Source organism: Silurus aristotelis (genome assembly GCF_946808225.1).
Source record: "Silurus aristotelis genome assembly, chromosome: 2".
Lineage (NCBI taxonomy): Eukaryota > Metazoa > Chordata > Actinopteri > Siluriformes > Siluridae > Silurus > Silurus aristotelis.
The window spans coordinates 22,619,297-22,763,475 of record NC_139575.1 but is presented as its reverse complement, the minus strand read 5'-3'; the positions used below and the strand labels follow the sequence as shown (position 1 = coordinate 22,763,475).

Below are 144,179 nucleotides of genomic sequence, written 5' to 3'. Positions count from 1 at the left end.
AATTGAAACGTGTCGGGAAAGTCCTCACTGAAGGCCCAGGTACCAAGTGCACAGCCCACCACTGAAATATACAATATATAACATTATGTGATTATACTGTATATTATGTATCATTATATGATTTTTTTTTATTATATATCAAATGATGATCATAAAAAAAAATTCTAACAGTGTCCACTACAAATACCATTACAAACTATCTGCTGTAATCCATTAAAACCCATTACCAAACAGTTTCAATTATGTAGTGTGTTTGTGCGCATTATAATCCTCAAACCATTAAAACCACTGTGGAAACTTATTGGAATCTAAATTATTAATAAAGTCCTAATGGCCCCTATTTGTTCCATTAGATAGCAATATGTGATCTAAGTTTTGCCAACAGAGGTCTTCTTCTTCTTCTTCTGCCTCTTTCACACCAACTACTTGCATGTCTTCCCTTACCACACCCATAAACCGCCTCCTTGGGCTTCCTCTTTTCCTCCACCCTGGTGGCTCCATCCTCATCAGTCTTCTACAGATATACCCCATGTCCCTACTCTGTACATGTCCAAACCATCTCAATCTAGCCTTCATCACTTTATCTCCAAAACGTCCTACATGCGCGGTCCCTTTAATAAACTCATTTCCAATCCTGTCCATTCTCGTTACTCCCAATGAAAGTCTCAGCATCTTTAACTCTGCCACCTCCAGCTCTACCTTCTGTCTTTTAGTCAATACCACTGTCTCTAAACCATACAACATTGCAAGTCTCACCACATGCATCCTATAAATATTTCCTTTCACTCTTGCAGATACTTCCCTAGATCCGCAAACAAACAATGCAACTCCTTCTGACCTTCTCTATACTTCTCTATCAACATTCTCAAAGCAAATATTGCATGTGTAATGCTCTGCCTCGGCATGAAACCATACTGTGGCTCACAAATGGTCACCTCTTCCTTTAGCCTGGCTTCCACTACTCTTTCCCATAACTTTATTCCACTGTAGTTACTGCAGGTCTGCAAATCTTCCTTATTCTTAAAAATGGGTACCAACCCACTCCTTCTCCATTCCTCAGGCATACTCTCACCTTCCAGAATCTTGGTAAACACTTTAGTTAAAAACTTCACTGCCATCTCTCTAAACATCTCCATGCTTCTACTGGTATGTTATGTGGGCCAACCGACTTTCCACTCTTCATCCTCTTAATCGCTGCTCTCACTTCCTCTTTACTAATCCTATCCCCTTCCTGCTTCACCATCTCCACACCATATGCCTTTTCCTTGGCTTTTGCCACATCCCTCCTTCCTTGCTGCTGCATCCCCTTTTACTCCTGCCTATTTTTCTTATCTCTCTGCTGATTTCAGTTCTGTTTTGCCAACCTCTTTCTCCTTATGCTGTCCTGCACTCATTTCACCTCATTCCAACATCAAGTCTCTTTGTCTTCCTTTCTTTTTCCAGATGTCAATCCTAGTACCTTTCTAGTGGTTCCCCCTATCACTTCTGCAGTAGTTGCCTAAACATCCAACACCTTTTTACCACCACCGAGCCCCTGTCTGACCTCTTCCCTGAACCTTACACTACAGTCCTCCTCCTTCAGTTTCTACCATCTTATTCTTCTTTCAGTTCTCACGCTCCTCCTCTTCTTCTTCACCTCCAAGCCATAAAATAAGTATTTACCACTGTCATTTTCATCCTTTTTGCAAAATCTACCATCATCTGCCCTTCCACATTCCTTTACTTAAAGCCATCACCTCCTCTGCCCCAATCACCAATTGTTCTTTCCTAGGTACCCTCTCCACCACTTCATCTAACTCACTCCAGAATTTTTCTTTTTTCTCCGTCCCACAGCCCACTTGCGTAGCATTTAATTAAATTAAATTAAATTCATTTTTATTTGTATAGCGCTTTTAACACTGAACATTGTGGAGGATTGTGAGGATGGATTTGGACTGTAGTTAATGTCAACAGTCTGCTACATTGACTCAGGACTACAGTTTGCTTCTGATCACCATCACTGTACCCCGCAACATCATATATCTGCAATAAATGGATATTTGGTGCAACCCAGATGAGGATGGGTTCCCTCTTGAATCTGGTTCCTCTCAAGGTTTATTCCTTATGCCATCTCGGGGAGTTTTTCCTTGCCACAGTCGCCACTGGCTCGCTCATCAGGGACAAACTTACTTATTAAGAACATATTTCTTTTTTTTCACCACATTATTTCTATAGCGCTTTTAACAATGAACATTGTCTCCAAGCAGTACTGTACTCTTCCTTCAGGATCACCCCAACACCATTTCTCTTTTGATCCACACTAGGATACACCAGTTTAAACCCCATCCAATGTTCCTGGCCTTACTCCTTTTCCACTTGGTCTCCTGAACACACAACATGTCTAGCTTTCTCCTCTCCATCATATCAGTTACCTCTCTCCCTTTACCAGTCATAGTACCAACATTTAAAGTACCAACCCACTTTCCTACATGTCTCCTTTCCCTGCCGTCTCTGTAGACGTCTTCATTCTCTCCTTCTCCTCCTTTAGACAACAGTAGCCCAATTTCCACTTGTACCCTGTTGGCTAACAACACCTGTGGTGGTCATTTGTAACCCGGGCCTCAACCAATCTGGTATGAAATTCTTGTTCATGATCCGCATATTTGATTTGACACGTTTTTACGCTGGGCAACATTTCACTAAGAGTGCACTGGCTTTTGCAACCGTAATGGCTGGGTTTTTGCCAAAAGTGGTCTACTGGTCATTGATGGTATCCATAAATCATAACATGCTACTAATAGAAGTCAACAAATCACCAGTAGCGATCCACTAAGACCATTACAGTTTTCATTCAAATCAATATAATTTACATTATATCTATTAAAACCATTAAACAGTTTTTTTATTTTATTTTTTTTATAATTTTTTGAGATAGGATTCTTGTTAAGAAATGTATATTTTTGGCTTAAGCAGTGTATACACAAAATTTAAGCTTAACATCACTTGTGATGAGATTATAGCCAACTACATACACTGTCTGACAGATAAACATGGAAATCTTACTGATGTTTATACTTGATGATCACTAAGATGATGAATGACTTTGTGACAGGTCATAATTTATTCAGAAAAAATATCCACAAGCAACTGATACTGCTGCACCACAGAGGTTGTCCACGAGTGAGGACTCAACACTGATCTAACTCACCATGAAGCCAAGTCGAGGCTGAGACAGTTGTGCTTTGCAAAATACATCTTGGACAATAGCACAGCTGGATATTAGAGCCTCGTCACACTGCTCATGACTGTTCTCCAGGTGCATATCTTTGTTTTTTGAGGCAAACAGGAAAGCCATAACAATTATGTTACATGCTGGACAAAAGGGCACTTCTACAGTATGTGGGCACAAGGAAAGGAGCTCTATTGCTCTATGGGGGCCTGCAGGAATAGAACATGCGTACACATAATCAGACAACAAAAATATATGCTCTCAACTGTACCTCATGATGCATGTACACTTGCCTAGCTGAAGTATACTGAGCTTTTGAGAAAGAAGGATTTGGTTGTGTAGGATACCTATAGATAACAGTTGGTATGTTAATCTGGATTCCATATGTAGGAACACCTCTACAGCATAGAGCAGCATCAATGCTAAGGGCAATCAATGCTAAGAGGTGATCTGCAAGTGAGTAAAACAAATTCTCTATAAAAATAAAAAAGCGTACACCAAAATTATTAGCACCTCTAATGTCAAATAAATGCAAATTCTTAAATAAAAAATATCTATCATCATTCATTTGCTCTCACTGCAGAAACTCTGCTTTTGCTGACTGTGGTAAATGAAATGTCACACATACAACTGTCATACATTTTTAGAGGAAAAACACCATCACTCTGAATACATTGAAATCCTGAAAATGGATGTCTATGCAAACAAATGTAAGGTATTATGGTGTTTCAAATGGAAGAGTGAACAGATACTTTTACCAGACACCCAACACCAACAGAAGTTAAGGGTCCTGTTCAAGGGCTTAGCAGGTGCAGCTTGGGGTAGCAGGGAATAAAACTCAAGACCATCTGATCAGACGTCCAGCGAGTTAAGCACTCTGCTACAGTACTACTTCCACTTAAATATAAATTAATTTAGTATTGTTCTCTTCTGTAAAAAAAAATTATACCCACTTAGTATCTGAACTAGTATTTTGATGATGTTGGTTTTTGATGATTAATAGAAAAAAAACTGCACTACCTAAAAAATGCCTAAATGATTTACTATAAAATACCATGTTACTGTAGCTTGTTTTGATAAACGGTGCCTATAATTCTGGATTGCACAAGTCCATAGTACGTTCATATTAATTTCCCTTCTCTCTCCTGCTCTAATCCCTTTAGTGTTAAAGTCTCAGTAGCTTCGTGTTTATTTACCCGATCGCTTCTCTATCGTTCTCCATATGGAAAGCTAAAGTTTTTACCCTCACTCACAGACACCATAGCAGGAGGCATTGGGTGGAAAATGTTAGCAATTACACCACATCGACCAGTCTAATTTATCCCCGCATCACATTCAGACTCATTTTGTTACCATTTAGTAAGCTGATCTACTCCATGTGCTTCTGAGAAAATCAATCAGATGAATTATTGCACAATCTGGGTGTAGTGTAAATGGTAATCTTTTGCACACTGATGGTTTTTTTTTTGTAGACTAATCACAGTTGTGCTCAAAACTGTTTTTTTGTTTTTTGTTTTTTGTTTTTTTAATGGATTTTTAATGTGTGTTACAAGTGTTCCCAGCCATGTAAAATTACAGCCTTGCTTTGCCACCCTTATAGAAAAGAATCAGAAATCAATTGCAAAAAGATATATTTTAGTTTTAAAAACCAGGCACATGCATGCTAAAGAGGTTAGGGGCAGTAAAAATAAATGGTGTTTGTGTTTAAAACTTTACTTATAGCTTTATTTATATGAAACACTTGAATACTATCTTCACTGCACATAAGCATTTAAATTTGCATGGGCTATTTAATAGGTTAGTTCACTTTTAGAACGTTATGTTAGATGTTACATGTTATGTTAAGTTATTGTGACATGAATTAATACATATTTTAAACTATTTCAATAAAAGCTTGAAACACACAGCTAAATCTGCTTTTTGATTTATTATCCGAAATTGTCATAAGTGGTGAGCTGTTAAAGGAATTTATTACATTTATCAAAATACTTTGAATTAATTTAATTACAGTCTACTAATCGTATTATTTGTATTTAAACTAAATCACTTTTTTGATGACAGGCGTATATCAATTTTTTTTAAGTTTGAATATGATTCATTACATGACACCCTTTTTTTGTACATTTTTTGTCATTCAGTGTACACTTAAACTGAATTGTAATTCCATTAAAATATAGTTATAAAAAAAGGATAATCACATTGACGGGTCAGATACTGATATAGGTTGAGGATGCCTGGGGTTCAGTTTACTATTACAACTGACATTTAGTACAGGTGCCTTTTTTATTGGCTCATATTTGAAAATATTGTTTTCACAACACACAATTTACACATCCACACACAAATAGCAAAAAACCTCAGTTATTTTTCAAAATGAAACATTTTATTCAAATCTTTAACATAATATGTTTACACCATATGAAAAAATATTTATTTCTCTCCACATAGTAAAACCATTTAGTTCATCCATGCATTTTCAAAAGATTACATAAAAATCAGAACATTCTTAATACAATATAGTTAATGAAAAAGACACATTTATGGAGACAAAACAAAAGCATGATTAAAAAAATCATTAAAAAATCATTTAAAAAATAAAAAAACCTACACCTCAAGTCTTCGCCTAACTAGATCTTCATCGACATAACAGGTGATATTCTCTTCCACAAAACAGTGACGGAAGGATTTCCTTGAATCCATGAGTCCATCCTTGCACAGACCCTGTATCAATTAGGTCACAGGCCTCATCCATGGCTGGAATGAGGGGTATCCAAACAAAGGGCTGGAGACCATAAACCTTCCAACAGCCTGCCGAAACTCTTCAATGGGGACAAGGAAGGGAGAGTATGGTGGGAGATATTGGAGTGAAAATTGTGAAAGAACATGAAACCAATTTTAGACTAGAGCAGATCGGTGGAAGATACATTGTCCCAAATGACAACGTATCTTATCTGCTCTGCATCCATTTGTTCTTCTGCTGTGACAATGTTGTGTAGTCTGTTTAAAAATGTAATAAAAGTGGGCAGTGTTGTAAGGACCGAACTAGACATAGTGGTGGGGGACCCCTTTCAGTATTATTGACCAGGTCCTCCACCAGGTCTACCTCTTCCTCTCACCCCCTCACCAGTTACCTTTTTATAGTGCTTGCACCTGATTGTTGAGTTTACAGTTGAGCACCTATGTGTCTACACATCTGATGGCTGTGTTCGATCAACTGGTTTATAGGGGTTAATATTTTAGAAAGTAGGTCTTTGAAATGACTTTATGTTAGATTTCTGTGTAGATAGGTGTGTTTAGTGTTTTGCAAAACACTTTGTAATGTTTTGCAAAAAGTGTGAGGTTGAAAATGTGCTTATTGTTGTGCATATCTGGGCTGAGGTTTTGATCCTTCAGTGTATGGTTTCCCTAACTGTGTGGTTTTTTTAATTTTAGTGTGTAAGCAATCGTAAAAAACAAACAAACAAAAAACCCTGTAATTTCTTGTTTATAGGGCTGTTTTATAAAAGCAATATCACACTGGTAATTGTGCTGCTGTAATGAATATCACAGTCACAGTTCATAACTTTCACTGTAAAATGCTTGCCAAACCATACAAGAATTTACTAAATAAACTAGACACATGTACACATAGTCTACAAGATTGATTCCAATACATGAGTAAGGTGTGTGTGTTTTGTCTTAGTATAGCCTGGTTTTCTTACTCTCTCAGTTTCAGCACACATCCATTTATAATGGATTTCTTCTTAGTTGCTGCTTTAGTACTAGAACTATAAGGCTAAAATGAAAATCTGTCAATTAAGGTTTTAAAGTCACATCTTAACATTACCAGATGACAGTAATGAGAGTGTTTGGAGAGAGAGGGTTGGGGAAAGACATGTAGAGCTGCCTGTAAGGGAGACTTCAGCCACTGCTCTTTAACCCGATTTCATCTAAAACCTAGTAGAAATGAAAAGGTCAAAATTGCTATTTTTGATAGTGTAGAGGTTTTCTGTAACACTAAAAAGATGAACATGAAGCATAGATACAGAGAGTGCATTAAGGGGGAATTTGTACAGTGACTGAACAGTTTCAAGCACATTTGAATCAAAACCCTCAATGAAATTAATGTATTAAATTCCTGTGATTCCTATATTATTTGCCCAATACAGAAGCAATCAAGCCACAAAAGAATCATCTGAGTCAGTACTTATAGACTGTATTGTATTGAACACTATGAAACCCATGCAGTAGATCAATGTCTTCATATTCGCATCAAATGCTACTTAACATGTTATAATGCATTCTAATACATAGAGCACATTTGGTTTGTCAAATGTCAAAAGTTAAACCTTTTCTGATGTGCATTAATTTATATTTCACATTTATGAGATATTTCAAATGCCCTTATCCAAATCATTTTCAAAGTGTTCCATCAATAAATACATATTGATGCTGTTTCATTAGGACACCAGACAAAGCATACCAGCAGTCTAAGACTATTGGGAGAAGAACTAGTTAGAAAGCAAGGTTCACACACACACACACACACACACACACACACACACACACACACACACACACACACATACACACACACACACACACACACACACACATACAGCATGTACTCTATATACACCGACCAGGCAAAATATTATGACCGGTGACTAAATAACATTGAATATTTTGTCATCATAGCACCTGTAAGTGGGTGGGATATATTAGGCAGCAAGTGGAAATTTAATCCTCAGTGTTGATGTGTTGGAGCATGACAAATAGGCAGACGTAAGGTTTTTGAACTAGTTTGACAAGGGCCAAATTGTGATGGCTAGATGCCTGGGTCAGCAGTGGTCAAAATTCATCAAACATGGTCCAAAGAAGAAACTGTGGTGAACCAGTGACAGGGTCATGGGTGGCCGAGGCTCATTGATGCACCTTCCCTTTTGCTGCCAAAACAGTCCTGAACCGTTGAACATTAACAGTATCAACTTTATTACAATTCGAGCTACAGTAGATCGTCTGTTGGATATACCCTTTATAATCCTAAAATTGTACCAAAATCGCACAATACATGCACAAAAAAAATATATATAAAAGTATTTAGATTTTGTACTTTGTAAGATTTTATGCACTTGTGCTCTCATTTACCCCGTAATTGTGGCCAACAGCAGCAAAACTCTTGCCACTGCCTATCAGTACGGTAATACAGCAAAGTTTTGCTAAACAACACGTTATATTCAATATATATATATATATATATATATATATATATATATATATATATATATATATATATATATATATATACAGTGGGGCAAAAAGTATTTAGTCAGCCACCAATTGTGCACGTTCTCCCACTTAAAAAGATGAGAGAAGGTACACCTCAACTATAAGAGACAAAATGTGAAAAAAAAAAAATCCAGAAAATCACATTGTCTGATTTTTAAAGAATTTATTTGCAAATTATGGTGAGGACTCAGGCTTAAGGGAGAGTCTGGCTTGCTCTGCGAGGTAGGTGCTGTCCGGCGCAGTGGTGGGGAGAGTCTGAGACTCTGAGACCGTAGAGACCATAGTTTTGGTTTATGTCGGCGCTGCTGCTGGCGTTGCTGTTGCCTGGAGAGAGAGAGACAGAGAGAGAGACAAAGACAGAAAGAGAGAGAGAGAGAGAGAGAGAGAGAGAGAGAGAGAGAGAGAGAATCCTACTCGGGAGCTGAACTTTTTCCGCCTCACTGTCTTCCGAGACTCTTTTTATATCCTCTTCTATACTCAGGAAGGGGAAAGAGCTGCTGCAGCAGCGTCCAGCCATGCCTGATTATGTTGCCCCGGCCCCCTGCCATGTGCACTGAGTTTGAGGTGTCGAGTGCTGAGGTGGCACTGCGTGGATAATTGGTCCGTCATCACAGTACCCCCAGGCCCAGAGTCCCCCACCCCCCTTGTGTTGGCTCTGTCTTCAGCTCAGTCCTGGGGACTGGTTTGTCACGATAGATCTGAATGACGTTTACTTCCAGGTACACATCCTTCTTTCTCACAGGAAGTTCCTTTCAGGGCCAAAGCTTACCAATATCGGGTCCTTTCTTTTGGCCTCGCACTCTCATCCCCAAGGGCTTCCTGCCAGTATCCTTTTGTCAGGTTTAATGTGAAGATAAACCTGGCCCTTTCCAGGCACTCTACCAGGTCATCCACTCTGGGAAGTGAATAGCTGTGCCAAATCTTGCAGAAGTCATTACATAATCTAAAACTCTCATTTGGCTTTGGCACTATGACTTTGGAGCTTCATCAAGTGCTTTCTAACTGCTTGATTATTACGTCCCACAGCATTTTGTTTACTTCCTCCTCGACAGCATGGCAATGGAATTCTGGGACCCTGTAGGGACACTGGCGCACTACCACCCCTTGGTGGCATCTTTATTTTGTGTTACACCAGGTGAGTCAGAACTGGTGCTGCCGAGAAAACTTCCACAAAATTAGTCCAGCAACTCCATTATGTCTCCGTTAAGTTTTCACCCATCTGGACCAAGGTACACCCTAGAGGATCTGTGAGGGAGGTGCAGAATGCTGACACGACTGGGTTTGTCTCAATCCACTATTTAGTAGGTTGATATGGTATATTTGGGTGTTTGCTCGCTTACTCAACAATTGCAGGCAGTAGTTCACTGGGCCCATTTTCTTGAAGACTGTGTACGTGTCTTGCCAGTGGTCTAGGAACTTGCAGGCTATATTTGGGACCAGGAGCACTACCGGATCTTCTGGCCTGAACACTCTTGACTGGGCTGGGTGGTTATATGTCCGCTGTTGTTCGGCTTGTGCCTCTTCCATGTGCTTTCTCATGATTGGTGCTACTTTCTCTATTTGATTCTGCATTTTTTGTATGTATTCGATCAGCGATCAATATGGTGATTGCTGTTCCTCCAATGCTTCTTTAGCATCCAGTGGTCCTTGAGATCTCCTTCTGAACAGAAGTTTGAATAGTGTAAACCCAATGGAAGCTTGTGGAATTGTTCTTATTGCAAAGAGAACATAGGGAAGGAGGGGGTCCCAGTTTCTTCCCTGTCAAACACCCATCCATTTTAGAGTTTGGTTAAAGTGTTAGACAAATCCATCTGTTTGTGGGTAGTAGACTGACATCCTGATGTGTTTTACCTTTAACAGCCAAAAAAGATCTGACATTAGTTTTAATACAAAAGGTGTAACTTGGTTGGTTAGCAGAGCTTTCAGGATTCCCACATGGCTGAAAATAAGCATCGGTAGCAATATTCTTTGTGGTGGCTTATTTCAGGGGGACTGCTTCCAGAGGAAGTTGGGCTGATGCACTCAAGCAATTCCACTACCTCTTTGTGGCTTTTGGGATCTTGCATTCCTACAGCCTTTTGCTTCTTGAGGGGTAGTGCCCTTATAAACCTATCCATCCCTACCCTCTTGGTTATGTCTGTGAGTTTCTCTCTGTTTGGAGCCACTTCCTTGTGGTCTGTAGTAAGTTTTCCATCTGAGCCATTGGTGTACTTCCGGTTTTGTACCCTGACTTGTGGAATTCAGCTGCCGCATTTCTTGGTGATAACATTCAAGGATTTCTTCCTTTAGGCCGGGGTAGTTTGCAGCTGTTTCCACAGGGAGGCTGTAGTATGCGAATTGGGCAACCCCAGTGAGGTAGGGAGCTATGAGTTGTGCCCATTCGAATGTGTGCAGAAACGGGTTCGTGAAGTGCTTATGTGCTGTGTGTGTAACGAGGGACAGGTGTGTGGAATCAGTATGATGGCGAGGAGCTACGGACGGGCGGGGCGCGCACATGAGAAGAAGCAGGGAGCTCCCTGACACCTTTGAAGCATGTCTTCCTTGTTCTTTGAAAAATAGTGGGACCATTAAAACAGTTGAGGATTGGATGATTCATGGTGCAGTGCAGGGTAAGATAAAAACTGTAAGGTAAAGGGGTGCTGGCTTGTTTTTAGTTTTGTAGGCGAGCATCAGTGTTATAAGTCTGATGAAAGCAGCCACAGGGTGCCACAGTCAGTGGGGTGGTTAATTTTCATTTACAATTTACATTTACATTTACAGCATTTAGCAGATGCCCTTGTCCAGAGCAACATACAACATGTTTTGAATTTATATCAATGAATAAATCTACACTGGAACACTAGATTACAAACTTAAGATAAATAAGCCTAGAACTCTGTTGAGAGAACTTTTTTTTTTCCATTTACTGTACATGTCATATAAATATCATGTAATTTTACAAATATTAGGATTGAATATTTATTTTTATATTGTTTAAGACAAATGCTATGTAAATAAAAACATTATTATTGTAGTTTGTGTTGTTATTTATATATCAGATATATTCATAGCATTATGGTTTGCTAAGCATGTAGCTTAAACTACTCATGAATTATTATGCCATTGTGAGTTATACCAAAAAAATCATGTGCATAATAATTTGTTAAAGAACAACAAATCATAGGTCAAATTTTATAGGTACTTTCACACATTAATTTCTTGAGATTTCTTTGGAGACTTTATTATTATTACTATTATCCATGTTATTATTATTATTATTACAGAAATGATCATGTAATAAAACAAGTGCATTAAAATAAACTTGTGGTATGAATTCCACTGAGTTCCACTATCAGGGCTGTGCTGTTATAGAAAGAGAATTCACACATTCCGACCAATCGGATTGGATAATTTCAGATTAGTGTAAGTGTATTTTAAATGCATTATGATTACAAGATTTATAGGACATTCTTCCCTAGATTTTGTTATCATTTATCACATGATACATTTATTTTTTTATCCAGACAGCGCAGACTGCTTAATTCATCTTCCTGAATGAATATAGGTGAGCATAATTTAGCATTGTGAGATTGTGTCCTCATTTCATTTTGTTGGCAAATGACGAAAGTAAATATAATGTTACATAAATCTTGCATAAAATATTTTCTTATGTAAAATATTACATAAAATATAATTTTCATTGTAATCTAATAAAAGATCATTAATGTACCACATTATTAGAGTTTTTCTGAAACAGGGATTTATCAGAGGTCATTCCTGACATGGCCTCTAAATGGTCTAATTCATTATTTATTCCTGGGTTCAGCCCTGCCCGCTAACCAGTTTAGAAACTGTCTCTAAAGTAGATCCAGGAGAGTGTGTGCCATGCCAAGCCCTCTGGACATTCCTAGTGCTGGATTGCTTCTGTCTGGGATCAGGTGCATGCTGTGAATGAGATTGAATGTATGATCAATGAGTGAATCAGACTGCCAAGCCTGCATCTGATGCAGCTTTGTTCATTCAGATCTGGTAAACAGTTGTAACTGTGCTTGTATTTACATTGTTGTTTTTGGTGCTGATAAATATTTTGGGTCATTTTGGCTCAGTTTGGAAGATACAGAGCATTTCTGTTCATGTAATTTCACATAACCACATAATCATGTTCCCACATCACAACATGTGTGCAGACATCAAATCGTAAATAAGATTTGGGGTCTGGTTCTGATTAGCTGTCACTTTTTAAATGGGCATTAACAGAGATTAGAGTATGAGTGTATTGAATAGGGCTGCAACTAATGATTATTTTGATAATTGATTAATCTGCTGATTATTTTTATTAATAAATCGATTAATCAGACTTTTTATTTTTATTTAAAAAAATTAATATTTTGCTTATTAAAACTACATGAAACCCTAATTCAGGGTATTTATTTGTAAAAAAAAGTGTACTTAAAAAGTTAAGTTTAACTATCTTTAATTTAGTCATTTTATAAAGTTCACTCATTCTTTCTCAACCCCCCCCCCAAAAAAAACAAAAAAAAACCAAAAACATATGAATATGCAAGGCACCTGACCTCACAGCTGTAAACAAGAAAAAATATTATCATACAATTAAATGTCAGAGTATGTCTTTGTATGTACAATTTCCTTTCACATTGGGCCCAAACATAATTGCAATTGCAATGCCCCTGTGCACAAAGCGTTTGCCAAGTTTGGAGTAGAGAAACTCGAGCAGCCTTCACAGAACTCTCAACCCAAATAAACACCACTGAAATGAGCTGGAAAACCAACTGCACACCAGGACTCCTTACTCAGCATCAGTGCCTGTGGGTGTATATCATGTGTCCACATACTTTTAGCAATAAAAGTGTAAATATATATGTATTGCTGTGTAATGAAGCCTGTTAGAAGTGTCATTAATTGGTACCTGAAATAAAAGACATTATCTAAAAGCAGTTTTTTTTTCATCATACGTAAATGTTGAGGCTGATGACTGGATTTTGGATAGGTAAGGAACCCATCACTCATTCCTTTACCTTTTGTGGTGTTTAATGATGGGTTACCTCCAGACCTACTAAGCTGCCACTGTTGGGCCCTTGAGCAAGGTCCTTTACCCTCTCTGCATCATGGCTGACTTTGCGCTCTCACCCCAGGTTCCTAAAAAGCCCTGAGCACTACTCTAATATAGAGTCCAGCATGTTTAACAAATAAAGGCTGGTTGGATTGCTTGCTTGCCTACGGACCTACTGAATGACCGACCTACCTACCTACCTACCTACCTACCTACCTACCTACCTACCTACCTACCTAACTACCTACCTACCTACCTACCTACCTACCTACCTACCTACCTACCTACCTACCTACCTACCTACCTACCTTCCTACCTACCTACCTACCGACCCCCACACACTGTACTAACCAAAAAGAAGTCTGGAAGTAAATCTGCTTTGTTGCCTCTTGTCCTAACAGTAGACAGAGCAGCTATGGCTCAGCTGCTGCTGAGAAAATTCTAATTAGCAACTGCAAAACAGTGCTGTATCCTAAAGTACCAATCCAATCCACCCAAATATCCCATTTCTTTTTCTATCAGGTTACTTTCCCATTGTTTCTTCTTTTTCTTCCAGTCTGTACTTGATGAAGGTTCTAAAATGTGCTTGCTTTCATCATTTGCTAATTTAAACTGCTTGCACACATTAAATTTGTCTAAATGATCCAATTTATCCAGATTAGCGAGACAGATTGCAGTGCTGTTCAAATGACTGTTAAATGCAAACCATGATAAATGCAAGTTAAAGAAGACTGGCTAATGCAGATTTCTAATTTACCAGCATTTTATTTTGTATATACATTTTGCAGCAGCAGAGCTGAACAGTCACATGTTGGTATGGATCTTGCTGGGAAGTTTCTCTATGTCAATCTTCCGGAGATACATGGGAGTGTGAGTCACTACAGGACCATGATTGACTTGCAAGTCTAGTACATTAGGTTATCAAATTAAACAGATAATTGCATACAGTGTAGCCCATCAACTCTTACCATGAGTAAATGTGTCTTTTTTCCCATTTGGTATTTTTCCATGAGTATCTCTGACACTTTTAAAATCGAAACATGAAACTGTGATTTCTTAATGTGCATCACTTCTGCATACCCCTTTGGGACAAAAAAAGCAACATTGCTTCAATTTCACTGAAGGTATTTTGGGAAAACTGTATGCCTTGCCATGGTGATAAATAAATAAATACTTTGTAAAAAAACATGATATTTCCGCTTTCATGTTTAAAATCCAAAATGTGTGCATTTGTAAACTCTAAACTTTACACTAACTGTTAGCATAGCTGCTAGAGTTTGTGCAATTGTTACAATTGTTTGCAGGAAGATGTAACGGTATGGTTGTAAGCTGTGGTAAAACTAATACAAAAATAAATACATGGTATGGCATTAAATACACAGTAGTTTCGTTATTTATTTCAAAGATAACCAGTAAACTATCATCCTATGAACAGCTGGGCACAACTTATCAGTAAAAAAGTTACTCACATAGTTGCATATGTTTCCTTCAATGTCTATTAATTTTCATGTTCTTGCTGTTTTGAGGAAAAAGTTAGAAACAGGGAAATTCACCTATATTGACGTCTTGAATACACAGTGAAACCATGATAATTGCTGAAACGCTTGATGTGAAATTCACATAAATAAGCTAGTTATGCCTGTGATATTTTCTTTCTTTTTTTCTTTTACTTTAAGATGTACTTTTTTTTTTTTTTTTTTTTAACCTGAACCAGAAAATGACCTGTAAAATGCTATTTAAAAAAATCCGGAACTCAAATAATCGCAGAATGATTGTAAGTTTGTGGCCATTCATGTAATTAGCTTGTACTGTAGCTGCAGCTACTGTATGCTGACATTTTTGCTTTCTGAATTTATCATATCAATATCAAGGACTGCATTAGAAAATAATCACTTTCCATCAAACTATTGCACCAGCATTACTGCACTTAACTTACTGTTTATGTAGCACCCCCTTATTTGAATGCCCGGGGGTAACATGGACCAGTATCCTAGATTCAGAGGGAGCAGTAGTGAGAGACTAAATTACCAGACAGACAAAGGTGTTGTTGAATTATAATGAAGATTTTACATTGTGAAGAAAGAAAAATGAATAATTTTCTTCTTGCAGAAGCACAAAATAAAGAAAGAAAAAAATCTATGAACTCAAATCACTTTTTCTCTAAAGAATGCAAATAGAATTAACCAAACTAATTTCTATATTTATTTCTTTTTTTGTATTTATGTTAAAATGTATCCTCTCTTTTTAATCTATTTTAAGTCAATTTAATTTAGAATACTTTATCCTTTTTTGTGGTTATTTACTAATTTGGGCTTGAGCTGGATTTTTTCAACCTATTTCATTTCTATGTTTTAACTTCAACTAATTTTAGGATTTGGTTTCTTATTTGAAATCCTTCCTAGATTAATCACACTTTTATGTACCCACTAACTCTAAACTTGGATAAAACATTCAAATGGGCATAACAATTCTCGTAACCAGTAAGGTGTAGGACTTAATTTACCAAAGTATACCTTAAAAGATGGAAGACAAGGGTAAACCTTCAATAATAACGATGACCCTTAACCTCAAACTATACTGAGCAATAAAGAGGAATAAACAATAATACAACACAATTCAACAATCAATAAATGGAAACAATTGTAATAAATAAAATCGGTAGGTTTCTTTCCTTTCGAATACCAGTCTCCCGATTCATAACGAACAGTTCGTCCCTCCTGGAGTGAAGTTAGATGCAAAATTTCAGGCCTACTGTTATGCTGCCCAGAAAGAATAGACCATAAACGATTGAGGAAAACAACCGAAGAGTTCGACATCAGGTCAATCTGTTGTTCTGTGCAATCCGTTCTTTTTTGTTTTTGTTTTTCGTTTTTATGTTTTTCATTTTTCCAAAATCAAAACTCTCAAAAACATAACTAATTATATATATTTAAAAAAAACATATTTAGTTCAAACTAAACCAATCTTTCACCAGACTTTCTTTCTAGTTGTAATTCTCAAATGTGTGGTTTTGTTTTGTTTAGTTTTTTTTTCCAAAATCTCCAACAATCCTTTGGTATCACTCTATTTTTTTTTTCTCTGCGTCATTCCTCGGCTACGAGTTCTCTTTCCTTCAAATGGTCAATATCTCACACTCTCTTAAAGGAGACAAAACACTCAATAACAACCAAATACATTTCTTACATTCAGAACATGAAATAAAAATACACTTTTACTCAATTATAAATGCTTTTTCTTTCCAAATTCAATCATCAATTTACTGATTTACTATTTATTTATTTATTTATAATTACTCTGGGTTACATTTACATAAAAACAAAGATGCCAGAGCTCTGCTGCTGTACGCTCCCAATTTAACCCCCTGAACCCCTGCTTTCAGCAGCTGTCAGAATGAAAGTTGAGAGCTTTTAAAAAACAACGTAAATCCTCTAGGATCTGAGCTTGTATATATGCATCATTTAGACTTGTTAATTTCTAGGTTTTTATTTGTGATTACTTGGCTGCACAATTAATCTAATACATTTGAAAAAAAGGCCAAATGTAAGAGAAAATAGGTTTTCTGTGATATACAAACCATTTCTATGCTAACATTTTTCAAAGAAAGGCAAAAGGGATTATTCAACAAATAACGTCTGTAAATCAAAAATACATATGGAATACTTGTTTCGCCCTGCAAAGGCTGATGTCTGTGCCCTAATTAAGATGTCACTCATCTTCCATGCCCTGATGATGATGTTGTTCAGCCTTGCAGTTGTTTCTCATGGTCTTTGACTTCTTATTTATTTTCAGATTTCATTATGTTTTATTTGCATGTTTTATTGTTACTTTGTGTTTTGTTTTTGTTTGTACTAGCTTTTTTATGCCTGTATTTAAAATTGAAAGGACCTATTATACTTGCACCTGCTCCAGCTTGCATGACACTGTGATTTACATCTGCTGTCATTTAATTGGCTTAAAGTCTTCCTGAGTTAAATTGATTTTTTTTATTGTGGGTATAAGCCAACTAAATAATAAAGTTGAGTATTTAATTTATTAAAAAGTAAAACTGTTGCAGTGAATCATGTCTTTAATTACTGTAAAGAGAATATATGTAGTTTGTTTTCTTTCCACCAATCCTTTTTATATATACAGAGAATATATTTTTGCAGCAAAGCCCCATTGCCTGGAAAGGAGGTTCGATTAGAATACAGAAGTTGGCATCTTAACATATACCTCTCACCCAACAGATATTTTGTCTCAATTAAGGTCTGGAATAGATGTTGCACAGTATGGCATATCCAAGAGAAGTTCATCAATCTTAGCAGCAGCCATCCACTGAAACAGAGTAAGGAAATTTTTTGCATTTAATTAATGCAGCAGTTCTGTTACTGCTGCTCAGCATCTTTCCATTGCCAGTATGGAGAACTAATATTCATCTGTGCTGTACAACCGCAGAACAAGAAGGAGAGATTAAGTGAAGAGCAGAGGGATGAGAACAGCAGGGATCTGCAAACTTTGTGATGAATGTTTAAGTTTGGCACCCATGATGGATGAGGACCGAATGGTGTTTGTCACAGTCGCAACACTCTTTTTTGGGGCTTCATATCCATTCTACAATGCTAACAAAGCACACGTATCCTAGCATGCTTAACAGTTCTATGCCATCACAGATGCTGTTTTCACTCATTTGCAGTTGAGTAATGTGTAAAAGTAATACTAAAGTTAATTGCTTTTATTTTTAGTCTGCTTGACAATATGGAGCAAGCTGTGCAAATACTAGAAGTCTACAAGAACTACAAGAAATAAGCATCAACTAAAATACAAATTCCAACATCCACATCAGGGAACAAATATAATTTATTGAAATGTAAATATTAAAGGAAAGTGGAAATCAAAGCTTTATAAAAGCGAGTAACTAATGCTAATTTAATCTAAATTCCAGAAATTCTGCATGAGCCAGCTAATAAAGATTTTTATTATTACAGAGTATTATTGCGTATCGCAAAAGTTAATTAGAGGATAAGGGCCTTACTATTTTCAAACTTCATGAAACCCCCCAAAAATTGGGAAAAGTAAACTATTTCAAATAAGGTTTATTCCGATTTGTTTTTGAGTTTCTGCAGAACAAGCTTACCTCGAATATCATATTAAATTTAGAAACTCTACAGTTTATTTATATTTCCATCCACTTTAAATAAAGTGAAATTAAGAAAACTTCATGTTGAGATAAGTAGGCTAGCCATGCATTCATTTTAAGACAAAAGAATAAAATAAATATCTGCTTAATAAAGTGTGAGGGATGGTGTAAAAGTAAGTGTAAAAGTACATTTATGCCAATGAGGGGAGTATAAAAAGCGGGAGGATTCGAAATAAGGGGAAAAGAATGACAGAAGGATAAGAAAATATGTTAGAGAGAAAGAGAGAGAGAAAGAGAGAGAAAGCGAGAGAGAGGGGTGTTAACCTTGAGAGAGCTCATCCATTATAGTGAGGTTGCTACACTCTCTGTCACACTGTCAGAGATACGCCACCTCTACAGCACAGAAAAGGTCACCTACAACTCTGCTCAACTCCAGACAGCCACCACACACAGGCTGTGCAGCCACGTCAGACATAATTACTCATTCATGTTACACAGACACTACACAAGCCGGCCTTTTGCAAAGACCAGAAAAACATGTGCATGATGAACTCCTTGGTGAAGCAGTGAAAATAATTTGAAGTTTAAAAGGTAAATATTTGTATATACTGTATGTATGTGCTTTATTTTTTACCATGCAGAAATCTTATTTGCAGTTTAAAAAAACTATTTTGTTAAGTCAGCAGCAATTCTTTAAGAAAGAACAAAGTTTTAAAACTGTTAAAATCTCATTTGCATGCTTATTTTACCTTCTCATTATTATCAGACACCCATTACATAGAAAGCGGACAATCATCCCTTTAAAATATATAATAGGGTAAGTAGTGCAGGATTTTTCTCAGTAGTTAAAAAAAAGGTTTCTATTGAAATTAAATTACAGCAGGATCCTAGGAAGATTGCAATCAAGTGACCAGAGCAAAGCTGACCTCCTCCTAAGCTGACTGATGCTGCTGGCCTTTTCTGCAGCTCTGAGGATGAGCTAAAGCCTCCCTGGGACTCACTAATCCTCTGCTGTCAGTCTGAACCCTTTGACTCACATACATTTCGTAATATCACAAGTATTATTTGATGCTACAAATTAGCGATACTTACAACAGGATGTAACTGTGATTTTATTGACTCGGTCTGATCAAAGGTCAACTTGAAACTAGGCATAGCTTTTACATTTGAGGTGAAAAAAGGAGCATTTCAATTCAGTGTAACAATAAATATTTTAAGCCATTATTTTTATATGTTCTTTCCTAAACTGCAGATTGATTGGTTCATGATTTTTTTCTTTTATACCAACCACAAATATTTGAATATAAATATATATATTAAGATTTTCGCAAGATATACAAGACATTTTTGTTAAAATTTTACAGTAACAATGCATTTATTACATGGCAACATTGTAAAGAAGTACATTACAATGTTGCCATGCAATAAATGCATTGTTACTGTAAAATTTTAACAAATGATTAATAATAAATGATAAATTAATAAATGATTAATTGATGAAGCTATATGGATCAAACTTACAATAAAATGTCTCCAAAAAAATTGGACAGACTCTGCTGAGATGGCACATTCTACATAGTGACTGCATCTGATTTCCCCAGATGCATAAGTGATTGATTCACGGAATTATTTAATCTTTGCTAATGTTATATCAGCACCAAGTCTCTCTTGCTTGCATAGCTTTTTGCACAGTTGAAAGAACTATTTTGCGCTTGTTTGCTTTCTGTTATTTTTGTAACACACATGCAGATAAAACTGGGCTTTAATAAAAAAACACACAAAAACACATGCGCTCTGTAACGGTGGTCTTAATGAAGTACATATGGTCTTCACACCCTCCCACTCGGCAAGTGTACCACTGTGTGTCATTTCATTAAACCCCTGTGATCTGTCTGATTATCCACTGCAAGTGGCTTACTGCTTTTCTTTTTCTTTTTAACACCAGTTCATATACCATGTGTCATAAAATATTCCCTCTGAGGTTTAGAGTGTATGTTGAACACATTTTTAATATATATATACACTTCACTTGTGCTGGGGCATACTGAATTCTTTACCCCCAGCTGTGTTCTTTACCCCCAGCTGAGCTGGATGACTAGGAACATAACCTGAACTTCATATCTCGCTCTCTATCTCATTTACCAACATATCTGCTCATTCTTCTGTAACTGGAACGATCGAAACTAGCCCACAAAGCTACATTACAGATCTTGCCCTCCTCTTGTCCCTCCCTCTGTTATTCTACCTCTCATCAGCTCTTCAATCTGCTCAAAGAGGAACAGGTGGTTGAAAGGGACTTCGGGGACGAGAAGACGGCAAAAAAGCTCATCTACAACTGGCATACACATACTCATTCCTGATTCTTAGCCCAACACTCTGAGGCCATAGAGGAGGTGATTCTAGTCGCGAGAGCTGTGGCTTGTTTTTATGCAGGTCTAGGTTCTGAAGATAGGAGTGTTTGCTTCCATTACTGTCAATCTCGTAGCTCGAATTTCCAAAATAAATAAATAAATAAATCAATAATTACAAGTCAATTCTCTGTATTCTTTTAACAATTCTCTAAAATCAATTCTAAATGTCTTTGGTACACACTTGCTTAAATGGAATCAAATCAAGTATCTACAGAGACAGTGCAAGAATGTAGACTAAAAGGTTGAACTTTAAAGTAAGCAGAAGTACAAATGAATGTATAAATATAATAAAAAACAAAATAATTATATGAACAAAATAGGAAGGAATAATTTTTTTGGAAGAAGCTGTCCTTCACCTGGGAACTAAAGAAGAGAAATCTATGCGCATTTCAGAGAAGAACAGGGATGGAGACTTCACCACCCTGTTCTATCTAAAATTTAACATAAGGTGTGTGTGTGTGTGTGTGTGTGTGTGTGTGTGTGTGTGTGTGTGTGTGTGTGTGTGTGTGTGTGTGTGTGTGTGTGTGTGTGTGAGTGCGTGTGTGTTTACTTTGCTGGATGGACGGTGTACTGTGTTTTTTTGGATCGTTATTCAAGGTCTAACTTAATCATGTAACCCCCAACCACACACAAACACAGTCATAATAGTAAACAATGGGCATCATTACCACTGTCATCTTTTCAAATTATTATTAGCATAGAAATCATTTCTCATGACAATAATTATATAAATCACAGTAAAAAGTGGCAGAGAAACTGAAGTGAAATTATTCTTCAAATAAATATCCACAGCTTCAATGTTTGCTCCAAGTGACATTCTGAAAATGGGCTAAATATTAGCAATTAACTAGGATTTACTGAAAATTAGGCATTAAATAAAAAATTAAAACCTACATTATTCCAAAAAATAGAAATACTGTCAATGTGCTAGAATGGTTTCCCAGAAAACATCTGGTTTATTCTAGAGTTGTCTTATTACCAGCATCCAACATACAACAACAATGCCAGCTTCAAAAAAGGGAAAGAAGTGCTGCAGGGGTGCAGGCAGTGTGGCATACTGTCTGGAGACATTCCCCTTTAGAAACTCAAGCTGCATCAGAAACGCTTTGGGAACGAGAATCCAATGAAGCCAGACTGACCAATCTCGATTAGTGTGGACGAGCACAGCTTGGGCAAAGGACAGAGGGGCCTGAAGTGGCACTAAGGTCGAGGCTATAGAACCTGACAAAGGTCAGCAGGGTGGTCTAGACTGCAGCGTTGAAAATGTTCTGGAGGAAAACTCCAGAGGACAAGGCCTTAGAGGCAGCCACACTATGAGTGGAGTGTGCTCTGACCCCAAAAGGAGCAGGAAGACCAGAGGACTCATAAGAGGAAGAAATAGCATCCACAATCCATCTGCTGAGTGTCTGCTTATTTGCAGTGAGACCTCTCCTCGGAGAGCCATAGCAGATGAACAGCTGCTCGCTCTGGACACGGTCGGTTAAGCTGATGATACCCTAGTCTCTTGAGAGAGGAGATAGTCAAGAGAAACACAGTCGTAACTGTGAGGAACTTCAATGGCACCTCGGTCAGAGGCTCAAAAGGAGGCTCTGAGAGGGCCGCCGAAGACAATGGCCAAGTCCCATGCAGGCACTCTAGGTTGCACGCAGAGAAAGTGTGTCACCAATGGGTTCTTACGGGTTCTCTCCCCCACAAGGAGCATGACTGTTAACTGTTAACTTGATCTAGTAGGTGTTGTTCACACCATGCAGTGAACAGGTGCCACCTCACGGTGTATGACATCCTCATGGAGATATTTCTGATTGAAGAATGGTCTTTACCACCTCGGTTGGGAGACCGGTAGCTAGGAGCTGCAGCTGCTGAGGGCTCTGGGCAGAGCTGTATTATTGTACCCCCTGCCTGAGATAGAAGATCCCTCCTGAGAGGAATCTCCCAGGGAGGGTGTTCGAGAAGGGTTACCAGGTACGCAAACCAATGCCTTCCTGGCCACCACGGGGCCAACAGGAGGAGACGGACTCCGTCCCGGCAAACTCTCTCCAGAACTCCTGGGAGCAGTGTAACAGGGGAAAGTACCATGTACCATGGGAACCTGTACCATGGCATCCAGCCCCAGAGGGAAAACCAGAGAGGGAAAAGTGCGATGTCTGTTGGGTTGCAAACAGGTCCACTTGAGCTCTGTGAAATTGTTCCCAGATTTGCTCCACCACTCTCTGGTTTAAGCAGCTCTCTGGTTTGAGCAGCTTTCCTTGGGCCCACAGGAGGATCTGCCATGCTAATTTGTGAAGGAGGAGAGATCGCAGAGCCCACCTGGTTGTTGTTATAGGAAACCACCGAACTGTTGTCCATACAGACCAACACATGGTGGCCTCTGAGGTCTAAGAGAAAATGCTTCAGAGCTTGAAGCACAGCCAGCATCTCGAGGCAATTTATGTGCCAAGTGAGACCTTGAGCGGAGTGGCCACTCATGACCGCTCCCCACCCCGTGATGGACGAATCTGTTGTAAGCGTTTTGCGACGCCCAGGTGCCAAAAACCTGGGATCTCTTCACACATCTAAGGCCACGCAGAGAGCCCTTGATCGTACAGAGTGGATTGCTGCTCCGGGAAAACCCCAAGGTCTTGAGCCACCACTGAAGGGTTCTCATGTGCAGGAGGCCAAGTGGAACCACATTTGACACTGCAATCAGACTCAGCAGTCTCTGAAACAGTTCACAGTGAATGACAGAGGTGGCAAAAGTACACACATCTTTTACTTAAGTAGAAGTACAGATAACAACTGTCTGTTTTCTTTATTTTAAAAAAAGCACAGCATTTTGTTGTTATTATGATTTTATACAAATGAAAGTAAACCCTTTACAGATTCAAATGATTAATTGCTCTTATTTGTACAATTAAAAAAGACTGAGTAATGTAAGTTCATTTCGGCTTATTAGGAAAAAATGCCCCAAAATGCGCCGCCATGTTTGTCGACCCCAGAGGGTTTAATTGCCAGATATGTGCATTATGGTGCTGATTTGAGACTTGGTGCATAAGTAAAACAAATGTTTACTTATTAAAAAAAAAAAATTCAGTGGAGTTTATTTATTTATTTTATCTGAGTAAAGAAAGAACGTCCTAAATAAATGTGTGTTGTGCTTAAGGTTCTTATTTCGCCTCTTTTATAATTTCATATTTATATTTTTAAGAAAAATTGTCGAACAGAAATGTGCGTTGCATTAATCATGTGTTAATGAAAACTAGTGCCGTTAAAATGAATTTTAATTTTGACAGCCTTAATTAATATATTAACACAAAACAAATTTTAAATGTTGTTACTTAATCTATGTATCCAGGCTGAACATCTACCATATAAAACACAAGCAGAGTGATCAGGAATGTCTCTGTTCTCAGTCTTGTTTACATCACTGACTCCCTCTGTCTCATCCACATTAACCCCAGACTTTCTGTTGCCTTCTGCCTGCTCATTGTTAACTTCATAAACTAGTCTACATCTGTGGTGTGTGTGAGCCAGGAAATGATACACCAGTGTATTGAAAAAGGCGTGCTATGACAGAAACATGGTTGATGGGTAAAAACGGTGCAATGAGAAGAAAAAATATTGACATTTCACCAAATAGATTAAAACTAAAATAATTAGCTGATTGTGAAAGTGTAAAAAGTAGAAAGCACATATTTTTGTGTAAAAATGTGATAAGTAAAAGTAAAAAGCTGTGCGAAAAATAAATAAATAAGCAAAGTACTGATACCAAAAAAACTGTGTAACAATTATGTATTTGTACTTCATTACTTCCCTCCTCTGGTGAGTGAATGGCCTTCAATCACTCTCTTGATGGCCGCAAGAATGGACTCGACACGAGCAGGGAACAAATGTGCCCGCATAAGGGTTGAATCCCATACTACGCCTAAGTAAGTGGTTCTCTGAGAAAAAACACTCTCTTTGGTGTTTAGCCATAACCCCAATTCCTTTATGTGGGCAAGAATGACATCTCGATGCCAGACTACCAGTTGCTCTGATCGAGCAATATCAACCCATAAATATAATTTGAATGCGGACGCCCGAAGCCTCAGTGGGGCCAGTGCCGCATACACACACTTTGTGGGCAAGAGGGCAAGACCAAATGGATTAACCTGATATTGCTAAGCTTCGGCCCTGAAAGCAAACTTCGGGAACTCCCTGTGAGCTGGAAGTATGGATAAATGAATGTATGCATCCTTCAAATCTATGGTCACAAACCAGTTCTCTGACCTTATTTGGGACACAACCTACTTCAAGAGCGAGCAGTTCAGCTGACAAAGATCCAGTATAGGACGCAACCCACCGTCCTTTTTGGGAACTATGACGTACCAACTGTTGAACCCGGACTATCTGTCTGATAGAGGGACCACCTCGATGGCGACCTTCCTCAAGAGAGTGTTCACTTCCTGTTCCATGACCAGAGCCTGCTTGGGCCCCACCAGGATGGGGAACACCCCATTGAACCAGGGTGGGAGAGACCCAAACTAAATCGTATAGCCTCTGTCTACAGTGCGCAGGAGACACGTCTAGCAGAGCCTGCCAGATAGTCTCTAAAGGGAATCAGTTTCTCGAGACTGACCACTGGCACACCTAAAGCTGGAGCAACCAGAGCACATAAGCAGGAGATTTTTACTTTTTTAGCAAACTGTCAGTTATCAGGCTTAAATAAAGTCCACATTCATTAACATAAACGTGCAGTATAGTCCTGCCTCTCCTGATCATTTTGGAAAATAGAACCAAACACATTTGTTAGAAAATCCCTGGTAGGCCAATTATGAATTGAGTGATGGGGTGAGTAGAATTTACACACCATGCTGACAGTGCTAGAATGTCTACCTCTCATTTTTCTATTTTTATTTCCCAGTTTGTCATAGAGTCATTTAATAAAGAAACATATTTAAGGGGTTTTGGCCACAAACACCTATGTCAAGTTTAAAAAGAAACACAAATACATATTGTATGAATAAGACAATGAAAAACAAAAAGGTGCAGTTATTTTTTTTTTATTGAAACAACAGTATGTGCATGGTATTGAATTTGTTTAATAATTAATTTGTTAAAATTGGCTAAATGTTTGAAGAACGGGAGCCTTGGTGTTGCAAAGACTTTAGACCTTCTCCAGACCAGTGGTGACTCAACAGTTAAGACTCTAAGCCCTTGATTAAGGCCCTTAAACCTTTCTGCTCCAGGGGCACTATAACATAGCCATATCTGACTTCCGCTTTCTAACAAGCTGAGACATATGGGAAAAAATCACAGTTCTGCAATGTATATTTAACATATAGGCTTCATCTTTTAAACATTTCTGAGACATTAATAGATTCTGTATACCACTGTTGATTTTGGGCAATAACCTATTTTTGGACCTTCACACTTTCTCATACTTAAGTATTATAGTTTTTTTTTTGTTTTTTTTAATGAAGCGTTTTGGTTGATGTTTGGATTTGAGGACTAGAGTTAGCTGGAAATGATAGCAAATGTAACTTCTCTAGTTCTTCAGGTTTGATATCAGTATATCAGTGAGATCATAGTCGATAGATAGATAGATAGATAGATAGATAGATAGATAGATAGATAGATAGATAGATAGATAGATAGATAGATAAATAGATAGATAGATAGATAGATAGATAGATAGATAGATAGATAGATAGATAGATAGATAGATAGATAGATAGATAGATAGATAAAAATTGCATGGGGCACAGTTTCTGCTATGTTTACAGGTGGAAGCAACATCTGTGATTCAACAGGTTTAATTGGATCCGAGGAGTTGCGACATTTTTTACGTGAAAGCTGGAAGTTGAAGGGGTGATGATAAATGTCCTCAGTGCCTATGCTCCAAAAGTCGGCTGTGAGATGATGGAGAAGGAAGAATTCTGGAGTGAGTTGATGAAGTGGTAGAAAGTGTACCTAGGAATGAAAGATTGGTGATTGGTGCAAACTTTAATGGGAATGTAGGAGAAGGGAACAGAGGCGATGAGGCGGTGGTGGGTAGGTATGGCCTTAAGGAAAGGAATGTGGAATAGCAGATGGTGGTAGATTTTGCTAAAAGGATGGAAATGGCAGTGGTGAATACGTATTTTAAGAAGAAGGAGGATCATAGGGTGACGTATAAGAGTGGAGGAGATGCAATCTGAAGGAGATTGGAGACTGTAAGATGTTGGCAGGGGACAGTGTAGCTAGACAGCATCGGATGGTGGTCTGTAGGATGGTTTTGGTCTAAAAGAAGAATAAGATGGTGGAAACTGAAGGAGGAAGACTGTAGTGTGAGATTCAGGGAAGAGGTCAGACACTCCCCGAGAGTTTTGGTGGTGGTAAAGAGGTGCTGGATGATTGGGCCACTACTGCAGAAGTGATAAGGGAGACAGCTAGAAAGGTACTTGGTGTGACATCTGGAAATAGAAAGGAAGACAAAGAGACGTGGTGGTGGAATGAGGAAGTGCAGGACAGCATAAGAGTTTGGCAAAACAGAATTAGGATTGACAGAGTGATGAGAAAAGTAGGCAGGAGTACAAGGAGATGCGGCAGCAGGTAAAGAGGGATGTGGCGAAAGCCAAGGAAAAGGCATATGAGGAGCTGTATGAGAAGTTGGACATTAAGGAAGAGAAAAGGATTTATACCGATTGGCCAGGCAGAGGGACCGAGCAGAGAAGGATGTGCTGCAAGTTAGAGAAATAAAGAATGGAGATGGAAATGGAAATGTGTTGACAAGTGAGGAGAGTGTGTTGAGAAGATGGAGGGAGTATTTTGAGCAGCTGATGAACGAGGAAAATAAGAGAGAGAGAAAGTTGGATGGTGTGGAGATGGTGAAGAAAGAAGTGATTAGGATTAGTAAGGAGGAAGTGAGAGCAGTGATTAAGAGGATGAAGAGGGGAAAGTTGGTAGGACCAGATGACATACCAGTAGAAGCATGGAGATGTTTAGGAGAGATGGAAGTGGAGTTTTTAACCAGATTGTTTAACAAGACTCTGGAAGGTGAGAGGATGCCTGAGGAATGGAGAATGAGTGTGCTGGTACCGATCTTTAATAATAAGGGAAATGTGCAGACTTGCAGTAACTACAGGTGAATTAATTTAATCACTCACACCATGAAGTTCTGGGAAAGCGTAGTGGAAGCCAGGCTAAAAGAAGAGGTGACCATCTGTGAGCAACAGTATAGTTTCATGCCAAGGACGAGCACCACAGATGTCTATTTGCTTTGAGAATGTTGATGGAGAAGTGTAGAGAAGGTCAGAAGGAGTTGCATGGTGTGCTTGTGGATTTAGAGAAAGCGTACAACAGGGTGCTGAGAGAGGAGTTGTGGTATTGTATGAGGAAGTCAAGTGTGTCAGAGTAGTATGTGAGGGTGGTGCAGGACATGTATGAGAACAGTGTGACAGCATTGAAGTGTGCAGTAGGAAAGACAGACTGGTTCAAGGTGAAGGTTGGACTGCATCAAGGATCAGCTCTGAGCCCTTTCCTGTTTGCAGTGGTGATGGACAGGTTGACGGACTAGGTCAGACAGGAGTCTCCATAGACTATGATGTTTGCGGATGATATCGTGATTTGTGTGGAGAGTAGAGAGCAGGTTGAGAAGAGCCTGGAGAGGTGGAAATACATGCTGGAGAGAAGGGGAATGAAAGTCAGTAGAAGTAAGATAGAGTACATGTGTGTAAATGAGAGGGAGGGCAGTGAAGTGGTGCAGTTGCATGGAGAAGAGGTGGAGAAGGTGAAGGAGTTCAGTTACCTGGGGTCAACAGTGCAAAGTAATAGAAAGTGTGTTAAAGAAGTGAAGAAAAGAGTGCTGGCAGGGTGGAGTGGGTAAAGAAGAGTGACAGGAGTGATTTGTGATAGAAGGGTATCTGCAAGAGTGAAAGGAAAAGTCTATAGGACTGTGGTGAGACCTGCAATGATGTATGGATTAGAGACAGTGGCATTGAGTAAAAGACAGGAGGCGGAGCTGGAGGTTGCAGAGCTGAAGATGTTGAGGTTTTCGTTGGGAGTGACGAGGATGGACAGGATTAGAAATGAGATTATTAGCGGGACAGCACATGTAGGATGTTTTGGAGAAAAGGTGATGGAGGCGAGATTGAGATGCCTTGGACATGTGCAGAGGAGGGACATCGGGTATATCGGTAGGAGAAGGCTAAGGATGGAGCCGCCAGGAAGGAGGAAAAGAGGAAGGCCAAGGAGGAGGTTCATGGATGTGGTGAGGGAAGACATGCAGGTAGTTGGTGTGAAAGAGGCAGATGTAGAGGACGGGGGGTATGGAGATGGATGATCCACTGTGGCGACCCCTAATGGGAGAAGATGAAAAAAGAAGAAGAAGAAGAAGAAGAAGGAGAAGAAGAAATATTCTAAAAGAGTCTCATCCCCCCCAAAAAACTGTTTTATGTGAGAGAAGTGAGTCAGTCCCACTTGCACACTTGTCCACACATGTTTCATCTATCTTGTTCTTTTTCCACTTTGGGTTCTGTCCTATTATTTGTTAATAATAGACTTTATTCTATTGGGGTAGTTTGCATTGTAATAGCTGTCAAGAATTTGTCATATTAGATTTTAAAAATTATTGTACATCTTCATTTTAGCTATGACTTTTTTTATTATATGATAAATTGGTATTTTTCCTAAACAAAACATATAGGCTAGATGTGTACAATACATTATAAATGACTGGATGTTCATAAAGATGTACAGTGGTCTGGTTGAAGACTAATTGGCAAGTTGTTTCATTATCCACCTTACACGCATCACAGCACTTGCAACACTAGTTTCATTAGCAACACAAAGACCAGGGGATAAAGCAACAGCTGAATCTGTGTGATTATTAATAAGCATTTGTTTGTTTCTTGGTGGCCGTTTTACACAGTTCTTCACTTCTTTCGAAAAAGATCTAGACAATTAGTGTCCAGAGAGAGAACAGTTCAAACATCCAACCAGCAATTAAAGGAGAGACAGTAGAATACGGGAGTGTGTGTGTGTGTGTGTGTGTGTGTATTCTAATTGGGCTTGCATGTCACTGCATCTCTCTCTGCTTCTGTCTTTCTAACCCACACACACACACACACACACAAACACACATGCATGCATGCACACACACACACACACACACACACACAATTGCATACTCCAATGCTCAATTAGTCTCGGCCAATCAGTGGCCCAATGTAGTGTCTCAGTGACTTGCTTGCCCTCTTGTGTGTGTGTGATTAATCAGGAGTCATCTTCCAATTAGTGATCTGGTAATTAGGACTGACAAACACAAGGTGATGGCAGTGCTGCTATGATACAAAAATAAAACAGCGGGAAGGAAACAATCGGTAAAAGAGTACAGTGAGAACGAATCATTGTGTGTATGTGTGTGCGTTCAGTACTCAGTGTGTTTAGGCATATGTGTGTGAAGAAAAGAGTAATCCTGTAGGGGCTGTGACAACTTAGAGACCAAAAGCACTTGGTCACACATGCTGCTGTTATCCTTCTGCATCTCAGATTGCTCTGTCCAGTAAGTAAAAAAAAAAAAAAAAAAACCCACAAACACTCCTCCTTGCTCTTCGGATCTTGGTTGGATCAGAGACGATAACTGGGGCTTCTTACAATTCTCGGTCTCTGAGTGTCTCTCAATACGTGCTGTCTTTCAATATACGCGTGTGCACGTGTGTGTGTGTGTGTGTGTGTGTGTGCATGCGTGTTGTCTCAGGCAGCCCTGCTCAGTGACTCGAGGAGAGTGTCATTTCTCAGGTTGTTCCCGGCGGCTTGGCGTTGGGCTGTGGAGAGCAGAATGGAATGTTTGAAACAGACTGTTCAATTAGGCGCGTGCTGCTGTGAAATTGCCTCCAAACGATAAGCCTTTATTATTTCTGCTGCCATGCCCAGAGCTGTGCATCACACCCACCCACACTCTCTTACACACACACACACACACACACACACACACACACACACACACACACACATACACACACTTCATACATGGGTGCCCTTTCTGAAAATGCTATCACTGGGTTTAAAACTTTGAATCTGTGTTTAATCGTCACTTGAATAATCACAGTTTCTGAAAACAGCTACATTGTATATTATTTTTCTCAACAATATTAACATTATTTTCATTCCCAAAAAAAATCCCAAATATTCTGCTCATCCTTTTCCTCCTTGTGTGCTGCATGCCATTTTAAACGGACAGCGTGGGAGTCGATCGTTTCTGCCACACACCGTTTTGCTAAAGGTTAAAGAAAAGGACTAACTCCAAGCAAAAGAAAAAGAGAGAATGGAAAGAAATGAGATGAGGCTACACATGTGCAATTATCTACAGACTATGTGTGGCTTACACAATGAAGAGGAACACTGCAATTAGTCAAGAAATGGTGCTCAGTGAAAGAAGGTGTGAGGGAGTCTCTTTCTTTTTCTCTCTCTCTCTCTCTCTCTCTCTCTCTCTCTCACTTTTACCTTCTCTGTATGATTCGGGTGCCTCCCACTCGAGTGAAGAGGGCAGAGGGAGATGGTGGATAAGCCTTCTGACACTCACACTGTGTTAACAGTTCCACACTTTTCCTCCAGTATTCACATCCTTTTTTAAAAAAAAAATGTTTAAACCTTTTGTTGCTCATTGAGTCACTGGGGACTCACAATTGCCCTTTGTTTGAATTTAAGCATAATTCGAGTCTTAAGTCTTAAATATATTCAAATGCACATTCAAATGCTACCTGTCTTTACCCAAATCATATGCCAGAATTACTCAATCAGTATTACTTTATGTGAATATACATCCATTGACCCTGATCTTAATTATTTAGTAGTTAAACACTAAATACATCTTATAGAGCTGGGAAAGGGTGTATCGCTATTGTGATCTTGCTTATATAAGCACAGATTGCCCTTTGCTTCAATTCTATGGTAGCATCATCTGACAGTGAAAAATTCCTTAAGGCCCAAGCAGAGACAATAGAACTGTGTGTGTGTGTGTGTGTGTGTGTGTGTGTGTGTGTGTGTGTGTGTGTGTGTATGTGTGTGTGTGTGTGTGTGTGTGTGTGTATGTGTGTGTGTGTGTGAGAGAGAGAGAGAGAGAGAGAGAGAGAGAGAGAGAGAGAGAGAGAGAGAGAGAGAGAGAGAGAGAGAGAGAGAGAAGACATAATTAATATCTGGAACATTACCTGGATAACTTTTTTCCTTACACAGGTTTTTCAGGATGTGATGTTTTACACTGAAATCAATAAATTAATAGATGGACACCAGTTTATGTAAAATAAAAAAAAAAACTACTCTAGTTCTACCTGACTGAAATATTTTGAGACAGAGACAGAGAAAGACAAGGGAGGATACAGAGGTACAGAATAGTGATTGATGAATGTGGTTTGAAATTCTTGGATCCGTGCTGTCCTTTTTAGCTGCCTGTGCCTACTTTCAGTTCTTCATTGCTTCCCTTTTTGGTTTCTTGCTGATGAAGCTGAAATTGTGTGTGTGTGTGTGTGTGTGTGTGTGTGTGTGTGTGTGTGTGTGTGTGTGTGTGTGTGTGTGTGTGTGTGTGCGTGTGTGTGTGTGTCTACCATTCAATATTCAGATTTAATCTCCTCTTTGAGAGGACCTGCACTGGTTAAAATCAATCACAACAAATCTATGTTTTATGCATCTTTAGGTTTACTTACTTTTTTGCACATGACTATAAACATATTTTATATCACTAAGATAATAATAATAATAAAATAACTAAAAGAATAATAAATAATAAAATATTGTATAGTTTATTATATTAAAAAATTGACATGGAGTTATCCATAAGCTCTGATACCAAGTTGAATTAGTCTTCACCATTGAAAAGACTCTGGAGTTCTGCTAGCTTGCCCTGCATTTTTTTTGTTTTCAGTACTAAATTATGAGTCCACTATGTGCTTTGTGAGGTGCTTGTAAAGTACCTTGTTCTTTTATTCGGCGACGGTGAGGCAATCAGTCATGTAAGCTTCAGAAGACACCACCTCCTTAATGAAAATCAGAGGCAATTCGATGTGCCCTGAAAAGGAGCAGTGGTATACAATCTTATTTCTGTTGCAGGTTTACATCACAGTTAAGGGGTACATGTTTTTTTTCTTTAATGCATGATAGAAATGGTACAGGTTAACTGGGCAGAACAAGACAAATACTGTGATTTAAGCAAGAAAGCCAATGTCACTAGTCAACAAACTGGTTAATAGGCAAAAACACAAGAATTGAACAGTAAATGAATGGAATAAATTCTTTCTGTGGACAAACGAGTCAAAATTTTATATTTTTGGCTGTGACAATAATATTTGCAAGACAGAGGTCAGTAGATGTTATCAGACTGCCTCACACCCATAGTCAGCCATAGGGGTGAAAGCTCAATAGTTTGGATTTTGGAGCAGGGAAGGTAGGATAATTATTTCATGTAAAATAAATACTGAACCAACATGGCTACCATTCAATACTTTATCAACATGCAATTCCAGCTGGACTGCGGCTAAATGGAACCAACTTTACCATACAATTAGGCAATGACCCAAAGCATAAATCCAATCTCTGTAAGCATTATTTAAAGAACAGTCCCAGTAACCAGACCTAAATCCTATTGAACTGCACTGGGATTAACTGGATTGCAAGGTTAGAAAGAAATATCCAAATAGCAAAGAACACACTTGTCAAGTTTTAATAGGCATTGCAAAGTATTTTGAGCTGAATGTTTGAGGGAAAAAAGTGCCTGGAAGCCCAGAGTGTGTAAAGCTGTTATTTATGCTAAGGGAGGAACTTTTAATGAGATGTTTCAATTTTCAAGAGGAAATTCTTGTTGTGTTTACCACAGTCTTGTTCCTAGTCTGCAGTGCATTTGCTTTGAAGCTTAACAATATAAGTCTGCACTCATATGTGCCACCTCTAACAATACCTTAGATTTGATTCCAAATATTCCAAATATGTATTGTTGCTTCTGTAAATAAAGGTGCTTTAAAATCAGAGAAGGCAAAAGAGAAACAAGAACAACTATATGCAAAGAAGCATATAGAAAGACCTGTACCAGTCAAGGATTCTTGATCAATATTGCACTTTTGAACATTCATGTAGAGCTTCTCCACACAGCCCTGCTAAGTATTGTGCTTAAGATCTACTAAATTGTTGATTGACAATTCTTTGAAGACAACATGATGTTTTGTAAGTCCTGTGTTGACTCGCATTAAACTTTTTAAGGTAACAGTATAAATAGTGCCCTGCTGTAGCAATCATGTAAAAAATTTTCACTAGGATACGTATTTAACCCTAGTTCTCTGAGGAAACGAGAGCTGCGTCGAAAATGCTTTGGGAATGCCTCGCATAGTTCACGCTCTGAATCACGTGTCAAATCTGGCCAATGGGCAGGCGTAACATCATTGGCTGGTGACATCGCGCAAACCAGAAATCTACAAAATGGAAGCGCGATAGGAGTGACATCAGCTTCTGAAAAAAGAGAAGGTAAGTGCTGCAGGGATGCAGGAAGTATGGCCTGTTGACACAGCTCTAAATCCTTCAGGGAACTAGGGTTACATACGTAACCTAGTGACGTTCCCTTTCAGGAACTTGACAAAGATTAAAAATGCTTTGAGAACGAGTGTCCAATCACGGCATACTGACCAGTCCCTGCCTAGTGTGTCTGAGCACAACCTGCATGTAGGACAGAGGACCCGGGAGTGGCTCTGATGTTGAGGTCGTAGAACCTGACAAAGGCCAGCAGCGTGTACCAGCCCACAGCATTACAAATGTCCTAGAGTGACACTCAAGTAGACCAGGCCGCCATACCTATATATATATATATATATATATATATATATATATATATATATATATATATATATATATATATAGCATATATATATATATATATATATATATAGCATATGGGGTCTCCCAGGTTGTGATAAAATCAGTAGGCCCCGGGGCAGAGGCTGTGCTGTGGGATGAGGGAAACACTCATCTCTAGCTTAGCGACGGCCCGCGTCACTACCTCTCGAAACAGCACAGGCTGTAAGGAGTCCGTAGGCTCGCTAGCATTTGAAAACTCTCCCTTGGAGGAGGAAGAGATCCGGAGATGCGTCACACGTGCTGGAAGAAACGACCGCCGAAGCAAGTGCTTTTCCCAGGGAACAGAAGCTCGGCCCAGCAGGAGAGGCTGAAGAGGACTCATCCGTCTCTATGCCTTCTGCTAGGTCGGCCTGCGAGCCCCACAACCTTCACAGCCGCTTCGCCTTGGCGAGAGTGGGGCCTGAGCCGCGAGGGAGAAGCGTGATCTCCGGGAGCGGAGAGTGTGGATAGACGTGCAGCTACAGCATGGACAATTGTCTCTGGAGAGAGGCGATTAAGCATGCTCCACTCCCAAGCAAACAACGCAAAATGTATGTGTGTGTCCCCCATAATAAAACGGTAGCAAGGAGGAATTCGCATGCAAAAGTTTGTTTGCTTCTTAACCATGCTGCACAGATTCACACACAAAGTGCTTACTTGAACAACAGAAGCTGTCGGTTTCATCACGCTCCCATTCTGTAGCTTCCAAGTTTGCACGATGTGCCCACCAATGACTGCACGACTGCCTATTGGCCAGATTTTACACGTGATTCAGAGCGTGAACAATGCAAGGCGTTCCCAAAGCGTTTTCGACGCAGCTTGAGTTCCTGAAAGGGAACAAATTACTTCTTTCTAAAAACCGTATTTTGCATAATCATTGTAAAATTGGGATTTTCACATTTGTGTGTGTGTGTGTGTGTGTGTGTGTGTGTGTGTGTGTGTGTGTGTGTGTGTGTGTGTGTGTGTGTGTGTGTGTGCATATGCCTGTGTCTGGTCACATATATTTAAATGCATGAAGAAGGGTTTGTGAAGGCTCTCACAACTGTTCTTTAGTGGGACAGTTGGTCTGGAAAATAAACTCGAGTAATATTTCGGAGTGAGTCTGAGGGAGGTAGCATGCGCATCATCAGAGAGTGAATTTTACTCACTGGAGTGGAACAGCTCGGACAGAGGAGTACGTTTTGTCACTCAAGACGAGCCTGCAGGGCTGAAATGAGGGAATCTGTGTTTTGTTTCATGTGACTGCTTCAATAATACACAGCAAAATGCAATACTGGCTATCCATTTTGAAACCTCATACCAGAACCTTAACAGGGTTTTGCTGTTTTCCTTCCACGCAATATTAGGTGGGCAGAAATAAATTGCCTATTGTCTAGCACAAGGATATGAATTAATAATGCAGAGTTGGTGTGTGCGTCTGTGTGTGTGTACATTTTGGAAAGGAGGTGGGGTCTATACTCATGGACATAGTTGCCTATAATTCAGTCGGGTTCTGAGCCACTTATTGCTTGTTCCTCTCAGGTCCGCTAGTCTTTAATCATTTAAACTTATCTCTCGTTCTTGCTCTTAAAAGGCATAGGATACCATGCTTTATTCCTCTATTCATTCATTCCATCTCTTTCTCTATCTGGCACTTTATTTCTTCTTATTTAAAAATTATTATAGCTGCTTAGAAGCAGAAGAGTTCAGATATAAGTATATATTGTATATACACTTATGCATGTTATACAGATACAATGTTCATACATGCACACTTATTTATTAGAATCCCTGTTGTTATGAGTCTCAGCTGACACAGGTTCTAAGGAAGCATGGGACAATGTTTGCAAATTGCATTGTCTTTAATTGCATATGCACTGCTCTGAATGGTGATAACTTCGGGTTGGGCCCTCAGCTGATTCTCAAATCACATTAAAATAATGATCAAATGTTCTGCCCAAATAACGAATGAATCAGCCAAATGTCCCATCTTCTGTTCTTGCTCAGCCACTGAGACCTACATAACTGCAGGCAACAGGCAAATTGATATTACATGTCTGTTTTTCAAAGTGTGCCCTGCGGAGCCAAGCCGAAAGCCAATACAAATGAAAATACAGTAAGAGGCAATGAGAAAGAGAAATGTGTGTGTGGGGGGGGTCCGGTCAGTGTGCCTGCATGTAAACAGACTATCTGTAATATGGAATTTTATCATCTAATTTCTTACATTTATACATGTAGAAGCTACATGAAGCCTAAAAGACAAATGCAGCACTTTCTTGAAATGGAGCAATTAGGCAACAGAGATAGCAAAAATACACACAACCTTTACTAAAAATACACACAACCTTTACTGAAGTACTGACTACATTTTTTTCACTCAATTTAAAGTAAAGAACTATGGGCTCTGACATGACACTTAACTAAAAAGTAGCCATTACATTTTAGCCACAAGCTCACCAGACAGAAGTACCAAAAAAAAATTAAGCCTGGTCTGAATCCATGAATTCAACCTGTCTGTTTTAACAATCCAGGCTGGTGGAGGTGGTTTAATGGTGTGGGGAATGTTTCTGGCACACTTCGGCATCAATAATACCAGTCATTACTTAAATTCCACAATCTATTTGAGTATTCTTGCTGACCAAGGGCATTCTTTAATGATCATTAACTAATGCAGGCCCTGCTAAGTGATAATGTGTTAGTGTACATTTTACCACATGATTGCTTCCAACTAACATTTTACCAAATACTTGTTTCATTAAGTTTTAAAAAATGATATTATTCATTGCCATAAATAAAATTTTGCTATGAAATTAGCTATTTAATTTGCCTTTACTTTAAAAAAAAAAATCTGCTGATACAATTTTTTACTTTTTACTTTACTTTTTTACATTTTAATCATAACCTTTTTTTCACAAATCAACCCTAAGTGCATCAAATCTACCACACACCTCAGGGGAGATGAAGTTAGATCTCTTTGTCTTAAACATCGACATGCATTAGAAAAAGTTTAATGATGCTGCAGATTGCATAGGTATTTATTGCAATACAATTCAATTCTATTAATCAGAACCTACTGTTTCCACAGAAGAATCTTAAGTTGGGCCACCACTGGCAAAGCAGGTCATGTTTGATCATAACACAGAGGGAAGAATGTAAGAAGACACCATACCAGATCATTTAGGAAATAATAAATTTGCTAAATAAGCTTTGTAGTTTGATACACTGGCTGCCAGTAGAGGATAGAATGAACTTTGTTGATGTATGGCCTCTGAGTTCAGGTAGACTCCACAACAGAATCAAAGCAGATGCAACCACAATGATGCACTGAAAACATCATTAAGTCAACCTTGGTCTTCTATAGTCAGAAAACCACAACCTCCATATTTTCTTTACCTGATGGACACTGTTACAGAAACTAAGACTAATAGAAGTGCTCAGCATTAACATCAGTCTTACCTTGGTCATCATCCAGAATGGTGTTTTCAGTGCATTTTAATGGACTCCAAATGACAAGAAGACACTTGAAGTTGGTGAGTGATGCATATGTAATTTGTATGTATAAGATCAATTCTGCAAGGTGGCTCTTGAGAAACCATCATAAGGAGAGATTATTTAACAAAGATATTAACCTCCACTTATGCTCAAGAAAACTCTTACTTCAAGATCCTACGTTATATCGATAGGGTAAGTTGCTGTTTAGAACTCTGTTTGCCATAATCATGGATACCTCTCATTGCATGTCTTTCACCCTAAACCTGGCCCCTGCAGGAAGCTGAAACCCTGGACAACCCTCTACCAACCTTAATGGTTGATGGTGCTTCTGCCAATGATACAACAGTTGCAGCAGGGATATCTTAAGTACCTGGTTAATTGGAAGGGATATGATCAGCAGAGAGATCTTTGGCAAATGCCTGAGATGGTCTGGACCCTTTTTTAAGAGGAAACTTTACTGCCATAGTCAAATTGCTACTGCCCTCATAGTCAATGTTCAGGGGTTGCTATCAGGAATTTGGCCAGGCCCTCAACGCTTTATCTCATCCAAGTCACTAAGGACTTTTTGCGCACTCTCCAATTTCACTGCAAATCCTTTTTAAAATGTGCTTTTTGTCACTCTTGCCTTCACAGTCTCCTTAGTGTGTTTGGTTTGGCTTTCTACTTATGTTTTCTCAGTTTACTAATCTGTATTTGACGGTGTAAACCTTTTGCATTGACATCCTAAATAAATAAATAAATAAATAAATAAATAAATAAATAACATTAAATTATTTCATTATACAATAAAAACTATTTCTATACATTCAAAATGTTTTAATAAATATGAAAAAAATATATTTTTCCATCCTTTTTTTAATTCTTTTTTTTTATTTATCATATGGACCTGAAAATTAAAAAATATATATTTACATTAAATCAATGCTGAATGTCCAAGTACATCTTTAAGTAATATGACAGAACATGTGAAGGTTCCTCATATAAAAAAAAGTTTAATAGAGTTTGAATTTGGTCCCAAAGGTTCCAGCCCCATGACCAAACAGATATGTTGATACTACAATATGAGTGTTTGCCATGAATGTATGCCATGTTCTATGTTGACATACATTATAATCTCCTGCTATGTGCTTTATCCTTCTGCACCTGTGGGATCATTTCTCTCAGTGCAGCATTCAGTGTAAACATCACGAAACATGATGAAATTCTCATCTACATCTATAATCCTGTAGCATGTCATCTCTTCAAATGAGAGCTGAAGGGTGGAGCAGATGTTTTAAATAAAATGTTTCCTAACAAGCTCCCTAGTTGTTTAAATCCTGAAGCAGCCACACCACTGTGGTGCTCATTATATTGCTTACAATTACACTTGCCCTCCCTTTCACATAATCTTACTTTTCTGTTCTCCACAAACACACATTCTATTATAACTAGCTTACCTCTTATTTTCCACTGAATTACAATACTGCTTACATGTACACACATTCATCTTAATTACCCTCAATCTGAGTCCCTTCTGATCTCAAACTTTCAAGCATTTAAATGTAATATAATATACAAATATTTATTGGTTATAAAAGTTTAACATGCTAAATAGAGAAAGGTCTGTTTTTCTTTCTATATTAATTAGAAGTCTAGGAAAAATTGACTATTTAGTTTTTTTTGTGATGTGAACAATGAAACCAAGATAAATAATGTCTAATCATTTCACAGCTTTAATGTCTCAGCTTTTATACCTCAACCAACAAAATTCAGTTAAAAAAAATTTTTTTAGTAAGTGGAAAGAAACAAAAAAACTTACTTGGTTTGGATTTAACTTTTATTATCTATTTTTATTATCTTTTATGATCTTATCTCACTTGAAGTATGTAAATGGACTTATATATCATTGTATATTAAAGAGGCTCATGTCCATAGGTTTGTTGACAATTAGGATGGGATGGATAGGGCCATGTATTACGAGATTTTTGGCAACAACCTCCTTCCCTCAGTAAGAGCATTGAAGATGGATCGTGGCTGGGTCTTCCCGCATGATAAATGACCACAAACACACAGCCAGGGCAACTAAGGAGTGGCTCCATTTCAAGGTCCTGGAGTGGCCTAGCAAGTCTCCAGACCTGAACCCAATAGAAAATCTATGGAGGGAGCTGAAACTCCATGTTGCCCAGTGATAGCCCCAAAATCTGAAAGATCTGTAGAAGACCTGTATGGAGGAGTGGGCCAAAATCCCTGCTGCAGTGTGTGCAAACCTGGTCAAGAACTACAGGAAACTTCTGAACTCTGTAATTGTAAACAAAGGTTTCTGTACCAAATATTAAGTTCTATTTTTCTATTGTATCAAATAATTATTTCATGCTATTAAATGGTAATTAAATATTTAAAAATCATACAATGTGATTTTCTGGATTTTATTTTTTTAGATTCTAGTTAGAGTCTCTCACAGTTGAGGTTTACCTACGATGAAAATTACAGATCTCTCCGTGCTTTGAAAGTGGGAAAACCTGAGAAATCGGCAGTGTATCAAATGCTTATTTGCCCCACTGTATGTCTCACTAAACAGATAGTTGTTGACTTGTAAAAGTTATGAAATTTAAAAAAAGAAAGTGAAAAACAAACTTTGCCTCACATGAACACAACAAACATGCACCAAAAACAACAGTGAAAATGCTACAGGAAAACAAATTCAATGTTCTGCAATGGCTAGGTTTAGTTTTAACCTTTAGTAAAAAGGACAATATTCAGGATGTAAAAATAAGAATTGAAATGAAATGTTCTAAAAAAAAAAAAAAAGTAATAATAAATGTTCCACAAAAATATGTGTCTCATAATAATTGCTCTTAATTGCAGAGGGTTGCAAATTTTATAGCTGGAAAAAACCTAAAAGGAAAAACAAATTTCTTTGTGTTGGCTAAAATGATCACTAATTATTCACTGTATATACATTTTTATACAAAGTAGCAATACATTTGTTGATTTGTTAAATTTGTATTGATTATATATACTTATCATCATTGTGGGACATAATAGTATTCATGTGTCTATTACATACATGCATACTATTAACTAATAATTTTTGTCTCTATGTACAACATGGCAGATGGAATTAATGTTAGAATTTGCAGTGTTAATTTCTAAATGTGACATATGCTGAGGGAGGAGGAAGTATTTAAATCCTCAGTCAGTAAGAGCTGAAGCAGCAGCACAGGCTAAAGTTTAAGTGGTTGCAGTTTTGCATTTCTCTCTCCTGGGTCGTTCTGAGAAAGTCCATGACTAAATGAAATTTACCACAAAGCCCTTGTGTTGTTCCTCAGCATTACTTTTTAAGACTTGCTAGTTTGCTTACATTTTGTCATTAGGCTGCTTAATATTGGGTTTTTCTAAGTGAACACTAAGACACTAGCGTCTGATATGATGAGAGTTTTTTGCTAGTCTTTGATATGCACTCCCGGCACTGAGCAAAAGGAAAGAAGGACATTTTCATTTATTACCAATTTAGATTTCATTTGAAATTCAGAGTCGGAGGTGGCTCTCTTGCGGAATTCAAAAAGTGCCGTCTGGCCTTGATATTAAATAAAATGAAGAAACTGCATGATTCAGGTCCATGTGTGGGTGACCAGGACGAGATGTGCAGCGAAGAAATAGACAGGACAGTAACTCACTTAAATCCCCAGGCTGAGGGTGTTGGGAAGTTCCACCTTTAGTGTCTTTGATCACTTCAGTCTTTCTGGCAGACATTTCCTGAAAGCTTCTATTTTATCCACCCTCTATAATAGTTCACTCTGGTGTTCTCAGACTCCTATCCATTTTTCTTCATATTCCCTTCTAAATCAACAACTTCTACTTTTAATTAGCAACTCTCGCAACAGTGGCTCACTTTCACATTTTAATTGATTTTGCCAGCTGATGTCTTTGGCCCTACTCGGGGTGTGAAAAGGTTGGGGAAAATATGCTCTCTATATTCAGATGCGGCTATTTTGGTAGAGCAATGTATCCTGTATCATAGCATTAATTATGGAGCATTTATGCTGAATATTTATGCAAATTCATGAAATTTTAAAGCTCCAATGTATTGGATGTTTATTGACTAAACCGTGTAGATGAAAAACTTTCAAAAGTGTATACAGTACAGTATGTGTTTGAAAGTAGTGGCATGGTGGCTTAAGTAAAATGTTAATATATTTTTGATGAAAAATTTAGAGTTTTCAAATACAGGCATAAAGATTGTCTGCTTTTTTAGAAGGGACAGATGGCTAATTGGCTATTAGACTGATTCTTCTTAGCCCGCTTGGCACTCTGAATGACTTCATCACTGAATGAGTGATGAATGGCCAACATGAACTCGCATATTACGTCTGTATATAAGGACCCAATTTTCTTATAAAGTGTGACTGAAACCTGGTGACTGAATCGCCTTTGTGGCCCTGTAATGAGCAGTAGGGTAGTGGAGCTCCGTGGGGTGTTTCTCACTAATCATGAGGGTGTGAGCAGTGTCACTTCAACCCACATTGTTAAAGAGAAAATCCACCCTGAACGACTTGCACAAATTCATAATTAATATATGATATTCAAAGGCTTCCAGCATTTCTGAGTTGACTTTTTGAGGGGATTAAAATTCTTTTGGTCTTCGCTCATGTTGGTCTATTTTCATTTGCTTAAAGCTTTTCTACAATTACTCAATATGGTGTTCGGCAACCTGCTGCCAGTGGCACAAGAGGGAATTAAGGACACTTTCCTGACTTTCTGAACAAGAAAATATATCAAGTTACAAGTTTTAGTCAAACGCAACAGTAGTCTTGCCTCATATCTAATGGTGCAGCAGCTGTTTAATTGTTTAGTTTATGCAGTTATTTCAGCTCTGCACAAAACTTGGGTTTCAACTCTATAAGAGTTCTCACATTGTTATATATCACTAACTACCAGGGTGCCACTTAATAACGAAGAGAGCTATGCAAGTGGAGATAATTTTAATGAAATACAGTGGAACCTCGGAGCTCGTGGCCTCAGCGCTCGCGACCTCGCATGCTCGCGACTCTCATTCAGATCGGCTCGTGAGCAACCGCGAGCTGCTCAAAACGCTAGTTGTAACATTTCTAATCAAGGTTTATCTCATTAAAATTGTCTAATAATTAAGTTTTATCGAGTGAAATAGTGTTATTTACTCATTTAAATTGATTTCGTATAGTGTTCTTTGGGTTTTTACTGGGTTGGAAGGGGCGTATCAAAATGTCGCGAAAATTCGGAACTCGCGACCGGTCTTGGTCCCTTACCCTCGCGAGCTCCGAGGTTCCACTGTATTAATAACTAATATGAAGAAACAAAATATTAAAGAAACCATAACCTGAACCTAAACAGAAAAACTGTGGATAACAACTATGAAAACAAACATGAAATAATGAGTGCTGTATACAAATGCTAGTATGGGAAAAGTGGCAGATGGGAAATGTAGTCCAGGGCTATTATCCTGATGCAGGGCTTGTTGCTGAACATACCCACAACATAATGCATTCTCCTCACTAAAAAAAATGGTGGGTAGAAAAATTTGCTTTCTTTTTCTTGCTTTAGGTCTTGCATTTTCTCACATTTTTTCTCTCAATAAACCCTATTAATGTGCACTAGCAACATCCTCCTCTAATGTCAGAGTGGCAAATATCCACTGGCTTTTTACAGGAACTGTCATATTCAATTATAAAAAAAAAAAATTCAGGCTGAACCATTTTACTCATCCAAAGACCCTCAGTCATTTTGCATATACACAGACAAGCACAAAAAAGCCACTGTTACCTCACATTGTGCACATTTATTTCTGTTTTTCCTTTATTCCATTAGTTCTTTTATTATATCGCTTATCATCTTTTTTTTTTTTTTTTTGTTTTTTTTACTGAATTTGACAGGAACTACATACATCTGAATTTCTACAGCATTTTGACAGCCTCAAATGAAAAGACTGCTTTTCCTGTACGAACAATATGGCTTATATATTTCAACTTGTCCACTCAAAGTTCCTAATTATATATAAAACCCATATAAAACAGGATTCAATTGAGGATTGAGAGCGAGAGAGAGAGAGAGAGAGAGAGCGAGAGAGAGAGAGAGAAAGGGAGAGGTGTGTGTGTTATTCCTTTGAGACGTGTCTTTTCCCCTCGCTGCCATTGTAGATTTTAAATGTATGCTCGTAAAGCAGAGTGTATGGTCATGCTCTCTGGCTCTGTTTAAAACCCAGGAGATGAGTTGAGACTGAGGTCTAACTTTACTTAATCTAAGATTTGGAAAGGTTCCGGGTGATGGGAGGGAGTATATGCACACAAGCCACAGGGGAAAAGAGAGAAATAGAGAGGAGAGAGAGAGAGAGAGAGAGAGAGAGAGAGAGAGAGAGAGAGAGAGAGAGAGAGAGAGAGAGAGAGAGAGAGAGAGAGAGAGAGAGAGAGAAGGGAGGTGGGGGATCATCCATGGCAGGATATGTAGACGGGGCCTGATGAGAAAGAGAGAGGGAGGTAGAGAATCACACTTGGTAATCTCAGCCATCCTCCTTAGGGAGCTGGAATCTTCAGGGGGCATCTTTCACTTGATGATCCCACTCATCACCTACCTCCACACACTATCTCACTTTCTGTACCGCTTTCTCCAACCGAACCTCCCAAGAGCTCGCTCCTACCTGTCAGTGTTTCTGCCTGTGGGCGGCTGTAGCGGGGAAGGGAAGGGGTGCCAGGCTGTCACCATGCCCGCTGGAGGAGTCACCTTTCTGGGATCTGAATCCTAATGAGGTAGAGAACAAGGGGGGGAGACAGATGGGGATGAGTGCAGGTCTGACAGGCCAGCATGCAGCTCTGCTACAAGATTATTTTTGGTCATTTATTACTATAGACACTTTAAGAGGTTATGCCTAAGCTTTTGGTTAAAAAAAAAAAAGAGAGCAGAAGTGGTCTACACATGCAACACAACACAAACACTCAAGTCTGACTAAATAGTGGGCTAAGAGAAAGAGATGAAATAAGGGGTCAGTGTGGGTGGACCCTATGATAGTAGAACTATGTAACCTGGCAATATGTTTTGATTTTTGGGGATATTTTTAGAGAAACATGGGGCATCTTTGAGAGCTTTGTCTTTTTACTTAGTAGAAGATGTTAGGTTATATTTTAGTTTATATTTAGTAGAAGATTCAACAATCCTTTCAGTGTTTCTAGAACATTTGTGCATAGCATTCTTCTAACAGTGCTGCAACCTTTTTCACATAGTAAAATTAACCCAAGCACTAATTATGAGGAAGGTTTTATCACCGATCATGACAGCACATTTTCAGAACATTGAACAAATGTTATTTTAGAAACATAACCCCAGAGGTTTATTAGAATGTAAACATTACTAATCTAATAAAAAAGTAAGATTTTCATCATCCCCTTTTATGTATCTCTAGTTCTTCTCTCTAAAAAATATGACAAATTACAGTAAAATGACAGACATAATCACAACTCGCCTAAACATCTTCCTGTTGCATTGCTCCCTACACCTTCCTATTCTGAATAAGAATAAAATAAGTAGATGACAGCTTCTCCAGTCATATCAGTGTGCTCAGTGGGAGGGAGCTAGGAAATGTAACACCCACCAAACACACACACACACAGACACACACACACACACACATACATTCATTTATATTGTATCTGTGTATGTTACATTTATAACTACGTATTACATTCAAACTTCTAGATAAACACAAAAAATAAAGATTTCGCCCAATGTGCTATAGTGATAAATATATGTGTAATATGACACATATATTTATGTGCCATTTCTTTAAAATAAATACCATAATATAATTGTAAACAAAGATTCAAAATTCTAATCTTTATTCCAAGTGGATTTTTGGAGCTTATAAATGTTGGGGCTTTATATTATCATAATCATGAGGTCAGCAAAATGCTAATGCAGATTTCCATTGTAGAATTTTCCAGTGTTTTCCACATTTCTTTTGTTTTGTTTTAAGAGATATTATTCAATCGGACAACATAGGTCATTGGTTGCTCTAGATATATTCAGATATTTCTAAAAAACAAACAAACAGGCAGTTAAAGATTTGCTTTTGCGATAATTCAAATGGTGTTGACTGAAGCAGGTCAGATGGTGCTCATTTTGCGTCATATGAAGCTGTAAACTGCATCTCTGACACAAAGATAGCTTGAGGACAGCTCACCGGAGACCAAGACTTTCTGTTTAGACTGAAAGGACTGATTTCCACTAGATACAGCCAGATAGAACCAGTGTTAATATTTGATGTGTCCCCTGGTTTTTGCAGGATGCTCTCAGGCCTATGCTGTGCTCTTGCACTGTCCTCACATTATATTGATGCAACTGGGGATTTAATCCTGAAATTGTACAGATGAATGGGGGAAAAAATGATGCACCTCCATTTCACAGTTTATGTGCAAACACAGGATTTGTGTCAGGTACGATTACGAAATAACGCCAGGCAAACATTGGCTAGCGATCGTTCATTCATTTTCATTAAGCTCCTTACATTACCTACATCTCCTTTCATTACAGCTCCTTATTCTGACCAGGGTTACATTAGATACAGAACATGGGAACCTTGTTTGCTTGTTTGTTTGTAACAGTTTTCACCAAATTGGACACACACATTATGACAAATCAAGTGTTTCCAATCCACCTACTTATCATTTTTTAGACATTAGAAGAAAACCAGAAACCCCTGAGCAAACCTATGCAATTATGAGGAAGACATTACCTCAAGCTCAAGTTAAAATGATTAAATTCAGAGTGTGATTTTTTAATCTACCACTGTCTACCACCACCACCCACAAGCCAGTTTGTCCGATCACTCAGTGTGTGTGTGTGTGTGTGAACGAGTGCGCACTGAGTCGGAAAAGGAGACGGGAAGAGAGTGGGGATCCATCATGCGTAGATATATGTGAGAAAATTGTGCTCATTTGTTCCAGTGTTGCTTCATTTGTGCAAAAGTTTCTAAGAGAACGAAAGAGAAACCAGCTGTCTTCATTATGGGGACAGAATTGCATATGTATTATACGTAATAATACAGTATTACACGCTAACTGGCCAAAAGTTTGTGGACACCCGACTGTTACAGCAATACAGTATGTGGGACCTCCCCAAACTAGCATTTTAAAATGAGCAAACATTTCCAAGCATGACAATACACTCTGGGCAAAAAAAGCAAGCTTCATAAAGACATAGTGTGCCAAAGTTGGAGTGGAAGACCTCGAGTGGCCTGAACAAAGCCCTGAGCTTAACTGGAATACTGACTGAACCTCCCAGGCCTTTTCAAGCAGCATCAGTGTCTGATTTTACCAATGCTATTTTAGCTGAATGCCCACAAATTCCCACATTCATGCTCTATTTAGAAGCATTTCCAGAAGAGTGGAGTGCAATATGAAGGAATACATCTGGAATGGAATGTTCAGTAAGAACATATGGATTTGATGGATATGGATGTCTACAAACCTTAGGCTATAATACAATACAATTTAGTGTCAATTGGCAATCTAGTTTATTCATGGTATCTGAAAAAATATTGTCTCTTGAGTATCTCAATATATTTTCTTTGACTTTTGTTTAAATATAGTGCATTAATAATAGATAGAACTACGACTATGTGAGTAAAGAAGCAGAAAGCAGAAACTTGGATGCCTGGTATAGTGTGGTCTACTGCTCATCCTTAAAAGGATATATGCCTTGCGGTTCGCAAGGGGGCGATAAAGAGCTGCGGTGTGTGCGCCCTGTGGAAACAGAAACGCAGAAAGTTTGCGTGTGTTTCAGGCGGAATGTACCCGGAGCCTTTTACTGATGAGAGCACACTGCACCTGCTCCCAGTCCATCTGTGCTAATACACGACCTGCGGCGGCCACCAGGGGTGTGTGTCCCCTGCCCTCGGGTAAACCCTCGTTAGCGTTCCTTCTGTGTAGAAAGAAAAGACACACACTACTGTATCTCTCTCCCACTCTCTCGCTCCTTTTCTCTTTCCTTCTCGCTTTTTTTAGTACAATTGGAATCAATGAGCTCCAGTTGCATGGCCTTACAGCATTTTAAGTTGTGCCAAAACATTAAAATTAACTCAATGTATGCACATATTGCGGAATACATCTGTTTCTCTGTCTGTATGCGCGTGCATGATTTTATATCTTGGTCCCTCTACATTGGACATTTGTTTGGGAAAATGAAGCAAAACACAAGTATTCACATATCCCAAAGTTTGATACTGAAGGGTAAACTGTAGGTACACCATCAATTAGCTGCATTCATTATTAATATTATTATTATATTATTATTATAATTATTATTATTATTATTATTATTATAAAGAATGCAACACAAGGCAGCGCGCGCGTGCGGTTTTCTTAATTCTACACGTTGAATGACGTCTTTATTGTGAATCACTTGGCACTATATGTGAAATTACACGCGATGGATGGATTTTAATGAATATTATTGTTGTCATTCAAGTGCTTAAATCTTTGATCGATTAAATACATTTTTATTTTCATAAAATATGCAGGTTGCTTTCCATAAAAAAATAAAACGTTTGGTTAATAGGATTGCATGGTAGGCAGTGTGTTCTTAAAAAAAAAAAAAAAAAAAAAAAAGTAATAAAATAGATAAATAACTAAATAAAAATCACAGGTTGTGTAGGAGATTAGTAGGAGAGGTGCGCTGCGTCTTAAGGTGAGTTGCGCGTCTGCGCCATGCTTGCGCAGGAAGAAATGGCACGCGCCTAGCGGGGATTTCATGCTCGCCCGCGGGTCCCGAGGAAGAGGAGGATGGGAAGGGGAAGGATGGGGGGGGCGTTCACTCCCTCGACCTGTTGGTATCTCACATCCAATATCAGACTGAGAGAGAGAGAGAGAGAGAGAAGAGAGAGGAGAGAGAGAGAGAGAGAGAGAGAGAGAGAGAGAGAGAGAGTTTCTTTTTTAAACACACACACCTCAGTGGAGACCTGGCCATTGGCGCACGAGCGCGAGCTGATCTGTGGCAGAAGTTGCCGGGCGAGCAAACTTTTCCCCTTTTTTGTGAGCGCAAGTATGGATGTCTTTCCTACATGTTTTCAAGACTTCAAACGCTGAACCGCTCCTGGTTCTTTCACTACTCATCCACACGTTCTGGCTTACATTTGCAACAAACTGACTCATTTCCTGTTGTCCCTCTGAGTCGCGTGCTGTGGCTGTTGCGCGGCTGTTTTGCGCGCGCTGAATTTGAGTTGTGCGTGTCCGGTGTATGTTCACTCCACGGAACTAAAGCGCAGTCGGAAGGTGCGATGAGGCTGCTTGCTTGGAGTTTGCTGATCCTGAGCCAAAGGATTCTGCGAAAGGTACGGTCACACACTTTGCTTATCTATAGACGTCGAAACGTTGGCCCGAAACAAGACTATAACGTCGGCTGCACGCTTTGAAAGGCAGACCGTGCTTTTTTTAGGGGGGGATTTTGTGCAGCACGCGCCGTGTTGTCCAGATCAACTTTGCACCCTCGTGGTCACGGCATTGCTTTTAGACCTCCACGTTTTTTCCCCCCAAACATCGCTTTTATAGGGAGAGTATTTATGCAGCACCGAAACTATGATTAGTGTAAAATCAGTAAAAGCATCTCACCAGGTGAAGAGCTGACATTTTTTGCCTCCAGGTCTTTTTTTTTTTTTTTTGCACCTGATTACTTTTTCTTGCTGTCTTATCAATCAGACCCATCAGGAACTCTTTTTCATTTCCTTCTAAAGTTGAGCATGTTCTTGCCCCAAGCTTGGCTTATCTCTGATCTTCATTTACACAAAAGAGATTTCAGAAGTGTGTTATTTGAAGTGTGTGTGTGTGTGTGTGTGTGTGTGTGTGTGTGTGTGTGTGTATATATAAAACACATACTGTCCGAATGATAGATAGTTCACTCCATGAACACCACTGATGCGTACTGATATTTAAAATAATTTCTGAGTAACAGCAGATTTTCACACTCCACTTTAGGCGTGTGTAAAAATATTATGTTTCACAATATAAGTGTAATAACCTCTGTAATATGGCACTCATAAAACCCTCTCATACTCTCACACTCAAGCAGGTTTGTGGCCAATAAGCTCTTTTTCCTGCTCCCCTCCCCAATCCAGTGTTCCACAGCTGATCTCTGTGATTTATTTGAAATGTATTGCTCATTTATTATTGTTGAAAGGTTATTGTTTATTCTTAGTATTACTAAGTAATTGTGCACGGTTTAGGGTTGAATGGAAAATAAATACACAGATAATGATAATTATAAATGGGATAGATATAGATGGGAGGAGGATGTAGAAATAAGTGTAGAATTGTGGCCCGTTTATTTCCATATTAGATGTTTTAATGCGAGTTGCAATAATCTTTTAGTTGCAATTTGCAAATAGTTGCAAACGATGCTTTAAAAAAAGTCACCCCAACCTATATGCTGATTCGGAGCTGTCAGGTGCTGAAAGAGCTTTTTATCTTCAAAATACTGTCTTTTCCCAGTGTGTAATGCGGTGTGAAATCATTACACATTAAAACAATCACTTCGTATCTGTGCATAGTGGTGTGGTGCATCATTTGCAAACCAAAACCACAAACCTTCCAAAATAAATATATAAATAAGTCCAGAAATCTCTTGTGTACACTGGCCTTCTGCCTTCAGCGTGTTTTATTTATTTATTTTTTTTTTTTTTTAAACTCTCATTTCACAGGAAAATGTTTAAAAAGGTGTTTTAATATCGGACTGACCCTGTTTATTGGTGCTATTTTTACACCACATACAACATCTTATTGATGATCCTATTACCTTCCAGTGTGAGTATGATCATTTCATCATGACCTGCCTGTAAATCTGCAGCCTTGTGTCGCAACCTTGTCCTGCCATCCAGACAGCACCCAGAAATATGAGCCCGAGCATCATCCCTCAACACATTAGTGTCCTTATTCTGTCTTCATCAAGCGTTCAGTTGTTGTGTGGCCGAAGAGCTCGGCTCCTTGCATAGCAATTTTTTTTCTTGACCAAGGTTCAGTAGTTTAATAATCTAAAAATGTGTGCTTATTAAATTTCATATTACTGCACTAAAGAACATACAAAAACAGGCGGGAAGGGAGGAGACAGGAGAGAGAAATCTATGCGCCGTCACCCGCTGTGCCGCCTGTATTTCAATATTTGATTTTATTCTCAGAGTTGAATAATTTAAACACGCAGTGTTAAGAACATTTCAGAGAAAGAATGTTATTTGTTATCTGATACTAATACACGGTTCCAATACAAAGTACTCAGACACGTGCTTGCTGTAGAGATGGGGGTTATAGCACAGAATATAGCACATCTGATCACACTGACCTTTGAGATTTAAAACCAAACATGGATCGGATTATAAGTGAACCATGCTTAAAACAATATTCGATCATTAGGAAATATGAATTAATGTATTTATCTTATAATAATTAGTCATTTTAGGAATTAATGTCCTTTCTGTGTGCCTGTCTGTCATTTATAACATTCTGCTGAACATGCTTTAAAGACAGTGGCTATATAATGATGCCTGATGGAGCAATAACTATAAATATCATAATATTGAGCTGCTGCTATAATTATGACACATTTCACGACTGGGCATGTGTTCATATTAAAATTTCATATCCTGTGAAAGGTCTAATTTTTATTAAACAAATGTAACATTCAGTGTTTTTCTTTATATGTTTCTTAGAGTGGCATTTAAACAGAAATTGATCTTTGGAAACCTGCTGCATCCTCATTAATAACCTCTAGGTTTGTCTTTAGTAAGAAGGATGCTTGTAATTCTGCCTTCTGTTTTGGTATAGATGACAGATAACGGTCTCTATGTTGCCTCCTGAATGGAGCACTTTTCTATCTCCAGATGTGTTGCCTGCTGAATTCAGAAGGATGTGATAATATTTTGAAGTACACCCACTCTCACACACACAAACATCGATCAGCCATAACAGTGAAACCATTTACATTTACGTTTGCGGCATTTAGCAGAAGCCCTTGTCCAGAACGACGTACAAAAGTGTTTTGAGTCTCTATCAATGAATAAATCTACACTGGTACGCTAGACTACAAATTTAATATAAATTTGTAGTGCTAGAGGATTTCAGCTAGCAGGGTGCAGTGCGAGGAGTGATGAGGTCTCTGAGGTAAGAGTGCGCTGGTCCATTTTGGGCCTTGTAGACAAACATCAGTGTTTTGAATCCGATACGTTCAGCTACTGGAAGCCAGTGAAGAAAGTGCAGCAGTGGGGTGGTGTGGGAGAACTTGGGCAGGGTAAACACAAGCTATTCAGCTGTGTTTTGGATTATTTGCAGTGGACGAATAACGTTCAGAGGTAGACCTGCCAGCGGGTGAGAAGAGATTGAACACCACCTGAGCAGCCTGTGTGAACAGAAATTGTTGAATCTTTCGGATGTTGTAGAGAAGAAATCGACAAGAACGAGCCACATTAGCAACATTTCAGGAGGACAGTTGATTGTACATAGTTATCCAAAGGTTGAGAGCAGTGACTTAAGGGGAGAGCAGAGAGTTATGAAGAGTCATTCTAAGATCCTGATCTGGAGATGAATCACCTGGGATGACCAGCAGTTCGGTTTGCTGGGGTTGAGTTTTAGTACATGAGCAATCATCCATGAAGATATGTCCGCCAAGCATGTCGAGATCCGAGCGGAAGCTGTGGTATCTGAGGGAGGAAATAAGATGAGTTGAATGTCATTAGCATAGCAGTGGTAAGAAAACCCTTGTGAGGATATGACTTGGGTTGAGTGTCAAATAGTCTTCAGCAGTCAGGGAGGATGGAGCAGGTGCAGCAGGGGGATTGAGTGATGGCTCGTCAAGGAATGGACTTTACAAGACTTAAGAAAGTGTGCTGTGGTATCCAAAACCTGGATGTTAACAGCAGATCTTTACATCCTGCAAGTTGTGAGGTGGGCCTCAATGGACCGGACTTGTTTGTCCCACTAATCCCAAAGTTGTTTAGTCAGAAATGTTGAGGATTTTGAACTCATTGTCATACTCCTCAACTCATTCATGAACTGTTTTTTCCAGTGTGCATTGTCCTGAAAGCCAGGTCACATCACATACATGTACATATACAGACACACATACACACAAACACACACACACACACACACACACACACACACACACACACACACACACACACACACACACGCAATAAGGTGATACCAGAAAAAGTGTACCACCAGATTATTGAGAATATTAGTTTTTTATTTTATTTCAAACTTTTGATACATATATTTATTATGTCTGTGAGGCAAGTATTCACTGAGATTTGGGTTGTTTTATTTCTTACTGTGAAGAGAGATGACAGAGACGGTAGACAGCGCATCCTGTATGTTTTCTTTATTTTACAATAGCACAGCATTTTGTTTTTGTTGTTATTATGAGTGTATACAAATAAAAGTAGATTTTTTACAGATTCGAATGATGTATTGCTCTTATCTGTACAATAAAAAAGACAGAGTAATTTCAGTTCATTTTAGCATTATGAGAAAAAAAAAGCCGCAAAACGCACCAGCGCGTTTGTCGACCCCAGGTTAATTGCTTGATTCTTTTTATTTGAAACTTGGTGCATCAGCAAAACAAATGTATAGTGATTAAAAAAAGATGTTTTTGGTAGAGTTAATTTTTTATATTTGAGTAAAGAAAGGACGTCATGAATAAATTGTGTTGCGCTGAAGGTTTTATTTTCACCTCTTTTATATTTATTAATTTATTTATATTCTTAATAAAAATCAAACAGCATCAAGATCAAGAAAATTTAACAAACACGTTGCATCAATTGCATGTTACTAAAATTAGTGGCGTTAAAATAAATCTGCATTAATGCGTTATAACGTGTTAATTTTCCATATATATATATATATATATATATATATATATATATATATATATATATATATTTAAAGGTCGACTAATATGGGTTTTTCTCTGGCTGATGCTGAAAATCGGGTCAGCCGATGACCGATATATGATTTTTTTTTTGGCTGATATGTTTGGCCATTTTTTTTTCTCCCTTCATCGCATAAAATCTAAAAGTTGAATCATAAGAAGTGATACAGAAAATTTTTTAAACAACACAAGCTTTTCAAATAAATGCAGTTGTTAGCAGGTTTTGGTACCAGTGCCTACCTGTCGCCTAAACTACAGCTGGTTGAAAGATCGCTAACAATACAGTTAAAAAACTTGACTCGCATTCTTTCTCCAAATGTTATTTTCATTCTCTCTTCAAAAGAAGTATCATATAAAATATATGAGGCCAGATGAAGAACGAATGATAAGAACTAAAAGCCAGAGACTGTTGGCTCTGGTCGGACGGTGTCTGCAGTTTTGTTGATGTCTGCAGTCCTGTTGATTCTGCTCATCGTTGAGAAAGAGAATGCAATTGGTGCTTGTCTATGCAACTTAGCAGACATGTTTAAACAAAAACAGTTAGTAAAACAAAACCTGTTAGTAATTCTTTATATATTTACACTTGTAACGCTTCCAGTTTTACTGTTTGGATGCTGAATACACACTTCTGCCACCTGTTGGTATGGAAGAGTTATGTTACCTCAAGCAAGTGCAGAATGTACACACACGGTTTGGTGTCCGTTGCACCTAATAATCTGCCAAATTTGCATATATATATATATATATATATATATATATATATATATATATATATATATATATATATATATATATATATATATAGTGTTGGTCCCCCTTTTTCTGCCAAACAGACCTGACCCATTAAGCATTACAGCATTAAATTCTTTAGCAATTTAAGCTTTTGTACCTGTTGCCGGTTCACCACTGTTCCTTCCTTGGAACATTTTTGATATATACTAGGGGCACGTATTCGTACCAAAGTCTTTCGGTACAGGGCTTTCGGTACACATGTGCACTGAATCCAAACTTTTTTACGTGTGGAACATAGATAATTAAAATCTATGCGTTACCTCATAAACGTAATAAGTATGTTTAGTCTCCGCCCTGCACTTGAAGCACATTTTTTAAATTTATTATTATTCTTGAAATACATACACAATGCCTGGAGTATAAAAATAAACTAGGGTTAGAGCAGTGTCACTGTGGCTACTCACACTGTACCGAAAATAAGCTAGCATTTACCGGTAACCAGAAAGCTTTAAATGTAAGAATTTTATATATATATATATATATATATATATATATATATATATATATATATATATATATATATATATATATATATATATATATATATATATATATTAGGGATGCACCGTAATGAAAATTCTTGGCCGAAACCGAAAACTGAAAAAAAGGGAAAGCAAGGCCGAAAACCGAAACACCAAAATAAATTATGCCAATTATTATTACCATTGCATTTATGGCTATGACTGTGTACTAACCTTACTAAAATCAAGGCATTTCAATTTTTGTTTTAAAGAATAAATCAATTACAAATTATGAAAATATTTATTTATAGCACATTGCAACAATGCACAGGATAAAATAAAATAAAATTCTAACTTAAATGTTCAACTTAGATGCACTCATGTGTACATTAAATAATAATGTACAGGCCCTCTGGACTGCTGAAAGGTTGTAAAATTAAATATGTTCTTTCATAAAAACAAAGTGCATTCAGAGCAAGTGCAACTGCTTAAAGATACAACAATACAACACTATCACTGGGAAACTTCCTGCCTTTTCAAAAACGTCCACCACAGACGGAGTGCACGTGCTCGGAGGGGTTTTGCTTTTCTGTGCCGCGTTTCTCTCATATTCAGCATAGCGATCGGGATGTTTGGATTTCAGGTGATAACTTAAACCCGATGTGGAGAAAGTCTTTGCAGACTCACCCCCTCTTGAAATTTCGGCATTACATGTTTTGCAAACTGCTATCCGTGGGTCTTTTTTAGATATACTGAAATACATCCACACCGACAAGCACGTGCAGGCCGCGGTTTCTGTTTGCGTCATCACAACAAACTGTTTCGGCCATGTTGTTTCGGTGATCAAAGTCTTTTCAAACCGAAAATGCACTTTTGGGCCATTTTCGGCCGAAAGATTTTTGGTGGCCGAATATTCGGTGCATCCCTAAAAAAAAAAAAAATATATATATATATATATATATATATATATATATATATATATATATATATATATATATATATATATACACACACACACACACACACTGCATATATTAGACTATTTACAGATTTACAGACACATTTAAAGATTTAACATTTTCATGATATATTATTTTTTGTTTGTTTCAGGCTATGAAAAAACACTGCCTTTATTGAATCTTCCTAGTGTGTTACGGACTGTCTTCTTTATCTGAAGATATTGGCTCCTGTGTTTGAGAGAACAGGAATTGCCCATTTCAGCCAGAAGAAATCTGTGCCACTGAGGTACTGACCATACAGCTGTCTACAGAACTATTTTTTCCGATATCTGTAGGAGCCCACACTAAGAAATGCAAACAAATAGTATAGCGATGGCCATTAAGTGTCTCTTTAAGCCTATTACTGGGTTAAGCTAGTGATAACACATGGTAAACTAAGTATATTATGATAACTTTTTTGTTATTAATAAGTGGAGTGAGAACTAGCTGTAACAAAAAAAAAAGGTGGTTTGCAGAAATGTGCTCTTAATATGGGAATTATTGGTTCATTTATAACATCAATATAAATGGGCTTTGAGGCAGAATTATCCAGTTTCACAGATTTAAAACGAAAAAAAAAAAATGATCGAATAGCAAAAAGGCAAATCGATTTATAGTTCTCAGTCCAGTAAAGGTGGCCCAAGGTTTTTGCCTTGAGCAAGTGTATTTATCACGCTCACTGTTACAATGACTGATGCTGCTAGTACCCATATCAGCAGTGGGATCCAAAAAGCACAGTGTAAAATACAGCAATGTTCCAGCTCCAGCTGCTCTCTCTGTGCAAAGACACATGTGCTCCTGCACTCAAACACAAAAAGCACCAATCAGACACTTTAAACTGCAATAACCATCCAATCAGGTATCGACAATTATACGCAGCGCTCCCACCGGCTTGCGGGGTAAACAGATGTGTCTAATCTTTCAGTAGAAGTAGACCAGATCTCCCCAGGCAGCAAGAGAGAGCGAATGAGACAGAAGACAGAGTGAGACAGAGATATGCTTGAAACCAGGCTTCTACCAGGAATGCCCATGGCCAGCTACTACTTAGTTTAGCGAGTGGAGTCCTGAGGCTGGTACTGTGCCCAGTGTATACCTATATTAGATCATATCAAACATAAAGACTGGATATAAGCATTAATATGGTTGTAAAGGGGTTGTAAAGTGTTTACATTTCTTTTTTGACGTGATTTGGTGACTGAAAGGTGTAAAAACTGCAAAATGCAGGTTTGTTTAACATGAGCAAACGTCCAAAATCTCTATTAGCTATTAGCTTAAAAGCATACCTTCTGTACCACTCATTTTACCAGAATCTTTTGTATGCACAGCTCGTGCAAATGTGTTTGCTTTCCTCTTACCAGCTATGACACACGTCACAAAATGGATGGTGCGTGTCTCCCAGATATTACTCAGCCCCCTGATCAGCACACTTCGCCAGAATTACAACTCATGCACAGCAAGAGGGAACCCTGACTGCTTAGAATGTATAAAAAGAACTCCCATCAAAAATGATTCTCCTTCATAATCCTCCATGCACTCAGAGCCTTCTACACCTGTGCGTATATCACCCTGAAAAGACAGGAGGTGGAAAAAAGATTGCCTCGCCTCAGAACGAGAGAATGAGCGAATGAAAGACTGAAGGAGTGCTCCATAAGGAGGCTGCTAGGCTGATGATGAGGGGTGGGGTGAGGGGGACAAACGGCCTTATTTATCGCCAAGCAATTACCAGTGAGGTATTTCTGCTGTAATGGCAGGAGGAAAATGAAACACTTCAGTGGCGAACTGATAAAGGGACCTTATGATAAAGGGGTATTGTGCTAGGGTTCATCAAACTGCCCTCTATTCCTTTTTTCTTTTCTTCGCTCTCCATTTCTCTGTGTCTGTCTGTTCTTCTCTGCCATGTTACCAGTGTGAGACATTGCGAGACATTGAAATATGGAGCCGCAAAGGTCTCAGCAGTCCACCTCCTGCTAAGATGTGTATCTTCGCCGTGTGCTGTTTTGCATGTGATAATAAAGCCACGGGGAGATAAGGCGAATAGAGGGACAAAGACAAAGATGGAGTGACTGCCTCAGCGAAGAGCAGGAGGAAGAAGGGAGATGGCGAGAAGGGAGCGGGTAATGGATAGGACAGAGACCTAAACAAAAGAAGAGAGATAGTCATTCAAATACAAAGAGATTAAAGCGACTTGTTAAACCTATGATCTCTATTGTCTCGTATTATATCTATTTTGGAAAACAATTCTACGAAATGAAAAAAGAAAAAATTGGATTGTAACATAAAGATGTGTCATTTTATAATACAATTTCTGAGTAGTATTCATAAATAGAAAACATTTCTGTATGAATTTGAGAGGAGTTGTGTATTTACCTTGATAGCCATCCAGCTTGACCTTACTGTAGATGATTAACATATTTCCTTATTTCAGGATCAAATGTTTAAAACAGTTTTGCTGAAATGTTTTGTTTTAAAAAAGGAACGTAAATAAAAAAGTAACAGTTAATTCGAGGGCATAATGAGAAACACCCATGCTGTATATGAAACTGCATTCTACTCCCTATTCTGTACAAAAGAGCATTATGGGTATTTGGTGCCCTCTAGGGCAGTTAATTATTAAAGACAGTATTAGAATTATTACTTTCTAATTCTAATGATTTTGTTGTTTTAACTTTACATGTTTAACTTAAAGACAAACTTGAGACAAACTGTGAGTGAGACTTTATTACAAGTTCATTAACAATCAACAATCATTGTGGTAGAGATGCTTTTGTGGCTTTAGTCATTTCATAATGGGAAACAGTTCATGTGCTGCTTATGGTATAACCATTAGTAGAAACAAGTAGCCTATAAATAATGTGTTGAATCTCAAGTGTAAAGGAACAGATATCTATAGCTTAAATAAATAACCTAAATAATATTGTATGTGTTTAGAAATAGTACAGATGGTCCTCGAGTTAAGATGGTTCGACTTACGATTTTTCGATCTTACGATGATGATGGCGAAACGACAAAATTGTAAATATATTTACAATTTCGCAACAGGCACAGGCAGCAGAGTACGTTGTACGATATGTTGGACGCACAGCTGGGACGAGCGTATCTCTCGCCCTGTGAGATGCCACACTCTCGCTAGCGGTCGACGGAGTAAAGTTGTATTAATGTGTATTTTTTTTCTGTTTCAAACGTTTTCAAACAGCAATTTTAGTGATTAAACCATGGCTTCCAAGGGCCCAAGTACGCCTTCTGCTTGTAGTGAAAAAAAGAAGAGGAAAGCCATCAGTTTAGAGCAGAAAATGGAAATTATAATTCAGCATGGAAAGACTGTCACAGCCATAGTACCATCTCCGACTTATTTTCGATATTTTCTCGATATTTTCGACTTACGATGGGGTCGTAGTAAAGTATCTAATTAAAGTAGAGGACTACCTATACATAAAATAATTTAATAAATACATTTGTGAAATTTATTTTCCAGTTATATGGGTCCCTTGCTGCAGAAAGTTTGAGAACCTGTGCTTTAGGGTACATTTAGGAAATGTTTCACTAAGCCTTGGCTACAAAATGGCAGAAATCCCCAAGAAGTGCACTGTGTAGGGAAGGTTATTCACAGACTGCTACAGAACCTTCCTGTTCCCTTCTTTCCTTTTCCCCCCAGCTCTGCTCTAACCATTCCCCTTGATAATTAATAACAACTGTTCCTCATGATTAGTTTCATTGGGCCTTGTTAGATTGTCACTATAAAACCCCAAAAGTCTTACAAATAAAATGCATCTCTAAGCAGTGAGTCCTATATTCTTTAGTCAGTTCTTTCCAAGTGGTCTCACAACTTGTTTTGTTTTTTTTTATTATAAGAGTGGACAGGCTACTATTGATCCCAACAATCTTTTGTGAACAAGCCTCAGCAAAGATACTTGGTGTCTATATTCAGCTGCTTTTGGCTGCTAGTGTTATGTCATTAAATAAATCTAGCAGATTTCTTTTGAGAAGCTGAAGTGAGGAGGCAATCCAAACAGATTGGACAATTATTTAAGTCGCAAGACACTGCTGGTTTGATGCTTTACATTGTTCGCACTGAAATGAAGACCGACATGCGGAAGTGGCAGTGATTAGTCCTAGTTAAGTTTGCATCTGTGTCCTAGTTAATGTGTCTCCACTCATCAGTGGTAAACAAGAAACGTGTGTCCAAATGTGTGTCGCTATCAAACAGACAAGCTCAAAAATAGTTCAGATCAGCAGGGACACTTCGCTTGCCATCTTAATAAGTATGTTTAAGCACAAATTTGCATAATCCAAAAATACTTTTTCTATTATTACAATAGCTGGACACGCAACCTCACACGGAAAAAACACTATTAATTTTCACCAGAAATCAGATACTATAAAATATTTCTTTGGTTGAGAAGTTAAGCTTGTTGGATTTGAGATTTACGGAGCTGAGATTTGTGGAGTTCAGATTGATGGAGTTTGCTGATCAGTAGAGCTGAGATTGGTGGAGTTGAGATTGGTGCTGATATTAGTGAAGTTGAGATTAGTGGAGCTGAGATCAGTGGAATCGAGAATGATGTAGGTTGGTGATTGGTGGAGCTGAGATTGGTGGAGCTGAAATGGGTGGAGTTTGGTGATTGGTGGAGCTGAGATCGGTGGATATGAGATCTGTGTTTTTATTTGTGGAGTTGAGATTGGTGGAGTATGTGGATGGATGAAGCTGAGATTGATGGAGTTGATATTAGTAGACTTGAGATTGGTGGATTTGAAATTGGTTGTGCTGAGATCTCTGGAGATGAAATCTGTGAATCTGAGATTGGCACATAATGTGAAGTGTTCACTGGTGGCATTGATGAAAGAAAAAGGAAGCTTGAGGGATTTAAAAGTGGAATGGTTTGCTAAATTGTGGAAGTTAAGAGAATGTCATATTATACTTTTAATGTCCTCTTATACTCAAATGATTCCAAACTCAAATTATTTTCCTTTTCTCTAGACATAATATTACAACTAGTTGACTGGATGCTTTTTTTGTTTATGACAGTCATTTTCTGTATGACCATGCTTATTTATGATGCAAGCAGAACCTACTAATTTTCTTTAATCTAAGACTTGGTGTTAAAGGATCTTTGTTGTTTAATCTAACATGAAGAGCACTTTACCTTACACTGTGTTTTAGAAGATTTCAGTGGTATAATGCTTATACAGTGTGACAAGTAATAATCCTAAGAGTGCTGTACTCGCACACTGTAAAATTGGCTTTAGGTCGATTCTGGTTGTGATTCTTGTAGTACATGAAAAAAACAACTGATGTTTTTTAGAGCAAAAATATTATTGTCCTTTCTTACTTAAAAATTGCATATACAGTACAGACCAAAAGTTTGGACACACCTTCTCATTCAAAGAGTTTTCTTTATTTTTATGACTATGAATTCACACTGAAGGCATCAAAACTATGAATTAACACATGTGGAATTATATATGGAATTATATACATAACAAAAAAGTGTGAAACAACTGAAAAATGTCATATTTTAGGTTCTTTAAAGTAGCCACCTTTTGCTTTGATTACTGCTTTGCACACTCTTGGCATTCTCTTGATGAGCTTCAAGAGGTAGTCACCTGAAATGGTCTTCCAACAGTCTTGAAGGAGTTCCCCGAGAGATGCTTGGCACTTGTTGGCCCTTTTGCCTTCACTCTGCGGTCCAGCTCACCCCTAAACCATCTCGATTGGGTTCAGGTCCGGTGACTGTGGAGGCCAGGCCATCTGGTGCAGCACCCCATCACTCTCCTTCTTGGTCAAATAGCCCTTGATGCCTTCAGTGTGACTCTACAATTTTCATAGTCATGAAAATAAAGAAACTCTTTGAATGAGAAGGTGTGTCCAAACTTTTAGTCTGTACTGTAGGTGTTTAAAATTTGTGTGCATTAATTAACGTCAGATTCTGTCAAGATCTTTTTCTTGTGTGTGTGTGTGTGTGTGTGTGTGTGTGTGTGTGTGTGTGTGTGTGTGTGTGTGTGTGTGTGTGTGTGTTAGGTAGTCTAGTCGAGTGGACAGTCTTGGTTTAAGGTTCACTCCATGTAGAGTGTGATTCATGGAGACAGACCTGCAGTAGATATAGAACTGTGGATTTTGCATGCAATAAAAATTTAAGGAGTAATCCGAGACATGCCGAATGCCAGAACCCAGCAAAACCCAGGTTTGGAGTGTCTGCACTTACACACACACATATGAATGCACAAAAACTGGTAGACACACTGATTAGTTTTTTTGTTTTTATTATTATTTTTTTTTATATCTTCTCCCATGGCTTGAACAGCATTAAGTTCGACAAGCATTTAATTTATTGAAAGGAAAAGGGGAGGGAGGAAGCTGTGTTTTATGACCTGATGTAAACCACAGGGTATTTACATTAATGTAATAACAGTAATAACAAATAAAGGAGTGAAAAATAGGCCAAGCAGAAATCCAATGAAAGCAAAATACCTATACAGTTCTGAACTAGAGGGCAACAGAATAGAACATGGAAGAAGATTTTATAACATTCACTTCAGGTATTAGTGCTAACATTTTAGTTACATATAAGATTTACATAAACTTTTATTCAGTAAGAGAAATTTGAAGAAAGAAACACAGAAAGTTGCAAATGGTTAGCAGTTATAGCCTTATTTACTTTGTTTCATATTAAATCCCACCAGCTGTCCTTGCTAAGTTGAATTTGTATGAGATTTCTGGCTCATGTCTTTCCCAGTGTTGTTCTTAGATTAGAATATAGCCCAGGTCTGGATCATACATGCTGCAATAATTACTGTATATAAATCATATGCTTGCTTTGTATTCCTCAAATTGACAGTGAGGGAGATAAATTTATTTATGGATACATTTCAAGACACACATGGTGACCTTGCAAGACAAAAAAGTGTGCTTAAGCATCAGTTTGTTTCAGTAAATATCTGTTCTGTTTGCGTATGTATCTTGGAGTGTGTGTGTGTGCGCGCATTTACACGCCCTTAGATCTTTAGTAGCTCTAGTTGGATTGGAGATGGCAGCATTCAGTGTTGAATAATATACACTCTCAGCTTGGGTTATTCTTAATTAGCTTGCTCAGAGAAGGGCAAGTGGGGGAGCAGTCTAAGACCTTCAACTGGGTCCAAGTCTACCCAGAGGAGTCTCTGTGTGCAGGGATCAGAGACAGACACCCAGCGAGGGAGAGGGAGAAAGATATAGATAGAGTAGGCGTGTGTCATATTTCTTGTCATAAACATGTTCAAATGCTCCAGTTCAGTTCACATACAGCACAGTATCTGACAAGGTTTGGTCCCAGCCTTTTATCTTGTTGTTCCTCTACTTGGATGCAAGAATCCAAGTTAACAGAAACCTTCACCCGTTTCTGTTAATATTCCCCTATTACCCCATATTTATTCATATTGATTATACATATTAAGTTCACTACAGTGACCTCAGTCATAGTATTTAACTCCACATATCTGCACTTTATTTCAAATATAGTCATACTGTTGTTTAGAGTGTAAATGTACACAAAATGCGTGGTTCGGAGCGTAGCTCGATTTGTAAGTCACAGTTCGGTTCAATTTTGCTACAGTTAAGGAAAACAACTGCAAAACATAAAATTGTTTGTCCTTTTTTTATCAATGCAGTTTATTATTATTAACATTTGTGAACAGCAACAGTTTACAGTTTATTTTCAAACAATTTTAAATGAAATACCTGCTTGGGTCAATAATATATAAATATATATACCATATATAAAAAAAAAAATAATGATAATATTTTATAAAAATGTAATATATAAAAATAAAATATAGTAAATAAAAATAATGCAATACTTTTTTTTATTATATTGATTCAATTGAATATTTGATTACATTGGCCCAAATGAAACTGATTAAAACCAATTAAACAAATGTAAAAAATTAATTTAATATTTTACATTTGTTACAATCCATTTCGGTAATGTGTGTGTGTGTGTGTGTGTGTGTGTGTGTGTGTGTGTGTGTGTGTGTGTGTGTGTGTGTGTGTGTTTTGACTGTTATACTTATTTCATCATATATTAACAAATGTCTTTATTACTTCTATCTGTCATTTATTCACTCCTGTGATATACAAAATTGTCAGGATTTTGTCCATTTAAGAGAAAATCTTAAAGCTTGCCATAAAATGCTAAAAAATCAATATCGCAAACTTTAGCGATGGCGGGAAGTGGCATGATTTCACACAATCACAAAACAATGCACTACAAATCCTATTTCGGTGCACTACAAATCGTATTTCTGGTACAGAGTGAGTAGCCACAGTGACACTGTGCTAACTCTAGTTTCTTTTTTATACCCATGACATTGTTGTGTTTGTTTTCAAGTTTAATTATTAAAAATATTTGCTTAAAGTGTATGGCGGAGACTAAACAAACTTGCAGTTCACCACTTAACACATTCCTGAGTAAACATAGATTTTAACTATGTTCTGCACATAAAAAAAAGGATTGCATACGTGTACCGAACAGAAAGTCCTGTACCGGAAAAGTTCGGTACGAATACGTGTACCGTTACACCTCTACTGTTGCTGCATCTGAAATTTTACATCCATCAAATTATATATTTAACATTTTTTGTTCTTTGCTTATATATATATATATATATATAAAACAGACATGAAAAATATATATAAAATATTTCCATGTCTGTACCATTTCATTTTATGTCATTTAATAGGTGTGTGTGTGTGTGTGTGTGTGTGTGTGTGTGTGTGTGTGTGTGTGTGTGTGTGTGTGTGTGTGTGTGTGTGAGACCAATAACATTTGAATTTGAATTTGAGTTTAGCTGTAAAATGGCCATCAGGAAAGTTGTTTTTGAGGCAGCAAATGTGGATGTGAATGGCTCTGTAATATGTGCTGGATAGTAGAAGGAATGGAAAAGTTTGTTTCCTTAATAATCCAGACTGGTCTCTTTAGGGTAGTGCTGTGTGTGGTTATCTCTGTGGTTGGAGGGTCTTCTCTGGTAATATGTTGAGTTGGTTTGAGATTGAAACTTGAAGGGGATGTGACCTAAACTGGAAGTGTTTTTGTTTGTTTGTTTAAACACAATATACCCAATTCAGGAAATTCTGGATAATTGGTCAGTTTATTCTGGTACAACATGATTAAAGTTAGGTCTCAAGAGCAAAGTGCACCTTTGATTTATATTTATATATCTTGTGCCAGTTTAGAACACATTTTCTGTTCAACCCATATAATAAATTTATGTTTGATTGTTTACTTATTTTATATATAGATTACAATTCTGTGTGTATGTAATGGTTTTTCTTGCTCAATGATTCCCTCGAGGTTGGATTGAGATTTTTTTTTCCTTCCATGTTATCTTGGCAACCTGAAAGTCAATCATGCTTCGATAACTGCTGACTGGCGTGCAGTCGTTCAAGCGTGTCCACCCACTCCCACAGACAAGCTCAGCTGGATTGTCTCTGCCATTCTTGCTCTCCATATGTTGTCTCCAGCTCTAAGTTTAAATTAGGTGTCCCTAAGGATGCATCCGTATATGCACATGTTCCTGTACAGGTATTGGTATTGTTTAGGTAAAACAGACAATGTAGCAGCAGGAGTTTCCCATTATACACTGACACGATGGGATTTCCACATGAACAAGTCAGCCCATGATAGGGTATAACTGATTCAAAAGCTCTTCTGCATCCTGTCTTTATCCTGACTTATACATGACATGCATTGAATGGCATTGAACATTGTATTCTGATAAGAACAGTGTTAGGTGTTTTAGGAAGTGCAACCTCCTAGCTGTTCTATAGCTGCTCGTAAATAAATGAACATTATTAACTTGTGACCTGCTGAATTGCCACTTTGCACTTCTCTGACTTTTTAAACTTTTTTAGCTTTGGAATTGGACTCTGCTGTGACTGAAAGGACACAGGCAATAGGTAATGCTTTTTAAAAATTCAGACCACTTCCTATTATATTACATGTGAAAAAAAAAAAAAAAGTGCTAGCAGTTGAGAAAAAACCTACTGCAGAAACCTAATGGATACTTTATGCTGACCTGAACCAGCATTAACAATATTAGGTAGATGTTGTTTATTCATATAGTAAAATGTTTACTAATTGTAGATTATATGAAGTTTTGTATAAGGAACAGTCGCCACATTTACGTGTACACTTTCTTATTCGGATTAAAATCATTCAAACTGAAAGATTCGGTGGACTGTTTACATGAGGCGTTATCTATTTCGAAATGGTGTTTATATGTGTTGGCGCCTTTCAATTGGAATGACTTTGTGACAGGTGCATATTAGCACATATGTCCTGTTTGCCACTTTTAATTCCTGTCAACATGGAGTTCCATTATTTCTTATGCACGCTATTTTTTATGTAAAGTGTTGCACTTAATCAGCAAGGTATAAGGAAAAGATGGCTGCTGTACATCTCTAAGGAGCATCTCAATACTACCCCTCCCTCTTCTGAAAAGCAGAAGCGTGTCGAAGGTGCGTAGTAAGGACTGGTTGGGAGCGGGTTGTATTGCTGGAATTTAGTGGCCTGGAATGGAAAATAAACTTTCGCAAGAGTCACTGGTCATTCACACGTTTGTGTGGACTGGTAGAGGGATTTATAGCCCCAGCAGAGGAGACCGTCAGAAATCCAATTCCCCCTATTATGCGTGTCGCCGGTTCGTTTATACAAACTCGGAAGCTGTGCGGAATACTGTGTTGTGGCAAATCAAGTGTTCACAAGAGCACAGTAAAAAAAGGTTGTGTACATTTGCAAGCAATCTGTTTAAAGCGTTTAGATGGAACAATTTTTATTTTGTTTGGTTTATAGAGAGCTTTATCCCACCCCTCTCAAACCGATTACAATTTCATTCGGTTTGGGCATTTTTATTGAGGTGTTTATATGGAGCATTTTCATTCGGATTGGATTTGTAAACTGATTGCAGTGCTCAATGTAAACGCCCTCACTGGTAGTTACTTACGCAAACATACACAAGTCAGCCATAACAATATTGTGTAGTGTGTAGGTCCCCTTGTGCCAGCAAAACATCTCCACAAGACCTCTTTAGTGTCAGCACCAAGACTTTAGCAGTAGATCCTTTAAGTCCTTTCATTTGTGAGGTGGGTCTTTTTATGGATTGGGTTTGTATGCCCAGCAAACCCCACAGATGCTCAATTTGATTAAGTTTTGGGCAATTTGGCTACTTTTTAACTTTTTTCTCAAACCACTCCTTGAACATTGTGTAGTATACCAGTGTGTATTGAGTATCTTGCTGGAATAGGCTTTTGCCTTTTGGGAATGCTCTTGTCATGAAGGAGTGTATTAAACTACAAAAATGTAGGTGGGCTGTGTCAAAGTAACTTCTCCTGGCTGTAGTGTTACCAAATATTTTTCTCTTTAATGTTTCCAAAATGACTCTGCAATGCTTTGGAGTCAGAATTTCCTAGAGGAACAAATGCTGTTTGAATGTAACAGCAGAGCTGGGGAGAGTACAGCTGGCATGTCTGGATCTGTAGACCAGAGCGTCTGGCATTTGTTATAGCTGTGACTTTGGCCATTAAAGTTCCCTGAACTTCATGTATGTGTTGTGACCATTCCACTTTGTACAACATGATGTCCAAAACACCACATGCAACTTCTTTCATCCTCTACCCATGTGAGGTAAATGTTTTTGTGTTCATAGCAGAATCCAGTGAAATGCGATACAGGGATCTCTTTGTCTAAATAGAACCGCTTTGCAGGTCCTCTGGTAGCAGTAAACCATCTCAAAGAGTTTTAATAAAGCCAGATATTGACAGATTCAATTACTTCAGCGGTTGCTGCTTATGTTCTTTAAAAGTGAACATGATGGCCCAACATTTAGTTTCCGCACAACCTTCCCTGGTCCCTTGAAATGAAACTGTCCACTGCCTGAAGACACCAAGACATCATGTGTAAATGGTAAGTGCTGTAATGTGTAAATCACGGTAAGTGCAGATTTGGAGTGGAGTTATTGCATTCAAGATAGACAATTATTCACACATATATCAACTAATAAATTCAAGTTATTATAGCATCTCTGCTAAGATTAACAAGGTGAGCATTTTGCATTGTTTCAGGAATCATTTGATGTCTTTTGAAAATGCTGCTGGAACATGTCCAAGCTCTACACTCAGTTTATATTACATTTACATTTATGGTATTTGCCAGATGCCCTTATCTACAGTAAGTTACAGAACTATTTTGAAGTTTCTATCAATAAAAACATCCTGATACTGGTTCCCTAGGTTACAGACATTTATCAGTATAGAAAAAACACTGCTGTAGAGGAAGTATATGAAAAGCACAGGTAGCACAATATTGTTTTTGTTTTGTGCCTACAAAATATTACTGTTTTGGCTATATACATTTTCTTATACTTACAATTAGCCAGACATACAGTATCTGGAATCTTCAGTGTGTATTGTAAATATAAAGTGTTCACTATCATGCTACCTAAATGAGAACCTTGCTTTATGTACATTATGTGTGTGTTAAATTAATCTGTTATGAGGTTAGCCAAACCAATTTGCTAAAGACAGCATCAAGCTCTTAAGCTGAATATAGAGATACTTTAAACCACTGGTTCTCAGAGTAGGCTCCAGGGACTCACAGGGTTACATGAAGCATAACGAACTGGTCCATGATTTTTTATTTACTCATAGTAATGGAAATCATAACCCACTGTTAGCAATGATATTATTCTTCTAGTTCTTAAATTTTCAGTCTCTTTGCTTGAATGGTTTTATTACAAAATGTATTATTTAAGACCTAACATTCTCTGGCAATAAAAAGTTAGAAAATAAAAGCTCTATGGTTCTAATACATAGAAAAAATATTATTGTACACATTTAAATAATGTTTTTTTTATATGTGACCAGGGGTTTATTAAATTTATTATAAAATTCAAGGTGATCTGGGCAACAGAACCCATTGTTAGACTTTCCCATTACACTCTATTGAGGTTAGGTACTGCGGATGCATTTACCATGGATGCAGCAGAAAAGACAGAGGGAGGACGAAATATACAGCCTTTTAATATGAGGCTTCTCCAGTGTATTTTTTCTTTCCAAATGTGATTGGGTTCATCCGACTCACATTTGGTAAACAGGTCTCTGAATAAAGCTTTGTGTTGCATAGTATTTGGTGCTATGAACCATAACGGGTCATATGGCAGTTGACTGTTTACCTCTTTTGGTGAATGTTTTTCTTCACAAAGGAGCACATAATGTGAAACTGTCAGATTGAAGATTCCACCTGAGATCTTTGGCTTGACCTTCTGGCAGAAATTCAACAACTATGTTGTTGGAAGCTTTCGTTTTGTTTAGTTTTTTTATAGAAGATGCATTTATTTGCCACATATACATAATAGCATAAACATAATAACAGTGAGGTTTTGGGTATGATGCCCCTGGAGCAGAAAGGGTTAAACAGTGGCAGTTTCTGGCGATGGGATCCCCAATCTGCTCTCAGGACTTTTGGTCTTTGACCAATTGCAGTTCTAAATTCTACTATAAAATGCCTTGCACGTCAACTTGTTTTTTTTACTGACCCTATATCATGTCTTCAGTATGTATAGTGCTGCGCATGGAAAGATGTTAATGACATCAAAGAAGAGTGTTCCTGACAAGGACTTATTTTGTTCATTAAAATCTGAATAGATTTTTGACAACTCTTATATTTTGTCTTGCAGGATATAATCTAACAAGGTATATTTTACCTCATGACCTGGATGCAGGTTTTCTTTTATGTTCATTATTTAGATTTCCTGTAGAGATGTCATTATTAAATTTTGAAAGCACTGGTTAAGTGTTGGGAGATGTTTGTCACCACCACACTCATTATATTGGAGTGGTTTGGAATCTTTAGTGAGGTGATCTGCTGAAAAATAATATCTATCAGCCTTTACTGTCTCTGAGATCGCTCCTCAGAGGATGGGGTTTGTTGTTGTGGAAAACATTGTTTGTTTGGATCTTGAGTGATATAGAATCATGACAGGCTCGGAAGAGTCCTTCTTATAGACACTGTTCTTTTTATATTATGTTTTACAAATGTTTCCTTTTTTAATATTAACTTGGCTACTGATATTCAGGCCAGTAAAGCTTGGGTAACTTTAGCATGCTCTTAAACAAGCAAGATTAAGAATTGTGGACATGGAACCCTGTGTTCTTCATTGTAGCATATATCAACAGAAATCAGTTTCTATCATATCAAGTTTTTGGACAATAGATTCACTTCACATTAAGTTTTTTTTTAATCTCTCAGTGCAATTATGTGCTTCCTACAATTGTTGGTAAAAAACATTCTACTAATTTCAGTAGAGCATCTTCTATGCTTTGAATTGAGCCAAAGACTATATTTCTTCCAATCTCTCCCACACCTCGAATATATTTTTTGCTCTAATTTGTTTTGTTTGTAAGGCAGACATTCTCAGCCAATTTGACAATAAGGAAAGTAGTTCTCTTGGTGATAAGTTGAGGATTTTGGAAAAGAGAAACAAGAGGCTTTCCAAGCCTAGTGGTTTCTTAGGTTGGTCAGAACATTTTAATAAAATCTGAGCTCACCATATCACATTAAATATGTTCTAAATGTGCTGATGTTTTGGATTCAGACAGCTTTCGGCGGTAGTTGTGTCTGAGGTATATGATGTTTTTTATATTGCTGCACTGTTTCTTGAAGTTGCGGGTGAGGATATGTGGATAGGTCATATAACTCTTGGCCATCGATTTCTCCTGACTGTAGATTACTTTCTTCATGTATCTCATAGCTATTATACACTTGTCTGTACCTGATGAAGCTTCAAGTGATTTTGAGCCTTAGAGTAGCTGTTGATGCCTATGTGCTCATATAGATGGACATATTCACATGTTCACTGAACTGCATCAATTCATGCCAGTTTGGATTCTATAGAAAAATCATTAGTTTGTGCTGTTAAGTGCTTCATCTTCAGTAATGACTGTAATCACAGCTGATCTTTTCTTTTGCAGAACGTACAGGGTTGCTTGTAGCTCCGCATTGCTTCTTTTTGCCTAGGTTGTGGCCCTGGATTGTTCTTTTTTTAAACATGCTTTTGTTTTAATAATCTGAGGCTATAGTGACTAATTAGAGCTCGACTGTGTAAGAGCAAATGTTGAATACTGTATCACTGTTCTTTAAGTTAGCCCCCGATAATTCACGGCTCAGAACACGCGGCTAAGAAAATTCTTGGATTTTTAATTTGGGACCTAACTAACAGCAAGTTGCGGATTATCTTAAAATTCGCAGGAATCTGCAGTGGTACAGAATGTTTAGGAACGTTAGGAATAACATTTTAAACTATGTTATATGTTCACTAACAAATTCTATAAAAAACTTTAAAACACATTATTGTATTAAAGTGACATAATGTCTAGATGAATTCACTAAGGTACCATATGGGCTGTGGTGGTGCGTCCAAAATTTGTGGATTTTCGCAATTGTCTTAGAACGTAACGCCCGCAAGTTCCGAGGGACCGCTGTATACCATTTTTACATGATGAGCCTTATACAGTTTTCGCTTACCGTGCTGATGTTTCACCTTCATCAGTGACACAGGTGAGTTTTCTTGTTCCTGCTGCCAGTTGACCCTGTACTTTCCGCTATTTTGCAAGTAGCTGTGTTATTTTATTGTCATGCTAACCCGTAACTTGAGCAGCCCAGCTAATCGACAGCAGCATTCTTTGACAACGAATTTAATTATCGATTAATTCATCAATTAGTTGTTGCAGTCCTACTCTGAATGAAATGTCTTATATGCATCCTAATCTGTGCACTCTGCAAAACATCCTACATTTATATGCACATTACTGAAATTTGATTTACAGCTATGTGCATGTGTAGAGTAAGATTTAGTGCAAGCATTACCATAACATCAAAAAGTGGAGCTTTATAGTTCAGTCAGCATTTTCTTTAAATAATCATACTTGTGCTGTTAACAAGTTTTACATTATTTCCTGCCCCATCAAATCGTCAACGAAGTGTGGTGTTTAAAAAGACAGCTAAAATAATTTGTTACCATAGTAAAGTTGCTTAGCATTTTAAAGCCCAGAATATTTGAAATAAAAAAAAAAAAATTCTAATTTTTTTCATAGGTAAACAGATATTTAATGCTTTTAGTTTCACATCGAAATTATGAGAAGAAATGCACAAAAAAAATATATAATAAAGTATTTTGAATGCCCAAATTTAGCCCGGGACACACCAAGCCGACGGTCGGCCGTCAGTCAGCTTTAGTTTTTTCTGTGTGTTCTGCACCATTGGCTCTAGTCGGACAGCGTCAGCTGTTTTTCGGGCAATTCGGCATGTCCATTCGGCAGCAGAACTCGTCGCCATGAAAGAGACCTTAGATTCGTTATTTAGCTAGCGAATAAGCACACAGAGTAAAAAAAAACCGGAACTGACGAAAGGTAACAACGACGGACTAAAGATGAAATGCACAGAGACTTGTCATTCTTGCTCTTGTCTTTGCAACTTAGCAGACATGATTAAAAAAAAAAGCTACACAAATCCGTTAGAAACGATGGCGGCAGGTCTAAACGCTGCTTGCTTTATAAATTTAATGTACACGTTCATTTTGGTGTATCAGATGCGCCTGCTTAATGACCTAATGACCTAAATAACAATCAGCCGATGGCGATTATTTAAAAGAATGGCAAAAATTCTTTGTATGTTCTGTGTCAAAACAAGTCTGACAAAAGCCCTGATTCTTACTGAGGGAAATCTGTACTCTGTATCAACCTCACCCCAATCGTACCTTTAAACAGATTAAAAAGAATTGTGTTTTCTTACAAAACCATTTATTTTGTAATTGAGTGCATTGTGACTCAGACGCAAGCTCAAACACACACACACATTCTAATAGTGACAAAAACAAAGACACAATGATTTAGATGGCTGATATTGTTATATTTAATGGATTATTAAAAGGATTACCCACATCATTCAAACTGATTGTTTTCGGCCTGGCCTCAGTTTTTAGGTCTATTCCATTTCAGATGAAAGGATTACATATTCAGTGATGCCTTTTTATGTACTGCTCTCACTGGATGCTACTATACTGTATATAGACAAAATCATTAGGACACCTGACTTTTCCAGCCATATGTGGTTTTTCCCCAAACTATTACCACTAAGTTGGAGGCACACAATTTTGTAGGATCTTTGGATAGGTTGAATAAAATGTTTCCTTCATTCGAACTAGGAGACCCAAACCTGTTTTAGCATGACAATGCTCCTGTGCACAAAGCAAGCTTCATGAAGATATAGGTTACATGGGCTGGAGTGGAAGATCTTGAGTGGCCTGCTATAGAGCTCTATCCTGAACCCTGCTCAACACCCCTTTTGGATGAATTGGAACTCTGACCACACTCCAGGTCTCCACACACTACACCAGTACCTGACTTTACTAACACCCTTGTAGTTTTGTAGAGTGAGGCACAAATCTCCACAATCGCACTCCAAAATTTTGTGGTACATCTTCCCAGAAGATTGGAGGCGATTATAACAGAAATCTTATAGTTAGGTGTCCACAAACTTTTGTCCGTATATTGTAGCTAGCTAGTCAGATAGCCACCTCATGTAAGATTCACAAGAATAAAGAGTCAACTACTAAGCTTTACTGATGAATTACAGTAAAGGAGAACCATGTAATGATCATGCTCCAAAAATAAGTACCATAAAATCAATATGCCAGTATTCAGCATGCAAAAAATCAGCATGTGTGCAATTTATGTGTTTGTTATATAGACAGATGAACATGTAGGATAAAGTCATGCAGAAATGTTTGCATGTCACAGAAAGAAAGATAACAATATAATAGTGTAAAAAAAAAAAAAAAAACAGTAAAGTGATGACATTTGTTAACCATCTGGTCTGGATCTCTTCTCCCACCAGGTTTTTTTTTTAGGATATAGGCTATAATATTAGCGTTAATTATCTGCTGAGTTTACTTTTAAACATTAGTAGGAATTTATGTACTATTTTCTAATATTTTTTAGCTTTCTTATAGTTTTTTAAAATAGTTCTTTTGGTGGCAATAGTGTGATTTTACTCGTATTAATCAAATAGTTTTTGTGAAAATATCATATGGTATGGATTCTTGCTAATTTAGCAAGATTCCTTTCAGTGAGGCAGCAGCTCTTTTGAAAGTCAGAAAGGTCAGACTTTTTTATTTTATGTTTTTAAGCAAAACCAATTGATCTGTCATTAAACCTTGAGTATTTTGTTTAATAAGGTATGGAGAAAGGCTAACGGGAATAACCTAGCACTGCTTAAGTACAAATATTGAAGACATATCTGCAGCGAACCAACATGCCCAAAAATATCATTATTCTTAAGCCATTATTTTATGTTTATTTCTTATCTAAAAATCATGACAAACAGGCAGTTTAGGGACATGAAACATTTTTATAGAAAACCATCACTACAAGTTCCTCAGTAAATCTGTTGTTATGCTTCTGGTTATTAAAACATTTATTGTGTTATGGCTCCAGGGGGATGCTATATAGGTATCTTATTCACAGATGGTTTGCTTTTTGTTTGTTAAGATGCATAATCTCTCCAATTTAAGAGCTAAACTTGTGCACATTACTGCTAGATTAGGAATAGACAGTTGTATGGTGGAAGAAAACATACACTAGCAGACATGCTGGCTAAGCCATGAGATGAATGTTTGACATACAGTATCAAATATTTGTCTAGAGTTTATGGATTAAAAAACAGTTTCTACAGGGTTTGGATGGTGTGGAAATTCAAATATTCAAAATATGTGTATCTTATTTACATTTCTGCAATCTATATGTCAACGTTATGTAGACTTTGCAGCACTAAGTTTTTTTTTCTGATGTTTTTAGACATCCATATTCTTCTCTGTTATACATCTAATGACCTTTAAAAACCGCAAAAAATAACTATACAAATAAAAATAAAAATCAATCTGAAAAGGAAAATATTAGAATGAATAAATTACATGTATATCAGTTTCTATATAAAAAGTGCTATTCCTAAACCCCCTGTAGGGTTGCCAAATATGTCATATAAATGTTACAGTGCACTTACAATGATAGTTTTGGGGATTAATTGAATAAAAAAATTAGAGAACAATTTATAAACAATTCTGAAATAATGTCATCTTTACTGCTCAACAGTTGAAGGAGTTTTTGTCCTGTCTATACCATGCTACCAGAACACCTTTTCCACAAAATTACTAAGGCATTTAAAAAAAATCCATTATTTTGCAGAAAACACACTGATCAAAATGAGAGAACACTTTCAGATACCTCCCAGTAAATCTGGCACCTGGTGCTAATTTCCTTGATTATCTGTCAACCCCTATTTAACTAGCAGCCTAACTTCCAGTTTCACTGACTCTGCAAGATGGTGGGCCGTTTTAAAGTGACTGAAAGCCTCCGGCAGCAGGTTGTCCAGATGAAGGCCAAAGGGATGACCCTATCAGCCATAGCAAGACAAGTTGGTCGTTTCAAATCTGTGATTTCAAGAATATTGAATCTTTACAACATCACAAACTCATTCAAGTCCGCCAAGAAGGCTGGTCGTCCACGGAAGACAAATACAAGACAGAACAGGATACTGCGGAGGATCTCAATGGGCAATCGTTTCCACACTGCAGCTAGAATTGCTCACCAGTTCAGCACTGAACAGGGTAAGGATCTGTCTCGTCATACGGTGTCTCGACGTTTAAGAGCATTTGGACTGAAAGCCCACTCTGCAGTGACCAAAACCTCTCATTAACAGAAAGAATCAAAAGGCTAGACTAAGCATGTTGTGTGAACAGAGGAGAACTGGTCCAAAGTTCACTTCAGTGATAAAATCAAGTTTAATTTATTTGGGTCCGATGGGAAACATTATGTTCGGCGACAAACTGGAGAAAGACTGAACCCAAAGTGTGTAAAGAAGTCAGTGAAAAGTGGAGGAGGAAGTGTCATGGTTTGGGGCATGTTTTCTGCAGCAGGAGTTGGGCCTCTTATACAGCTACATGGCAGAGTGAATGCAAATGTTTATCAGAACCTTCTTCAACAACATATGGTTCCTTCCCTGCTTTCATCACCCAATCAGCCCGCAGTGTTCATGCAGGACAACGCTCCATGTCATACACAGCAAAACGGGTAAAGCAGTTCCTTGAAACTGAAAACATTGAAATAATGACATGGCCTGCCCAGAGTCCTGATCTCAACCCAATAGAGAACCTCTGGAAAATCCTTGGCCACAAAGTTATGGCCAAGAAACCCACTACAGTCACCGAACTGTGGAGGAGACTGGAAGAAGAGTAGACCAAAATCACACCAGAGCAGTGTGAGAGACCAGTGCTGTCCTGTGGCCGCAGATGTGCTGAAGTCATTCAGAGCAGAGGCCTGTACACTTCCTACTAATTGCTGACTGTTGTAACCTTCAGAAAATTTAGTTGTAATCTTTTTCCATGCTATAGTCATTGTTCTCTAATTTTGATCAGTGTGTTTTCTGCAAAATAATGTTTTTTTTTTTTTTTTTTAAATGCCTTAGTTATTTTGTGGAAAAGGTGTTCTGGTAGCATGTTATAGACAGGACAAAAACTCCTTCAACTGTTGAGCAGTGAAGATGACATTATTTCAGAATTGTTCAATTGGTTATGAAATGTTCTCTGATTTTGATCTCCAGTATATAAGCCGCACCCACTGAATTTTACAAATATTTTTATTTTTAACATAAATAAGCCGTAGGTGTCTACAGTAATGTACTTTACACAGGCTTTAATGAAAGACACGTTACACGCGGTGTAACGGGTGAAATATGTTTCGCTTCCTTTAAGAGCAGAGCGGTATTTTGGGAAAAGCCTGCCAGTGCATTTTTCCGGTATTACTGCATGTGTGCAAGACGAGGATTATGTCCTTATTATTTTCTGATGCTCATTTCTAAGCTTCTTTGACTAACCCTTAATGCTGTTGCCAAAAAAAAAAAAAGCATGAGTTTTGGAAACCTGTCTGTGCTTATATGATTTCTGTTGCAACTGGAGTTACAACTCAAGCTCTCCCTTCACCCAGACTCAACGCGTTACAACGGCTTGTATCTAAACAGTAGCCGACCAAGTAAGTCATTGTTCACTGTCTTCCTCCTTCCTTTCACAACTATTTCTCTCGAGAGTTTATCATTTGGCATCGTCGTGCATTTAAAATTCACCCGGTGGAAGCTTTTCTCCCGATGCAGTGCAGCTCAGAACACAGGTGAGGTGCGTTTTTTTGTTTCCGTTCGGAAATTTAATTGGTCTAATGTTATGGGGTTCAGTTTTTTGGCATGAAGTTTGTGAAACCGGGAAAAACCCAGGAAAAATTCATAAATAAGCCGCTTTGTTGTTTAAGCCGCGGGGTTCAAAACGTAGGAAAAAAGTAGTGGCTTATAGTCCGAAAAATACGGTAAGCTCATTGGACATCCAGTTTTAGAACTATGTGCATTAATGTGGAGGTTGCAGCTTCAACAAGCCTTTGTAAAAGATTCTGGACTCAGTCAGTGAGAATTTCTGCTCATTCATTTATAATAGGATATGTACAGTAAGGTCAGGCTTTGAAGCTGGATGAGGAGGTCTGTACATTGAGGTTGAGCTCAAGGCAAACCATGCCTTTATGGATCGTTTGTTGTGGCACAGTCATGGCTCAAAGGTTTTTCCTAAACTTTTGAAACAAAATTGGAAGCATATAATTCATTCATTCATTCATTTTCTCCCGCTAATCCGTAATTCGGGTCACGGGGGCAGCAGTCTAACCAGGCCCCCGCCTCCGACTCCTGCCCAATCCTCATAGCACCGTCTCTTACGGTCCCTCCTGCAGGTGGTGAGCCCACGGGAAGGCAAGCATATAATTGTCTAAAGTATTTGTATGTTGTAGCATTAACACGATCCTTTACTGGAACTAAGGGGATTAGCCCAAACATTGAAAAAACAGCCCCAGACCATTATCCCTCCACCACCACACTTTATTGTTAGCACTATGCATTTTGAAAGGTAGGGTTCTCCTGGTGTCAGATTGCAGGATAGTGAAGCATGAATAATTACTCCAGAGCACATCTGGAGAGCTAATTCATCTTATTACTTCAGAGCACATATGCTTGAAGTCCAGTAGCAGCCTGGTTTACACTACTTCCGCTCGACGCTTGGCATTGTGAATAGTGATTTCGGGCTTGTGTGCAACTGTTCAGCCATGTCATAAAGCTCCCAATGCACACATCTTGTTGTGCTGTTGCTTCCAGGGGCAGTTTGGAGCTCAGTAGTGAGTGATTTAACAGAGGACAGGCCATTTTTATGCGCTACATGCTTCAGCAATTGCCGTCCCTGCTCTGTATGTTTGCGTGGTCTTTTGCATTGAGGCTGAGATGTTCTAGACCCTTCCATTGCACAATATTAGTACTTACAATTGACTGGAGCAGATCTAGCAGGTGGAAATTAAAAATTGTGTGACATTATATGACAATACCATGTTTATAGTCAATGAACTCTTAAGCATGCTCCATCATATTAACAATGTTTGATTTTGGAAATTAAATGGCTATATGCATTATTTTACACACTTATTAGTAATGGATGTTGCTGAAACAATGAACTCAATCATTATGATAGATGTCCAAAAACCTCTATTAATTTAGTGTTTTTTTTCATCATGCAGACTGGACAACACTATTGTAAGAGGCAACCAACCTTTTTAAACAATTAAATTAGTAAACAAATTGAATAAAATACAATTACATTGAATAAAACTGAATTAATTACTATTTTAGACCGCTATATTTACCTGGTTTCAGCACAGGCCACTTAAGTATTCACATGTTCACAAATTCATTCAAACATAAAGGCAATATATCATAGCCAATTTATTGAACTGCATAATTTTGGGAGGTGAAAGAAAACCCAGAGATGAAACCTACACAGATATGTCACTCAGATTTATCAAATATGCAAGTTGTTTGGGCTTGATTTTACCTGTAAAAAAAAAAAAAACTGTGCATAAATCTTGGTTTATTCTGATTTCCATTTAAATATCATTACAGTATAAACACTGTACACTGTTAACCACTGGTACAGGATTGTCACTATCAAGACATTACTCAAATGTCCTAAAAAGTCAGAAACCAATGTGAAGGGGTAGAAACCTAGATAAAACTCATACAGATATGTCATGGCAGGGGATTTAAGCTAATTACTGGAATTTCCCTGCCAATACAGGAGAACTGGCAACCCGAATTTCCACGTTATACCAACCACTATTCCTTCCTCCTGTGTGTGTCAGGGGGAAGAGGTAGAGCAGTGTAGAGGACTGTAATCACACTGACAAACACACAGTAAGCCTCCACTGTATTGCCATTACAAATATAAATCATAGAGTGAGATTAAAATCAGGGCTCAGTGAGATTAACTGTCTTGTTGTGTTGTAACCAGAATTGGAAAAAAAAGGCTAAATTAAGTCCAGGGATTGGTTGGTGTTCTTTTCGTATGATTTGAGAGAGTTAAATAAATGACACAGGACATATGGCACCTTTAAAGGTGAAATTCTAGTCACTGGAGTTATTAAAGGTGTGGATCAAAACACATACTGGTTTATGAGTTGTGAAATAGAGAAAAGGGGCACAAAGAAGACAAGATTTACAATCAGTAGGGGCTCTGAACTTGTGTAAAGGCAAGTGAAAGTGAGAGACTATAATCAGATGATCTAATCAGGGGTAACGGTAAGTGAACAGTTTTAAGGAAATCACCCCACAAAAATACAAGGGTTGAGTTAACACTTTAAACAGATTCTAACGTTTGAAGCTGAGAAACACAGACCCACAAAGAAAAACAGAGAAACACAAAGAACATGAAAGAGATGACTTGGGTTAGTCATCGTTGCTTGTGAAGTAGGGCTACCTGGAGTCCAACCAATGTACAGCTGGAATATGGAGGCAATACTAAAATGAGAAAGGTTATAGACAGAGGATTTAGCTTTCATTCTGTCAACCATACAAATGAGTTTCATAGAGATTAAGCCACGGGGGCCAAACTCAATGTCTGCAGGCCTGGTGCCTCATTCTGTTCAGCCGACATGAAACTGCAAAGGAAAATATTGAAATCAGCATGTTGTACAGTACTACCCAACATTTTCACACTACAGCAAAATTACCTAGATTTCAGGAGGCGTAAAAAATCAGCTACATTTAATGCGTATCATCTGTGCTCCAACCTTGCCAGACATTACAATTAACTTATTATGAAAAATATTGTATAAAAAATAATTGTTCTCTGACACTGGGGTTGGAGATCTTGGGACATGTCAAGTAAAATTTTCAGCAAAAAATGACAGGCTAACAAAATGCGTGCGATTGATTGATCGATCAAATGCTAGAAAGATAGATAGATAGATAGATAGATAGATAGATAGATAGATAGATAGATAGATAGATAGATAGATAGATAGATAGATAGATAGATAGATAGATAGATAGATAGATAGATAGATAGATAGATAGATAGATAGATAGATAGATAGATTGATTGATTGATTGATTGATTTATTTATTTATTTTCTTTGTGGTTATGTCACATGGAATAATCATTGACAACAGCATCATACCAGCAATGTAAACACCTTATGGAAAGTGCTAGAAAAGCTGATAAGAACAACAGATGATCCACAGCTCTTTTGTCTTTTTAAACAGTGCCTGGTGTATTTGTGAATCTGTTTTTAAATGCTGCCAGATTCTTTTTTTTTTTTTTTTTTTTTTTAGAATTTTCCTCGTTGTCTCATTGCGTATTGTGTTTTGGTAGACCTGAGATGGGCGATATTATAGCTCTCCTACAAAAAAAAAAGAGAAAAGACATTCAGTTTTTTTTTTTTTTTTTTTTTTTTTTTTTTTTTTTTTTTTTTACGATAACAGTTATTTAGCTTGTCGAAAAAAGTTGACACAGGTTTTCAGAGCTAAAAAAAATCATTAACTAACTTAGCTAGCTTCCACAGCTAGCATGCCACATACACTAGATTAATAATAGTTAGATTTCCAACCATAAAAAAGGTACTACCAATTAACAGGAAACTGTATTAATGAATTCAGAAGGAATTGCTAAATTGCTTACAACTGTTTAGACAGGGTTTAATGGATTAGTTCTACCAAGCATATTAGCTAGAGCCATATTATTTTTCTTAACTAATCTGCCTAAAGGACCTGCTTGTGGCTCGAGTCTTCTCACCACTCTTGCTGGCTGTCACTATGATTGTTATTAATTAGCAGAATTGGTTTCTCCTAAATCTATTTTTGTGGAACAGGTTGTCAAGAAAATGAGTAGGTTTCAATGTGTCAAACTCAATGCTTTGTAAATGCTAGCACTTAAACTGCTTACCTGAGCATTAACAAATAACAGTGAGAGGACCTGTATGTATATATATATATACAGTGAGGAAAATAAGTATTTGAACACCCTGCTATTTTGCAAGTTCTCCCACTTAGAAATCATGGCGGGGTCTGAAATTGTCATCGTAGGTGCATGTCCACTGTGAGAGACATAATCTAAAAAAAAAAATCCAGAAATCACAATATATGATTTTTAAACTATTTGTTTGTATGATACAGCTGCAAATAAGTATTTGAACACCTGAGAAAGTCAATGTTAATATTTGGTACAGTAGCATTTGTTTGAGGTCAAACGTTTCCTGTAGTTTTTCACCAGGTTTGCACACACTGCAGGAGGGATTTTGGCCCACTCCTCCACACAGATCTTCTCTAGATCAGTTAGGTTTCTGGCCTGTCGCTGAGAAACACGGAGTTTGAGCTCCCTCCAAAGATTCTCTATTGGGTTTAGGTCTGGAGACTGGCTAGGCCATGCCAGAACCATGATATGCTTCTTACAGAGTCACTCCTTGGTTATCCTGGCTGTGTGCTTCGGGTCATTGTCATGTTGGAAGACCAAGCCTCGACCCATCTTTAATGCTCTAACTGAGGGAAGGAGGTTGTTCCCCAAAATCTCGCAATACATGGCCCCGGTCATCCTCTTCTTAATACAGTGCAGTTGCCCTGTCCCATGTGCAGAAAAACACCCCCAAAGCATGATGCTACCACCCCCATGCTTCACAGTAGGGATGGTGTTCTTGGGATGGTACTCATAATTCTTCTTCCTCCAAACACGTTTAGTGAAATTATGACCCAAAAGTTCTATTTTGGTCGCATCTGACCACATGACTTTCTCCCATGACTCCTCTGGATCATCCAAATGGTCACTGGCAAACTTAAGACGTGCCTGGACATATGGTGGTTTAAGCAGGGGAACCTTCCGTGCCATGCATGATTTCAAACCATGACGTCTTAGTGTATTACCAACAGTAACCTTGGAAACGGTGGTCCCAGCTCTTTTCAGGTCATTGACCAGCTCCTCCAGTGTAGTTCTGGGCTGATTTCTCACCTTCCTCAGGATCATTGAGACCCCACGAGGTGAGATCTTGCATGGAGCCCCAGTCCGAGGGAGATTGACAGTCATGTTTAGCTTCTTTCATTTTCTAATGATTGCTCCAACAGTGGACCTTTTTTCACCAAGCTGCTTGGCAATTTCCCCGTAGCCCTTTCCAGCCTTGTGGAGGTGTACAATTTTGTCTTTAGTGTCTTTGGACAGCTCTTTGGTCCTGGCCATGTTAGTAGTTGGATTCTTACTGATTGTATGGGGTGGACAGGTGTTTTTATGCAGCTAACGACCTCAAACAGGTGCATCTAATTTAGGATAATAAATGTAGTGGAGGTGGACATTTTAAAGGCGGACTAACAGGTCTTTGAAGGTCAGAATTCTAGCTGATAGACAGGTGTTCAAATACTTATTTGCAGCTGTATCATACAAATAAATAGTTTAAAAATCATATATTGTGATTTCTGGATTTTTTTTTTTAGATTATGTCTCTCACAGTGGACATGCACCTACGATGACAATTTCAGACCCCTCCATGATTTCTAAGTGGAAGAACTTGCAAAATAGCAGGGTGTTCAAATACTTATTTTCCTCACTGTATATATATATATATATGTGTGTGTGTGTGTGTGTGTGTGTGTGTGTGTGTGTGTGTGTGTGTGTGTGTGTGTGTGTGTGTGTGTTTATATCTTGTTAAAGTCTACAGTTTCCACAATATTTGGAATCTCTGTCAGTTTTGTTTGACATTTGCGTAATTTCCACGAGCTGCCGAAAGTGTTTGTTGCGTAGGTCAGGGTTAGGGTCAGGTTTAGGTGTATCTAAGCTAATTTTTGAAGAAGATGGTGAATTGTGCTCCTCCAGAGAGTTGGTGGGAATTGGTAAAAAGTGATTGAATTTTAAATTGATATACTCACAAGGATAGTAAGACGTGTGTGTGTGTGTGTGTGTGTGTGTGTGTGTGTGTGTGTGTGTGTGTGTGTGTGTGTGTGTGTGTGTGTGTGTGTGTGTGTGTGTGTGTGTGTGTGTTTATGTTCATGACAGTAATTCCTCTATAATCTAGGATTACTATGTATTCCTGCAACAGTGTGGATCAGAGAGCAGAACACATCTCCAACCTGACATTTACAGAGGATCAGGCATGCAGCCAATGACTGAACTAAAATGCAAGCCATGTATGAGGGAGGGAATTGAGATAGTGGGCCAGACTTCTCAGCACTGTTCTTGTGAGCTGACTTTTTGTTTGCCAAGAGATTGATCCTAGTAAATTAGCAATTATTTTCAGTATATATATTTTTTTCACTCAAGTATTTCTTTAAAACGTCCTTTTTTTTTGTATTCCCTCTTGATGTTTGACGGATCTAGAGACGCCTTTTCCTCTGAGAGCCTCTGACAGCTGTATTGGTCTCAGCATGATGTGATACCAGTTGGCCAGTCAACACCAAATTGCGTATTCCTACACTCACATCAGAACTTTTTACGCTGCAGGACATGCCTTGATTTTCTGCAATGACATCCCTACAGATGTAATACTGAGAATTTAAATTAGCAGAACATCTGCACTTGTACATCACCACAGTCCCAAGGTAGCCCTGAATATCCTTTAAACACTTATGACTCAATTATGACATGCTTCAACTATTATTGTTGTTTATTGCTAGATGTTATTTTAAGTATATTTAGTCTTAAATACATAGATACATAGTAGGGGTGTAACGGTACACAAAATTAATGGTTCGATGCGGACATTCGGTTTTTACGTCACGGTTCTGTTCATTTTCGGGGGAAGAAATGAAAAACATATTTATTATTTTTATTTCATTTATTATTATTAACATTTGGGAACATAAACAGTTTACATTTTGAAATTTTTTTTAAATAAAATGCATGCTTAGTTAAATAAGATATAATAATATAATAAATATTTTATAAAAATGTAATAGAATGAACCAACCCCAGCCATTAGGGTTGCACAAGCCAGTGCACTCTTATTGCCGGTCCCAAGCCCGGATTAAGGTGGAGGGTTGCGTTAGGAAGGGCATCAATCGTAAAAACATGTGCTAAATCAAACATGCGGATGATCTGCTGTGGCGACCCCTAACAGGAGAAGCCGAAAGAAAGTTTAGTGCAATACACTTTGTGTTATATTAATTAAATTAAGTAATCAATTAAATTGGCACAAATTAAATTGATTAAATAAAATTCAATTATCTGAAATGTTTAATTAAATCGTTTTCAATTTGTTAGAACCCATTTGGGTAATATGTGTGCCGTTTTACATATAATATTTTATTTTCGAAAGATATAATCTACTGTTCTACTTATTTCAGCATACTTTAACAAATGTGTTCATTCTTTCAATCCTTTATTTATTCACTCCTTCGATATGCGAAATTGTCAGGATTTTTTCCTGTTAAGATTCAAATTCTTGAAGCTGGACATAAAATGTTTGACAAAATCCAGAAAGTGGCTAGCAGCTAGCGATAGCATTATGGATTCTTTCGCATTTATATGCATGCGCAATACGAATCTTATTTCCGTTACAGAGTAAGTAGCCTCAGTGAAACTGCGCTAACTCTAGTTTCTTTTTTATAACCCTGGCATTGTTGTGTATGTTTCCAAGTTTGATAGTATTTTTATTTTTAACGGGCTCAAAGTGTAAGGTGGAGACTAAAGACACTTGCGGTCCGCCACTTAATACATTCCTGAGGCAACTTAGATTTTAACTGTGTTCCGGACGTGAAGAGGATTGCTTTCGGTACATGTGTACCGAACTGAGAGCCTTGTACTGAAAAGATTTGGTACACGTGTACCGTTACACATATATATTAGGGCTTTGAAAATTAACGCATTAAAATTTACCTGGTGGAAGCTTTTCTCCCGATGCAGTGCAGCTCAGAACACAGGTGAGGTGCGTTTTTTTGTTTCCGTTCGGAAATTTAATTGGTCTAATGTTATGGGGCTCAGTTTTTTGGCATGAAGTTTGTGAAACCAGGAAAAACCCAGGAAAAATTCATAAATAAGCCGCTTTGTTGTTTAAGCCGCGGGGTTCAAAACGTAGGAAAAAAGTAGTGGCTTATAGTCCGAAAAATACGGTAAGCTCATTGGACATCCAGTTTTAGAACTATGTGCATTAATGTGGAGGTTGCAGCTTCAACAAGCCTTTGTAAAAGATTCTGGACTCAGTCAGTGAGAATTTCTGCTCATTCATTTATAATAGGATATGTACAGTAAGGTCAGGCTTTGAAGCTGGATGAGGAGGTCTGTACATTGAGGTTGAGCTCAAGGCAAACCATGCCTTTATGGATCGTTTGTTGTGGCACAGTCATGGCTCAAAGGTTTTTCCTAAACTTTTGAAACAAAATTGGAAGCATATAATTCATTCATTCATTCATTTTCTCCCGCTTATCCGTAATTCGGGTCACGGGGGCAGCAGTCTAACCAGGCCCCCGCCTCCGACTGCTGCCCAATCCTCATAGCACCGTCTCTTACGGTCCCTCCTGCAGGTGGTGAGCCCACGGGAAGGCAAGCATATAATTGTCTAAAGTATTTGTATGTTGTAGCATTAACATGATCCTTTACTGGAACTAAGGGGATTAGCCCAAACATTGAAAAAACAGCCCCAGACCACTATCCCTCCACCACCACACTTTATTGTTAGCACTATGCATTTTGAAAGGTAGGGTTCTCCTGGTGTCAGATTGCAGGATAGTGAAACATAAATAATTAGCACATAAAATTAACGCATTAAAGCAAATACATTTTAACACGCAATTATTGTCATTTTTATTACAAAAATAAATCTATAAATAAATAAATATAAAAGAGCCTAAATTACTAAAGAACACATTTATTCATGACATCCTTTCTTTATTCAGATAAAAAATAATAAATTCTAGCGAATAAACATTTGTTTTACTGATGCGGCAAGTTTTTAATCAAGCAGCAAAATCAGCCATGATACTTCTTCTTCTTTATAGTTCTCATTCTTAAGTAAAGCATTACAGCCATCCTCTGTGGTAATAGGTCTAAGACTTTTATCCCTGTTCACCAGACCAATCATGGCTCAAGCTTTCAATGTTGCTCTGTGTACAGCTCCTCCATCCACACACAAGCCCCTCCCGGTCCAGAGAAGTGGAGTAATGATAATAATAAAAATTATATAATGATAATAATAATAACCTAGCTATATTGTTTGAACTGGATCGGGCAAGATGGCGCAGTGGATGGCCTTCTCGGCACGACTCTCTCTAGTACTTTCTTTCTTTTTGTTCATTGTCTGTGTGTTTGGTTATCCTAGCCTGATAACTTACACTAGAGAAAAACTGCTTACTATTGGGCAGTTTACTCCAAATACTTTTTTACCAGTTTTTACAAACCCGTAAAGCTTTTTGGATCTCTTAGTTAGAGGAGCTACTCTCTGTGGTACATGGCGGAGACACCGGTGGGGGAAGCGCGCCGGCGCACTAGTTAAGCTACGACAGAGAGGATTTAGAACTGTGCTCCCATCGATTCACCTGGCGAACCTCCGCTCACTGTCGAACTAAATGGACGAACTAACTCTTTTTAACAGAACAAACAAAGACTTTGCATGCTTCGCTGCTCTGTTTTACCGTAACTTGGCTCAGTCACTCAATCTCGGACAGCGGATTACTTCTCTCGGGCTTTCACTTACACTGAGCGGATCGCGTAACAGAGCTATCGGACAAAATGAAAGGCGGCGGAATCTGCTTTTACATTAACGAACATCGGTGTACAGATGTCACGGTGCTGGATAAATACTGCAGCCCAAACTTGGAATCACTGTTTATAAACTGTAAATCGTTTTATTCACCGTGGGAATTTTCTTCATTCATTCTGACCGGAGTTTACATCCCACCGCAGGCCAACGTGAGTTATGCACTGCAAAACTTGGCAAACCAAATATCCAGCTTGGAGCAAAAACATCCTGATTCTCTTTTTATTATCTTTGGAAACTATAACAGAGCAAAACTAACACTTGAACTTGCAAAATACAGGCAGCATTTTAACTGTCCCACAAGAGAGAAAAACTACAAAACTACTTTGACTGCACTGATTAGAGTGTCTATGAGGCTGGAACTGACAGCCTTGATGAACTGACTGACACTGTGACATCTTACATCAGTTTTTGTGAAGACATGTGTGCCAACCAAAACCTTCTGCAAATTCAGTAACAACAAACCATGGTTCACAGCCAAACTGAAAAAAACTTCTAAATGCAAGGGAAGATGCCTACAGAGGGGAGGACTGTACAAGCAGGCCAGGAACCTACTGACAAAAGAGATCAGAAGAGCCAAAAGAAGCTAAGCTGAAAAGCACATTTTCAGCTAACAATCCTGCATAAGTGTGGAAAGGCCTGCAAGATATCACAAACTACAGGAGACCACCCCTCCCCACTGAAGCAAGCAAACACCTGGCTGCAACCTCAACACCTTCTACTGCAGGTTCGAGAACAATATCTTCACACCTCTCACCCAACCCAGCCCACTCGGGAACCCCTCTAACAACTCCTCCCAGCACTCAAGTTACACTCACGATTTGTGAAGAGGATGTGTATCGGCTCTTTTAGAGACAGAAGACAAGGAAAGCTTCCAGCCCAGACGGTTTTCCCCTCCTTTCTCAAAGCATTTGCTGACAAACTGGCTCCTATCTTCACCTATATCTTCAACAGATCACTGAAACTGTGTGAGGTCCACTCCTGCTTTAAACTGTCCACAATCATCCCGGCCCACAAGAAACCCTCCATTACTGGACTGAATGACTACAGGCCTGTCGCTCTAAAATCTGTTGTCATTAAGACCTTTGAGAAGCTGGTATTAGCCCACCTAAAGAAGGTGACAGAACCACTGCTGGATCCCCTACAGTTTGCCTACCAAACAAAAAGATCGTTGGATGACGCAGTCAACATGGGGTTTTTGGGCACTACCATTTCCCAAGACTTGAAATGGGAGTCGAACATAAACTTCATTCTCAAAAAGGCCCATCAGAAGATGTACTTTCTACGCCAATTAAGGAAGTACGGTCTGCCACAGGAACTGTTGATGCAGTTCTACACTGCAGTCATTGAATTTGTCCTGTGCTCATCAATCACCATCTTATTTGGAGCAGCAACCAGTTAAACAGTTAAAACAGCAGAAAAAAAAAATCATTGGTGCTCCCCTGCCCACTCTCCAGGACCTGTACCAAACAAGAGCCAGAAACCAGGCAGGAAAAATCACTACTGACCCTTCGCACCCTAGACACAACATCTTTCAGCTTCTGCCTTCTGGCAGGCGCTACAGAAGTTTGTTCACAAAAACTGTCAGACACAGGAACAGTTTCTTCACTCAGGCAATCAGCCTCATTAACAACTCACCATAAATATATTCCCTGCTTCATATCATATCTATAAGTACTGAATCAGAAGTACTATCAGAACTGTCAGTCATCACATTATCCGTATATGGTACACACACTATGGCTGCTGTATATTGTATAAAGTTCATTTTCATATCATTATAAAGTCATTGCACTACCATGCACTCTCACACTTTATGTACATTACTGATCTGTCATATAATCTGTATCTCTATTTAATCCTCATACTGTTTATATTGTCTTGTAAATGTAAATGTAAATGTTGTCTTGTCTTGTCTGTTTTGTCTTGTATAGTCTAAGCTGCATGTATAGTTTTATTTATGTCTGTACTTTGAGAGTCATTAACAGCTAAAATCAAATTCCTTGTGTGTGTCAACACACTTGGCCAATAAACCTGATTCTGATTTTGATACTGATTCTGATTAACAGAGTACTTTTTAGTAGTAACTCCTACTGGATTCAAAAGTTTGTTACTGTTAATTGCTGATCACCATTTCTCTGTAGTACACCAAATTAGTTTTCTTCTTTTCTCTGTATATCTATTACACTGAATAAATAAATGCTTCACTGTTTCTCTAACTCAGCTTTAGTCTAGAAAGAATCCAATCTTCCTTTTTTCTCCCGTTTGATTTCCTACATCTACCAACAAGCCAGTGCGCTCTTAGTGCCGGTCCCAAGCCCAGATAATTTTGGAGGGTTGTGTTAGAAAGTGCATCCAGTGTAAAACATGTGCCAAATCAAATATTGAGATCATAGAATCTATGACATAGATCCTTAATTCCATACCGGATCGTTTAAAGCCCGGGTTACTAATGACCGCCACAGGTATTGTCAGCCAACAGGGTATCGGTGGAAATGGGGCTACTATAGGCCAAAGTAGGAGAACGAGAGGGGAAAGACGTCTACAGAAATATCAGGAAAAGGAGAAGTATAGGAAAGATGCTTGAGAAATGGAGAAGGAGTGTGCTGCTACCAATCTTTAAGAATAAGGAAGATGCGCAGACCTGCAGTAACTACAGGGGAATAAAGTTGATCAGTCACACCATGAAGTTATGGGAAAGAGTAGTGGAAGCCAGGCTGAGGGAAGAGGTGACCAACTTTAAGCAGCAGTATGGTTTCATGCTGAGGAAGAGCACCACAGATGCATTATTTGCTTTGAGAATGTTGATGGAGAAGTATAGAGAAGGTCAGAAGGAGTTGCATTGTGGATCTAGAGAAGTATCTGCAAGAGTAAAAGGGAATGTTTATAGGACTGTGGTGAAACCTGCGATGCTGTATGGTTTAGAGACAGTGGCATTGACTAAAAGACAGGAGGTGGAGATGCAGGTAGTTGGGTTAAAAGAGGCATATGTAGCAAACAGGGCGGTATGGAGATGGATGATCCACTGTGGCGACCCCTAATGGTAGCAGCCAAAAGAAGAGGATCCATGTGTTGATTAGAGTATAAATTTAAGGTACATATAGAACAGATAAAATGTGCAATGAAGTAAATAATCATGAGTTAACTCATATCAATTGTTAACTCATTTCAATTGTTTATATATATATATATATATATATATATATATATATATATATATATATATATATATATATATATATATATATAAAACACAAATGTTTGTCAGTTCATAGGATGTAATCTGAATGCAACAATTACACTGTATATTAGGCAATTACAATAATGTACACTACAATATCAATTTGCCATAATTAAGAGTCAGTTTGAGCCCTGGGCTTGTTTCCCGGCAACTAAAGTAGATGGTAACATCTGGGGGGATGGGAAACAGTGACACTCGAATTGTGTTCCGTATATCTAGTCTACTCTGTAGTCCCCGCCTCAAAAAGACATGAGGTTGGAAACGAAAGAAGGGCTTTCAGTGTATCTGTGTCAGGATATTCTGCTTTGACTTTAATCAAAGAATGCAAAGAGGTGTGAAGATGTCTCAAACATGGATCGAAGGCCACCATCATTTGCAATCTCAACCAGTTGTTCCTCTTCAAATATGGATCGGGTTGATTGACATGGGAAGTAATGCAGGTGTTTATAATGAAGGTCCGACCTCAGTCTCTTCTATAATCCCTGCTACTGTGTGAAACATGTCGAAAATCCCTGCGTTCACTCTCCGTCTTCATAATTCCAGGTTGGCTTTGAATGCAGCAACCTTATCTGACAACTTGAAAACAGTTGTCATTTTCCCTTGAAGTGAAAGATTGAGTTTGTTGAGCAGGTTAAAAATGTCACACAGGTAAGCAAGTTTCCCGACCCAATCAGTGTTGCTAAAAAACTCTGCCAGTGGTGACTGTTTTACTAGAAGAAATCTCGCAGGGACTCTCAGAACTCAAAAACTCTAGCCAGCGATTTGCCTCTATAAAGCCATCTAACGTCTGTGTGCAAGAGAAGGCATCTATGTTCTGCATCCATCTCTTCACACAGGCTGCTCCATCAGACACGAATTAAGGGGATGTACTTTGATGCAGTTAATAACTTCAATCACATCTTCCAAAACACTTTTAGCTCAGGTGACAGTTTTTGGCTCGCCAGCATTTCCCTATGGATGACACATTGAGTAGACTCACATTTCAAAAAGACCTCCTTGATCCGTGTTGTCAGACCCAGTCATCGCAGCCGCGCTGTCCGTGCATACACTGACACAAAACGATCAATTAAGTCTGATATGTAATCGTTCAAGGACTTAAATAGTTCTGCAGCTGTGGTGTTGGTTGGCAAAAATAGTGCACATAACAAATCCTCATGCACATCCTCTTGAAAAATTATATCGCACAAAAACGAGCATTATTGTCGTCAACATTAGTAGATTCGTTCACCTGACTTGTGTATCATGGTGACTCATTTATCCTTTCCAACAACTGTGCCTCAAAGTCCACCCCTCTGATATTTCATCAATTCTTCTTGTTTTGGTGCTAGCCAAAGCCTCTCCAAAATGTTTAATTAAAATGTTTTTAGTAGCAGGCAAAATCTATTCTTCCCCAATAGTAAAGGGCTTCTTAGGTTTAGCAATGCGGTCCACAACTAAGAATCATGCTTTAATCGCAGACACATTTGTTGAAGTGGTGGCCCTCAATATCTGTTTTTGTCTTGTCACCTGTTGCGATGAACCCATAACTTAGGTAGGAATCTTTTTTCTTTTAAATGCGGTTTTCTTTTTGCTGGCAGTTTGTGACCCTTCTGCTGTCCCATCGTTTGCTTGTTCCTTCCTGAAAAAGCTCTCCAGTGAATTTTGTTTTTGACTCATTTTTTTCGAGGGTTAGCTTGTGCTGCTGATGCATGAAATGGCGTGCCAGATTCAAGTGCGGTAGTGTGGCAACGGCGGAAATAATGAAAGAAAAATAACTATAAATTTAACCACAGAATTGTTTTTTATTTTGCAGGCAAATGATCAAATGATCCATGGACCGGTACCAGTCTGGGGACCGGGGTTTGGAGACCCCTGCTTTAGGTTACAAAATTTGAAATTTGTTTTGTATTAATATGTTAATATGATGTGAGTTCCAGTTGTCAGCTTGATACTAAAACAGGTGGTAGTGATGACTATTTTTACATGTCAAGTACATGTCAAATCCCAAACATTTTTACTTTGACTTAAGTAAAAAAGTATAATCAGTACTTTAACTTTACCCAGTCTTTTAAACGTAGTGAAGCCGCCGTAAATCATGTTTGAAAACATACAGTATAAGTTAACTAAGATCATTAGAAAGGAGAAACAGGCTTAAAAATAAGGAGAAAATATGCATCTATGTACAAATGCATAAGCATTTTCTGAAAACCACAACAGTGACTTCAAATATAATTGTTTACTGCTGCTGTCATTTGCTGCTTTTAGATTTAGTGTTTGTTTGCACCGTTTTAATTAAATCCATCACTATGTTGCGAGCGAGGTGATTGTGCAACCCGATGCTCATGACAAAACAGATCCAGTGCGACTGCCCTGAAGTTATCAAACAAACAGTTTACACAATAGCACTTCATTAAACTACATTATTTTCAAATGATGAGGATTATGCAGTTTTTGCTCACCGTGCTGATGTTTTGCTTTCATCCATGACACCAGTGAGTTTTCGTGTTCCTGCTGAACTGTACTCTCCACCATTTCACAAGCAGCCGTGTTATCATGCCGTCATGCTAACCAGTAACTTGAGCACATAATTTCATTGCCGATTATTAATCTATTTTATCGATTACTTGTTGTGTGTGTGTGTGTGTGTGTGTATACATACAGAGAATCAGAGACCACTTTACAGTACGAAGTCTCTCCAGGTTTTCGGGCAAGGGATTTATTTAATAAATAAATGTTCTATTGGTACTTCATGGAGGCTGTGAGGATACGGTCTTTGGAGAACAAGCTACGCTGATCATCCACCATACTACACAGTCTGAATTCAGATCTGTTCTGTATTACTATCAGTTTTATTTGGAACAAAAAACACCAAAAAGTTATTTTATTTGTCTTATCTGACTATAGAGCCTGGCTATTATAGCATCTAATAAATGGTTTTCATTCATTAGAAGTTTTAGTTGTACATTTATGGTTAAACATACACCGACCAGGCATAACAAAATGACCACCAATCAGGCATATCATTATGATAACCTGGCTAACTTTGTGTTGGTCCCCCTGTTGCTGCTAAAACTGCATTAACAGCATTAACTTTTGCAATTTGAGCTACAGTGGTTCATCTGTTGGATTGACCCCAAAAAGTGATTATTTTGTACAGATCCCCACCCCTAAACAATGAAGAATGGAAATTCCAGTCATTCTAACTATTGTCTTGACTGTGAAAATATGAGGTTTGCTTTCTGGCAGGTTCTGAAGGTCTGAATTATGTTCATTTGATATGTGTATTTCAGGTATGTAGCTATTTCTAGTTGACTTCTAAGGTCAACACACTTTTGTTTTATTTTATTTGTGTATTCTTTAATCTTCCTCATGTTGGTGGATGACTAAAGGATCTGGGATCTGAGTCACCAGTATATTGATTCCCCAGTACAACAGGAAGTCATGAATTGTGGACATGGATGATTCATTTTTTTTCTCTCAAAGTCATATACATTGTTTATTTGTTTATACAGTATACACAATAAGAACAAAGGTTTTTGGACACCTGACCATAAGATTCATATGTGCTTTTTGAACATCCCATTTTACATTTAGTCTCCATTTGCTGTTTTAATAAACTTCTGGAAATATGTTCCACTAGATTTTGGCATGTGGATGAGAGGATTTGTGCTCATACATTGATGTAGGGTGAGGAGGCCTGGGGTGCAGTCAGTATTCCAATTCATCCCAAAGGTGTGTAATAGTTTTGAGATCAGAGCTCTATAGCAAACCACTCAAGATCTTCAAATGCATTCATGCAGCTGGCTTTGTGCACAGAGGCATCCCTTCACTGGCTTTCAGTAGCTGCACGTATCAGATTTAAAACATTGATGCTTGCCTACAAGGCCACAAATGGACCAGCGCCACCTTACCTCAGAGACCTCATCACATCTCACACTGCACCACGCTGTCTAAGATCCTCCAGCACTGCTCGACTGGTACCACCGTCTCTCAGATGAGAGGTAAGTATACTTCAAGGCTCTTCTCTGTTCTGGCACTGAGGTGGTAGAATAAACTTCCCATAGATGTCTGTACAGCAGAGTCCCTGACTATCTTCAAGCGACGATTAAGGACCTACCTCTTCCTGAAACACTTAGATTAGCACTTTCCAAGTTTGCTTTGTAGAATTCATTAGTTATATTTACATTAAGTTTGTAATCTTGTGTACCAGTGTAGATTTATTCATTGCTAGAGACTAAAAGCACTTTTGTACTTCTGGATAAGGGCGTCTGCTAAATGCCGCAAATGTAAATGTAAATGTAAATTGTCATACTGGAACAGGTTTGGGTCTCCCAGTTTAAGTGAAAGGAAAATGTAATGCTACCACATCCAAAGACATCATATACAATTGTGTGTCTCCAACTTTGTGGTAATAGTTTAAGCAAGAACCTCATTCGATCTTATTTCTGCACTTAAAAAATATTTGTAGCCTATTTTAACAAACAAATGCACCGCAAATTACCGTACAGTAAACATAATTTAACACTTACCCATGTGGTAGTGGTTGATTGCGAGCGTGAGACGTACACCACACTCTTACTTTTCGACTATTTCCTTCATGGTTTCAATGGTAATTCTATTTACTTCCGTTTTCCCAGCACCATCACTGATTTTCTTGGGAGACATTTTTCAAGATTTCTAGTGAAATAAAAATGCAACACTAAAAAGTTTAGTTTTTGCTGCACGACAGAGCGACACGAGATCAACTAAGCAACTGATGCTACCCTCTGCCGAAAGCGGGGAACCGGCAGCGTGGGTTTGCTCGTGCCTTCGAAATTTGCTCGCAAAATAGGGTAAAATTTTGCGAGCAAGGTCGCTTATATCTTCGTTTGCTCGTACTATTAGTTGCTCGTACAATAGGGTTTTACTGTATGAGCAATAACAGTATTATAGTAAATGACACCATATTTCAGTGGGAAGTTTAGAACAGGAGGAAAGGGCAGTCAGCAGTCATTGTGTGTCTTGTGCTCAGGGATCTTCTAATCTCAGCAAGAGCTTTATTCAGCAGTCCCAGTTTTAGAGAGGTGATTAAATTACTCAGATTAGAGAAGGTTCGGGAGGTCGGGGAACGAGGGAGAAGGGCATTAAAAAACAAGCAAACAAAAAGCTGTTGGGGTATAGTGATGGGAGAGGTGAAGGATTTCAAATCATTCTGGATAACAGACAAGATTAGTATCTATATGTAGAGATACATATTAGTAAAACGCACACAGACACACACACACACACACACACACACACGTATTTCTTATCGTTTTGTTTCATTTTGTATATATTTTTTTTTTATTCCTAAACAGTTCACACAGAGAACAAATTGGGTTCAAGTCAATATAATGTATAGACCTACGTATCAAGGTTTGGTTTATACCCATTAAGTTCTCCAAAAGTCTAAAACAGAAGTTACCAAACTAAGGATCACAATCCAATGTGTGGTTGTTTGAATATCAATACACTCACAAGAGTAATGTGAAATTCTTTTTTGTTTGATACGTATATATTTTTCAAAGTAATATCAGAAATGTTGGATTTTGTATTCTCATACTTTGAAATGTTACTGGGAGTCATGTTCAAACAAGCCACCTAAAAATAAATAGAGCACGTATTTCTTTTGTTTTTGTCATTTTCACTATCCTGGAATGCTGCACTATTGTAGTTACAAAATTTTACATTTATGCAATAATTTAGACCATTATTGAGTACTAACGCTGAGTGTAATGTTATAACCTGTCACATAAAAACTTAAAAACCTGATAGACATGAATGTTTTGCTTGTAATGTGCCATCTTGTGAATATTTTTTTCAGGGTGTTACTATGATATGAAAAGAGTGTGTAAAATTGACAAGTAGACTATATGCTTTGCGTGGGGCCATATCACACCACCCCTGTATGTATTATCTTCGTATAACACTTTCCACCGGACACTTATCGCACACTTATCGCATACTGTACACTACATGGCCAAAACTATGTGAACACTGGATCATCACGACCATATGTGGTTATTCGCTTCCAACTTGGAAGCACGCAGTTGTCTAGAATATCTTTGTATGCTTGGTGTGTAATATTACAATATACCTTCAATGGAGCTTAAGGGCACTTCTTATATTCTATAAGAAAAGTAATTCCTCAGATAGTTAGAGCACCTTGAAAAGGGAAGTTAGCTCTTTTATAGGAATTTGTTCTATTTTTGATTTTCCTTCTTACACTGTAAAGATTAAGTCATTTATTCAGTTGTGTACATTAGTGTTTGTGTACAGTATCCTATTTATGTTGAAGTCAGACTGGAAGAAATAAGATGGATTTAGAAAAATCCTTTTGAAGTAAATAAAATATCGTCCTGCCATTTGAGTTATATTTAGGTGATCCTTGCATAAACTCAATTTGAAAATAAAGAATGACAGAAAACACTATACTGGCAGGTTTTGAACATTTCATACCATGTGGCACAGCTCTACCCATTATTCCTGTCATCATTTATATTTATTTCTTTTGTTTAGCAATACACCATTAGAATATACATTTTAATATGATAAATTGTTCCTATAACTAAAATCCAAAGGTGATAGTAGCGAGAAAAATCTCTCTCAGGTGATATAAGGAGGAATGCCCGAGAGGTACCAGACTGAAAAGGGAACCAATCCTCATCTGGGTGACATCAGAAATTCATTCATTATAGCTTTATCTTTGTTGAAGTTATCAACTGTTTATTGGTGATGATTTGGGTGCAAAACTGTTCATGGCAGTTGTAGTCATTCTAGCAGAACTGTTCATATTAGTGACAGTCCAAATCCGTCTTCATGGATGTTTGCCCTTTATAGTAATCTCAAGTGTTTCTATTTGTTGTCAGTGTGAAGCCTTCCTCAGCAGCAGGTGGTTTCCATTTGATGAGAACTCCATCATAGATGGATGGGGGTGATCATAAATGTCTGTAGATTTACACATTGACAAACACATACACAGTGACTGATTATATATTTTCTATCTGCTCTATTTGTTAGACAATCATAAAAATATAAAAAACGATCACTAAGTTTGATCTTATGAGCTGTTTATGTGGTGGCAAGATAAGATAGAAGCAGGCTACAAGAAAGATAGCAAAAGAAAGAGTAATAATGTCAGTCAAAATTAAAAACGTCTGAAAATGAAATAAAGATGAGCACTATGTTGAGGCCAGGCTGGTGGAATATAAAAGACAGCATATTAAATATATATACAGTGCAAGAGACAAACTGAATGCTAAGCCAGGTCTACCTGCTCTGAGGCCTCCACAGTCGCTTCATTACTGGAGAAGATAGCATAGGATCAAGCCCTGTTCTTTCCACTTCGTCTCCATGTTGATACTTTCTCTTTCTCCCTCTCCTCCAGTGTCTTTCCCTCTTCTTTTTTCTCTCTCTCTCTCTCTCTCTCTCTCTCTCTCTCTCTTTCTCTCTCTCTCTCTCTCTCTCTCTCTCTCTCTCTCTCTCTCTCTCTCTCTCTCTCTCTCCCTCCTAGGCAACAACAGTGAGTGATGGAGTGAAACTGACACCCATTTTTAATCAGATTCTGTGTTATTTTCCCCCCACTCCTGTAATGCTTTTATTATTGCAGATTCAGTCACAGGTGAACTGTATTGATCACACGGCTCAGAGAAAGAAGAGAAAACTATAACAGGAGGGGAAACAAGTCCAGCACTCATCCAAATGTTTCCCTGAGAAAGCTCTGCAGCCTTTTAAATGATTTAACCTCTACCAAATCAGCCATCCAAATCCAGCAACTAGAATCAGCATTGTGCTTCATTGCGATTTTAGTATTATTGGACAGCAGGCTTTAGATCTGAAGCATTTTCTATGCTGACAACTGCATTCGGTTGCACTCCGTTGGGGGAATTACATTACACTGTAATACAATTGGTGACAAGTTTCAGATTGTAGAAGTGAAATAGCATTGATGTCATACATGAACTTTTCAAAGGCTACATTCAAAGGCTACATAAATTTCCTACAGGACACGATTTATGGATCACGTATCACTTGTGTACAAATTCGATCACAATGAGACAACTGGAGCCTGAAACACCAGAGCCTGGAGAGGAACCTTAGTGCAAAGAAGCCATTTGTAGAGTAAGAGCTCTATTATTGGATGTTGAAAGGAGGAGGAAAGGGAGAGAGAGAGGGAGAGTAAGTAATGATGTTACCACTTGCCTAGTCCTGAAGGTCAGCAGTCTGCTGCAGTGCATTGTGGGAGAGTTGCCCCAGTCAGAATGGATGTCTTGTTTGTCTTTGACTTTGGCCCAGAATTTATTGCCTTCTTCCCCTGGCTGAGGAACAGCAGGCCTTGGGAACAAACACTATGGGCTCACCTCCCTCTCTCTCTTTCTTTCTCTCTCTCTCTCTCTCTCTCTCTCTCTCTCTCTCTCTCCCTCCCCCTCTCTCTTATCATAAACCTGAGTCTGACCTTATTCTGTCATCTTGTCAGTCATATAATTCACAAGAATTCTATATTTATATATTTATGTACTTGCAGTTCAATTTTTGACTTGAGAAAAAGAGTTTCTTGTGAAAGGAAAAAAGATGAAATTAAAAAATTTAGAGACAGAGTATGACAGCATCTGGTGGCTTTTTGCGTCATTAGACCTGTGATCTAATTAACTCTGTGTGTGTGTGTGTGTGTGTGTGTGTGTGTGTGTGTGTGTGTGTGTGTGTGTGTGTGTGTGTGTGTGTGTGTGTGTGTGTGTGTGTGTGTGTGTCGGAGTGAAAAGTGAGTGCTGGGTCTTGTGTCCTGTGATGCTGACCTGTCTGCCTCAATGCCTCACAGCTTGTTAGCTATGACAGATCCACTTAATTTCCAGGACACACACACACACATGCACAATGACACCCAAATTAATCTATGCTCTCAGTCAACTGGACCCAAACTTAGGATAAGGAAGAAAAACTTTGCACTGTACTTGATATGTATTTTCAATCCAATATTTCGTCACCACATCTGCACAATATGGTCGCAACTTTTCTCGATATTTTCCCTGGTGTCGAAATGCTGAAACACTTGACCAATTAGCACAGGAGACAGGACCGACGAAAATACATTATGAACTGTTTCTCATGAATGAATTTGTACAGTGAAGTCTGTGCTCTCTTGATTCACATTAATCAAAATGTGATTTTTTAAGAAGCACTTCGGAGTGCATGGATTATTTTGCATTGCAAATTACAACTCGCAACCCATCTACATATACCTGTGTGTGTGTGTGTGTGTGTGTGTGTGTGTGTGTGTGTGTGTGTGTGTGTGTGTGTGTGTGTGTAAAACATCAAAAAGGAAATTTTACTAATTCCATATCTGTGGAGATACATGTACCTTGTGCCAAGAGTCAATACACCAATTAGATCTCATTTTGTGATCATTTCTGTGTGTGTGTGTGTGTTTACATTAACTCATTTAATTTAATTAAACATTAAAGTTAACGCAATGCACAGCAAAAGATGTCATTTTAATTTTTTCCACAATTGACTATGGTAGTTATTTTTTCATGTACTTCAGTTGTCAGTCAGCTGCTCAAATTCAGATTGTACAGAACTCAGCTGTCAGGCTTCTGATGTGAAACACAGCACACAGCTTGTATTAACCCAATCTTTGCTTCCTTACCGCAGCTACCTGTGGGCTTAAAATTTGATTCAAAAAACCTTTTAGATATCTTATAAAGTGTTCTTACATGCTCTCACTCCGGAATACATTAGTGAACTCCTTACTCCTTATTCACCTGCTAGATCACTTTCAGCTCAACTAGCTTCTGACATTATCTTCAGATGTCTAAACAGACTTGATTTTTTATTATGTTTATGTTATTAACTTTTTACTGCTTATTGTGAGCTTGTGTATATTGTTCAATTCATAAATTTTATCGGTTCTTTATTTTATTTGGACAGTTTGCATGCTCGCTTGCTTGTTTATTTATTAATTTAATACATATTTATTTATTTAAAGGGGGGGGGGGTTAAATACTTAATATTAGTCATTCCTGTCAAACATTTGTAACTGACACAAGTACCTAAAAATAGTAATTATTTGGGTTATAAACATTTTTTTAAGCTCTATACCAAATCTTATCTCAGCTGTATCATATCTAATCTGCATCTTGTTTAAATGGTGATTTCTCAAAAGTAATAATATATCCACAGTGATTTGATCATCTGATTATCCATACCTAATATAACTGTATGTGTGATGGACATAGTTTGGACCTCTTAAATTCCCCAGAGAAGAAAATATACCACCTATTGCTCTCTGTGTGTGTGTGTGTGTGTGTGTGTGTGTGTGTGTGTGTGTGTGTGTGTGTGTGTGTGTGTGTGTGTGTGTGTGTGTGAACATATATTACATCTGACTTTAGTTTTAGAGCTGCCCATCTGATAAGGCTGAACACTTAAATATATTCTTTGTAAATATTATGTGCCACTGTATGTTATTATTTGTTGTAGTATGATAAACAATGTCTTCATTTAAAAGGAGGTGGGAGGTTATTTTCTTCTCCAGCTGTTCTCCAGCACAGATGTTACCAGTAGTGGTTTTAGAAATCTGCTGATATGCCACATCGATTGAACCAGCAATGAGGTTTTCTCACTATTTTCAACTTTGCTAGCCTTGGATTTGAGTGAGAATGTAGGCATTTTTGTATTTATCAGTAATGAAATTAAAAAGCAATCAAATTATTCTGTAGGTAACTGATCAACAGGTTTAGCCATACTGTATGATTCAGCAGTCCCGTATATAAAATCTCACTGAAGTATACAGTTTGTAGCATCATTTGTACATATACTATATGGCCAGAAGTAGATGACAATCACATAAAATACATTATAAGTGGTTCTTCTCCAAACTGTTGCTAAGTTTGAAAGCACACAATTGTATACCGTAATTTCCGGACTATAAAGCGCACCCATATATAAGCCACACCCACTGAATTTTACAAATATTTAAATTTTTAACATAAATAAGCCACACCTGTCTATAAGCCGCAGTGTAGTGTACACTAATGTACTTTACACAGGCTTTAACGAAAGACACGTTACACACGGTGTAACAGCTGAAATATTTTGCGCTTCCTTTAGGAGCATAGCGGTATTTTGGGAAAAGACCGGCACAGCATTTTTCCAGTATCACTGCGTGTGTTCAAGACGAGGATTATGTCCTTATTATTTTCTTATTAAGTTTCTTTGACTAACCCGTAACGCTGTTGCCAAGAATAATAAAAAAAAAAAAACACGTGTTTTGGAAACCTGTCTGTGCTTATATGATTTCTGTTGCAACTGGAGTTAGCGAGCTCTCCCTTCACCCAGACTCAACGCGTTACAACGGCTTGTATCTAAACAGTAGCTGACCAAGTAAGTCATTGTTCACTGTCTTCCTTTTTCCTTTCACAACTATTTCTCTCTGGAGTTTATCTTTTGGCATCGTCGTGCGTTTAAAGAAAACTGTTTTTTCTCCCGAAGCCGTGCAGCTCAGAACACAGGTGAGGTGCGTTTTTTCGTTTCCGTTCGGAAATTTCATTGGTCTAATGTTATGGGGTTCAGTTTTTTGGCTTGTAGTTTGTGAAACCGGGAAAAACCCAGGAAAAATCCACAAATTAGCCGCTTCGTTGTTTAAGCCAAGGGGTTCAAAACGTAGGAAAAAAGTAGCGGCTTATAGTCCGAAAAATACGGTATTATATCCTTGTATGTTTTAAACATTGATTTCTGTTAATGAATTTATGAAGTCCAACATATTCCAGCATAACAGTACCTCGGTGTATAAATTGAGCTTTGTAGACAAATTGGAAAATCCCAACAGACAAACTCCAAAGTCTAGTGAAAAGCCATCACGAAAGTCTAATTCTGAAATGGAATGTCTATTGAGTACATGTGGTTGTGAAATTGGCAGGTGTCCACAAACATTTAAACCAAATTGTGTATTTGCATAAATGTATACAAACATTCAGTATAATACAAAATAAAACCATAAGCACTAGACACTTTGCAGAAAATATTGATTTCTGCTTGTGTAGCATTTCAAAGAAGACTTCTTAAGTCAAGATACAAGTGTGTGTGTGTGTGTGTGTGTTCAATATGAAATTGAAATATAGCTGCATGTGTGGCTTTTTGACTTAGTAATCACTGAATCTTTCTTTGCTGTAGGAACTGATGTGTTATAAAGTTATTCGATGGAACTTGGTGATACCCCAGGGTGTGAAATGGCTATTTACTAAGTGAGCCACGTGTGTTCCTGCTAACATGTGACTGAAACAAGCATACACGTGTGAACAATCCTGGTTTCACAGAAAGAGGACAATATGTCTGCAGTGCTTACAGTACATTAAATGTATACAGATATGTGTGTGTGTGTGTGTGTGTGTGTGTGTGTGTGTGTGTGTGTGTGTGTGTGTGTGTGTGTGTGTGTGTGTGTGTGTGTGTGTGTTTACTGAGCTGCCAGCTGTCATAGCCTCTAGGCAGCTTCCTGCAGGTAGGATGACCTGAGCGGAGCCAGAGCAACTGCTCCATCTGGCGCACACACACAAACACACGCACTCACATTGAGAATTATGGACCCAGTCGGGCATGTGTGTGAGACTTCTCTCTGTTGATAGGCCTCAGGTAGGCAGTATTGTTAGAATCCCTCACACAAAAGGCAGACAGACGGAAAAAGATTGAGTGTTCTTTCATTTGTTCATCTTCAGTAATCACGTTATTCTGGTCAGGGTTGTGGTGGATAAAGAGTCAGGTCTGGTTTCACACACACTCATACACACACGCGCACACACACACACATATATATATATATATATATATATATATATATATATATATATATATATATATATATATATATATATACAGTGAGGAAAATAAGTATTTGAACCCCCTGCTATTTTGCAAGTTCTCCCACTTAGAAATCATGGAGGGGTCTGAAATTGTCATCGTAGGTGCATGTCCACTGTGAGAGACATAATCTAAAAAAAAATCCAGAAATCACAATGTATGATTTTTAAACTATTTATTTGTATGATACAGCTGCAAATAAGTATTTGAACACCTGAGAAAGTCAATGTTAATATTTGGTACAGTAGCCTTTGTTTGAGGTCAAACGTTTCCTGTAGTTTTTCATCAGGTTTGCACACACTGCAGGAGGGATTTTGGCCCACTCCTCCACACAGATCTTCTCTAGATCAGTCAGGTTTATATCCTGTCGCTGAGAAACACAGAGTTTGAGCTCCCTCCAAAGATTCTCTATTGGGTTTAGGTCTGGAGACTGGCTAGGCCATGCCAGAACCTTGATATGCTTCTTACAGAGCCACTCCTTGGTTATCCTGGCTGTGTGCTTCGGGTCATTGTCATGTTGAAAGACCCAGCCTTGCCCCATCTTCAATGCTCTAACTGAGGGAAGAAGGTTGTTCCCCAAAATCTCGCAATACATGGCCCCGGTCATCCTCTCCTTAATACAGTGCAGTCGCCCTGTCCCATGTGCAGAAAAACACCCCCAAAGCATGATGCTACCACCCCCATGCTTCACAGTAGTGATGGTGTTCTTGGGATGGTACTCATCATTCTTCTTCCTCCAAACACGTTTAGTGAAATTATGACCCAAAAGTTCTATTTTGGTCGCATCTGACCACATGACTTTCTCCCATGACTCCTCTGGATCATCCAAATGGTCATTGGCAAACTTAAGACGTGCCTGGACATATGCTGGTTTAAGCAGGGGAACCTTCCGTGCCATGCATGATTTCAAACCATGACGTCTTAGTGTATTACCATCAGTAACCTTGGAAAAGGTGGTCTCAGCTCTTTTCAGGTCATTGACCAGCTCCTCCCGTGTAGTTCTGGGTTGATTTCTCACCTTCCTTAGGATCATTGAGACCCCACGAGGTGAGATCTTGCATGGAGCCCCAGTCCGAGGGAGATTGACAGTCATGTTTAGCTTTTTCCATTTTCTAATGATTGCTCCAACAGTGGACCTTTTTTCACCAAGCTGCTTGGCAATTTCCCCGTAGCCCTTTCCAGCCTTGTGGAGGTGTACAATTTTGTCTCTAGTGTCTTTGGACAGCTCTTTGGTCTTGGCCACGTTAGTAGTTGGATTCTTACTGATTGTATGGGGTGGACAGGTGTCTTTATGCAGCTAACGACCTCAAACAGGTGCATCTAATTTAGGATAGTAAATGTAGTGGAGGTGGACATTTTAAAGGCAGACTAACAGGTCTTTGAGGGTCAAAATTCTAGCTGATAGACAGGTGTTCAAATACTTATTTGCAGCTGTATCATACAAATAAATTGTTAAAAAATCATATATTGTGATTTCTGGATTTTTTTTTTTAGATTATGTCTCTCACAGTGGACATGCACCTACGATGAAAATTTCAGACCCCTCCATGATTTCTAAGTGAGAGAACTTGCAAAATAGCAGGGTGTTCAAATACTTATTTTCCTCACTGTATATATATATATATATATATATATATATATATATATATATATATATATATATATATATATATATATATATATATATATATATTTACACACACACACACACACACACACACACACACACACACACACACACTTAGGAAAAATGTAGTATATACAGTCCAGATTTTTTGCTATGTTTTTGGAAAAAGGGAGAAAACTGGAAAACCCTCAAACACAGTATTTCTTCCCCCACCCTCCCACATGCAACTTTTAATAGGCATCATCTGTGTGTAGAGTGGGTGCTAGTATACCATTCCATATACTGTATGTGCATGTGTGCTCTATATATGACACTTGTCTACATGTATATATTGTATTTAAGCCATCATATCTCCCCCCTACAGACTAAAATGAGCTGGTGGTCAGCATTATAGGTGGTGTTAGCAGATGGTGTGTGTGTGTGTGTGTGTGTGTGTGTGTGTGTGTGTGTGTGTGTGTGTGTGTGTGTGTGTGTGTGTGTGTTTGGCTCTCAGTGAGGGGTCCTCAAGCTTCGTCCTTGAACGTGTTTTTTACACGTACTATTCAGCAACCCGAGTTTCTGTTGGAAGCAACGAATGGGAAAAGTCGCAGCAAATGAAATCTACACAACTTCAACATAAGTCTGCTGCAAGTGTTGGGGCAAGTGGGTGGAAAGGTGTGAATTTGATTAATGGCTTTCAAATGCGTATTGATTTTGTATTTTTTTTTTTTTTTTGCAGAAAAGAAACTGTTTCCTGCTTCTTCTTGTGTTTTTTTTCCCCCAAAAACATCTTGTGGGTGGAGTTTTAGATTTGTTTGCAGCTGCAAATTTTGGCATCTGTGTTTCACCCTCAGTAAAATCACGCAAACACACACACACACACACACACACACACACACACACACACACACACACACACACACACACACACAAAATAATTCAGAGAGCACCCTCATTGCATTTAGTTATGTGATTCAGCATTTTTTGTTCATAGATTTGAATTTCAAACTGGATGCTTTTCCAGTTCATTTTGGAATTCATTTCCATTCCAGATGTCCCCAACTTAACCGCGCACACACACACACACACACACACACACACACACACACACACACACACACACACACACAGAAGGAGACTCTTGTCTTTAATCAGCTATTTCTACCCTATCTGTCTAATCTAAACTAACCCTGAGCACAGAACAGATGAAAGATCGCACAACACAGTGCATAGTAAGTACTATGAAATGTTACATATATTAGAGTGAGTAAGAGAGAGAGAGAGAGAGAGAGAGAGAGAGAGAGAGAGAGAGAGAGACAGAGAGAGAGAGAGAGAGAGAGAGAGAGAGAGAGAGAGAGAGAGAGAGAGAGAGGAATGAAAGGGAAGCTAGAAGTGCTGCTTGGCCAGCTATTGGAACGTAGAGCTCTGTGCCAGTCCATCAGTCACAGCAGCCTCCTGTAGATAAACAGCAGCGAGCGGCCTTTATTTGACCACCTGACTGAGTCGGCCCACGCTGTCACTCCCAGCATACACACACACCACACACATAAGACACATGCTCTGCCATTCCTCCTAACATCATGCCTTTACTTTGGTCGTCGTTCTGTCATCTTTGCAACTCCTCCTGTCTCCTTGTCACCTTTGATACCCCTATAGCCATTTATTCATCTTTTCTTTTCTGTCCTCCATTCTATCCTTCCTCTCCCTTTATTTCTCTATCTGTAATTCTCTACTTTTTTCCCCGACATGCTTTTTATTGCTCCCTTGGGAAGGTTTTCTCCACTCCCTCTCTCCCTAAGTCTTTTCATTATGCATATGGGTCTTTCTTCTCTCTCTCTCTCTCTCTCTCTCTCTCTCTCTCTCTCTCTCTCTCTCTCTCTCTCTCTCTCTCTCTCTCTCTCTCTATCTTTCTGTCTCCCTTCCCCCTCCTCATACTCCCCCTCCCATCTCTGTTTACTTTATTTATTGCTGATATTTTTTCAGTTGATTTTTCTCGCAGAGGGAGTGGAGAGGGCATCAATCACTGTCACTTAGTGTCACTCATCTTAAAATGGGGTGCCACCCCAACCGCTTTCCCCTTCTCTATTTCTATCTCTCTCTTTCTCTCTCTCCCCCTCACTCTCTATCTCTCTCTCGCTCGCTCTGTCTCAGCCCCGTATTTTACGACTCGAGTTTACGTTAAACTCCCTCAATACATTAATCTGCGAAGAGATCTGTGGTCATGCGTCTCCAATCTGACTCAAATATATGTTTACAAGTTTCCAAATGAGAGTAGCGCAGGAACGCCGTCACTTCTTATTCCCTCTGGCACGCAAGCACACGGGACTCGGAGCAGCACAGTCGGACGAGTGCAGCTCTTATTTAGATGAATGATTAAAGTTAAGGCCCAGCCACGATTCCCAGCCCAGCACTCTTGTTTAAAGAAGAATGGGGGAGCTGTCATTTTTTGATGCATTGCCTGCCATCCCGCATGCAAAAACGCTACCTTGCCACACACACACACACACACACACACACACACACACACACACACACACACACACACACACACACACACACACATAAGCATACCTTTCCACCCAGCCAGCTGCTACAAACAGCCTTCTCTCTCTCTCTCTCTCTCTCTCTCTCTCTCTCTCTCTCTTTTTTCTAAATGATGGATCTGTACTAGTTGTATTAGTCTAGATGCTTGCTCCCCCTTCATCGTAAGGCCCTCTGAGAAATAGGAGTCTGAACAGGTGATCTATGAGCATCAGAGTTCAGTAGAAAGTCCTGGTGGCCGAGTGAATCCTCTGGAGGCTGAGGGTGAGTGGGAGAGAACGTGTACCCACTGCTCAATGTTCAGACAGGACTAAAATTCTCTTGCCTCTTTTTCTTAAACCAACTTCTCTAGAAAACGAATTAATGTAATTATTGCAATCATGCCTTTGTGCTCTCTTATGACCAGTTCTTTTAAAATCCAATGGTGATAATGATGATAATGATAATTATGATATGCACAACAACAAAATTTTTTTAACAATGAACAATTTGCCTCCGAAAATCTATTCGGGAAGAATAGAAGGCTAACTTACATCACTGTTTTTATACATTTTGTTTACAAAACAACTTGAAGGGTCACAACTACATTTTTTAAAAGTACAATCTATTCCATAAGTCATTAAAGTAAACGATTGCTACTTGATATCAAGTTTCTCTATGGGTGCCTCTGTAAAAAAAAACAAAAAAAAAATGTGTATGCAGGCAATTATAGAGTAGCTGAAGATTAATGCACTGTTGCAGATGGATAACAGAACCACAACTTATTTAAATACACCCTTGCAGGTGTAATTAGGTTTGTATGAATTACTGGTTTTCTTATCAAATGCATTTGCGTATTGTGACTGTACATACATGCAATCAGCACGGGAACCACCCACTTATCAAGTTTAACCTTTTAAAATAGATGATGTGTTTTAAAATTATAGGTTTATTAAGCCTGACTCTGTGATTATTCCATTCTCTGTGCTTACAAGTTACTGTAACAGTCTATGTACTTGCCTGTTTCCACATAAGGATTCATTGCAGTGTCATAGTAGCACAAGTGAAATTAATTTCAATTGTTTTCACCTTTTTTTTTTTTTTGTGTCATGCATTCATCTGTAGCAACTGCTTTATCGTCCGAGCAGAGGTTGGAATGCTTCACATAAAGACACACTTTTACAATAGTAGTGTCACCAATTCACCTTTTGATGTGTTTGGGAGGTGGGATGTAAACACAGTACCATGCAGAAACCCACACTATTTTGGAGAGAATGTGTTACTGAGTAACCAGAATTCAGGATCAAATTTCAGTCCCCAGTGCTGTGAATCAAGAAAATAGGTTATGCTAGTCATGTCCAAGGTTTGACCAAAAAAATAACATGTATGTAAATAACTCTGACACCCCTAAAACTTTAGGAATACATATATGTTTCTTGTCTTTTTTTAACTCTAACTCCTATATCAGTTCATTCCCAAGAGCAGGATAGTTAGTTATAATTAATAGATTTAGAACATTAGAATTAGCAAGAGAATTACTATTATTATTGATAATAATAGGCGTTCTCTAGTTCTCGTGGCCTTAATTAATTATTTTTATATGACATCTCAAAAGAAAATGATGTATATGTAAAATTAACATATGTAGCAGCTGCTTTTAGACAATGCATTTGTAAATGTCTCTCAGTGGAGATGGACCGATGGCTTTAAATGTTTTTTTGTTGTTGTTGGTTTTTTTTATGTGCACAAGAGAAGCATATTTTGTTCATTAAAAGCTTGTAGTTTTCTGAACAATGTACAGCAGAAGATGTCAAAATTTCTCCATGTGAAAGGTTTTTGCAGACTACTATGTATCCTAAATGGACAAAAGTATTGGGACATAAAATTAATATTAATTCATATAAAAATAATTATTTTACAGCCATATGTGGTTCTATCTCAAACTGTTACCAGAAAGTTGGAGGAACACATTTATATTTAGGATGTCTTTGGATGCATTAGCATTGCAGCAAGGCAAGTAGGCTTGACTTGAATGAATCAGGACTGAGGTGCTCCATAAAACAACTTAAGATAACCCATAACACATAACTACACAAACTAACAAGGACTTGAGTAACATTTAATGCAACAGCACAAAACAGTGAGACGGCAGACACACTGTTTATTAAATTAAATTTGTTATATTGCAAATGATCTGTCTATATATAATAATATATACTGTACATGTAAACACTGGATGTTGGTGTGAGGGGTCTGTGTGATCAGCCGCAATGCTGGTAGCCTTGCAAATGCAGCGTGTTGTGTAAATGTCCATGATTGGGCAATAGTCGACTCAGATGATCTTCACAACCATTCTCACTATACGCTGTAGGATCTGGTGGTCCAAGATGGTGCAGTTCTCAAAACATGCAGTGATGTAGCTGCTCAGGGTGGTCTCGATGGAAGGTGGTGGAGGGAGCTTTCTCCAGTATTAGAGATGCTTTCTTTGTTATGGAGCTGGTGTTAAGGGTCCAGGTGAGGTCCTCAGCAAAGTGAATACCAAGGAAATTAGTGTTGTTGACTATCTCAATTAAGGAGCCATTCATGTTTAGGGGTGTGATCACTATGTATCCTGATGATGTCAACAACCATCTATTTTGTTTTATTCACATTTAGAGATAGTTTGTTGGTTTTGCACCACTATGTTAACCTCTGCACTTTAGTTATAGGTAAACCCTTTGTATTTTGACTCTCATTCTTGCTGATGAGACCCACCACAGTTGTGTCATTTGCCAACTTGATGAAGTGATTCAAGCTGTTAATTGCTGCACAGCATTGAGTCAGCAGTATAAACAGCAAGGGACTCAGCACACAGCCCTGCTGTTTCCGATCTGGACTGCCTGTGGTCTCTCAGTCATAAAGTCCAGAATCCTGTACCAGAGGAAGGTGTTCAGGCCCACCAGGCTCAGCTTTCCAATCTGTTGCTTCATTTACCTTTATTTAAACGAGGAGACCAAAACCTGTTCTGGCTTTACATTGCCCCTATGCACAAAGCCAGCTCAGTAAAGATATGGTATACATGAGTTAAATTGAAAGATCTTGAGTGGGATGTTCAAAAAACACATGCAAATCTTATCAGTCAGATGTCTACAAACTTTTGTCTTATAGTGTATCTTTAATTTGTTATTATAACAAAGCAAAAAAGATCGAACTATGTAAGAAACTAGCAATTTCTGCAATACACATACATTGGCTGATTTAGCAAAACATTTGTTTTTAGGGAGAAGTGCAAGTACATGTATTTTGCCATGTATGTAACTAAATCAACACCATTGATCAAACATGAGTATACTGTATGCAATGTTTAAATGATACAATCCTAAGCAAACACATGTCTGGTTTCACTTTTTTTCAATTATCCATCAACCGTTTGAAGCACATCCACAGTGATTGAAACAACAATGACTCTTCTTTCGATCTGCAAATTTACCCACAAGGGTTAATCCAATGATTTGTTGTTAAAACCAAAAAAAGAAGATTAAAATTTAATTATATTATACCTAATATATTAAATATGATTTTATTTAATAATTTAATATCTATTAATTTTTTATTAAAAACTGTTATACATTTAGGTTCCTGTTGAGCAAGTAAACCTGCTGTGAAAACATGAAAAAACCTTGAGATGAACCAGACTCGTTAGAGAACATTTTTCTGGGTGTTTCCAAATGGGATTATGAGTCATTGCTTTTTTTTTTACAGCTCTATGCTATAAAGTCAAGCAATACTGAGTGTGTAGAAATGCATTATGGGTGGTAGAATCCAAGTTCTATTTGTAATGTAAGAAAGATTAAGGCAGATGCAAGTCCAGACTTTGTTTATTAGTGGTGAAGACGTGCAAAGATAAAGACAAAGTGGCTAGACATAAAGTAGAGAGAACAAGATAAACATATCCTCTGTAGCAAATAGTGACAGACAGCCTCGATCTTGAAAGGCAAACGCTAGACAATGAGTGAGTTGCAGGGTATGACTTGCATTTCAGTCAGTCAGTCAGTAACTTGGTTTACTCAGAAAACATGGCACAGCTGAATAACAGTCATGCAGCATTATTCATTAAGGTAGAGTGGCTTATCTGAAACATTGTCCTGTGATGGAATAACTGTGACACTGTCCAAATAGGACCACCTACAGTAATATTTATGGTATCAGCGTGCTACATTTGACAGCAAACATCCTCAACAACAGGGATGGCTTTCAGCGGAAGGAAGCTCCAAGCTGAAGGAGACAAAGGTTTAGAGACCAAAACCGAGCTTCTCTTTTATGGGAATTAAAGTAATCTTTTCAAGAATAAAATCCCAGAGTGAAATAAAGTGAGCATTAACTATTACAACGGTGTCAGTGCGGTTTTATCGCGTTAGCTGAAGGTGAATCACAGAGCCAAACTAAGAAGCAGGACTGTTATCTCATGTTTTATCCCAGAGTGTAAAAGAACAGTTTAATCCCGTTGATCTTATTTAGTCAAGTCATGCTCATCTACTTGTCTGCATCCTAAAAGGCCTGCTCATAATGTTCTCCTAATGGTTTCGGATCAGTCAGCTGACACTTCTCCTGCTTTACAGATATTCCTGTTGCTCTGCTGATGGAAATGATGGAATTATATTGCAATAGATCTCTTTATGGACTCTCTGGGCAGTTACAGAGGAAATAAAGATGATCCTAGCTTACATTAATCCAGACTCCAGTATCTCATTCCACCACTTTTCTGATTTGATTTAAGCACCTGTTCAATGACCTAATTGCAATTTAGCTGGGAAATCTCACTGCAAAGATACTTATAGAGGAGCTACATTTTAGGGTTAATTCTTTGGCATAAATGGTATTATACATACTGGCATTTTCAGCCCAGACATGCAGTATAGATGGCGCTGGATACTAAGCTAGCATGAATAACATTGCATGATCGATTTCTAGTCTATGTGGCTCTAAAGGACAACATCACTGGAGCTGAATAAATGATTGTCACGATACATAAAAGCACATTATGCCATGTTATGACCTTCAGGGTGTTATGTATAGTTTTACAAATACTAAGATCATATTAAAGTTCCAAAATGTGTGAGTAAGATTACTATACCTTAATGTGACCCACAGTCAGGTCCATAAATATTGGACATCGACACAATTCTAACATTTTTGGCTCTATACACCACCACAATGGATTTGAAATGAAACGAGTTGTCCTTTAACTGCAGACTGTCAGCTTTAATTTACATTTACATCCAAATCAGGTGAACGGTGTAGGAATTACAACAGTTTGCATATGTGCAAACTCCCACTTGTTAAGGGACCAAAAGTAATGGGACAGAATAATAATCATAAATCAAACTTTCACTTTTTTAATACTTGGTTGCAATTCCTTTACAGTCAATTATAGCTTGAAGTCTGGAACACATACACATCACCAGACGCTGGGTTTCATCCCTGGTGATGCTCTGCCAGGCCTCTACTGCAACTGTCTTCAGTTCCTGCTTGTTCTTGGGGCATTTTCCCTTCAGTTTTGTCTTCAGCAAGTGAAATGCATGCTCAATCGGATTCAGGTCAGGTGATTGACTTGGCCATTGCATAACATTCCACTTTTTTCTCTTAAAAAACTCTTTGGTTGCTTTTGCAGTATGCTTTGGGTCATTGTCCATCTGCACTGTGAAGCGCCGTCCAATGAGTTCTGAAGCATTTGGCTGAATATGAGCAGACAATATTTCTCATTCTGCGGCTTTTGTCAGCAGTCACATCATCAATAAATACAAGAGAACCAGTTCCATTGGCAGCCATACATGCCCACGCCATGACACTACCACCACCATGATTCACTGATGAGGTGGTATGCTTAGGATCATGAGCAGTTCCTTTCCTTCTCCATACTCTTCTCTTCCCAAGTTGATCTTGGTCTCATCTGTCCATAGGATGTTGTTCCAGAACTGTGGAGGCTTTTTTAGATGTTGTTTGGCAAACTCTAATCTGGCCTTCCTGTTTTTGAGGCTCACCAATGGTTTACATCTTGTGGTGAACCCTCTGTATTCACGCTGGTGAAGTCTTTTCTTGATTGTTGACTTTGACACACATACACCTACCTCCTGGAGAGTGTTCTTGATCTGGCCAACTGTTGTGAAGAGTGTTTTCTTCACCAGGGAAAGAATTCTTCGGTCATCCACCACAGTTGTTTTCCATGGTCTTCCGGGTCTTTTGGTGTTGCTGAGCTCACCGGTGAGTTCCTTCTTTTTAAGAATGTTCCAAACAGTTGTTTTGGCCACGCCTAATGTTTTTGCTATCTCTCTGATTGGTTTGTTTTGTTTTTTCAGCCTAATGATGGCTTGCTTCACTGTTAGTGACAGCTCTTTGGATCTCATCTTGAAGAGTTGACAGCAACAGATTCCAAATGCAAATAGCACACTTGAAATGAACTCTGACCTATCTGCTCATTGTAATTGGTATAATGAGGGAATAACACACACCTGGCCATGGAACAGCTGAGAAGCCAATTGGCCCATTACTTTTGGTCCCTTAACAAGTGGAAGGCACATATGCAAACTGTTGTAATTTCTACACCGTTCACCTGATTTGGATGTAAATGCCCTCAAATTAAAGCTGACAGTCTGCATTTTAAGCACAACTTGTTTGTTTCATTTCAAATCCATTGTGGTGGTGTATAGAGCCAAAAATGTTAGAATTTTGTCTATGTCACAATATTTATGGACCTGACTGTACATACATTGTTTCAGCACCTACATAGTGTCTATTGTTTTTGTTCTATGATTATTGTGCTGGCTTTGGAGCACAAGGGTAAAACTGGTAAAAAATAATGGTCCTGCTCTGAATGATTTTTAAACCGTCCATATTTAGGAGAAGATATTAACAGTACAGCACTATATTGATAATAATGGTATCATAACCCATGAGTTATTAGACAGTTTAGTGTATTGTATTACCTATACAAGTCTAGCACTTTTTCGAATGAACATCCTGGAGATAATTGAGTTATTCTTCACCGATCGTATATATATATATATATATATATATATATATATATATATATATATATATATATATATATATATATATATATATATATATATATATATATACGTGTGTGTGTGTGTGTGTGTGTGTGTGTGTGTGTGTGTGTGTGTGTGTGTGTGTGTGTATATGTATATGTATATGTATATGTATATGTATATGTATATGTTAGGGATGCACCGAAATGAAAAGTCTTGGCTGAAACCGAAAACTGAAAAAGAGGAAAGCAAGGCCGAAAACCGAAACACCGAAAGAAATTATGCCCATTATTATTACCATTGCATTTATGGCTATGACTGTGTACTAACCTTACTAAAATCAAGGCATTTCAATTGCATAAATTAATATTAAAGTTTCACAGAATAAATCAATTACAAATGATGACAATATTTATTTATAGCACATTGCAACAATGCACAGGATAAAATAAAATTCAAACAATGTCTGTCGTGAAACTAATTGCTAAAATATCTGCAGTTATATGCTTATGAACGTGAGTTGCAACAACATTAAACAGCTCAGGTAAACACACCTCTGAAAAATGTCTGCTCGGCATGGCATAACGGGGTCAATGTGCTCGATCAGCCTACGAAAACCAACATCTTCTACGACAGAGAATGGCTGATCATCTAAGGCAATGATTTCCATAATCTTTTGTGTAATGACCTTTGCCATGACACCATCACTGGGAAACTTCCTTGCCTTTTTAAAAACGTCCGCCACAGACGGAGTGCGCGTGCTCGGAGGTGTTTTGCTTTTCTGTGCCGCGTTCCTCTCATATTCAGCATAGCGATCGGGATTTCAGGTAGTAAATTAAACCTTACGTGGAGAAAGTTTTTGCAGACGCACCCCCTCTTGAAATTTCGGCATTACATGTTTTGCAAATCGCTTATCATAGGTCTTTCTTCAAGATATACTGAAATATGTCCACACCGCAGACATGTTGCTTTAGACAAGCACGTGCGGGCCGCGGTTTCTGTTTGCGTCATCACAACAATCTGTTTCGGCCGTGTTGTTTCGGTGATCAAAGTCTTTCGGCCGAAAACCGAAAATGCACTTTTGGGCCAGTATATGTATGTGTGTGTATGTCTGTCTGTCTGTCTGTCTGTCTGTCTGTCTGTCTGTCTGTCTGTCTGTCTGTCTGTCTGTCTATCTATCTATCTATCTATCTATCTATCTATCTATCTATCTATCTATCTATCTATCCAGCTAGCTAGCTAGCTAGCTATCTATCTATATATATATATATATATATATATATATATATATATATATATATATATATATATATATATATATATATATATATATATATGTGTGTGTGTGTGTGGGTGTGTCCTCATTATGGATTTTTATTTATTTTTTTATTTTTTTAACCTCTCATGATTCCATTAAAGGTTTGGCTCTTTTTAAAACCTTTACATTTATTGGCTGCCAAACTCTATCTGATGTGTCTATTTCTACAGCACAGCACTGTGCCTTAATGAGGTGCATCATGCCTAAAGATCGTTGCCTTTCAAAATATCGATAGTTTTCAAAATGTCATAAGATGACTTGCTTTTGACAAATCAGGACATAATGTTTACAGCACCAGCGCATGCTTTAAACAAGCAGTTTGACATTTTTTAAAGAGCAGTTAAATTTCTCAATAATTATAGATGATAATGCTGATTAATAACAGTTTTTTTTATTTGCAGTGTTGTGCTAGTTACTAAAAAATAATAGTAACTAGTTACAGTTACTCGTCATTCAAAAAGTAACTCTGTTGATTACTTAGACCAAAAAGTAATGCGTTACAGTTAGAAGTAACTTTTTAGTTCTAGCTTCTAGCTTCATCGAGGCATGAAGTTTCTGGAGGTGCTGCTATCGCAGTAGATACGAATTTCGAACCAGAAAGACTCAGTTTACATTTGACTAAAAAGTTTTTGTCTTTATGCTCAACTAAAGTGAAATAATGAGCATATTTCCACTTTGAGAAACTCGTCTTGCTCTCGCCTCGACTCCCCATTACTGCTGCACAGACCTGAATATACGGAGACACGCCCACAGTGCGTCTTCTTCGTGTTTACAGTGGTTCATCCACCAATCCTACAATGCGTCGCTGCTGTAAACAGGTTAGACTGTAGTCTACACTTCAGCCCAAATTCATTCATTTAAAAAAGTAACGGGTAACGCACCATACGGTAACGGTAACAGAGTTACTTTATTTAAAAAGTAACGCGTTACAGTATTAGTTACTGTCAAAAGTAACTTCGTTACAGTAACGCGTTACTGCCCAACACTGCTGATTTGCATTTAACTTTTATTTCTTTCCATATGAGCATTTTTTTGTTTCTGTTGTTGTTGTTTGCTTTATCTCAGGTCCAGGTTTCACTTCATTGACACACACAGCAGTGAGCCATAGTGTGAGTGAGAGTCACACTGTGGTACTCATTGCCATGTTTGGAAAATGCTGAAGTGAGGCAGTATTTTGAAAAAGTCAAAGGACCTGACACAAGCTGTTTGTTTGGTATCAATAACTTGTGAGGTCATTTAAAAAAAGATTGTGATAGAAGTTTAATTCTCAAATACAATTGTTAAATCCGCAAATTATTTTTTTCCTTTTTATCTTCATACATGAAGATCATTCTCTTCGAGTAAAGAGTTCAAGATATATTTTAAGCTGATTGAAGAGGTACTTTATTACATCAGTGTAATAAATGGTTATAGAGGTGGATGCAGGCAGATATAGCCAATTCCTATAAACAGTGGATTGAGGAATTTTGTATTGCATTGGTTATTTGCCTTGTTGATTTTAAACAGGTTGTGCCTGTACTTATAATAGCAAATTAAACAGAGTATTATCACATCCTTCAAAAAGACATATTTATTATTGACAATATTAAGTGACTTCTTTTAGCTATAGTGTCTGAAATGTAGTGCAGTGTAAAAACAACACCAATATTTTAATCTGTTCAATTCACTCTGTTTTGTAATATAACAGGATTTTTATTGGGTTGGGTACAAGCTCCTATCTACAGTATCGAACTTAAAGCAGCTGTGTTGTCAGAACCTGAAAAATAATTATATTTTTGGTGATTTGGTGATTTGGTGGAAGGTAATCACAAACCTGTTTACAGAAAATCTAAATGTCTCCTGGACACTTAAAAGTAGTGCCCCAACAAGTAATGGATAAAAGCAATAATAATTGATAATGAAATAATGCCGGCAAGATAACACAGACACGTGAGAAAAGAAAAAAGTAAACACTGGTGTCACGGGTGAAGGCGAAACATCATAGAAAAATAAAACTTTTCATTACAGCACAGTGAAATTCTTTTTTCGCATATCCCAGCTTGCTCGGAAACTGGGCTCAGAGCACAGGGTCAGCCATAATCCGGCGCACCTGGAGCACAAAGGCTTAAGGGCCTTGCCCTTAACCCGGCTTGAACCCCCAACCTTCCGATCCGTAGCCCAGCACTTTAACCGTTGAGCTACCAACTCCCCCGTATCAGCACGGTAAGCAAAAACCGTATAATCATGTGAAAATGGAATAATTTTAATGAATTGTGTAAAATGTTAGCTTGCTGAGTTTCTCCGTTCCAATCTCTTTTTATAGCATTTGTCGGCTACAACAGTAACTAGTATCTGCATTCAAACGTGATTTGCTGCATCTTTACTACGTTCGAATGCTTGTTTTCAATGTTTGTATTTTTCATTTATGCATATCATTTAATTATTATTATACAAAATTAAATTAATTATATCCTAGATGCTTATATCTTCACAGCTAAACAAAATGTCTGTGTATTTTTTAAAGCATGGTTGTCAACTTGCCATCTGCAATTATCATCAAAATCAATACAAATGTTGATTTACACTATTTTCACCTTGCATACTTAAATGCTTTATAATTTTTTTTTACAGAAACAAACAAACCCAGGATGAGTGAATTTGTTTAAAGGAGAAATCCTCATGCACTCCTGAACACGCAGCCAGTATAAGCTTTAAAAATGTCAAAATTAAAGATAGTTAAACTCAATCTGGCTTTTGCCTTTTTTAAGTACACATTTATAGATGTATATCCTGAATTAGGTTTTTATGTAGTTATAATAATCAAAACAGCTTTTTTAAGTAAAAAATTTTGTATCTAATTAATCAGGGGAAAAAATTCATGATCGTTACATTTTCGAAATACAGTGGTACCTTGACCTACGAGTGTAATTCGTTCGGTTGACGAGCTCGTATCTCAATTTGTTCGCACATCAAATACATTTTCCCCATTGAAAATACTTAAAATGGCATTGATCCGTTCCAACCCTCAAAATGCCACCCTGTTTTTATGTTTCATGTTATTAAATTGGAAAATACATTTCTCAATAACACATCTTGTATAAAAACATAATAGAAAGTGTATGTAAAGATATAATAAGGTTTTATTCAGTGTATTTACTTTGGAGAGTAACGAAAACACTGCGCAGAGGCGATAAGCGGAGGAGGAGGGAAAACTAGTTTTTTTACTATCAATACTGTACACTACGTATACCTAAACTTTTATTTTTTACTTTTTCTTCTTTGCTTATCTTAATTTTCGTCACAATCTTCGCTTTCTGGCTTCGCTTCGCCATCTAGTAGCGGCATCTCCAGCTCGTACCTCAATTTTTTCCTCGCATAACAAACTCGTATATTAATGCACTCGTAGGTCAAGGTACCACTGTAATTGTTGGTTGCAGCCCTACTTAAAAGGCATACAAGTTAGTTGTGTCTAATAAAATGGCAGTGAAATATGCACAATGTGTTTCACCGCTGCCGCACTACATAGACATCACTTTCTGTGTCATTGCTGTGTTACATTATTTTGTTCATTAGTTTTCATTTAATCAGTTGTTTCACACCAGCTTTACAACACATAGCTCATGTAAGAAAGTTTTTTGTTTAGTAAAACTAGAATTTACCAAGGACAAAAACTACTACTACGTTATATTGTACATAAGCTGGTAACTTTTGGTGACGTGAGTGACAGCTAGACATTGGCTTGTGACAAAGTTTAGAAACAGTCTAGTTCACTTCTTTAAAAGACATTTTTAATCTCAGTGAGTTTTTTTTTTCCTGGTTACATTTATATAACACTGACACTTAATGCAAATTTGGTGCATTTATATCAGTTGGAGTGAAGAAGGTGATCTGCAACTGCTAGTTGATCATGTTGTCTAGGACTGAAGATAAAATCACTGCCTGTATGAAGATGATTCTTTAACCATATAAGCTTGTGTATACTGTATATACTATGTATATATCATGTAATACAATAATTATTTATAAGTAAATAATTTTACTGGCTACTGTCACATTTTACTCCTTAAATACATTTTGTGCGTCAGAGGGTTTTTATTTTAAGGACTAAGAAGCAGTCTCTGAGCTCAGTGTGCAGCAATCTTAACATGTTTTGTTTAATAATTCTGTAATTAGACTTTTCTCCGTACTATCAGCATGCTAGCAGCCCACAGTCTTCTCTGCACTGTGCCTTGTCTGCAAATAGTGGACCTTGTCCAGAAGGGTGAAAGCCACCTCATGTAGAGACAACAGACTTGCCCAGGCTGCCTGCGATGCCCTTAGTCATGCACACACAGTTTATACACACACACACACACACACACACACACACAGCCACACACTGAAGTTGCCTGACACACAGTGTGATGTGATGGAGTGAATGGTGTCATCTCTGAACTGGTGGGACAGGTGTAGGTCAAACAGAGTTTTGGGGTCAAATGAGGACTGGTAGTCTTCCCAGAAATGCTCCTTCCCCTGTAGCTGCTGTCACACTGCCAACCGACTCACTCACACATAACCATGTCAGTCTGCATGTTTGGGTGTCTGCTGTTTGGTTGTCACTTTTGACTTTAGAACCAACAGATGTAGTGTCATGATTGTCAGCAACAATGAAACTTTGTCATGAATAATTAAACAACTAGAACTTGACGCCAAGGCTGACAGCAGGAATGCCCAACCGCCAACAAGCCTCTTGCTGCAAATGTGTATACCTGAAATATTCTTTAAAACACACCGATATTTCTTTGAACAGAAAATAAGCTTTTGAAAAGTATTTAGGACACTTGACTTTGCTGTGACTTTGACAGTGTTTAGCTCAGTTTCAAATTCTTCAAATGTTCTGATTACTATGAGAATTACATATAAATCCTATAAACATGTAGCCACTCGCACTTAAGATATCACTGTAAAGATCTCATCACTCTAAGCTTGATCAGACAACTGGTAAGGCCCCTTTACAATGTGACATTGATAAGTTCAAGTTTTACTGAATTCAAGTTTTACTGAATGTTTATAAACAGTGTTACTATGCTTTCACTGCATCAAATCAAATCGAAAACAATTTCACATAAAATCACATAAACATTCATACAAAGTACGACATAGTGACAGTAGGGAAATGCTTTTTACGACTGTCCAACATGTAACATATCCAAAATTAAGACAAAAAGGGGATGGTATGGATATGATGATTGTAACTCACATTGTTATTAATTTCATAATTCCCATACCTACAAGTTGAATCACATGATGATCAGCTACATACCGAGGAGGGTGAAAGCTTGCATTTTACAAGATTCCCTAAAATTGAAAAAGAGCTGCCATCCCCTACATTTAAACGCCCACAATTGGTTAGAGGCAGTCAGACTAATGAAGAAGAAAGAGAAAGAGAGATAAAAGCGGCAATTTCCCCCCCCCCAAATTTTATCTAATAATGCTGCAGTAAGCAATTTTGCTCAATTTTACTGGGACACAGAATGTCACTCCAAGACTCTCTGTAAAGCCCCACCCAGCAGAGACACAATGCAATGGATTCATGATATAACATCATGGTGCACAAATTGTTTGGTATGATAAACATTCTTTTTAAATGACGATTATACAACAACCTAGCACATTAGATGAACTATCAAACAACAAAATAAGTGCAACACTATTTTCAGCCTTTTAAATCTCTCAGGTCTGACAGGTTATGAAAAACAACACAGATGTTCACCATTGTCTTCCATTTTTACTCAGACACTTTTCTTAGGCTGTTTTTTTAGTGCATGCTGTTGTTAGAAATGTTGTTGTACTGGAAATGTGGTCAACATCGGCCTTCTTTGTCATTGCTTCCATTAGATATATGAATAACTCTGCTGTAATGGGCCGTTTTCACACTTCTGCTACAGCAACAGCATTACAGTGGAAAATTGGAAGTGAACACTGTTGTGGAGATGTGTTAGTAAAACAGCTCGGAATAGCAGTGCAGGTGGAGCTTTGAGGGCCAAATAATCTGCAGCAAAAGTCATTAGAAATTGGTTCACTATGTGGAATAAACCTTCAAGTTTGTGTGGTTACACAACATAACTAAATAGTAAATCTAGATTGATAAGGACAAAAAAACACATCATTCTCTCTAACATAGCTTCCAAGTCATTAAATATTGCTAGCCAGTCTTAGCAAAAAGAATATGCAATATTTTATCATTTTCCCTGATAGCTGATCTTTTATTCAGCATGGAATATTTCTGTGCTGTTTTTGAAGTTCTCCAGCTGTTCAAGACACATGTTCCAGGTTTAGTATCTTAGTCTTAGGTGCAATTACAAAGATTGTGTTTTTAAAGTAAAAGTGACACACATATGATACAAAATATATTCGATATGACATGAATGGCTCTCATTTAGTCTCTGTAAAGTTGTTTAACCTCAGTCTATGTACCAATCTGTTTGTTGTATTTTTTTTTTTTTTTTTTTTTTTTTTTTGTGAAAAGCCCCTGAACAAATATCTATGTAACCATCCATATGGGTAGTTGTAGTTCAATGTTAAGTCTCTGGGTTACTGGTTCAAGCACAAATATTACCAAGCTGCCACTCTTGCCATCCATTGTGCTCCACAGACGCTGTATCATGGTTGACTTTGCACCCTGACCCAAGTATAATTACATTTCACTGTGCTGTAATGTACATATTAAAAAGCAAAAAAATTAAAAATAACTTTTTCTTTATATACAATATGGACATTTGATTGAGAGCTATGGAGTCAGAGGATTGTTTGAAGAAGTTAGTGGAAAGTAAATGTGATATATTATATAAATGTGGTTTACTATATTACATTTAGTGTTATATAGTAAACCACACTAGACCACAAAAGCCAAAGGACTGAAAATTGCTACTAAATCATTGCAAAGGTTTTCTATGCAGTGGTCAGATACCCTCCACCTCCGTGCAGACAGCTTTTTTTATAATATACAAAATATTGTACATTGAAGTTCTATCATTTTTAATAACTTGCAAAAATATTTTGAATGCCAATGGAAGTTTTTATTCATTTATATAAAAAAAAATACAGAAATCTTCTTGTAACTTTTTTGTTAAGTCTCAAAATAAATTAGAGAACAAAAATGTCCAATGCTCTATATGTTGTATACTTCCGCCCAAAATGACAAATAATATTACGCTTTTAATGGTTTAAGCAGCAAAGCATTGGCCCGGAATTGGGTGAAAATTTAACTTGAATGAAGATGAAGTAACTTGACTTTTTACACAAGACGTCACTGTTGTTAAATTCAATGTTGATAATCTTCGAACAGTTGATGAAAAGTAATTATAAACCCAGACATTTGTTGAGTTTTACATCATGCATTCAATAATTTTCATAATTACCATATTTCTCTGACTATAAGCCGCTACTTTTTTCCTACTCTTTAAACCCCGTGGCTTTAACAACAAAGCGCCTAATTTATGATTTTTTTCTGGGTTTTTCCCGGTTTCACAAACTTCATGCCAAAAAACTGAACCCCATAACATTAGACCAATGAAATTTCCGAACGGAAACAAAAAACGCACCTCACCTGTGTTCTGAGCTGCACGGCATCGGGAGAAAAACAGTTTTTTTTTAAAAGCACAACGATGCCAAAAGATAAACTCCAGAGAGAAATAGTTGTGAAAGGAAGGAGGAAGACAGTGAACAATGACTTTCTTGGTCGGCTACTGTTTAGATACAAGCTGTTGTAACGCGTTGAGTCTGGGTGAAGGGAGAGCTCGCTAACTCCAGTTGCAACAGAAATCATATAAGCACAGACAGGTTTCCAAAACTCGTGCTTTTTTATTATTCTTGGCAACAGTGTTACGGGTTAATCAAAGAAACTTAGAAATCAGCATCAGAAAATAATAAGGACATAATCCCCATTGGGACTCCTGATTTTTTCAGCCATATGTATTTCTTTACCCCAAAGTCTTTGGCTGCTGTAGCATTACATTTTCCTTTCACTTAAATTTAAACTTTTCCTTGTACCCTGTGCACAAAGCCGGCTCTATTAAGATATGGTTTACATGGGCTGGAGTGGTAGATCTTGACCTGAACCCAAATGAAAACAATTGGGATAAATTGGAATGCTAACTGCCCGCATTCCTCATCACCCTACATCTGTACCTGACTTTACTTAAGCCTTTCTACCCAAATGTACACAAATCCACACAACCACACTTTAAAATTGAATGAGACATCTTCCCAGAGGAGTGGCCACAACATAATGATTTTGTTCTCATGTCTTAGAAACCCACGGGCACACATTAGAATATTGTTCTTTCACATTGATTGATTTTTATAAAGAATGAGTGTCACCAGTGGAGCCTTGTGCATGCCATATAAATGATATAGAATATAATATTTTATGTGCTGTCAGAGGAAATCCTTCGAATTGCTGTGAGTTTAAAAAAGGCTTTTTTTTTCTTTTTCTTTTTTATTTTTTTTGGAAAATATAATTTGGAAAAACTGATGAGTGGACAACACTGTATAGTAATTAATTGTACAATTACAGCATGCGATTATGTACAAGTATGAACTATGTGTTAAACCAGTGATGTGTAAGATTTTTGAACATGGGTAAATGAACTCATTTATGTACAAAAAAGAAGCAGCAGTTTAAAAAAGGAAAAAAAAAAACAGTGGATTTTCTCATAAATCCAGTGAGTCTGCTGCCGCTTGACTGCTAGCATCATTAGAGCGTTTGGGGCTGTTTGTCTCTTTAGCCTCATGTTATGACAAGAGCCACAACAACAGGCTCATTTTAATGAGACTCTTTCCTTTCAGAACCAATAACGAGAAATGACAGCACACATTTTTCTCATTCATCGCACCCCCTCATTTAACAAATGCCCTTTCCCTCTCACTTTTTTATACAAAAAAAAGATGAGCAATCCATGATGGCAACAATTAAGGAGCTGCACTTTTTCTGGGATGATACTTCAATCAGTCTTTTACTTTGTTGTCTTTTCTTTTTTTCTTAAGTTTTTTCTTTTTATACAGCCTCTCTCACTCCGTTCCCCTCTGTAGTGTCGTTATCAGTCTCAGTTCCATTGCTCTGTTCTCTGATACTCCCTAACTCCCTCAGTCACTTCCATTTTTTATAATAATCCATCGACACCATTGGACAGCAAAATCATATCTATCTCTCTCTCTCTCTCTCTCTCTCTCTCTCTCTCTCTCTCTCTCTCTCTCTTTCTATCTCTCTCTCTCTCTCTTTCTATCTCTCTCTCTCTCTCTCTCTTTTACACACGCACACACACACACTCTCCAGTGGTTTATCTTTTTCCCCCTGGGCTGTATTTGCTTCTCATAATTAAATGTCAGTTCCAGACATCTAGTTTTTATAGAAAAAAAGTTTTTTTTTTCATAATAATTGTCAAAAAAAAAAAAATAGAAAGAACTCTCGTTCTCAGCCTCAATTGCAATACAGATGTTGTAGAAAGGCTCAAATTGAAACTGATGACTACATTCTAGCAATTTTCATATGTTTCTGCCTTTTCCTAGCTGTTGACATGATCCTTTATGATTCATGTATCCTGAGTCACTGACTGCATTTTCCGATCTTGAATTAATAGAACATTTATTGTAATTAATTTCACACTGCCTTTCCCCTCTCTCCATCTCTTTCATTTTACTTTATACAAGGAACCCAAACTATTAAGGTAAACTGTTAAAAAAAAAGAAGATATTTTGGAAACTTTTTTGGAAAAAAACTGTTGCAAGTTATTTAGACATCATCATATTTTCTGAGGACAGTAAATCTGTACTGCTACACAGGCTGCACATTGACTACTCTAAAATATATCCAATTTTCATTTCTATCGTATTGTCCCTTGACAATGGTTGCTGAAATGTGAGGGGTGTGTCACTTTTGCGAGATACTGTATATTTATCTACTAAAGAGAAGTACAAATTTGTTTTAAAAAAAAATGCCTATATACAAAATATTGTCTATTTATTTACATTTATAGATGCGCAATCTGGACAAATGTTTGTCGATAAGATTCATATGTGCTTTTTGAACATCCCATTCCACATTTAGTCTCCACTTGCTGTTATAATTATCTATACTCTTCTGGGAAGGAGTTCCACTAGATTCTGGCACAAAGGTGTGGATATATAGTCTATTCATTTAACCGCAAGGGCTTTAGTAATGTCAGGTACTGATGTAGGGTGAGGAGGTCTGAGGTGCAGTCAGGGTTTAAATTCATCTCAAAGGTGTTTAATTAGGTTGAAGTCAGATCTCTATAGCAGGCCACTTAAGATCTTCCACTCCAACCCATGTAAAGCATTATGGAGTGGCTTTGTAAACAGTGGCATAGTCATGCTGGAACAGAACCACATATGGCTGGAATATGTCAGGTGTCCCAATACTTTTGTCTGTATTGTTAAAAAATATCTAACCTGTTGTCTCAAAATTAAAGACATAATAAATTCAACATTTATTACTTTATACCATATCATTTCTGTTCTGACGTACTATTGTGGAAAATAGCAGCTGCGAACAATTCAGTATGAAGCTTTGATTCTATCACAGCACATTTATGACTAAATCGGATTTGCTATTCATTCATAATTCATTTGTTCCCAATCATGGGATTAATTTAACATTCATTTAAATAGATCAAGTTAACCATAATTAACTGACAAATGCAGCTCCCCTGTAGGTATCATTATTCATTTAACATTGTGTTAAATGTTTTATTGTCTGCTGGACCGAGGGCTCGTTGTGTGAATCCACATATAAATAATGGAATATGAATGCAATTATACATTACAGGTTGTCAGGTTTTGTCAGTAGAATTACATTAATTATGACAAAAATATTTCAGGAAATATTTACCTCACCCTATTATTATAAACAGAACATTTGCCCCTGCTGCTGGAAGCATAAAATAAATAATATAAATAGCTTGGTTTGCACCGAATTGCAAAATACGATATTTCATTGGATCAGTACTTCTAGCTAGTGAGCAGTACAGACTTGGCCTCAGAGAAATGATTGTAAAGGTGTTTGATACGCAAAAAGATTTTACACTGGCAGTTTAGTCCAAAACAGTTCTTCTCATGAATAATTGGTGATGTGAAATCTGTCAATTGAACTGGGAAGGGCTCTACGAGACCAGTGCGCACTTGTGCCACTACTTTTAGCCAGTGATGACATCATATAGTGATGAATCATTATATTAAAATGAGTATTATATCATTATATTTATATATTATATTATTATTACATATCACATTGTATTCTTCATACATATTTGTGATAATGTAAGATGAAATCAAATTTACCCGGGTTTAATCAAGTAAATCTGGCAACAATGTGAGACCAGTGCGTGAATCTGATCAATGCGAGAACGATGCGTCGGGTGCCAGAAACATGCGCTTACTTTGAAAACCAACTCCGTTTTTGTTCCCAGTGCCAAAATAAAGCAGACTTTTCATAGATAAGGAAATGCTCTATCGATGAGGAACATGCCAGTCAACACATTCATTGACAGCGGAATATCTCTATTGACCGCTTTATCTCATTTTGCACACGACACGAGTGTAAACATTGTAGGTAGGCGTGTTGAGGACGCTACAGTGTGATATTAATCATTAAAAATGGCAGAAACTGTGATAGCAATGGCAATGGTATATCAGGCCATTACACCTCTCATTACTACATTAGAGGGTATAGTTCTCATTCTACAGATGTGAGAAATTGATAACAAGAATACTATTAACCTGCTGCAATACTCCCTCTAAATTTCCAATGGGACTATACCATTCGTACACGTTGAACCTAATAAACACTGAAGACCCATGACAGCCACCAGTAGTGAAAAGCGAGTCAAATTTTGGCTTAACCAATCTCAAACAGTTTTAAGTATAGAATATAGCTTCATTTATGGAAACATTCGGATTGTTTTGTTTGGTACCGAATTTAATCAATGGGAAATGTAGTTGGTAATGCGGCAAGATTAAAGATAAGTATGTACATTATAACATTTATTGTGTACCCACAGTTGTGTACTCATATGTTCCAGTTCCAGTCCTAGATTTTTAGAACGCTGCATATTTGAGCTCTAAATACCTAGTAGGAAAACAAGGAAATGGCATTGTTGTATAGCAAAAGGTAACACTATCTCAGAGTATAGATAGTGTTACCTTACAACAATGTATTTAGATTCAGAATGCTTTTTGGTGACTGCAATTGTATCCATATTGTGTTGTCCAGTCTTATGTGTGTGTGTGTGTGTGTGTGTGTGTGTGTGTGTGTGTGTGTGTGTGTGTGTGTGTGTGTGTGTGTGTGTGTGTGCGTACAGGCCGTATGTGTGGTGTCACTGACAGAGGATCAATGTGTTCGTGGCTGAGCTGAAATGAATTGATTGTGGGAAATAAAACTCCAATTATTAGAGGAAGGAACAGGCGGTCAGTGAGCCAGAGAGAGCGAGAGAAAGAAGCACTCGCACTCCCATCATTCCTCTGGGAGAAGCAACTTGTCCGCGTAGGCACAACACTGGACACTCACAAATGGAATGAGAGAGACAAATGAGAGAGTGTGTGTAGGTGAGAAATGGCAGCGAACATTTTTCTTGTTCAGTGCACCCTCTCGTTTTCCAAATGCCCTTTGTAATGTTTTTTACACTGAATAAAAAAGATTAAGATGGCAAAACAGCAAAAATTAAGGAGCCAGCTGGCCTTCTTGTTTTTTAGTGTTCATGTTTTTTTTTTAAGTAGGCACAGGCCACATACAAAGAGACCTGGGTGCGATGAAATGATTAGATCGACCTAACACGGTTGCCATCGATCTCAAACTTTCCATCAGTACAGAGCTGTTGTACTTGATTCCTAAATGTACTTTAGATTTGTCTGATCTGCAGAGTTTAACTTCCTCCTCTGCTGCCTTATACTCCAACTTTCACTTCAACAGAGAACTGTCTTAAGATGCTCAGATGAAGTTAGCGATTATTAATAGCCCTCCTGCTCAGAAGCCGGAATGTTCTCTCTTTCCCCTTCTCCACTCCCGTCCTTAGTAATGGCATTTTCCTCCTATGAACATTCTGAGTCGTTCCATAATCAGATTGTCTTTATATTAAACTCTTTGAGGCCTACATATGTATACATAGCTCAGCGTTGAAGATCATTCCATCTTGTGCTCGGCTCAGTAGGCCATTATTTCCTTGTATGAGGCAGAGGGAGGAGTATTGGAAGGAGAAACATTATTGTAAATCAGAGTTATTTTTTTATATATCGCTGTTGTAAAAGACAGATGGTTTGAGTTTAATATTGCTTCCTTCTGAGTTGGAGATGCATATTGTTAAAAAGTGACTAACTACAAATCTGAGCTGGGTTCAGACTGGTTTTAAGGATTTATTGCTGCAATTTCATATCCATGTACAAGATACTGAACTGAACTGTTTGGCAAGACGCACTCTCAGGACATAATCAGAATACAAAAATCCTGAACAATTAGCTGTTGCAAAGACACTACCCTTTTGTCGACCTCTATACATTAGTTTGTGTTTATTCCTATGGTCCATAATGACTCGCTTGAGGTCATTGCTTGAGGTCGAGCCTCAAAAAAGTCTACATTTGCGAAAAAACATTTTTAGCAGAGCTTTTACTTTCTGCTGTAGCACTGAGTCATCACTCCAATGTAGAGTGTAAATGCTTTGTTAGCATACAGCCTGATATCTGCCAACACTTATGATTAAAGATATAAGGCAATAATTACCATAGTTCCTCATGCCTTGGCCACATCAAAGAATGTTTTTTTTTTTAAGTCGATATTATTATTTTGTCAATGATAATAATTATCTTAATTTAATTATCCTACACTATATAGACAAAAGTATTGGGACACCTGACATTTCCACCCATATGTGGTTCTTCTTTCAACTATTACCACAAAGCACACAATTGTATATGATGTCTATGGATGCATTAGCATGAAATTTTTCCTTCACTTGAACTAGGAGACCCAAATCTGTTCCAGTATGACAATGCCCCTGTGCACAAAGCCAGCTCCATGAAGATATGGTCTATATGGGATTGAGTTCAAGATCTTGACTGGTTTTGCTATAGAGTTCTGATCTCAACACTATTGAACACGTTTGGGATGAATTGAAATGCTGACTGCACCCCAGGCCTCCTCACCCTACATCACTACCTGACTTTACTAACACCATTTTTTAATTAACACAAATCATCTCAACCACATGCCAAAATTTAGTGGACCAAATTTTAGAAGAGTGGAGGGTATTATAACAGCAAATGGAGACTAAATGTGAAGAGATGAAGCCTCACATGAAAGCATGAGACTGATGTCATGTGTGAAAGACCATGAACGGAGATGAACTTCAAGTCACTTTTGTATGGTCCCAGATTTACAAGAGCATGACCAGAAATTTTATTGTGGGTATATTATGTAGAGTGTGTATGGGTTGGTACTGTAGTCTGTAAGGCTGCTCATGGTTTCAAAATCAGTTAGGATTGGGTAAATCTTAAAGTATAGCCCATGGGGTTACTGGAAAACTTAGTTTGGAGCTGAGGATGCGTTAAACTGGGTTAGCAGAAGTGACCTCCAGCAGTTCATCATTGTATGACAGCATCTGTGTTAGGAGCAAAAGCAGATGTGCAGTTGTATGTGTGTCCCTAGGAGGGTGAACCATGCTGAGTAGGCATGATATGAAGGACTGGAGCTATACTCATTATTATAGCTCCGTTCTTCTATATTTCCAGAGAGAGAGAAAGAGAGAGAGAGAGAGAGATGCAGATGAATTGTTATAAAATTTATTTAGCAGTGTAGACTGACCTTTTAGCATGCAACTTTTAGCCAAAATGGATTGCTTTCGGCCACATCTATAGTTTCCATGAAAGTTATTTTAAAAATGCATTTGCTTTTAAAGTACAAGTCTTAAACGCAAGGCCATCAAAGAAAACCTCTATCAGGAATTTATCATCAGACACTTCCACGGTTGTCTGTACTGAAAATGAAAACGCTCTGATTTTTATTCAAGTGCGAGCTGCAGTCTGCCACCTCCTTTTTCTGCACTGATAAACGTCCAGCAGGAAGAGAATGCTTAAAACCCCATATTTAAACTTGTACATCATGACTTGCTTCTTTTTTTTTTTTTTTTTTTTTTTTTGTGACAGCAGTTAAATCGATATGCAGCGCTATGCAATCATAATTGATCCGTAGCGAGTGTAATGTTAGATGCCATTTAGAGACTGATGTTCATATACTGATGGATGAGTTGCTGGAGGCAGAGCAGTGTGTGCAGAGGGCTACTTTTTAAATCTTGTCATCTGTCGTAATGGGGTCAAGGGTGAAGGGGCGGAGGACGTGAAAGGAGCTTGTTGTCATGGTAATAGGGAGCCAAGGCAGGCATAGTTTGGTGTAACAGATGGCGCGTCAGGAGATGTCTATGTTTTACGGTGCTGACTTGGCAGTGTGTCAGGGCAAGAAAAGGCCAAGGTGCCTCTACTTTACAGAACAGCACCACTGATAATGGTTTGCAAAATATTTTTTTGTAGACCCAAATCTGTAAAATGCCTTCTTACACTAGCTCAGGTTGATGCATAGGTCTCTTCCACATTCTCTAGTTTTCTCCCATTTTCCAAAACATAACCAGTAGGTGAATTGGGGAGTTTAATTTGCCCCAGTGTCTGAATAAATGTATTTGTGTCTGGTGCTTCATAATGGCCTGGCATCTAGTCCAATGTGTATATTGCCACCTACACAGTGATCGTGGCATAGGCGCCAATAATACAAATCGACCCTAAGCAGGATAAAGTGGTTATTGAAGATGTGTGAATAAATAATATATCATTCATATCTTTTTCATATTTATATGATTACTGGGTTTTGATCATTTGTCTAAAGAGGTGAGCGCTTTTACAGCCGAGTGGTTTGAAGTATCAAGTTCCCTTCCATCAGTGTCCAGTGGCAACTGGCTGCTAGAAGTCATTATCCAGTCAATAGTCGTTCATCACTATCTCTTTTTTTTAATCTGTGGGCCCAGTGATCAATATTACTCCACTCTCATCAATTCCCACTGATGTGGGCAGCGTGAAAGACAGGCAGTGGTGGAAGGGTGCCGTGAGTTCAATTAATTGGATAGGGGCAGGCATTAGCAACAGCATTGACAAATGGGGCAACAAATGGGGACATGAATTCTGTGTCAGCTTTGTTGACTGATGAGCGCGTGTGTGGGGGCGTCTGATTCAAAGTGGCCGAGTCAGATCAGAGTAAGACGAGGTCGACCTCCTGTCAGAGAATCTTTAAATAAAGGCTTTTTCTCTGAACCGTCACCTTTCTGTGACAGTACAGTGTCTGAAGGAGAGACAAGTCTGAAGTGTCAATGATGTGAGTGTAAACACACCACTGTGAGTCGAGGTGGGGGGTGGGGGGGGTCGGGTGTATGATGGGTTGGGGGTTGTTATGTTTTTAAATGTGCTCACAAGGACAAGAATATATGACATGTTTACCTTGTGGAGACTTTTGAAACATTCGGATGGTACCCATGGGAAAACTCATTCATTAACACATCTTAATTCCATTCATGAACCTGAGCTCAGGATCCTTATTTTATTTATTTTTTTATCAATATCAAAGCACGTTGTACTACTTCAGTCAACATAAGGCTATAACATAAGGGTATTTAATTTGTAAACAAATCTAAAAGCTCCAATATATTTTCTTTGGTGTTGGAATAGCAGTCATTAACTGCATTAATAATTATGTAAGTGGAAGTTCCTTATAAGGACAGTGTGTGTGTGTGTGTGTGTGTGTGTGTGTGTGTGTGTGTGTGTGTGTGTGTACACCATAATATTACCATCTAAATATCTAAAATAGGTATACCAAACCGAGACATGGCAACATCATGGCATAAAAAGAGTAGGAACATACTGTGCTCCTTTAAACATGATTGTAATAAAAGGCTTTTATATAGTGCATAAAAAAGTGGATTATGCATATTAATCTTGACCCTGCATCAGAACAATCAAGTTCATTATTTAATATATAATATAATATAATATAATATAATATAATATGATATAATATAATATGATATAATATAATATAGAAAGTACACCAGACTTGATATGCTTAACATTTGAGAAATTAAAAGCTAGTAAAGATTAGAATGAAGAAATATCACACATGTATAATACTATGTATTTTTCCTTACAATTCACATCTAAGAATGAAAATGCTGAATACTAGTGTGTAAGTGTTTTATACAGTCTACTGAAAGGGGAGCGGGTTAATATGTCATGGATGCGTCAGTATTCTCGAGACTGATCCAGGAGAAAGCTTTGGTTGAGACAGGAGAGGGTATAGAAGATCCAGGACACAAAAATGAGGAAGAGATTGTCCTATTATGTGACAATGACCTTTAAGACCTATATCCTTGACAAAGAAACAGTCAGGGCTAGTGTAAGGCAGTACTGTTTTTTTCTTCCCCTGAATAACTGCTTTAAAACTGCTTAAACTGAAACATAGTCTGGCAAGCTTCGATAGTATAGATAAAGAACTAAATTAATGGTATGCACTGACATACTGCCTCAGTGTGAAAATCATTATAAATCATGATATGACAAATGTTATATCATGAAATTGATGAAAGAAGTGCAAAAAACATTCTCAGTGAGTAACGCTGATCATAAAGAAAAAAGTTTGGGTTAGATTATTTTGAATTGCAAAAGCAGAAATTCTACACCAAGATTTGGACAAACCAAAGAAAATCTTTTTTTTTTTCATATGGATATTTATGAAAATCATACCTCAAGAGCATTCACCTGCTTTGTTCTGTTCAACGACTGAATATCTTAACCTGGACTCTGATCGCAACCCTTATACAATTTCTTTTTTAATTATTTTGACTTATTTTGAAATTCAATATTAAGTGCCTGTTTCACCATGTTTTTTTTTTTTGTGTGTGTCTTCTCTTAGGTTCATGGCCTGGAAAAGCAGGTTGGGAAATCTTTGGATTACCTAGAGATAGGCACTGCAGGCTCTGTCCTGAAGCCCGTTCCTTATGGTGGACCTGGAGGAGGGGGCATAGGGACAGGTGGAGGAGTTAAACCCCCATTCCAGACCTCCAGAATATTCTCCTCTATGGACCACACACCTATGAAACCCAAGCCACCCAGCTTTGGCTTACCGAACCCATATGATTGGGCCAGGAACCAGTCGCAGCTTCTGGATCAGACAGGTTACCACCCCAAGCGCAAACCACCCCACAAAACTGCCATGAAGACCAAGAAGATCTTCGGCTGGGGCGACTTCTACTTCAGCGTTAAGACCCTGAAGTTCAACCTGCTGGTGACAGGCAAGATTGTGGACCATGTCAATGGCACATTCACCGTCTACTTCCGCCACAACTCGTCCAGCCTCGGCAACGTGTCGGTAAGCATCGTCCCACCATCAAAGGTAGTGGAGTTTGAGGTGGTTCAGCAGCAGAGTACCCTCCATCAGCCAGAAATCCAGTTTCATCAGCCTCATCAGTCAACCATTGATCCCAAAGACATCAAGACCTTCAACTGTCGTGTAGAGTATGAGAAGACCAACCGCTCTAAGAAGCCCAAACCATGTCTCTATGACCCGTCTCAGACCTGTTTCACCGAGCACACTCAATCCAATGCTGCCTGGCTCTGTGCCAAGCCCTTCAAAGTCATCTGCATCTTCATCTCCTTTTTCAGCATCGACTACAAGCTTGTGCAGAAGGTCTGTCCAGACTACAATTTTCAGAGTGAACAACCTTACTTTGGATGAAGAGTACCAAAGTGAATGAAGTAGAGGATGACCGACATATGGGATGTTGTTATGTGTTGTGTGTCTCTTCTACTTTCTTAAGGTTATATGGCTCCCCATAAGAAATGGTCAACATGGTGGACAGTGAGTTTTTCCCAAGGTGCTGAGGAAAGGTTATTGTTCCAAGTTTTCTTTGTATATATTGTGAACAAAGCCACCTCAGTTAAGCTCAATTCAATGAATATTTATTTATTGTTTTTGTTCAGTTTTGTCTGTTTGACTGTTAGGAATCTGGGAAGAATGAAAGATGCAATGTGTATTTTGTATCGTTCCTTTACAGTATATGACCCTGAGCTCTCAAAAATGTCATGAGGATGATGTAACCATAAGGAACATAGCACCGATTGTGACAGATTCAGAAACTGGAACGACACGCAGTGCTATTATATCGTGCTCCCAATATTAAAGCAGCGTGTCATCGCACCTGCAGAGGGTGTATTTTACTCTGTCAAACTTACAGTGTAAGCAAGACACAACATGGACATAAATACTCTTCATTAGGAAGGTATTCTGTTTGTCGTTGGGACATCTGGCACATCATATGCACTCAAAACAGCGTATGCACCCAGAAAATACATATATTCAGTATACGTATGCCCAAAATGTCATTTGATTTAAGATTATGGCCTATTTATGAAATAGGTGGGATTCTTTCTTACCATATTTTAATAACATTGGTATTTAAAATGATTATAATATGATAATACTAATCTTGTTTTGGAAATCCTAATAGTAGAACTTGGAATTACAGCCAGTTGTATAAACAATTAGTGCATTATGAGGAGATATGGGTGATTAAAGCTGCTATTCTAAATCTTTGAAAATGTATATGCATTAGTACAGACTCTGTGCCCTTATCCACCCTATAGATAACCAGTGGATGAGTGAAAAGTACCGTATGTAAAGAAAGAATTCAACATTAACATAATGTGTCTAGTGAAAGATTGAATATAGTTTAAACTAAACCTTAAAAAAAAAAACTTATTTTTCTATACACTGGCTTCATTTTTACCAGATGCAAAATAAATGGGTGTTACTGAGTCGCTGACACAAAAAAAAGAAAAACATTATAGTCACATATCCTACTCCATTTTATTTTATTCTGTTTTGTTTGCACCGTAAAGCACCAAAATATATTCTCTTCATTTCTGGACAACCGATTAGTCTGTGAATCAAGGAGGGGAAGGAAGAACTGAAATTGCAGGTCTGTGATAAAGTATTGCTTGATGATGTGTATATTTGACATTGAGAAAAATAATGTGTGTAAATAACCTATCACAAAATAAATAAGTAAAAGCTGGTTTGTTTGTCTCTATGCATTTTATTAAGTTGACATGCTTGACTATGAATTATAAATAGCAGCCTCTAGCTGTCTAGATTCATTTATTAAATAAATATATTTAATATAATAAATTGTGTGTAGGTAATCAGTAATTGAAGTCAAATGCTAAATAAATAACCAGCACTTTCTGTGGAAAAAAGGCCACACGGTCGACATTGCCATTTCCCTCATACCAGCTTTTTTTCTAAGTAACATAGCAGGGGCCCAATGTCATTTATTCTGACTTTAGATCTTGTACCACAGGAGGTTAAAATTAAGAAGTTAGTTTATAAATTCACATACCATTTCTTTCTCAGATGCCTTTCTCAGAGTCAGCATTTTTTACATGGATACATTTGAAAATGAATCTTTTTATATGGTTTTCCATCTACACTTAAATGGCATGAAATAGTGGGGGCCTTTTCAATGCTGCACATATGAGGTTGTGGTCTCAAGGTGACAACCTTGCTGAGTGCTAATAGCAAAACCTTCACCTTCTGACCACGACCTCACATGTGCAGACTATAAAAGGCCTCTTTACTATGTCCCACTTGTTCCCAATCTTGCCTTGTTGAGGCCTTGAGGAAGAGGATTACGGATGCTCAGTATAATGCTCTAATCCTCTATCATTTTTGCTGATCCTATTAAAATCGACACAATCACAAAGACTAAATTGAGGTACACTGTAATTGATGGTATGTCTAATAAATGCCAATCATTTTTCCACAGGTGACTGTGTTGCTGAACAAATTTTGTTTTAATAGATGAAGTTATAACTGATGTGAATTGTCAATCATCAATGGGCAAGTGAAAGCATGTCAAATAAAAACTGGGTGGCAAGTATTACAACGTTTCTGTAACACTTGAAAGGGACTGGTGTAGTGGCACTGTTAGGGATGGCACTTCAGAGCTATCAACAGATTAAGCAGTGTTAGGGATGGCCCAATTTAGGCCAAACCTATGTGCCACTACACATCAAACTAGTCTTACTGTTTTACATAAGTGGGTCATGTAGGCAAAGTTGAACACACCGGAAATTGTAGAGTAGATATGCAAAATCTATTTTTAAAAGACTGCATAGAATTGATGTCAATTCTTTCATTTAAATGTTTTGCGATTAAGAAGTTATATATTGATATTTTACAGTACATTAAATAGGTATTATTCTTGCATGTATTAATATATATTTATATTTTGAACTAAATAATCATTTTATTTAATTTGACTGCTTGTTATAGTACACAGCTAATTCAGAAATATGCAACATATGGTGTTTTATGTGTTGCCAGCACAAAAGAAAATGCCAAAAATAACACAAAAGGGCATGGAAGTCCCAGTTTTCATTTTGTTTCATTTCACTTATGAGAAACAGACTATAATATTACGGTAGCCAGCATATAAACCCAACTCACAAACTTACTCACATTAATGTGGATTAGATTTTTCATTCATTTACCTTCAACCACTTTCTCTTGGTTAGGGTCACATTCTATGAATAATCTGCAGGCATCTCACATATACACACACTCATTCATGCCTAAGGGCTATAGAGAGTAGTCAGTCAACCTTACAACACATTTTTGGGCAGTGGCACAAAAACTGAAATACACTAAGGAAACTCATGTAGACACTGGAAGAACATAAAACTCAGGATCCAAACCCAGACCCTTTATAACTTTATAATAATATTTTGTATTCAAATGCATTGTTTATTTTTTACATACAGTATATTTAGTTATCAGTTTAGGAACAAATCAACATATGTACATTTAATAATTTCTGTATTTTTACATGTATACATTTTGTGTCCATTTATGTTAATAAGTGCTTTAGCTCTATCTTTAATCTATTCTCCTCTGGTAATTCTGACTTTTGTATATCTATTTAACTCAGTTGATTCTAGAGTGTTGGTCTGTGCTGATTAGTTCTTTCAGGTGATTAAACAAGGGTAGTTTCAGTCTCACTTGAGGTGTGAATTGTGGGCAGGGCTTACTCATTTATATTGAAGGTACTCCACTACAGACATTTGTACTAATAAATAAACAAATACTAACCTCCTAAGGCTAATAACGATTAGTATTTGTTTATTTATTAGTACATATATATATATATATATATACAGTACAGACCAAAAGTTTGGACACACCTTATCATACAAAGAGTTTTCTTTATTTTCATGACTATGAAAATTGTAGATTCACTCTGAAGGCATCAAAACTATGAATTAACACATGTGGAATTATATACATAACAAAAAAGTGTGAAACAACTGAAAATATGTCATATTGTAGGTTCTTCAAAGTAGCCACCTTTTGCTTTGATTACTGCTTTGCACACTATTGGCATTCTCTAGGTGCCTACTTTGAAGAACCTACAATATGACATTTTCAGTTCACTTTTTTGTTATGTATATAATTCCACATGTGTTAATTCATAGTTTTGATGCCTTCAGTGTGACTCTACAATTTTCATAGTCATGAAAATAAAGAAAACTCTTTGAATGAGCAGGTGTGTCCAAACTTTTGGTCTGTACTTTATATATAATATATATAAACTTTTGGTCTGTACTGCATATATAATATATAATATATATATACAGTACAGACCAAAAGTTTGGACACACAAGGTGTCTCTGTAGTCACTCACAGACACAGACATTCTCATCCACAGAACAGAGGTCACATTGCCAGTAACCTCATCGTCCCTCCTCTGTTGTCTAAATCTCAAACAGTGGTGGTAGGTGGGCTCTGGAATTGCTAGTCTGCTGTAAGGAAAGCTGACTTTATCACAGCCTAAGCTTCCCACTATGCATTTGACATTCTGGCACTTACTGAGACCTGAATATCCCCACAGAACATAGCTACACCAGCTGCTCTGTCTCCTGCCTAAGCTTCTCTCACGGCCCAAGAGAAACCGGTAGATGTGGTGGTTTGAGTTTGTGTTTCATACCTCTTCCTTTGTCTCATCTAACCATGTCTCTTTTTGAATTCCGTGCAGTTTCAGTTACCTCTCCAATCAACCTCTTCATCATTGTCATCTACCGCCCTCCTGGTCCCCTTGGAGACTTCCTATAAGAGAAGGACACACTCCTCACATTCCTCCTTTCCCTTCCGACAGCACCCCTCTGACAGTTCTTGGTGACTTCAACCTCCCATCTGACAAACTTCAGTCATCTTGCCTCCTGCCTTTACTAAATACCTTCTCCTTGACATTTAACAGCGAGGAAATGTCTTGGTCTTGGTTTTCACCCGCCCTACCCCAGCTACAGACATGACTGCTAGCCCACTTCAAATTTCTTATCATCACCTGGTTTCTTTACAGTCACTCTTTCTATCCTACCTAAAAGCTATTTCCAACATCTCTTTCTTATCTGTCCTAACCTCTTCTCCATCTTTCCCTCCTCCGTGGCTTTCTTTACTATTTCATTTCTTCCTGATCCTCCTTTTCCTCTTTACCCTTGGACTTTGCCACTGACTCTTTCCTTTCCTCTCTCTCCTCAAACATGGACCTCCTCTGCCCCTGACCACTAAACCCAAGAACACTTCTTGTCCCACTCCCTGGCTGTCAGAAGTCTTGTGCAGCAATCAACAAGAATTCAGATAAGCAGAGAGGAAGTGGAAAAAAATCGTAACTTGCCACAGGTCTCACATCTTTTCATGCACTCCTGACCAAATTTTTACAGATGTGACTTCTGCTAAGACTGCCTTCTACAAGGAAAAGCTTGAAGCCTCTGCATAAGATCCTTGTAAGCTCCACAACATCTTCTCTTTACTACTCAACCCCTCTGCCCCACCTGCTCCATCCTCCCTGCTGAAGACTATGCCTCCTTCTATGATAAGAAGATTAAGGAAATCTGTCAGACCTTCACTTCCTCCACAACAATGACTACACTACACAGGCAGGAATCCCGACTCCTTCATTTTCAAGCTTATCAACCATAGCAGAAGATGAGATATTTCAAGTCATCCAATCTTGCAATCCGACCACCTGCCCTCTGGATCTAATTCCTTCAACTACGCTTCCGACCATCTTGCAAGACCTCCTGCTTTTCATCTCCCTGATTATCAACGGGTCCTTTACATTTGGCCAACCTGCTCTGGATCCATCAGACATCAACAACTACAGACCGGAATCACTTCTCTCCTTTCTTTCTAAATCTATGGAACACACTGTTTTTAACCAACTGTCTGGCTATCTCTTACAGAACAACCTCCATGATACAAACCAGTCTGGCTTCAAAGTGGCAGATTCCAGAGAGAAGGCCTTTTTGGCTGTCTCTGAGAAACTACATGCTGCTCCATCAGCCAAGCTGTCATCTGTACTCATCCTCCTTGACCTTTCAGTAGCATTTGACACAGTCAACTACAAGACTCTCTTGTCTACCCTCAGGAGCCTTGGTATACGTGGAGCAGCATGGAAATGTTTTGCTTCCTACCTGGAAGGTGGCTCATACCAGGTGACATGTTATTACCACATCTGCCCCATTCAGACTCTCCACTAGTGTCCCACAAGCCGCAAACTTTTCATAACTCTCTGCTTTTCCCTATAGCCTCTACTCGAAACTATAGGGTGACCATAGACAATCAACTCCTCTTTTCCTTACATGTTGCTAATGTGGCTCATTCTTGTCGATTTCCTCTCTACAACATTTAAAGGGTTCAACTATTTCTGTCCACACAGGCTTACCAAGTGCTTGTTCAGTCTCTTGTCCTTTTGAGACTGGACTACTGCAACTCTCTGCTGGCAGGTATACCTCTCCCAATCTTGCCTACAAGGCCAAAAATGGACCAGCACCCTCTTACCTCAGAGACCTCACCCATGCTGTCTGAGATCCTCCAGCACTGCTCATCTGGTACCACCTTCTATCATTATAAGAGGAAGGTATATTTCTAGGCTTTTCTATGTTATGGCACCATGGTGGTGGAATGAACTTCCCCTAGATGTCCGAACAGCGAACCTGGCTATCTTCAAGCGATGGGTAAAGACCTTCATCTTTCTGAAACACTTAAACTAACACTTTCCAAGCTTGCTTCATAAAAAAAAAAAAAAAAAAAAAAAAAAAAAACATCAACAGAGTTGTAGGCTGATTTATCTTAAGTTGGTTTCTAGCTTACCAGTGCAGATTTACTCATTACTAGAGACTCATAGCACGTCTGTATGTTGCTCTGGACAAGAGTGTCTGCTAAATGCCGCAAATGTAACTGTAAATAAGGCGGGGTGGTACTAACCGCCCTCTAATGCAGGATTGGTCAAAAAAATAGTTTGAGCCTTGACCTCCAGTACACTCCGGTATACTGGAGTGTTGCCATTATTCACTAAGCTTAGAAAGTTTAGCAAGCAAAAGGTTGTTAACTTCAGGAGGTCATGGAGCAACAACTCTCCTCTGAACATGAACAACTTCTCAGCTTCTCCATTAAGACTGTGAAAAAACACCAATTTCCTTGGTGGAGGCCCAGCAGCATCTCTACTTTCTGAGAGGTTATGTGGTTCTCCTACCACATATCTTTACTATGTTCTGCAGAGACTATTGAAAGTATTCTGAGCAGCTGCATTGGTTTGGGAATTGTGCATTTTCGGTTGTTAAGACCCTGCAGTTGGTAGTGAGAACAGCTGAGAAGATCATCAGGGTCTCGATTCCCTTCATCACAGACATTTCTTCCAGATGCTGCATCCACAAAAAAAACACAGTATTGTGGATAACCACACATGCTTCTCACACACATTCTTCATTGTCCTACAGTCTGAGGAACAGTAACAACGTATTTGGCCTTCACAACCACACTGTGTAACCTTCCTTTCCAAAGTCAGCAGACTCCTTTACGAAAAGAGACTGGACACACATACACACACACAGACACACACACAAAACAAAATATAAATTTAATATTTTATTAGTTTAATTATGTTCATTATTATTTTACAAATTGTGTATATACATGTTTTTATTTTTGTATTTTGATGTTTATATATGTATAAATGTTTTATAATAAATATGACATTATTTATACAGCAGAGACCAAATCCTTGTTAATTCAGCAGCTTTTCTTCAGCTTATTTATGTTAAATTCAAATGTAAATATTTACACAGTGTATGTTACTGTAGATTATGTTTTATAATCTGAATCTTTTCTGGTTTACAGCCACATTTAAAAACAGAACCAGAATGAGCTATCACGGATAGACCAGGTGTCAGAAACTGGGAGTAATACAAAATGTCTTTATTTGTCTTCAACATACAACCACATGAGAGCTTGAGAAGAGACTGTAGCAAATAGGCACACTTAAGTGAATGATCCTTAGAAGTGTAGCCGGGAGCATGGAAGCATAGAAGCATGGGGAGCATGGGGAGCATGGAAGCATGGAAGCACAGGGAACCAAAGAGGTAGGAAGTCCAGGTGATCGACGGTCGTAACTGGTAGATCGGACCATGAGTGAGGTGGAATAGGGATCTTATAAAGCGGATAGGTAAATGGGGAACAGGTGTAGGTGATTAGTAGCAGGGAGAGACTGAGTGAGAGTTTAAGCCTTAGAGGAAGGCATGGCTGGTGGTTCTCTAAAATTACCCCCTCCTCCGGCCCTGGAAGTCTTGGACATACACTTGGACATGCTCCACCTCAGAGTCCCGCCAAGGTCACCGCTTTGCCTCAGAGTCCGCTCCAGACCTCCTCGTCCTGGAGGAGGGGGTAATGTCAGAGAAACACCAGCCATGCCTCCCTGAAGTCTTACACTCTCACTCAGTCTCTCCCTGCTACTAATCACCTACACCTGTTCCCCATTTCCCTATCCCCTTTATAAGGTCCCTATTCCCCTTCACTCACTGTCCGATCTACCAGTTACGACCATCGATCACCTGGACTTCCTACCTCTTTGGTTCCCTGTGCTTCCATGCTTCCAGGCTTCTATGCTCCTGGCTACCCTTCTAAGGAAAAAAAATATATATATATAATAAAAAAAAAAAATATATATATATATATATATATATATATATATATATATATATATATATATATATATATATATATATATATATATATATATTATATAAAAAACATGTGACAAGTCAAATATGCAGATTACAAAAGGGAAATTCATACTGGATCGGTCAAGGCGCAGGTTACCAACGACTGCCACAGGTATCGTTAGCCAACAGGGTACCGGTGGAAATTGGGCTACTGTTAGCCGAAGGAGGAGAAGGAGAGGAGGAAGACGTCTACAGAGACAGCAGGGAAAGGAAATGTGTAGGAGAGGAGAGGTTAGGGATGATTCTTTAAATGTTGGTACTATGACTGGTAAAGGGAGAGAGATAGCTTATATGATGGAGAGGAGAAAGGTAGATAGGTTGTGTGTTCAGGAGACCAAGTGGAAAGGGGATTTAAACTGTTTTATCATGGTATGGATGGAAAGAGAAATGGTGTAGGGGTGATTCTGAAGGAAGAGTACAGTAAGTGTGTAGTGGAGGTAAAGAGAGTTTCTGATAGGGTGGTGAACGTGAAGCTGGAAGTTGAAGGGGCAATGATAAATGTTATCAGTGCTTATGCTCCACAAGTGGCTTGTGAGATGGAGGAGGAGGAAAAATTCTGGAGTGAGTTAGATGAAGTGGTAGAAGGTGTACCTAGAAATGAAAAATTGGTGATTGGGGCAGATTTCAATGGGCATGTAGGTAAAGGAAACAGAGGTGATGAGGAGGTGATGGGTAGGTATGGCCTTAAGGAGAGGAATGTGGAAGGGCAGACAGTGGTAAATTTTGCTAAAAGGATGGAAATGGCAGAGGCGAACACGTATTTTAAGAAGAAGGAGGATCATACGGTGACA

At 38.1% G+C, this 144,179-nt stretch overlaps 1 protein-coding gene across 1 annotated transcript; it reads left to right on the top strand.

Annotated features, from left to right (window-relative positions):
• The first annotated feature begins 49,118 nt into the window (after window positions 1-49,118).
• nxph4 (neurexophilin 4) lies at window positions 49,119-136,342 on the top strand. The gene is made up of 2 exons (XM_083530698.1): window positions 49,119-49,665; window positions 134,186-136,342. The coding sequence occupies exons 1-2, from the start codon at window positions 49,396-49,398 to the stop codon at window positions 135,005-135,007; spliced, it is 1,092 nt and encodes a 363-aa protein (XP_083386824.1). The 5' UTR covers window positions 49,119-49,395; the 3' UTR covers window positions 135,008-136,342.
• The last annotated feature ends 7,837 nt before the right edge of the window (window positions 136,343-144,179 follow it).

Bases quoted from the DNA above. Each gene is read 5' to 3' on its own strand.
- nxph4 (XM_083530698.1), top strand. From the start codon at position 49,396: ATGTTTTCAAGACTTCAAACGCTGAACCGCTCCTGGTTCTTTCACTAC. The intron at 49,666-134,185 runs GTACGGTCACAC...GTCTTCTCTTAG, and splicing joins GCCAAAGGATTCTGCGAAAG to GTTCATGGCCTGGAAAAGCA.